Source organism: Medicago truncatula, chromosome 3 (genome assembly GCF_003473485.1).
Source record: "Medicago truncatula cultivar Jemalong A17 chromosome 3, MtrunA17r5.0-ANR, whole genome shotgun sequence".
NCBI classification, from domain to species: Eukaryota; Viridiplantae; Streptophyta; class Magnoliopsida; order Fabales; family Fabaceae; genus Medicago; species Medicago truncatula.
Window position 1 is genome coordinate 25,219,842 of NC_053044.1, and position 144,179 is coordinate 25,364,020.

A 144,179-nucleotide genomic window follows, 5' to 3' on the forward strand; every position below is an offset into this window, starting at 1 on the left:
TTTAAGGCCGGTAACATAGTACCTGATGACTTTGAGTATCATCAGAGGAAAAAGTTTTTCAAGGATGCAAACCACTATGTGTGGGATGATCCTTATCTCTTTAAGGTAAGCACTGACGGTTTGATGAGACGTTGTGTTGCAGGTGAGGAAGCTCATAGTATCATGTGGCACTGCCATAGCTCAGCTTATGGAGGCCACCATAGTGGAGAAAGAACAGCCGCTAAGGTGTTGCAAAGTGGATTCTGGTGGCCCACCCTTTTCAAGGATTGCCACGACTTTGTTGCACGGTGTGACAAATGCCAAAGAACAGGTAGTATTTCTAAGAGGAATGAGATGCCCCTAACAGGAATCATTGAAGTTGAACCATTTGATTGTTGGGGCATTGACTTTATGGGACCATTCCCTTCCTCTTACTCTTTTCTCCATATACTTGTTTGTGTGGACTATGTCACTAAATGGGTTGAAGCGATACCTTGTGTTGCTAATGATGCCAAAACTGTTGTCGGCTTCTTGCAGAAGAACATTTTCACTAGGTTTGGAACACCTAGAGTCTTGATCAGTGATGGGGGGAAGCACTTTTGCAATAATCTTCTGGAAAATGTGCTTAAAAAATATAACATCCGGCACAAAGTTGCAACTCCTTATCACCCACAAACCAGTGGTCAAGTAGAGGTTTCAAACCGACAGCTGAAACAGATACTAGAAAAGACAGTTGCGTCAAATAGGAAGGATTGGTCTAAGAAATTAGATGACGCACTGTGGGCATATAGGACAGCCTTTAAGACTCATCTAGGGTTCTCACCCTATCAGTTAGTCTATGGGAAGGCATGTCATCTTCCAGTTGAGCTAGAACATAAAGCTTATTGGGCCATTAAGGCCTTGAATTTTGATCAATTAGCCGCTGGTAAGAAAAGACTCTTGAAACTTAATGAACTTGAGGAGATGAGGCTTAGAGCGTATGAAAATGCGCTCATCTATAAAGCCCGAACAAAAAGGTATCATGACAAAAACTTAGTTTCTAGGGATATTAACTCTGGGCAACTAGTTTTGTTGTATAATTCCAGGTTGAAGCTGTTTCCTGGAAAGCTCAAGTCAAAGTGGTCTGGACCTTTCCTGGTAAAAAGTGTGTCACCTCATGGAGCTGTTGAGTTGATGACACCTGAAGGTGACCGAAGTTTCAAAGTCAATGGGCAGAGAGTTAAGCCATATCTTGGTGGCGACCTACCAAAGGAGAGGGTAGGACTCGTTCTAAAGGACCTATAAGGTTCTTGACAGTCAAGCTAGTGACGATAAAGAAGCGCTGGGTGGGAGGCAACCCACCATTTTTTTTTTTGATTTCAGGTATTATTTTTCTTTTTTCTTTTTTGTTAAAACAAATTTTTGCTGAAACAAAACAGAGGCAAAAATAAACAATTTTTAGTCAACTCTGATGAAAATCGTGACACGATTTGGGCATATCGTGGCACGATTTTATCACACCTTTGAAGCTTTAAAATTTTTTCTAAGTTAAAATTGGTGGTCATTCGACATTTGCAAAATCGTGACACGATACTGAAATCATGACACGAAGTTTGGCCTCCAAAATTTTTTCTAAGTTAAATTTTTGTGTCTCTCGACATCAGAAATCGTGGCACGATGGCAAAAGCGTGACACGATTTCTGGGCAAATATTTTTTCAAAAACAAGATGGATCGTGCCACGATTTCGCCCAATCGTGACACGATGTTGGTGGTTTCAAAATATCTGACCGTTACAAAACCCAATCGTGACACGATTTTTTCCAATCGTGACACGATTCTCCCAGCTATATATACACCCCACACGATTTTCATTCCATTCACTTCCAAAAGTAGCCAAACTCTGCCAAATTTTTCCCAGAACCCTAGCCTACGAAAAACCACCCCCTTTCCATCAAAATTCTTCATCTTTTCATCTTCTAATCACCAAATCATCACCATAACCCTTCATCATCAACCACAAACAACCCAATTTCGTCATCCCCATCACAAAACCTAATCTTAACCTTCATAACCCACAACCCAAAACCATGGTGGAGACTAGAAACAAAGGCAAGAGCCAAACATCAACTCAACCATCAAAGAAAGCCAAACCCACTCTCAAGCGTCAACAACCAGTCAAACCAAACCCAAACGCCCCCCCACCACCATCCGTCAACCATAGGTTCTACAACAATGCTGCGAGAGACCGCTTCAAAGACATCCGTGGCTATAGGGTGATTCCCGAGAGAGGTTTTGATTTTCCTAAACTCATATCTAACCCTGAGTTCTTTCAAGTTTTCACCACGAGAGGTTGGGAGTCTTTGAACACCATGATTTTCGAGGAAGCCAACAAAACATTGGGGATTGAATTCTATGCTAATGCTCGGTTCATGGGGCAGAGGTATGTGTCCTTTGGGATAGGAAAAGAGATTGACTATAGCCCGGAAAAGATTAATGCTTTGCTGGAAATTGTGCCACCGGAGGAGTGTGGGGTCAAGAGAATGATGGAGGAGTGCAAAGACTGGAGTGATGAGAGGTGGGAAGAATTGTTGCTTCAACTTTGTGTAGAGGGTGCCCAATGGCGAGGAGGATCACATATGCTGTTGAAGGCTGATTTTAAACCTTACGTGAAGGCTTGGGCATCTTTTGTGGTGCAAACTTTGGAGGGCACCTCTTGTACTTCAGAGATTCCATTGGCCCGATTGCTTACTGTGTTTGCTATTCTTGATGGTTTACCCATCAATGTTGGTGAGTTGATTGCCAACAATATTTATATGTTTGCTTCAGGTACAAAGAAAGCTCTTCCTGACTTGAGCCTTATCAATTGGCTCTGCGAAAATCAAGATTGCGATCTGTTCACTAATGATCTAAGTGCAGCTATGATGAATCCACTAAATGATACTTATTTGGATAGTTTCACTAAGGACTATCAAGAACGGTTGCACGCTATTCAGGTCGCCGAAGCGGCTGCAGCAGGACAGCCACAGCCACAGCCAGTGCGTAGGCCACAGCCACCACCACCTCAGACTGTACATGGAGAGGGGAGTAGTCAACAAGGTGCTTATGCACCTCTTCATCCTATGATGCTGGACTACATGTTCGGCCATGCTAACTGGATGAATGAGGTATCTGATCAGGAGTATTGGAACCGTCCTAGGTTCGGGCAGGAGTTCACTGAGGCGATGTGCCTCAACAGGAGGGCTATGACCGGGTCTTTTGAGAGATTTGATGGGTCTGAGGAGGCTATGGATAGCTACTTTGAGGTAACCAGAGGTCGAGCTCAAGATAGAGAGCAGGAGATCAGGAACGACTTTGCTGCTGGTTCTCGTCAGTCTAGGTATCACATGGGGGAAGACACTTTTGCAGAGGAAAACCGAGCAACATGGATTCCGGAGGATCAGATGCAGGATTGAGTGGACTACTGATGGTCCAACTCATTTTGAGTTCTTCTGTTTTTGTTTCAGTACTTTTGTTTATTTTATGTTCGAACAATTTGTTTTTGCATTTTTAGTTTATCTAGTTTGATCCCCGTTGATGTAATTGGGCCTGAACTTGTTTATTATTAATGAATTTGCTTGTTTATTTGACATTTTCCAGTTTAGTAACAAATAGTTGTTCAAGTGGTATTCCAAAAGTTCTAAAGGAGGAGTGACTTGTGATTCAAGGGCGAAGTATACTGCAGCGAAAGATAGGTAGTCACAACTCCCAGATATCATAACTGTCAGGTTCATAGCCAAATTTTAATTTTTCCAATTTACTTCTAAAGAGTGTTCCATGCATTTACATTTCTAGAACTTGCAATTTTTCTCTGCTGTTGATTGATCTTTGTCATTAGCACACTGAGGCAAAAGTGCTTGGTCCTGTGAGCCTTTTTGAAGCCTACCCTGATTATATTGAAATATTATCCTTTGTTTAGCCAAATTGAGCCGGTAGGTTTAGATCTTTTTGTTCGGTAACAAACTACATTACAAGCTTAGAGACTTTAGGATTTATCCTTTATTTTTTTTCTGAGTTAGGCATTGTAGGATGTTGCTTAATATTAAGTTTGGGGTTGCTATTGGAATTTGCAACCAATTAAGTTTGGGGTGGGGTACTAGAGAACAAAAGAAAAGAAAAAAAAAAAAAAAAAAAGAATAGAATGAAAAAGGGACAAAACATTGAAAAACCGAGTAACTTCAAGCTCGATTGTCCCAATTGTTATAAATAATCTCTGGTATCCTTGCAAGAATTGTTGTTCCAAAAGGTGAATGAATGATGGATTGAATTTTGTGCTTAACTTCCGTAGGAATGCCTAACTCAAATTTTGTGTAGCCTACTTATCCAAATATTATCCCACCTTCACCTAAGCCCCGTTATAACCCTTAAAGACCTCAAAGTGTGCATTGACATTGATTTTGATTGACGTTTAGAAACTTTTCAAGCTTATGGTAATATGTAGATTGCATGTCGACTGTGTGTGAACCCTTTCATTTGTTTGCGTGGAGTTGTGAATTGGTGGTTGCTAACAAGTCAAACTAGCTCATCTTTAGCTAGTAAGGTGTTGAACTTTTGGAGTACGATCACTTGACCAAGGTAATTGTTATTTTACTGTCATTTGTCAAATTTTCAAGTGAATTCCTTGAGGACAAGGAACGGTTCAAGTTTGGGGTTGTGATGACATCTTGTCATTACGTAATTTTTATGTACTTTTTATCACATTTTGGAGTTCACAAAGCTACTTATGCAGCAAGAAAAGCAGAAATAATGTAGAAAATACAAAGAAGCAAATCGTGACACGATTTCTAGAAAACGTGCCACGATTCCTAAAGACTTAATCCAGTTTCGACATTGAAGAAATCGTGTCACGATGGTCTAATCGTGACACGATTAGAGGAAACCCTAATTCAGTAATTTGCGATTCAAAGAGGATCGTGCCACGATTTACTTAAATCGTGTCACGATTTTAGGCGAAATTCTGTGCCTATTTAAGCTGAAGACTATTCTGAAAACAAGGGTTACGATTTGGAGAGAGCAAAGTGCGATTTTGAGACTACAAGACGGCAAGAAGGGCGATTTCTTCACTCTTTTACCAGTTCATGTATGTATTGATTCCTCTAATGATTATGTTATTTGTAAACACCATTATGAGTAGCTAAATCCATTAGAGGTTAGGTCTGAGATGATTCTTTGTTACCCTAATTGATCTATGTTGCTGTGAAACTTTATTATTTGTGAATGACAATCTAATTTTTATTCAATTCAATTGTTCTTAATGCTTTTTATATCCTGATCAAATATGAATATGATTTAGTGAGAACGAATGACTACTGACCATAGCTTTCGACTTAGACCTAATTGAATTGTTCTAATAAACATGGTTAGTCTAGGAATGGATAATCCTTTATTAGTGATATTAGGTTAACGTGCTTAAACCTTTAAAGGTTATTAGACCACCTAAGGAATTAGGGGCTGTAACCCTAGAAGAGGGTCCTAACTCAAGGGATTGATTAGGACTAATTTGTTAACTATCGTAAAACTAGTGACTCCTTCACAATAATAGGTGCAGTATACCAATTAGGGGAACATAGATGATTCGAAAGACCTAAACTCATCTCTCTCTTATTCTTTAAACCAAACTTTATTTTCTGTTATTGCTTATGCAAACAAATCAATCAATTGCCTAGCGGCAAATTAAAAGAACTTTTATACATCTTAAGTTACAACGTAATTGAATTATTGAGATTAAAACCAGTCCTCGTGGGAACGATATTTTTACTACTTCGATAGTATTTAGTACACTTGCTAAAATTATCTATCAGAGATCACAGAAAGAAGTGAAAGATATGGCTTCCAACGTTCTTTTGAACAAGGAACAAGCAATTCTAGAGGAAGCAGGAATGCCAAATGGAACGACCCTCGAGTGGCTGCTCTTTACATCGAGGAAGCTGAGGTTGTGGGATTTGAAGCGCCAAGAAAAAGATTGACTGATTGGTTGGTACAGGGAAGGGAAGAGCGCACTGTGGTGTCTGTGGTAGGAATGGGAGGGCAAGGAAAAACAACTCTAGCCAAGAAAGTTTTTGACAGCAAGGATATCATGGGACACTTTGATTGTCGTGTATGGATTACAGTGTCTCAATCATATAATTCTGAAGGATTGTTGAGAGACATGTTGCTAAAGGTTTGCAAACAAAAAGGAGTGACACTTCCCGAGGGTATTTCTCAAATGAATCGGGAGTCATTGACTGATGAAGTGAGAAATCACTTGCGGAAATCGAGGTACCTTGTCGTCTTTGATGATGTTTGGAATGAATTTTTTTGGAATGATATTAAATATGTTGCAATTGATTGTAAAAATGGAAGTAGGATATTTATAACAACAAGGAAAAAGAATGTTGTGGTGTCTTGTAAAGAGTCTTCTTTTATTGAGGTGCATGAACTGCAACCTTTAACTCTAGAACAATCTTTGGAGTTGTTCAATAAGAAAACATTCAAAATTGATTGTGATGGGTGTTGTCCAAACGAGCTCATTGGTATAGCTGATGAAATTGTTAAAAAATGCAGTGGTTTACCGCTAGCAATTGTTGCCATCGGTGGCCTTTTATCTACAAGAGAGAAAAATGTGTTTGAGTGGCAGAAATTTAGAGAACATCTGAATTCAGAGCTAAACACAAATGCACATCTAATTGGGATAGAAAAAATTTTAAGTTTAAGTTATGATGATTTGCCTTACTATCTCAAGCCATGCTTGTTGTATTTTGGAGTATATCCAGAAGATTATGAAGTTAAATCAAAGAGAGTGATTCGACAATGGATAGCTGAAGGGTTTGTAAGGGAGGAAAAGGAGAAGACTTTGCAAGAAGTGGCAGAGGGATATCTCATAGAGTTGATCAATAGAAGCCGGGTGCAAGTATCTTCACTTAAAATTGATGGCAAAGCTAAAGGATGTCGTGTTCATGATCTAATACGCAATATGATCCTTGAAAAAAGTGAGGATTTTAATTTTTGCAAGCATGTTAGTGATGATGGGCAAACATCCTTAAGTGGAATAGTTCGGCGCCTGTCAATAACAACCATTGACGATGTTTTCAAGGAGTGTATTGACAAATCTCATGTTCGGTCCCTATTTTGTTTTGGTATTAAACGAATGTCCCCGTCCTTTGATAGAGGAATCCCCACAAAGTACAGGTTACTGAAGGTTTTTGATTTTGAAGATTTTGTTATGAATAATATTCCTATGAATTTGGGAAATTTCATCCACTTGAAGTATTTAAGCATAATGATGTCAATTAATGCAGTTGAAGTAGTCCCAAAATCCATTGGCATGCTCCAGAACCTAGAGACCTTGGTTCTAAGGGGTCGATATTATTTTGAGTTGCCAAAGGAGATTAGGAAGCTTAGAAAGCTAAGACATCTTATCGGCACTGAACTGTCATTGATTCATTTAAAGGATGGTATTGGAGAGATGAAGTCCCTACAAACTCTGCGTTATGTTTCTTTAAACATGGATGGAGCAGCAGAGGTAATTAAAGCGCTAGGAAAGCTGAAGCTGATAAGGGATTTGGGGTTGCTTAATGTTCCTAAGGAAAATGAAAGCATTTTCTCTTCCTCAATCAATGAAATGCTGCACTTGGAGAAACTAAGTGAATAATATAACAGATGATAACTTCATTTGTTTGAATTTGATTTCACCGCCAACTAAGCTTCAAAAACTTATACTGAGAGGTAAGATAAAGGAGTTTCCAGAATGGATGTTAGATCTTCAAAATCTTACTGTGTTGAGGTTGGTGTGGCCGTATTCAGTCAAAGATCCATTGCAATCACTAAAAAGTTTGCAACACTTGTTGAGGTTGTTGTTGGTCCTTAGTAAGTATGAAGGTTTACAATTGCATTTTCAAGATGGAGGGTTTCAGAAACTAAAGGAACTGGAAGTTAGTGATTGCATTGAATTGAGAGAAATTATTATTGACAAAGGATCAATTCCTTCTTTAAAAGCTCTTAGTTTAATAGACCTTCATAATCTGAAGAATATACCCACTGGCATACAACACTTGGAGAAGCTTGAAGAGCTCTGGATTGCTGGTGTGGATGATGAATTTGGGAAGCGCAGTTCTACTGAAGATTGGAATTGGATCATGGAGCATGTTTCACTTGTAAAAAAATTTATTCCAGGAATTTGATAGAAATTAAAAACCCAAGGACTTAGAAATCACGCTTTATCATACTCCAGGTGTGCTTTTTCTTCCTATAACTTATTTTTGTACTAATATTTACTGTTTTCCATATGTATGAGAATTTTGAATGTCCATTCATCAAAATACAAGCTTTATTATTTTAACTCAGCATCGCCAATTATGTATCCCCCAAGGGCTAGTTTTCTATAACCCTTTTGTTGTGCTTTGATAGGTGATGGACTTCAACTTCAAGTGCGATGGCAATTCAGATTCTCCACATGGAATTTGGGATTTATGTTTCTCAATTAATAAATAAAATGTGTGATCGTTCTTTAACATTGGTGTATTAAATATCTAAATTGTTTGTAATTGTAATTGTTGCTTTCGTGAATTGTGAGACCTTATTTTTCTATTGATTTCCTTTCTTTGTTGGTGTAATAAAAATGAAGTTTTATGTAATTTGGAATATTCTTTTCTATTTGGGTTAATAAAAATGATGTTTTATATGTAATTGGCGTAATAAAAAAATACACACCACTCATCCATAGTATCACCTTTAACAAAAAGTAGAATAAAGATCTTCTGCCTTGACTTGTCGCTTTTTTTTAGAACTGATACTAGACTATAATGTGAATTTTGTAACATGTATCAAATGTGAATACATATTAGGTTATACACTATGCAAAAGGATTTAGAGTGGGAGAAAATGTTGAAGAGTAGCAGTACATTATTAAGAAGAATAACAAAACAAATTTAGGAGCCACAACTATGCATTGATTCTATTAGTGGAAGGTCTCATTATAAGTTACATGTGAAGGGCATGATCATTGTATAGTGATAGGGCAATGAAGTGTTCACAATCATAAAATTTAACAGTAAGTTAATTTTCGTTCATAAACTCTCAAACTTGCATTGAGAGTGGATGAACCTTGTTCCAGTTGCCTGAAATCCATAAGTTATTGAAATACAATAAAATAAAGCCAAACTGTTTTCATATAAAATGTAAATTGTTTTCATAAGCTATTTTGAAGAGATGATGGAAATAAGATGAAAATAGACTATTTTTCATAAACATGTGGGATTTGAACACTATTTTTCACGATCCTCGTCTGGCAACTTTGATTTTGAGTCTATGAGCATAATCATTGAATTGACACACAAAAACTTTCTGTAACAAAACTTTTTAAAAAATTTAAGAGGATTCACACTTCTCATCATTGGTATCACCTATATATATAAATATATGTTCATTAAACAAAACAAAAATTAGACTCCAAAAACACTACATAAAGTACCCAGATTATAAAAATGGAAAGTTTTTTAATATGTCAAAAAGAAACCCAGAAGAAAAATGAAAACAGTCCAAGAAATTTCGGTCCGAAGAACCATTACACGGGCACTGGTTAGCAAGATTGTCATACTTTGAATGACCTCACCCACAACAAAATATGTGTACTAGGTAGAAGAGGATAAAATTGTAAAATGTTCCTTCCGTCCCACAATAAGTGATGATTCGTTTGTAAAAACAATTGTCCCAAAATGAACGACTCATTTCACTTTTTAAAGAAATACTAATTACTTATTCCAATTATATATTCTAATTAATATTAATTGCATCACCCTCGATTTAATATTTTCTAATTTACATTTATGATAACGATAAATGATTGTTCAAAAAATAAATGATAATGAAGAATGTATTAATACTTCACAATGGTATTTAAAACCATTTTTCTCTATCATACATTTTACTTTACATATTTGAACTGATTAATATTTTAATACGTGTGAAATGATTAAATGATTCAGTAATTTTAGGATAAAGAGAGTAATAATTAGTGAATTGAATTAATTAGTCATTCAATCTCAAACCCTTCGAATTGTAGAGGATTCAAAATGAAGGTAAGTAGTAGAATAGGATGGAATAGATACCATCAAATTCCAACCCATTGCGTTCTTTTTTTTTAATATCGAAATAATGGAACATAATACCATTCCATGACAAAGCACTCCATTACATTCTATTTTCTATACCACCAGTTCAAACAAAGACTTAAGTGTGTTTGATCTTTTAAAAGATACTCTATCTGTTCCATATTATGGACAAAGTTGATTTTATCACATACGTTGATAGAAATTTAGCAAATGTATCAAAACTATTGAATAATTAGAAATTCATATCCACGAGGACTATTGTTAAGTTTTAACTCAACAATTTCGTTAAAATAAGGATATAATAAATTTTATAGTTTGCCCTAGGCAGTCAAATTTGGTGCATAAAATGTAAATAGAACGCAATTAACTTGGTTTGAAATTTATACTAAAACATATGATTAAGCCTCAGATTCCTCCATTGCTTATGTGAATAGTTCGTCTCTCTTTGCTCTCAATGTGAAATAAATCATTTCAATGGACTAACTAATTAGCTTGAGAATAATGGAATGTGTTTGAAATGTAAAACCAAACATAATATAACTGGGTGGCTGAGTATTTTTACCATCATGGTTCATGCAGCAGGGAAAAGTGGAAATGGGAATCAACCTTTATACTGTACAGTAAAAACAATACAACAAACAAATGTGAAAGGAAGAAAAAGTGTTGCTATAATTGTTTTCTGTCGGTTGAAATATAATTGGTCTTTCTTCTACTTTTTTGTGCTCTGCAATTTTATATGTCTAAACATTTCAGATGCTTTCTGGTTTATCTCTAAAGTTGAGTTACGTTGCTAAATTAATTTTAAGATGACCACTTCTGATATTAAATTATTAATTTTTATGTTGCTAAATCATTAATTAAGTTGAGAAGAACCACTCACTCTAAAACTGACTCTCATATTGGGTGCAGTAGGTATCAACACTTTATGTGGGATCCATTTTTAAAGTTTCTATACATTGATTTCATCTATAATAAGAGAATGAATATTAAAGTGAGTGTTCCAAACGATCCTCGTTTAACTATTCATTCCCATAATCTGTCATCATTCATAAGGAGGACTAATCAATATTGTTAAAGTATTACATCTACAGCTATTGCTTAACTTGCCTCAAAATATTAAAGAATGACCAGGGCAAACTCAAAGTCTTCCTCTCAATATAGAGCCAAACCGCAATTATTCACACGACATCATCAATATGAAAAGCAGGATCATTTATCTTTACAGATGTGCAGGGTCCATAATCTTGCTTTTTGGTACCCCAAATATTGTTTGGTCACCTTTACAGAAGTGCAGGGTCATATTTTAAAATTATGAATCTCAACTTTATTTTTTGTGAGTATGACTTGACAAAATTATTTGTGCCACTGTTGAGATGATTTTGAAAGTTTATTCCAAAAAATGTGAGTACATATCTAATAATTTGTTTATTTGATTTCCCTCTAATTTGTTTGTTACGCCTTGAGAGTCTAACCCCTTTCGCTGCACCCAACGTACATATATCGGTAAATATCTAATAATTTAATTACAATCATAATAAATTTTTAATCGATTAAACTAATTTTTTTAATTTTTTCTCTCAAATTTTAATGTTTACATTCTTTTGAAATAGATGTGAGTTATCCCTTTCTTCATAATAGAAGTTAACACACTTTACCAATTCCCATTTATTGGATACATGGCAATTGCTTTATTCCCATTTATAGAAGTTGCCTATTCCCATTTAGTGTACAGAAGGCATTTGCCTTATTCTTTTTTTCATTATAGAAATTGCGCAAAATAAGTCTCAAGAAAAAACAAACTGTCTATTCTTCAATTCATATAGAGAAACATCAATAATCAGAGCTTGACTCATGGCGGAAATGGCGGTGTCTTTAGTTGTTGACCAACTACTTCCACTGTTAACGGAAGAAGCCAAGCTGTTGAGAGGCGTTCACAAGGAGTTCGCAGAGATTAAAGATGAACTGGAAAGCATTCAAGCATTCCTGAAGGATGCTGATAAAAGAGCAGCAGGAGCTGAAGGAGACAACACCGGTGAAGGAGTCAAAATATGGGTGAAGCAACTTAGGGAGGCAGCTTTTCGCATAGAAGATATCATTGATGATTATTTGATCCAGTTAGGACAGCAACCTCGAGATCCTGGATGTATAGATTTACTTCATAAGCTCAAAACTATGATCCCTCGTCGTCGAATAGCATCTGAGATACAAGATGTTAAGACATCTGTTCGTGGGATCACAGAAAGAAGTGAAAGATATGGCTTCCAACGTTCTTTTGAACAAGGAACAAGCAATTCTAGAGGAAGTAGGAATGCCAAATGGCACGACCCTCGAGTCGCTGCTCTTTACGTTGAGGAAACTGAGGTTGTGGGATTTGAAGCACCAAGACAAAGATTGATTGATTGGATGGTACAGGGAAGGGAAGAGCGCACTGTGGTGTCTGTGGTAGGAATGGGAGGGCAAGGAAAAACAACTCTAGCCAAGAAAGTTTTTGACAGCAAGGATATCATGGGACACTTTGATTATCGTGTATGGATTACAGTGTCTCAATCATATAATTCTGAAGGATTGTTGAGAGACATGTTGCTAAAGGTTTGCAAAGAAAAAGGAGTGACACCTCCCGAGGGTATTTCTCAAATGAATCGGGAGTCATTGACTGATGAAGTGAGAAATCACTTGCGGAAATCGAGGTACCTTGTTGTCTTTGATGATGTTTGGAATGTACATTTTTGGGATGATATTGAATTTTCTGTAATTGATAGTAAAAATGGAAGTAAGATATTTATAACAACAAGAAACATGGATGTTGTGTTGTCTTGTAAAAAATCTTCTTTCATTGAGGTGCTTGAGCTGCAACCTTTAACTCAAGAACAATCATTGAAGTTGTTCAATAAGAAGGCATTCAAATTTGACTACGGAGGGTCTTGTCCCAAAGAGCTCATTGGTATAGCTAATGAAATTGTTAAAAAGTGAAAGGGTTTGCCACTAGCAATTGTTGCTATTGGTGGACTTTTATCTACAAGAGAGAAAAATGTGTTTGAGTGGCAGAGATTTAGAGAAAATTTAAATTTAGAGCTAAAGACAGATACACATCTAATTGGGATAAAAGAAATTTTAAGTTTAAGTTATGATGATTTGCCTTACTATCTCAAGCCATGCTTGTTGTATTTTGGAGTATATCCAGAAGATTTTGAAGTTAAATCAAAGAGAGTGACTCGACAATGGATAGCTGAAGGGTTTATGAAGGAGGAAAAGGGAAAGACAATGGAAGAACTGGCTGAGGGATATCTAATAGAGTTGATCCATAGAAGCCTGGTTCAAGTATCCTCGCTTAGAATTGATGGCAAAGCTAAAGGTTGTCGTGTTCATGATCTAATACGCGATATGATCCTTCAAAAAAATAAGGATTTTAATTTTTGCAAGCATATTAGTGATGATGGACAGACATCCTTAGGTGGAATAATTCGGCGCTTATCAATAACAACAATTGACGATGTTTTCAGGGAGTGTATTAATGGATCTCATGTTCGGTCCCTATTTTGTTTTGGAAATAAAGAAATATCCACGTCCTTTTCAAGAGAAATCCCGACAAAGTACAGGTTATTGAAGGTTCTTGATTTTGAAGATTTTCTGATGAAGAATATTCCTAATAACTTGGGAAATTTCATCCACTTGAAGTATTTAAGCTTCAAGAGTTCAAATTCTGGAGTTAAAGTCCCAAAACCCATTGGCATGCTCCAGAACCTAGAGACCTTGGTTGTAAGGGGTGAATATTTTATGGAGTTGCCAAAGGAGATTAGCAAGCTTAGAAAGCTAAGGCACCTTATCGGCCACCGACTATCTTTGATTCAATTAAAGGATGGTATTGGAGAGATGAAGTCCCTACAAACTCTGCGTCGTGTTTCTTTAGATATGGATGGAGCAGCAGAGGTAATTAAAGGGTTAGGAAAGCTGAAGCTGATAAGGGATTTGGGGTTGCTTGAGGTTCATAAGGAAAATGAAAGAATTTTCTCTTTCTCAATCAATGAAATGCAGCATTTGGAGAAACTAAGAGTTCTTAATTTTAAATATAATAACTTTGTTGATTTGAATTTGATTTCACCACCAACTATGCTTCAAAAACTTATACTAAACGGCAGGTTAAAGGAGTTTCCAGAGTGGATGTTCGCTCTTCAAAATCTTACTGTGTTGAGGTTGGTGTGCCCGTATTCAGTAAAAGATCCATTGCAATCACTAAAAAGTATGCAACACTTGTTGATCTTATTGTTAGACCTTAGTATGTATAAAGGTTTACATTTGCATTTTCAAGATGGATGGTTTCAGAAACTAAAGGAACTGAGAGTTGATCATTCATATAAATTGAGAGAAATTATCATCGACAAAGGATCAATGCCTTCTTTGAAAACTCTTAGTTTAATGAGGCTTTTCAATCTGAAGAATATACCCACTGGCATCCAACACTTGGAGAAGCTTGAAGAGCTCTGGATTGCTGGTGTGGATGATGAATTTGGGGAGCGCAGTTCTACTGAGGATTGGAATTGGATCATGGATCATGGAGCTAATATTTATTCTAAAGATTTTAACAAAATTAAAAAGTCAAGGACTTAGAAATCCTGCTATATCATACTCCAGGTGTGCTTTTTCTTCCTATAACTTATTTTTCATACTAATATTTACAATATTTTATATGAATGAAAAAATTTAATGTAGTTATCAAAATACAAGTTTTATTTTTCTTCAGTTTTATGCTTTATTATTTTAACTCAGCATCGCCAATTATGAGGTTCTGTTATGGATCCACCAAGGGCTAGTTTTCTATAACCCTTTCGTTTCAAAGATTCTGAATTTTGCAGTGTATAGTACTGTGATAATTTGCTGTGATTTGGTAGGTGATGGACTTCAACTTGGAGTGCAGTGGCAATTGAGATTCTCGACGTGGACATTTTACTACAACACTTTGAGATTTGTGTTTCTCAATAAATAAATAAAATGTGTGATCGTTCTTTAACATTGGTGTATTAAATATCTAAATTGTTTGTAACTGTAATTGTTGCTTTCAAGAATTGTGAGACCTTATTTTTCATTTCATTTACTTTTCTGTTATGGTGTAATAAAAATGATGTGTTATGTAATTTGTGTAATAAGAAAAGTACAACATATAAATGTGAAACGAGGGTGAAAAAAGAAGATGATGTGATTGTAAAGCTTAGGATATGGATATTTGCCAAACATCTTGCCGTAAAATCTTGTCGTAAGAGATTTCAGAGTTGAAGAAAATACTGAAGAGCAACAATATATTATTAAGAAGAACAAAAGAAGCAACTATGCATTGGTTGAGGAAGGTCACATTATTTAGAAGCAATCGCATAATAGAGATTTTGTGTTGAATAAATAAATAAAATGTGTGATCGTTCTTATAACTCCCTCCACATGCGCCCAATTAATTGATACAGAATAATAGCATTCTCACGCCGACGAGAAGACATAATGCCAATGTTTACTGGTATTTAGTTTTGACATAATGAATAAATTGGAAGTAAAGGAATGAAGCTAGATGAAATGTGATTCTTAACGTCATTGATACGACCTTCGAAGTTTTGAGAGTGTTGTCTATACAATACAACAAACAGATGTGAAAGAAGAAGAAAATGATGATACAATTGTTTTCGGTCATCCATTGTATCACCTCTACCAGATGTGAAGAGACCCATCTGTCCATGTTGCGGTCTTTCTGCTGGTCAATTTGTCGATTTGCTTGCTTCTGGATTTCATAGTAATTAAAATGTCTAGCTGAATAGCATGTGTATATGTCATATGTGTATCTAAATCTAATGTGTCTGAGGCGCATGATACAAATTTAACATCATGGAGTGTTGGACAGTAAACTGTGAATGTTACAGCAGTCACACAATCTGCACTTTTTCTTTATAGGTTTTGGCATTTGCCCTGCCATGTTTCTGTTTCACTCTTTCTTCCTCTCAATATTAATGTTTAGATAAGTTTAAATGTTCCTAGTTGTTGTTCCTTCATCTTAGTTTAGGCAATGAGTATAGTTGCTATAGTTGCGCTCACTATTATGAAAACGTGAGTTATAGGGTATGTTTGTTTTACAGATTTTTCTTTGGTAATGAAATAGTTGCATTGATATTGGAGGCATCAAGTTGGTACTTGTTGATTGAGCTTTTCTTATGAATTATCTCACCAATTTATCAATTAAGGCCTTCTCAATGATTGTTTTTGTATTTGAATGAAGGAAACATGTGTGCTTATCAATGAAAATGTGCTTCTCATTTCCATAATTTAAATTGCCTGACTAATTTAAAATTTAGTTGCACTCTGATGAGTCAATAATGAGTCATTAATTAATGTCTTTTATTTAATATTTAAGTTTATTTTAATTAAATTTAATATGTTTTTATTTCCTTCTAGAACTATTTTACTTCAATTGCAAGTTATTTTATTTTAGGAACAAATATTTGAAAGATGGAGTCTTGGAGCAAAAGAAAGGAGAATTGGAGCTTGTTCATGCCAAAAATATGAAATCTCATACAAAAATATCTTGTGCAAAGAATTTGGAGATCTTGTACAAAAATATAACAAGTGACGCGCCCCATATTACCCTTTTGCTTCTTCGACAAAGCTGCCTATTTTTGTATTTCTGACCTAGAGTCCATGGTTTCTTGTGCGATTTAATTCTTGGGGCTCAAGTCAATGTTAGACTATAAATAGAGTAGTCATCTAGTTTGTAGAACCATATTTTGTTCTTGGAATAAAAGTTCACCTTTATTTTATCGTTATTTGCTTTTATGTTCTTCTTCTTCTTCTCTTCTATGTCTACAATGAACGTGGGTGAGTGGACTCTTCTTGTCTTGGGATTGTTGGATAAGTCTAATGACCTAATCCTAATCAAACCAAGCCTCGAACCCTAATTTTATGTAAATCTACTTTCTAATCTAATTTCACCGTTTTTATAATGAATTAACAAATACCAAACTCATAATGCGACATCGGAGGGTTAGTATTTGTTAATTCATCATCACAAATATCAATTCATAATGCGAGGGAGCTTTGATATTGAAACAAGTGAAATTAGACAAGGATTGCGAAACATGAGAATAGTCTAGCAAACCTACAAATAAAGTTTCGTTCTTCAAGATTCTAATAGCAATCAACCATGAGAATAGGCGTGGTTTCTAGAGGAACACACTCAATGACTTCGAGAGAAGCTTTGATACGCTTAAGAGAAACTTGTCTTTAGAAAGTAGGTCCAATATAAAGTTTAGGTTTATGGTTTGGTTTGTGAAGGTTTTGTCATCAAGATGAACCAATAATCACAAGACGCTTTTTTATTATTACTGTTATTTTCTAAACCGTTAAAAATCACAACTTTATAACTCCTTATTGAAAGTTAATTGAATTCAAAACTCCTTGTCGGAACGATAGTCTCTTTTTACTTCTTCGGTAGAACCGTGCACTTGCGGTTTTACTCATCACACTCACTTCTAGATTTTATGGTAATTATAACGCTTTGCTGAATTGCATGTGTTTGTCAAATGTATTTCCATTGTTCCCGTTCAATAAGTTATAGAATGATTTAAATTCATGTGGTCTTCATATCTTTATCTAGAGATGTGTTGGACAGTAGAGTGTGAGTATTAGCAGGTTATCTCTTAACTACAACTGACAACATTTAGTAATTGTAGGCTGATGTAAAAATTTAGAGATTTATTGTTACAGCAAGTGGTATTGATTGGTGACATTAACCACTGTTACTGAATCAGAAGGTACTTAACCCGTCTTGCAGACAAATGTTGCACTGTGTTATAGGGTTGGTCTGTTTTACAGATTATATCCTTGGTAATGAAATAGTTGCATTGATATTGGAGGCATAAAATTGGTACTTATTGATTGAACATTTCTTATGGGATATCCCGTCAATTGACTAGCTCCTCCATTTCATTGCTGTTGAACTCAATTAAGGACATTATTTGTTTGTTTTGGTATTTGAAAGGAAAAAACATGTGATTTTCTCAATGGAAATAGAGAAGTACTTCCAGGTTAAGAATATTGGAATGTTTGTCAAATGTAAAACCAAACATAATATAACTGTGTGCGTGAGTATTGCTTCTACATCATGATTCACGCAACAGGATTAAGTTTATATTAGAATCGATTCTTACGCTATGGATAGATATTTAATTTGATACTGCACAGTAAAAAATAAAACAAATGTAAAAGGAGGAAGAAAAAAAGATGCTTTAATTGTTTTTTGCTTCTTCTGTTTTCTTTCTAGTAAAACCTAGGATATGGCAATTTGCAAAATGATGTATTTTGGACAATGGAAATGGATGAATTGTGTCACAATAGAGTGGAACAGGAGCAGCAGGCATGCATTTCAGCTATTGTAAGATGTACATAAGACATTTTGCTAGCTTATACAAAAGGCATGCTTTACGGATTGCCATTCAGTGGATGGCAGGAAATTGCTTATTCCTTTGTTTACTAGCTTATACAAAATAGATGCCTTATTCTTTTCTTCATGATACAAAAGACATGCCTTATTCCTTCCTTCATGATTAAAGTTGCCTTATTCCTTTGTTACTTCAGGCTTTACCGATTCCCATTTAGTGGATAGAAAGCAATTTCCTTATTCCATTTTTTCATAATTGAAATTCCTCAAAATAACCTCTCAAGCAAAACAAACTGTGTAGTCTTCAGTTTATATTGAAAAACATTAATATTCAGAACTTGACTAATAGCAGAAATGGCGGTGTCATTAGTTGTTGACCAACTACTTCCGTTGTTAAGGAAGGAAGCCAAGCTGTTGAGAGGCGTTCACAAGGAGTTCGCAGAGATTAAAGATGAACTGGCAAGCATTCAAGCATTCCTGAAGGATGCTGATAAAAGAGCAGCAGGAGCTGATGGAGACAACACCAATGAAGGAGTCAAAATATGGGTGAAGCAACTTAGGGAGGCAGCTTTTCGCATAGAAGATATCATTGATGATTATTTGATCCAGGTAGGACAACAACCTCGCTATCCTGGATGTATAGCTTTACTTCATAAGCTCAAAACTATGACCCTCGTCGTCGAATAGCATCTAAGATTCAAGATCTTAAGACATCTGTTCATGGGATCACAGAAAGAAGTGAAAGATATGGCTTCCAACGTTCTGTTGAACAAGGAACAAGCAATTCTAGAGGAAGCAGGAATACCAAGTGGTATGACCCTCGAGTGGCTGCTCTTTACGTCAAGGAAGCTGAGGTTGTGGGATTTGAAGTACCAAGAAAAAGATTGATTGATTGGATGGTAAAGGGAAGGGAAGAGCGCACTGTGGTTTCTCTGGTAGGAATGGGAGGGCAAGGAAAAACAACTCTAGCCAAGAAAGTTTTTGACAGCAAGGATATCATTGGACATTTTGATTGTCGGGTATGGATTACAGTGTCTCAATCATATGATGTTGAAGGGTTGTTGAGGGAAATGTTGCTAAAACTTTACAAACAAAAAGGAGACAATCCCCATCAGAGTATTTATCAAATGGATCGAGGAACATTGACTGATGAAGTGAGAAATTACCTGCAGAAAAAGAGGTTCATTGTTGTATTTGATGATGTTTGGAATGAACATTTTTGGCATGATATTGAATTTGCTGCAATTGATAGTAAAAATGGAAGCAGGATATTTATAACAACAAGGATAATGGATGTTGCGGTGTCTTGTGAAAAATCATCTTTCACTGAGAAGCTTGATTTGCAATGTTTAACTCATGAACAATCTTTGGAGTTGTTCAACAAGAAGGCATTCAAATTTGACCATGGGTGTTGCCCAAAAGAGCTCGTTGGTATATCTAATGAAATTGTTAAAAAATGCAATGGTTTACCGCTAGCAAATGTTGCCATCGGTGGACTTTTATCTACAAGAAAGAAAAATGTGATTGAGTGGCAGAGATTCAGAGAAAATCTAAATTTAGAGCTGATAAAAGAAATTTTAAGTTTAAGTTATGATGATTTGCCTTACTATCTCGAGTCATGCTTGTTGTATTTTGGAGTATATCCAGAAGATTATGAAGTTAATTCAAAGCGAGTGATTCGACAATGGATAGCAGAAGGGTTTGTGAAGGAGGAAAAGGGGAAGACTTTGGAAGAAGTGGCAGAAGGATATTTATCAGAGTTGATCCATAGAAGCCTGGTTCAAGTATCTTCACTTAGAATTGATGGCAAAGCTAAAGGATGTCGTGTTCATGATCTAATACACAATATGATCCTTGAAGAAAGTGAGGATTTTAATTTTTCCAAGCATATTAGTGATGAAGGACGGACATCCTTAGGTGGAATAGTTTGGCGCCTATCAATAACAACTACTGACGATGCTTTCAGGGAGTGTATTGACCGATCTCATGTTTGGTCACTTTTTTGTTTTGGAAATAAAGAAATATCCATGACTTTTTCTAGAGAAATCCCTACAAAGTACAGGTTATTGAAGGTTCTTGATTTTGAAGATTTTCTGATGATGAACATTCCTAATAACTTGGGATATTTCATCCACTTGAAGTATTTAAGCTTCAAGATATCATATGAGGAGGTTAAAGTCCCAAAATCCATTGGCATGCTCCAGAACCTAGAAACCTTGGTTATAAAGAATACAAAAATTCTTGAATTGCCAAAGGAGATTAGGAAGCTTAGAAAGCTAAGACATCTTATGGGGGTCGACTGTCTTTGATTCAATTAAAGGATGGTATTGGAGAGATGAAGTCCGTACAGACTCTGCGTAATGTTTCTTTAGATATGGATGGAGCAGAAGAGGTAATTAAAGCGTTAGGAAAGCTAAAGCTGATAAGGGATTTGGCGTTGCTGGATGTTCATAAGGAAAATGGAAGCATTTTATCTTCCTCAATCAACGAAATGCAAAACTTGGAGAAACTAAGAGTTAAAACTTTTAAAGATGATAACTTCGTTGATTTGAATTTGATTTCACCGCCAACTATGCTTCAAAAACTTTTGCTACAAGGGTGGTTAAAGGAGTTTCCAGAATGGATATTAGATCTTCAAAATCTTACTGAGTTGGTGTTGGCGTGGCCGTATTCAGATAAAGATCCATTGCAATCACTAAAAAGTTTGCAACACTTGTTGAGCTTGTACTTAGACCTTAGTAAGTATGAAGGTTTACATTTGCATTTTCAAGATGGATGGTTTCAGAAATTAAAGTAACTGACTATTGGATCTGGATTTAGTGATAGCATTGAATTGAGAGAAATTATTATCGATAAAGGATCAATGCCTTCTTTGAAAACTCTTCGTTTAATGAGCGTTCCTAATCTGAAGAATATACCCACTGGCATCCAGCATATCTGGATTTCCGAGGTGGATGATGAATTTGGGGATCTCAGTTCTACTGAGGATTGGAATTGGATCTTGGATCATGTGCCCCCTGTAAAAATTTATTCTGAAGAAGGCAGAAAAATTAAAAAAAAAGTCAAGGACTTAGAAATCAGGCTTTATCATAGTCCAAGTGAGCTTTTTCTTCCTATAACTTATTTTTGTACTTATATTTACTGTTTTCCATATGCATGAAATTTTTAATGTTCATTCATCAAAATACAAGCATTATTATTTTAACTCAGCATCGCAAATTATGAGGTCCTGTTATGGATCCACAAAGTGCTAGTTTTCTATAACCCTTTTTTTCCTAAGATTCTGAATTTTGCAGTGTATAGTGGGCTAATTTTCTGTGATTTGGTAGATGGACTTCAACTTCGAATGCAATGGCAATTCAGATTCTTCACGTGGACATTTTACTACATCACTTTGGGATTTGTGTTTCTCTATAAATAGATAAAATGTGTGATTGTTGTTTAACATTGGTGTATTAAATATCTAATTTGTTTGTAATAGTAATTGTTGCTTTCAAGAATTGTGAGACCTTATTTTTCTGTTGATTTCCTTTCTATGTTGGTGTAATGAAAATGAAGTTTTACGTAATTTTTAATATGCTTTTAAGTAATCACATAATAGACGAGGATTTAGTGTTAAAGAAATTTAACATAAAAAGGGTGAGAAAATGCTATTGAAGTCCCTCAATTTAGCACCATCAAACAGACGAGCCATATTGTTGCATAATTGGATTTGATGGGTTGTACTTGCCTTCGATATAAGGGTGAGAAAACGACTTATGGACATATGTCATAAGTTGCTTCCATACGTTCTCTTCCAATAGTCCCACAAGTGTGTGTGCCAGTAGATAAGCTCAAATAAGTAATCCAAACAAGTCGATGTTCTTGTCAAGAAATGAAATTAGGCTTAAGCAGCAATCAAAACAAGTCTAAGTATTGATTAGTTAAAAAATTTGCTGTGATATGGCAGGTTTTGAACTTCCACTTTAAGTACTATGCCAAAATTAGGGACTTCTTACTACAGCACTTAGGGATTTATGTTCCTCAATAACAAAAATTATGTGTTTTTTATTTGATTTGATATTTGAGTTGTTTGTAATCGTAATTGTTGCTTTCAAGAATTGTGAGAACTTACTTTTCACTATTTTGGTGAAAGAAAAGTGAAACTGTATGTAATTTTTGATTAGTTGACTTTAATGTAAATTTTATAACATCTATCTAATGTGGATACATAATAGGCTTATATATCCTAGAAGTAGAGAAGGATTAATAAAACAATTTGTTGAAGGTGGTTAGAAGTTCGTTAATCTGGCAAAGGTTGAGTCCATATTAAATCAAATAAGGCCGTCGATAGTTGAGTAAAATCTTGTAGAAAGAGAATTTAGAGTAGAAGTAAAAGAAAATGTCTAAGAATAACAATGCCTTTTTATAAAAGTTCAGAAACTTCTGCCTTGATTCTGAACTGGTTCAAAATTATGTCACAAATAAGTGTTAGTCCCATATAACAAGCTGGTGAAGCCGGTTATAACAATTCCATTTCATTACCAACTTTTACAGAAGTCAATGTCATTTCTCCATGATAATAACTTAAATAGAAGAGTTTCTGTAATCATTCCATACCTTCTAAATTCTTAGTTTTCGCTATACGACAACAAGGGGATTGGACCGGCTGTGACGATGCAGAAGACTTCCAACCTTTATTTCTTGCATCAACTCTCATACGCACTCCTATTAAATTAAAGGAATTAGGAAGCGATCTGAGTAGTTCTGGTAGTGTCCTGGCAGACAATGAGCGCTTGTCTGGTATCGAATGAGTTCCCATTTCTTCTCAGAATAGAGAGGAATCAGATCGAAGTAATGTTTTTTGAAAGAAAAAAAAAACTTATTTCCAGGATAACAGAGTGGATTTAGGAGCAAATTATGGCATGAGAGGACCAATGAGAAAAAACATGTTGGATGCATTCGTTCGCTAGCAGGGTTCGGACGGATATGACATTGCATGTCATCATCATGGGAACCTCATCATCGCATGTATCCTCGGGTCCCAACAGTGGAGATCGATATTTTATTTATTTATTTATTTATCATTGAAAACGAAGAAGTCTGAGGATGGCCTACGGTGCGCATGCAGCACCTGTTTTCTGTTGATCAAGAGTAGCACAACTGAAGCTAAACCTTCGTTTCGGCAATACGCGCCCGGAAGAGAGAGACAGGTAGCTGTAGAATGTTTCAGTTTATGCTCCTATCTACTATCTGGATTTACCAAAAAAGATGTACGGTCTAATGAGGCTACTTTGAAATATTTACTCGTGGTTGGGGAAAGTTCTTCTATTACCGTTCATGGTTTCTCTTGGCTATATGGTTTGTCCGGGAAATGTAAATGAATGAAACGGAAATTATAGTTTGACATGACATCTTTTTTTTTAACCAAATGTCGTAAACAACATAGATATCATTCAATATTATAGTTCACTGTTATTGGTGGAACTTCCCTTGAATTGAACCAGTCATGGAACTCTCCATTTAGATGTTTAGGTTCTAGAATTCCATCTCTTGTTAGGGGTTTCAGTTCGAAGGTCATCAAAATGTGGTGTATGTTCATCTCTCTCGACCATTTCAGGTTCAAGGGGAGGGAGCTACTGGTGTAGTGAGCTCCAAAGATAACATGTGCAGACTCTTGGCGCTCATGAACGTAGAAGGGCATGGCTCATAACGTTTGGGTACAATAACATTCACCTTAGTACCCCTGCACCCTTAGTCATTACCAGATGGATTCCCTGTTGCAGTTGGAATATGTTAGGTACATGTTTGCTTCTTATGGGGTGTATTGGATCATGATTCTAAGGGATTTTAAAAGACTTTTTTTATCATGAAAAAGTATTGTGGTATTCAATCGTTCTTTCCAATTTAAAAAAAGTCTTGTGTTATTCAATCAAGATTCTTTGTCATTTAAAAAAAAAACTTGTGGTATTCCATCAAGACTCTTGATCACTTAAAAAAAATCTAGTGGTATTTAAAATCATTCAAATTTCGATGGATTGTTTAATAAATCAGATTTTGATGGATTTTGTGGGATTTTCTAGTGAAATTTTAACATGAAAACTCTCTCTCTCCCCCCTCTCCCTCTCCCTCTCCCTCCTTTATTGAGATATATTTTTTTTTCAATTATTTCTTAAAATTCATAAAATCTTAACAGTTGTCATACCCTAAATTTTGACCAAGGATCCCACGGACGCGTGTCGTTTGACTCTAGCCGATCTCATGATTCAGTGAAAATTTCGGCAGGGAGGTATTTTAAAATACCTCATTTTTTGCTCCGATTGCAGGCACTTTCCTCTCGTTTTATTTCATTATCTAATTTCCATCTTTTATTTTTAATTTTAAAGTTAGTTACTTTTTTTTTAATAGTTAATAAATGTTTATTTTCCAGTTTTTGTCCAATAAAGTTAATAAGTCCAAAAATTCCAACAAGGGTCCTTTTTTTCTTTTTTCATTTCTCCTCCGTACGCCTCGTGTTCAGCCAATTTCACAGGGTCAATTTTTTGTTTCCAAATCTGGGAACGCGGTAGTAACTTCTGCAAGTTATTTCCTTATTCAATCCAACCCTAATGCTATAAAAGCAAACCTGCAAAATACAGAAAAGAGAGAAAACTTTCCACGGCCGCAAACAAAAAACCCTAGCCGCAAGCAGAAAAAGCAGAGACTTTTCAACCGCAGTCACCTTATGAACAATTCATGAATGTTTATCCACAAATTTCCTATAAGCCACAAATTCACCAGAAACTCACAAACCACAAAATCGTATAACATCCAAATATTACCAGGAACCATGAATAATAGGAAGAGCATCTAATTTCAAACTCGAAAATCGTTCATCGCTAACAACAACGAATTCGAATCTGTCACCAACGTTCGATTTTGATTTGTTTTTTGTTTCAGGCTCATAAACAACACAACAGGTTCGTGGGATATTCGGAAGAGAGAAAGAGTCTTCCGACTCTGGCATAGCAAGCAGCAGATCAAAGTTTTCTCGTTTAAATTCACTCTTTCTCCGATCCAATCAGAGGTAAAACTTTCACTAACTTATATAGCATGCAGATTTGTTTCGATTCCGGATGTTTGATGGCCGTTTTTGTTTGTTCTTTTGGTCGGTTCTAAAAACTGTAGATCTAGAGGTTTAAGGTTCGATTTTGTAGGATTTAAGGCTAGAAACGAGTGTAGGAATAGGAGTAGAAGAGAAAGAGCTAAAAAAAAAAACGAAAAAGGCTAATTTTAAAGTCCGGTGCGGCGGCGCAGCCACCCTTGGCCGGCGGCCACCGCGCCGGAAAACTCAAAGAAGAACAGAAAAGAAGAAGAAAGAAGAGAGAGACGTAAGAACAGAGAAAGGAAGGAGAGAGAAATGAATGGGGAAAGTGAAAGAAATGGGTCATACACCCTATTTATATAACTTCGAACCGGGCGGGTCTAACCGACCCGCCCACGACCCGTTTCTGCTTAAAGCCCTTTTTTTTTTATTCACTACAGTTTTACTAATTGCACCTCTGTTTTTGCTTTCTGCACCCCTTTGCTAAAAGAAAATTATCTAAAAAACTTACAAAAATATTGTGTTTGTTTTAATTTTTTATTTACTGTTTTTATTTTATAATTGCCATTTTTTATTTATTTAGAATCATCTCATGCATATTTTAATTTCTTGTCATTTTATTGTCATTAATTTTTTTTTTTTTTAGTGTGTATAATTAGGAAATTGATGTAATTTATTTTGCGCATTTTTTTTTTATTTCTTATTATATTTCTCTTGAGACCATAGAATGTATCTAGGAGGGTATGTAATAGTGTAGTAACACACGCACCGACACTATGCCGCTTTATTTACCGCTTATTTTATTTTTGCTCCGTTACGTTAGTTTTTAAGGTTAGTCTAAAAAAAAATCAAATATGCAAAACTCCCAAAATATTTTCTTAATAAACCTTGGTTTGTAACCCAAGTGTTTTCCTTTTTATTTTCTTAATCAAATGCTTAATTGAATTAATATTCATAATAGACTTGACTTCTTTGTAATTAAAATTTGACCAACCTCACCTTATTTTATCTCATGCCTTGAGGCCTCTTATCTCTTCTTAAAACTATTTTCAAAAATTAAAATCAACCTAACCCACCAAAGAAATTCTTTAGGTGAACTACATTGGTTTTGATCCCTTTTCTTTAAGGGTATGTAGGCATAGGATTTTTTATCCTTCCAAATCAAATAAAAATAACCAAAAACATACTTCTTCTCCCTCCATTCTTTCACTTAGATTTTTAGGTAATAATTTTCAAGTAAGCAAATCAATTTAGCACAAGGTAAATTAGGTAAGAGGTTCCTACGGAATACCGTAGATGCTTAGGGTGCTAGCACCTTCCCTTTGCATAACCAACCCCCGAATCCAAAGTCTCGATGAGGGTTTTTACTCATTTTTTTCCCTTCCCACGAATAAAAATCGAGAGTTCAAAGATTAACGATTCATATCAATTAATGGTTTGATATCCGAAAATCACGAGCACAGAAATGGCGACTTCACTGGGGACTTAAATTCTACGCGGGTTAAACCCACCTTATTTTTATTTTATTTTGTGTTGTACTATTTGTTTATGCTTTGTGCATATTTGCTTGCATACCTTGTTACGTGAGTGGTGAGATAAGTCCTACACCCGGGCTTGAGTGAAGCATAAGATAGGACGGAGTACGATCATAGTGCCATACCAGGAGCGGTCCTGCGATATGTGTACACGTGATGTAACTCCACTCAACATAGGTCTTTCAAAAGTAATAATATGTCGTCATGAGCAGTCGTGATTGGCGTTATTATTTTTGAAGTCCGCTAAACGTTGAGGACCTTTAGATCACCCTTAACCCATCTTGGCTTTTTTTTTAGGACGTAGTGCGGTGGCTAAACCAAGAGCAGTCTTGACTTTGGTCGACACGCGATACTACACTCAAACTAGACTTACTTATGGATGTTATTGGACTAGGAGCGGTCCTATACACCGATATGTTCATAAGGGAAGTTGTAATTTGGGAACTTGGTAGAACCCGTGATACAGGTACAATTTGAAACCATAGTCCTTACCAAATGGCGTTGTCACCTTTTGACTCCAACATTGTGGACTTAACCTCATTATGTATTCTATGTACTTCAGCATAAGCATGCATCCATGCATTCATTCATAAATGTATTTTTTTCATCCATTAAATTGTCGAAGGACTTAGACAAGCATTTTTTGTAAATATTGTAGATGGATTCTAAGACGAGGAGTATTAAGAAGTACACTTTCAAGAAACCGGATTTGACAAGGCTAAGGGAGTTAGCATCTCATGTGACTAATCCAAGAGATTTTCGAGAACGTCATGGGAGATTACTTGACCTCCTCAAAGTGAAGGTCGAAGATGGAATTTTAGAGACTTTGGTGCAGTTTTACGACCCAATTTGTCACTGCTTCACGTTTCCCGACTACCAGTTGGTCCCCACTCTTGAAGAATATTCCTTTTGGGTTGGCTTACCAGTATCCGAGGGAGAACCTTTCAACGGCCTTGAACCCAGCCCCAAAAATGCAACTATTGCAGAAGCCCTTCACCTCAAACCTTCTGACTTGGTTCATCCTCACTTCACCATTAAAAACAACCTCCAAGGCTTAACCGCCAAGTTCCTCTACCAAAAAGCCTCCGACTTTGTGAAAGCCAAAAAGACCAATGCCTTTGAATCTATTTTCACCTTACTCATATACGGCCTTTTCTTGTTTCCCAACATGGACAACTTTGTCGACCTCAACGCAATTAAGATTTTTCTAGCCAAGAACCCAGTTCCCACTTTACTTGCAAACACTTACCATTCTATTCACCACAGAAATATCCGAGAGGGTGGACTGATTGTTTGTTGTGCACCCCTGCTATACAGATGGTATGCTTCACATTTAACTAAGTCTGTCTTCTCCAAAGAGAACTCCGGGAAAGCTTCTTGGTCTGAGAGGATCATGCCTCTCACTCCAGCTGACATTGTGTGGGTCCATGCGGGTACTAACACCGCAGGAATTATTGGCAGTTGTGGAGAGTTTGAAAATGTGCCCCTTATCGGTACGTGTGGAGGAATTACTTACAACCCTACTCTTGCTATGCGTCAGTACGGATACCCTATGAAGGGGAGACCTGACAGTCTTTCTCTGTCCAATGAGTTTTATCTTAACAAAAATGATCATACAAATTTGAGGATGCGGTTTGTGCAAGCTTGGCACTCTATTCGTAAGTTTGATGGAATCCAATTGGGAAGAAAACAGAGCTTTGCACATGAATCGTATACACAGTGGGTGATTGATAGAGCTACAGCTTTTGGTATGCCTTATACCTTGCCAAGATTCTTATCTTCGACCGTTCCAGAAATACCTTTACCTCTACTCCCACAAACCAAGGAAGAGTACCAAGAGCGTTTAGCCGAAGCGGAACGTGAGATACATATGTGGAAAAGGGAGTGTCAGAAGAAGGATAAGGATTATGAGACTGTAATGGGCTTGCTGGAGCAAGAAGCCTATGATAGCCGACAGAAAGATGTGATAATCGCCAAGCTGAATGAAAGAATCAAGGAGAAGGATGCCGCCCTTGATCGAATTCCCGGGCGAAAGAAGAAGCGTATGGATCTCTTTGATGGTCCACATTCTGATTTTGAGGATTAGTCCGCTTCAGGAGCTTGAGAGTCTCAGTTTGTTTTTCATGTCTTTTTCTTAGTTTTTCTTTATGTATTTTGGAGTCTATCCCTTGACTCAGTTTGTTAAAAGGGAATTATTTGTGTTTTACTTTAAAGTCTATCTCTTGGCTTTGTTGTTAGAAAGGGAATTATCTTGTGATCAACTTTGTTTTTTAGTGAATTGTTTAGGTTGATATGTTTACAAAATTGCTTCTATAGGTCCTTCGATAAAAAAATATATATATAAAAATTGCATATTCTGGCATATAGCATATCATGCATCATATTGCATTCATAAAAAGTGTCAAAGCCAAGTCTCATACTTTCCTCATTTCTGCCTCAGGAAAAAAGCAAAGGTGGCCCGGCGTATTCAGTACAAACCTACCCGTGTTCATCATACCCGAGCATACATCAAGAAGAAAATGGCAGCTGCTGAACAAACGAACAATGATCTTAGGGAGGAGGTTAGTAGCCTCAAAGAAGGTATGGAAAAGATAACTGCAATGATGATGGACATGATGGCCGCACAGGCACAAGCCTCTCAAGCAAAAATTGTTCAGACTGTTCAGGGAGATGTTGAAGTCTCTCAGCCTGCGGGTTCTACTGCAACTATTAGTACTACACAGCCCTTGGTGAATCAGTTTTCCTCTGGTGATATGACAAATATGTATAGTTCAGGGTTTCGTCCTACTGGCTCTCTTGGTTCTTCTATTCCTCCTCAGTATCATATGCCGCCAGGCTATCCGTGGGGCATGCCACTCGCAAATAATGAAGGTGTTCGTCATAATGCACCAGAAATGCAGTTCCCTTTTGGACATCAACAAACACCGTTTTATCAGTCCGGCCAACCTTTTCCTCAGGCCACTATGACCTATGCTGGACCCCTCGTTCATGCTGCTCATCAAGAAGAAGAACAGGTTTATCACTCTAATAGTGTGGCTGGTGATGATAGGGTAGGAAACTTGGAAAAAAGGTTTGAGGCGGTGCACAAAGAGTTAAAGACTATCCGTGGTAAAGAAATGTTCAGTCAGAATGTGAATGACCTCTGCTTGGTTCCAGATGTGGTGATACCTCATAAGTTTAAAATGCCGATCTTTGAAAAGTACACAGGGGATACTTGCCCTGAGATGCACTTAGTCACATATGTCAGGAAGATGGTAGCTCACAAGAATAATGAGCCTCTGCTTATTCACTGTTTCCAGGACAGTTTGACTGGTCCCGCACACACATGGTATATGAATTTGAAGGGCATCACAACCTTTGAGGAATTGGCCAATGCTTTCATCCAACAGTACAAGTATAACTCTTATCTGGCACCTAACCGGAAAGAACTGCAATCTATGACTCAGGGTGATAAGGAATCTTTCAAGGAATACGCTCAACGCTTCATTCAAAAGTCTGCTCAAATCCGTCCGCCTCTGGATGAAAGAGAAGTGTCCGATCTATTCTATGAGACTCTGAGCCCTTTCTACTCAGAGAAGATGCTTGGTTGTGCTTCACAAAAGTTTACTGATATGGTAGATATGGGTGTGCGCATTGAAGATTGGGTCCGTAAGGGACGTGTGAGTAAAGATGGTGCTTCTTCAGGTGGTTCATCTAATGGTAATAGGAAGTTCGGAAATGGGTCCTCAAAGAAGAATGCTCAAGAGGTTGGTATGGTGGCCCATGGCGGATCCCAGCCTATATACCCTAGCTACCCCTATGTTGCTAACATTCCACCACCTACCCTAACTCCACAAAATCCAAACTATCAACTACAAAGGCCTCAAGCACCCCATCCATATTATCCACCACTATATCAACCACAACCTTATCAACCCCAACCGTTTTATCAACAACCATACTATCCCCCACCACCTCAACAACAACAGCCTCGCCCTCGAGCTCAACAACAACATACTCGCCCTCAAAGAAACCAATTTCCCCCTATCCCCATGACATATGAAGCCTTGTTACCTTCCTTGCTTGCCCGAGGTCTTGTTCAGACCCTACCACCTCCTCGTGTGCAGAACCCTTTACCCCCTTGGTTCCGTGCTGATCGAAATTGTGCCTTCCATCAAGGGGCACCAGGACACGACATTGAACACTGTTACCCCCTTAAAGAGGCAGTTCAAAAGTTGATTCACAACAAAGATTTATCCTTCACTGACACGAACCCTGCTGCTCCAGACCATCCTTTGCCACCCCATGGGCCTACTGTTAACATGGTTGAAGATTATCAAGAAAGGGGTCTTGTCACTCGCTCTCAGGATATCAAAACTCCGTTGGTTCCATTACATGTGAAGATGTGTGAGGCAGCTATGTTTAGCCATAATCATAATAGTTGTGAGGTATGTTCTGTGGATCCCCGCGGTTGCGCGCAGGTTCAAGATGATGTGCAAGGGCTAATGGATCGGGAAGAGCTGGTTGTCACAAGGGAAGAGAAGAGTGTCTGTGTTGTAATCCCTGTGTTCAAGGATAGTGCGAAACCAATTGATGGTGTTACTCCGGTGTTCAAGGACAGTTCCAAGCCAGCTGTCGCTCCTCTGGTAATTTGTGTGCCGAGACCCAAGCCGTTTTTCTCTCAAAACGCCATGCCGTATAATTATGAACCTATAAGCATAGAGAATGGTAAAGAAATATCCTGGAGTCCCTCAACTTCCGTGAGTAACATTGCAGAGAATAGTCAAATTCTGAGAAGTGGACGCATCCTTCCGGCAGTTGTGCAAGCAAAGAAGAAAGCTCCGGTGATAGAGTCAGTGCCAATACCAGATCCTAGCAAGGGTAAGAGTATGGTTCAACCTGGTGAAACTGATAATGATGAGATTTTGAAGCTGATCAAGAAAAGTGATTATAAGATAGTGGATCAGTTATTGCAGACTCCATCAAAGATTTCTATCATGTCACTATTGACAAGCTCTGATGCTCATAGGGATGCATTGATGAAAGTGTTGAATCAAGCCTACGTAGACCATGACGTGACTTTGGGTCAATTTGGGAGCATTGTTGGAAATGTGACGGCATGCAACAATCTGAGTTTCAGTGATGAAGACCTCCCAGTGGAGGGGAAGAACCATAATATGGCCTTGCATATCTCTGTTATGTGCAAAACGGATTCTTTGTCCAATGTCTTGATAGATACCGGTTCTTCCCTCAATGTGATGGCAAAGACGACCTTTGATAAATTGACATATTCAGATGGATTCATTAGGCCTAGTTGTGTATCAGTAAGGGCATTTGATGGATCCAGGAAGACGGTATGGGGAGAAGTAGATTTACCTATCACTGTTGGGCCCCAAGAGTTTAAAGTTACATTCCAGATAATGGATATTCAAGCTTCCTACAGCTGTTTACTTGGTAGACCATGGATTCATGAAGCCGGGGCAGTAACATCCACCCTTCATCAAAAGTTAAAGTTTGTGAGTCGTGGAAAACTTGTTACAGTAAGTGGGGAATCAGCTTTTTTGGTTAGCCATTTGTCGTCTTTTTCCTTCATTGGTGGTGAAAGTCCGGATGGAACGTCATTCCAAGGGCTTTCGGTCGAAAGCGGTACTACAAGAGGTGAAACATGCATGGCCTCTCTAAAGGATGCTCAGAGAGTAATTCAAGAAGGAAAAGCAGAAGGTTGGGGGAAGTTAGTACAGTTGCCTGAGAACAAGCGCAAGGAAGGTCTGGGTTTCTCCGGCAATAATCAAGTGATGTTCGACCCAACTAGAGGTACTTTTCACAGTGCTGGATTCATTAATGCGCCACCTGAAACTAATGCAATCTTGGAAGATCAATCAGAAGAGGTGGCACCTGACTTTGTGACTCCGGGTGGAAACTGCTGCAATTGGATTGCTGTTGACATCCCTTCTGCGATACCTCTTTCTAAGTAATGTGTTTGTCTTTTTTGTTGCTTTTTTAAGAAAACTCCTTTCGTCCTACCCCAGACGAAAGTGAAATCTTGTAGGGTTTGTTTTTGCTTTGAGTTTATTTTCAGTATTAATGAAAATTGTCGTTTCTGTCACGGCCGTTATTTTATTTTAGTGCTTTTTCTGGAAAAATGGTAATACAAAAAACCAAAAAACTTGTTCTCTTTTTCTTTTAAAAAAAAAAAAATATCAATTTCAAAGGTCTGCATTCACTCTTTTGCTAAAAAATCAATCATGAATCATATGCAGACTGAACATACATGAGCCCGTTGAACATAGTGACCCTATGCTGCCTTCCAACTTTGAGTTCCCAGTTTACGAAGCTTGGGTAGAAGAGGATGAAGAGATTCCCGATGAGCTCCGATGGATGTTAGAGCAAGAAAGAAAAGCCTTTCAGCCTCACAAGGAAGAAATAGAGTTAATCAACCTGGGCACTGAGGATGATAAAAAAGAAATTAAGATTGGAGCGTCGTTGGAGGCGTCTGTCAAGAAAAAGATAATTGAGCTTCTCAGAGAGTATGATGATATATTTGCATGGTCCTACAAAGACATGCCGGGGTTAGACCATGATGTTGTGGAACACCGTTTGCCTTTAAAGCCCGAGTGTCCTCCAGTCAAGCAGAAGTTAAGAAGATCTCATCCAGATATGGCTCTCAAGATCAAAGAGGAAGTGCGAAAGCAAATTGATGCAGGTTTCTTGATTACCTCTGAATATCCTCAATGGTTGGCCAACATAGTGCCCGTTCCAAAGAAAGATGGTAAGGTCAGAATGTGTGTTGACTATCGGGATTTGAACAAAGCTAGTCCGAAGGATGATTTCCCTTTACCTCACATTGATGTATTGGTTGATAGTACTGCTAGATGCAAGGTATTCTCCTTCATGGATGGATTCTCCGGGTATAACCAGATCAAGATGGCTCCAGAAGATAGAGAAAAGACGTCGTTCATCACGCCTTGGGGCGCGTTCTGCTACTTAGTAATGCCGTTTGGGTTGATAAATGCTGGTGCCACTTACCAGAGAGGCATGACTAAAATATTCCACGATATGATACATAAAGAGATTGAAGTGTATGTGGATGACATGATTGTCAAATCAGGTACTGAAGAAGAACATGTTGAGTATTTGTTGAAGATGTTCCAACGGTTGAGAAAGTACAAACTCCGTTTGAATCCTAATAAGTGTACCTTCGGTGTTAGATCCGGCAAGCTCTTGGGTTTTATTGTCAGCCAGAAGGGTATTGAAGTGGATCCCGACAAAGTCAAAGCTATCAGGGAAATGCCTGCTCCAAAGACAGAGAAACAAGTTAGAGGTTTTCTAGGAAGACTGAACTACATCTCCAGATTCATCTCTCATATGACTGCCACATGTGGGCCGATATTCAAGTTACTCCGTAAAGATCAAGGGATTGTTTGGACGGAAGATTGCCAGAAAGCTTTTGACAGCATCAAAGGGTATTTGTTAGGACCCCCGATTCTTGTCCCTCCGGTCGAAGGGAGGCCTTTGATCATGTATTTGACTGTGTTAGAAGATTCTATGGGCTGTGTGTTGGGTCAACAAGACGAGACTGGAAAGAAAGAGCACGCCATTTACTACTTGAGTAAGAAGTTTACTGATTGTGAGTCCCGATATTCTATGCTTGAGAAAACCTGTTGCGCTTTGGCATGGGCTGCTAAGCGTCTTCGTCACTATATGGTTAATCACACTACTTGGTTGATATCCAAAATGGATCCGATCAAGTACATTTTTGAGAAGCCGGCTTTAACAGGAAGAATTGCTCGTTGGCAGATGTTATTGTCCGAGTATGACATTGTCTACCGCACTCAGAAAGCCATCAAAGGTAGTATTCTTGCTGACCATTTAGCTCATCAACCAATTGAAGATTATCAGCCTATCAAGTTTGATTTTCCAGATGAAGAGATCATGTATTTGAAGATGAAAGATTGTGACGAACCATTGTTCGGTGAAGGTCCTGATCCAGACTCTAAGTGGGGTTTGATATTTGATGGGGCCGTTAATGTCTATGGTAATGGAATAGGGGCGGTTATCCTTACTCCAAAGGGTACTCACATTCCTTTCACTGCAAGACTCCGGTTTGATTGCACCAACAACATTGCAGAATATGAAGCTTGCATCATGGGTATTGAAGAAGCCATTGACTTGAGGATCAAAAATATTGACATATATGGAGATTCAGCTCTTGTGATTAACCAGATCAAAGGAAAATGGGAAACTCACCATGATGGTTTGGTACCTTACAGAGACTATGCAAGACGTTTGTTGACTTTCTTCAACAAGGTGGAACTGCACCACATTCCTCGGGATGAGAATCAAATGGCAGATGCCCTAGCTACTTTATCTTCAATGATCAAAGTGAATCATGGCAATGATGTGCCGCTGATCAGTGTCAAATTCCTTGATAGGCCTGCTTATGTGTTTGCAGCCGAAGCAGTTTTCGATGATAAGCCGTGGTTTCATGATATTAAGGTGTTTCTTCAAACTCAAGAGTACCCTCCTGGGGCATCCCGTAAAGATAAGAGAACTTTAAGAAGATTGTCTGGTAACTTCTTTCTAAGTGGAGATGTTTTGTACAAAAGGAACTTTGATTCAGTTTTGCTCCGATGTGTGGACCGACGAGAAGCAGATTTATTAATGCATGAGATACATGAAGGCTCATTTGGGACCCATTCTAGTGGATATTCAATGGCTAAGAAAGCATTGAGGGCAGGCTACTACTGGATAACAATGCATGCTGATTGCCATCACTATGCCAAGAAATGTCACAAGTGCCAGATTTATGCAGATAAGATTCATGTACCACCGTCTATGCTCAACGTTATCTCGTCTCCGTGGCCGTTCTCTATGTGGGGCATTGATATGATTGGTCGGATCGAACCAAAAGCTTCCAATGGACATCGTTTCATACTAGTGGCCATTGACTACTTCACCAAGTGGGTTGAAGCGGCTTCTTATGCCAATGTGACCAAGCAGGTGGTGGTCCGGTTTATCAAGAACAATATCATATGTCGCTATGGTGTCCCTAACAAGATTATCACGGATAATGGTACGAATTTGAACAATAAGATGATGAAGGAATTATGTGATGTTTTCAAGATTGAGCATCATAACTCTTCTCCTTATAGACCCCAGATGAATGGTGCAGTCGAAGCTGCAAACAAGAATATCAAGAAAATTGTGCAGAAGATGGTGGTCACCTATAAGGACTGGCATGAGATGTTACCCTATGCTTTGTATGGTTACCGTACTTCAGTGCGTACTTCAACAGGGGCAACCCCTTTTTCCTTGGTGTATGGTACGGAAGCGATACTTCCTGTAGAAGTTGAAATCCCGTCTTTGAGAGTCTTGATGGAAGCTGAGTTGTCAGAGGCTGAATGGTGTCAGAATAGGTACGATCAGTTGAATTTGATTGAGGAGAAGCGCATGGCTGCTTTGTGTCACGGACAACTATATCAGACAAGGATGAAACAAGCATTTGATAAGAAGGTTCGTCCCCGTGAATTTAAAGAAGGAGACCTAGTAGTCAAGAGTATCAAGTCTTTTCAACCAGACCCTAGGGGCAAGTGGACACCTAATTATGAAGGTCCCTATGTAGTGAAGAGAGCTTTCTCTGGTGGTGCTTTAATTCTTACAACCATGGATGGAGAGGATTTACCTCGTCCTGTGAATTCTGATGCAGTCAAGAAATACTTTGTCTAAATGTTTATAAAAGAACAGCTCGGTAGGTTGAAAACCCGAAAGGGCGGCCTAAACCAAAAATGAGCGTCTCGGTGGACTGAAAACCCGAAAGGGCGGTCCAGGCAAAAATTAGAGACAAAAAAAAAAAAAAAAAAATATATATCCTGATAGATTGAAAACCCGCAAGGGCGATCTATGCAAAATTTAAGGATTATGACAAGTAACTGCATCAGATGAAGCATCATTCACTTGGGGCACCTAAGCCGTCAAAAGATCTTCGATATTGAAGCAATCGAAATAGTGGAATCCAAAGTTGGTAGGAAGTATGATGGTTATTGTGTTCAATGTACCTTCCCCATATTAATTACCATGTTCCAAACTTTGTGATCTGTGGTGCCATACCTTTGGTTGGTTACCATTTATTTTAAATCAATTTGAGCCCGTGCCTTTTATTTGAAGTTCCTATTTATTCTATGTGCAAGTACTCTTCCATTTTTACTGTTAATACTTGAGGTAAAAACTTTGAAAATTCCTTTTAAAAAAAAAAAAAAATCTTTATGTTTTCTTTTGGAAAAAGCAAAATTGACAAACATTTTATCTTTAATTCACGTATCGTAGAAACATGTGTCAATGTTCGATTCAAAAGCACGGGTATGGTCATTGCTAAAAAAATATAAAAGAAAAAAAAGAAAAAAATGAACTCGCTAAGTTGAAAACCCGAAAGGGCGGCTTAGGCAAAAAAGAGCATCCCGGTGGATTGAAAACCCGAAAGGGCAGTCCAGGCAAAAGTTAGGGATTTCAAAGTATACCAAAGGAAAAGCAATGACTATTTGAAGCATGAGCTTGTGAAAGTACTCCAGTTCAATCCAGAAATGGCGACTTCGGCTAGTGGTCTGACTATTGGTTCATTGCCCCATCAGTGTTTTGCTTAAAGGGTTGTGCCCTGATGAAGATTACCGGGTTGTTTGTACTATGGTACCGGGCCATTTCCGTTCTGGACCTGCCCAATCACCCCTCAAAAATCTTGCCATTGTATTGTCATATGTGTCTCATACATATTCATTCATTCATGCATAGATAGCACGCATACAAATATCATTCATGTATGGTTGCATTATTACCAGGTGTCTTATTTCAGTGTGTCCCGTAAAAAGTATCTTCCCCAATGTGTTTAATTCAAGGTTGTCACCAGTTAAAGCTTATTTCAAGTGGCAGGTCCCTCCGAGCAATCTTTGTGTCAATTCAGTTTAGCTCCCCAGTAACTTTTGTAAGCTATCCTCGTACTGGTAGCAGTTGACTTTTATTATGTTGGTCGTTACCCGAGTTGAGGTAACTGACGGTATTTCCTTTTCATAAGTTGGTCGTTATCCGAGTTGAGGTAACTGACGGTATTTATTTTTCGTATGTTGGTCGTAACCCGTGTTGAGGTAACTGACGGTATTTCCTTTCCTTTTCGTAAGTTGGTCGTTATCCGAATTGAGGTAACTGACGGTATTTCCTTTTCTTATCGTATGTTGGTCGTTACCCGAGTTGGGGTAACTGACGGTATTTCCTTTTCATAAGTTGGTCGTTATCCGAGTTGAGGTAACTGACGGTATTCATTTTTCGTATTTCGGTCGTTACCCGTGTTGAGGTAACTGACGGTATTTCCTTTTCATAAGTTGGTCGTTATCTGAGTTGAGGTAACTGACGGTATTTATTTTTCGTATTTCGGTCGTTACCCGTGTTGAGGTAACTGACGGTATTTCCTTTTTGTAAGTTGGTCGTTACCCGTGTTGAGGTAATCGACAGTATTTTCTTCCGTATGTCGGTCTTTACCTTAGTAAGGGTAATAGACAATTTTTCTCTCCGCATAATGGTAAATGGTTTTCCTCCCCAATAATATTTATCTGTATGTCCCCCAGTCAGTAGGTGTTCACTATCCTTGCATTCGTAAGTGCATCGTAAGTATTCATATTATTACAGTCATGAGCATGGCATTCTTAGCATTTCAATTGGTCAAAATTAGCGTACTTAATATTTAAGTCTCTCCCACCCATGGATTCTAAAGTTGATATTTGTAAATCCCTGTGACGGAGAAACTTAAATAGGGGCATCTGTCATACCCTAAATTTTGACCAAGGATCCCACGGACGCGTGTCGTTTGACTCTAGCCGATCTCATGATTCAGTGAAAATTTCGGCAGGGAGGTATTTTAAAATACCTCATTTTTTGCTCCGATTGCAGGCACTTTCCTCTCGTTTTATTTCATTATCTAATTTCCATCTTTTATTTTTAATTTTAAAGTTAGTTACTTTTTTTTTAATAGTTAATAAATGTTTATTTTCCAGTTTTTGTCCAATAAAGTTAATAAGTCCAAAAATTCCAACAAGGGTCCTTTTTTTCTTTTTTCATTTCTCCTCCGTACGCCTCGTGTTCAGCCAATTTCACAGGGTCAATTTTTTGTTTCCAAATCTGGGAACGCGGTAGTAACTTCTGCAAGTTATTTCCTTATTCAATCCAACCCTAATGCTATAAAAGCAAACCTGCAAAATACAGAAAAGAGAGAAAACTTTCCACGGCCGCAAACAAAAAACCCTAGCCGCAAGCAGAAAAAGCAGAGACTTTTCAACCGCAGTCACCTTATGAACAATTCATGAATGTTTATCCACAAATTTCCTATAAGCCACAAATTCACCAGAAACTCACAAACCACAAAATCGTATAACATCCAAATATTACCAGGAACCATGAATAATAGGAAGAGCATCTAATTTCAAACTCGAAAATCGTTCATCGCTAACAACAACGAATTCGAATCTGTCACCAACGTTCGATTTTGATTTGTTTTTTGTTTCAGGCTCATAAACAACACAACAGGTTCGTGGGATATTCGGAAGAGAGAAAGAGTCTTCCGACTCTGGCATAGCAAGCAGCAGATCAAAGTTTTCTCGTTTAAATTCACTCTTTCTCCGATCCAATCAGAGGTAAAACTTTCACTAACTTATATAGCATGCAGATTTGTTTCGATTCCGGATGTTTGATGGCCGTTTTTGTTTGTTCTTTTGGTCGGTTCTAAAAACTGTAGATCTAGAGGTTTAAGGTTCGATTTTGTAGGATTTAAGGCTAGAAACGAGTGTAGGAATAGGAGTAGAAGAGAAAGAGCTAAAAAAAAAAACGAAAAAGGCTAATTTTAAAGTCCGGTGCGGCGGCGCAGCCACCCTTGGCCGGCGGCCACCGCGCCGGAAAACTCAAAGAAGAACAGAAAAGAAGAAGAAAGAAGAGAGAGACGTAAGAACAGAGAAAGGAAGGAGAGAGAAATGAATGGGGAAAGTGAAAGAAATGGGTCATACACCCTATTTATATAACTTCGAACCGGGCGGGTCTAACCGACCCGCCCACGACCCGTTTCTGCTTAAAGCCCTTTTTTTTTTATTCACTACAGTTTTACTAATTGCACCTCTGTTTTTGCTTTCTGCACCCCTTTGCTAAAAGAAAATTATCTAAAAAACTTACAAAAATATTGTGTTTGTTTTAATTTTTTATTTACTGTTTTTATTTTATAATTGCCATTTTTTATTTATTTAGAATCATCTCATGCATATTTTAATTTCTTGTCATTTTATTGTCATTAATTTTTTTTTTTTTAGTGTGTATAATTAGGAAATTGATGTAATTTATTTTGCGCATTTTTTTTTTATTTCTTATTATATTTCTCTTGAGACCATAGAATGTATCTAGGAGGGTATGTAATAGTGTAGTAACACACGCACCGACACTATGCCGCTTTATTTACCGCTTATTTTATTTTTGCTCCGTTACGTTAGTTTTTAAGGTTAGTCTAAAAAAAAATCAAATATGCAAAACTCCCAAAATATTTTCTTAATAAACCTTGGTTTGTAACCCAAGTGTTTTCCTTTTTATTTTCTTAATCAAATGCTTAATTGAATTAATATTCATAATAGACTTGACTTCTTTGTAATTAAAATTTGACCAACCTCACCTTATTTTATCTCATGCCTTGAGGCCTCTTATCTCTTCTTAAAACTATTTTCAAAAATTAAAATCAACCTAACCCACCAAAGAAATTCTTTAGGTGAACTACATTGGTTTTGATCCCTTTTCTTTAAGGGTATGTAGGCATAGGATTTTTTATCCTTCCAAATCAAATAAAAATAACCAAAAACATACTTCTTCTCCCTCCATTCTTTCACTTAGATTTTTAGGTAATAATTTTCAAGTAAGCAAATCAATTTAGCACAAGGTAAATTAGGTAAGAGGTTCCTACGGAATACCGTAGATGCTTAGGGTGCTAGCACCTTCCCTTTGCATAACCAACCCCCGAATCCAAAGTCTCGATGAGGGTTTTTACTCATTTTTTTCCCTTCCCACGAATAAAAATCGAGAGTTCAAAGATTAACGATTCATATCAATTAATGGTTTGATATCCGAAAATCACGAGCACAACAGTCTTTTAAAATCCTTTAAAATCATCAAAGTGCATAATGTGTGGCCGAAAAGCCATACTTCTGACGCTCCAATGAAGGTTGTTCCGTTAATCTGGTGCATCATGAAAGGCACTCAAGTGGATGTTGCTAGAATCATCTCAAACGAGATGAAAAGTGTCGCATTGAATTGTGCCACTAGTTCTAAAGCTTCTCTCACTTATCCTGGACTAATCATGGGTTTGCTTAAAGGCAATGGGGTGGACATACCTGAATCGTCTGATGAAGATATCATGTACCCTATTGATGACACCTTTATTCGGAGACTGGTTAAAAGAGAACAAAGGGCAACTCAATACCATGTTTCTGATGATGAGGCAACCACATCGGCTGGTACCTTTGACTTCTCTACTACGCAGTCCATTATGTCTGAGCAGCACTTGCACAACCAGTACGTTCGGGCCCATAATTCTTTTATCATGGATCAGAACGAGGCCATTTATAGGAGTAATCAGGGCATCCATCAGTCTGTTTATAATGCTCATGTGTATCCGGGGAATGCTGAGTACCCGATTATGACCCCTGAGATGTACCAGACCTTTGTTCATTGGCCTGAGGGTAGGCCAGGTCCTTATGTGGGGGCATCAGATGGAGAGGATACCGAGGAGGATGTTGGACGTGATGATGTGGATCTTGACATGGGGGACGAAGAGGAGGATCAGTGATAATGCCTGTGTTTTTAGTGATGTTTCATTTATGCTTTCATTGTTTATGTTTTAGATTTCAGTTTTGAACTCTGTTAATTTCCTTTGTATTTTGTACTTTTCGGACACTTTTGTTTTAAGTGCTCGACACATTTCTTTCAGCACTTTACTTTAAGTTTATGGTTAAATAACTTAGCTTTCTGTTTGGTTTAACTAATAGTGCTTTGGATGATTTTTTTTGTCTATTCTTGCTTTTGTTTCTCAAAGAAGAAAATTGCTCATGAGCATTAATGTTTGAAGTGCTCGGAAGAGCCAAAAGATTGAGCAAACAAACAGGTATGTGATAATGATTTAGTTGTGAAAAAAGCGCAAAGCCAAGGTATTTGTTTCCTGTTTTTCTAGGTCTTTACTAGAATTTGAACTAGTACTTTGCACAAAAAGTATCTCATCTAATTCTCGTCATAAACATGATTATTCTGGAACCACTTAGTACTTAGCCTAAAAGTGAGGTAGCTTCAAACTGTTATATTATATGCTGGAGACTGACAATCAATGTTTAACTCGTTTTTGTTATGTTAAATCCAATAATTGTGTTGAATTGTATGAAAGCATGGAAAGGATCAAGGCACTTTTTGAAATTGTGTGAGACACTTGACCAAATATAAAGCCTACCCGTGAGAAGAGCGAGTATATGATACCCAAATCTGAGCAAAATGAATCAAGTCCTTAAACATGAACTGTCAATATTCATGAGCACATTGCTCATTGAAATTGCCTAAAATTGTTAAAAATCCAGTTCATGTTTGACGCACTTTAGGACTTTGATATTTTTATTTTGTTGAACCTTTAACCTTATTGTACTTTGTCCCTCGCCTTAGAGTAGCGGAACATTCAATTAGAATTTTGTTGTGTTCAAGTTGGAGAGAAAGGGAGGTATTTTGTGTCAAGTATCATGGTGAATTATTGAAATAACCTGACAACATTGAAGTGTATATACTTTAGAAGTAGGAAAGTTTGTAAATTTGAAAAAGAAAAGAAAAAGAAGAAAAAGAAAAAGAAAAAGAAAGGAAAATCAAAAATAGAATAAGTTGTCAAGGTTATTGTATAGATTGTTAATCACCAAGGTTTTGAATGATTAGTAGGAAAGGTTATTGGTTTTAATTGTTAATACAAGGAATATTCCTCTATGATAGGTTTTTTTTTTTATTTCAATTTTCCAACAAATGACATTTCTTTTGTAGCCCGGCCAAGTTATAACCCTAAAAAGACCTTTTGATCCACACCTTTGTGCTTTTTGAGATAATATTTGGATGGAAACCTAGCTTGATTGTTGGATGTGTGTTTATTACCCTCATTTGTTGATTATTGCTTTGTCTCATCTACTTGCAAAGAAGTGTGTTAAGTGTGGTACATAGACGTTCATGTTTTTGTTTTGAATTTTATGATGTAAATTTGGTGCTTAGGACTTGTTTCACATTCATAGTTGTACTGGGATTAATAGAGAACTTCATTCTTGCCCGTGCATTCACATTTGAATCACCACTTGAAATTTTCTTGTTGAACTGTTTGACACCATACTAAAAATCTTGTCAAAAGCCTTGTAAGTTTCCTTTTTGAATGATTTGTTTGAAGACAAACAAAAAGCCAAGTTGGGGAGAGTTAAATTCAACCCAAAATCTGGGCAAATTTCGCCATTAGCGAAAATGGCACAGGGAGTTTCGCCATCAGCGAAGCTGGGGTCGAAGTCAGAAGAAGAACTTCAAGAAACTCGCCATTAGCGAAAAAGTCGCTATTGGCGAAAAACTCACAGGGAGTTTCGCTATCAGCGAAGTTGGAGGCGAACTTCAGGAAATTCAAGTGGATAAGGGACACGTGGAGCAACTCCATTGGTGCAGAGGCATATTTCACACATTTCGCTAATAGCGAAATAGTTAGCTATTAGCGAAATCTTGCAGAAGTGGCCCATATAAATAGTTTTCTCTTCTTCTTCCAACCATTCTTTTACATTGTCTTTTACATTTTCTGGTTTTTAGAGAGAAACTAGGACTTTTCTAGAGAGAGAAACACAAAGTAAGGTAGTTAGGAGTAGATTCAAGCCAAGATTTGTTGAGACATCATGGATCTTGTCATAGAATCTTCATCCTTTGCAAAGCTATCATAGACATATGTAGCTACATCTACTCTTGTAGTTTTGAGGTATTCAAACAAGCTATTATGTAATATTTTGATCATTTAATATATGGTTCTAGCCATTTATTCAATATTGTTGTTATTCTTACTTTTATTGTTTTATTGAGATTCAAAATGATATGGACACATACTTTTGAATCTAGAAATAGAATAACAATCTATCTTAAGTTATCACTCTAGACATGGATGTTAATATTTGATAATCACTTTTAATCTAGGACTTAATGCTTTTGGTTAATTTAATCGGTTGGGAAATCGTCGATTAAACTATCCAATCGACTTTGTGATCGTTTAAATGTTTGGGAAATCGATGTTTAAACGATCCCTTAGAAATAACGATATCATTTGGACACGAATGATATTGTCGAATGATTGTGATAATATAATTTAAAAAGTTAGAATCCGTTAATCGATCGAGAGATTGCAGCTGTTACGCTTGGTTGATGTCTTTGACCGCAAGCGGAATAACCCTATCTCTTCTCATTTTACTTTTATGTCGATTAGGAAAATAGTTTTACACAAACAAACAATTTATACCCAAACACTTAACGTGACAAATATTGTGAAAATGTTTATGAAATATGCAACTCCCTGTGGACACGATCCTATTATACTCACATGTAAATAGTTTTATGAGATGGAAAAATCCTTCATCAGTACATCAAATGGTTCTACCATGTATCTCTCCCTATGTTCAGCGAGCCTACCCCGTTGCTGAGTGCACAACTCCTGTCCCTCCTTACGAGGAGATTATTGTTGAGCAGCAGTGGGTCAGAGAGCTTTCTGACCCACTCCAGATCATTGACAACATCAGGCGCAGAGTGAATAGTGCTATGTCGCATCCTGATGTGTTTACACACCCTCTCTTTGCCGACATTATGAAGGGCACCCAGTCGAATTATAGCATCATGTAGGAGGAGCCGGTTCCTCGAAGGAGTACTAAGAGCCATAGTCCACATGAGTAGTGTCTTATTATACTATTTTTATGACATTTATTTTAAGTTATTTTTATGACATTTTGGGAGATTTTCATGTATTATATTTACACTCGCGTTGCTGCATATTTTGATGACATTTTCATTAGTTATTCGGTTTAATTTTGCGTATTTAACTTTGATTGAATTTACATATTTTTTTAACTTTGAATAGTTGAAAATGAATGAATGAGTGTGTTAATGAATGAAGGAAGTAAAGAAAAAAAGATACACCATTGTTCCGGTATTGGATACAGGTAGAGCGTGACTTAACTCACGCTGGCCTACAACCTATATACAGGAGTTAGGTCACATTGACGCATAATAAACGTAAATTTAGTTGCTCTAACATGTGTAATATTGCACATAAATCCATCCATCTAATTCATTTATGAGTTGTTATACTTATCAAAGATGTTCAAAAACGTTTGTTAGCAATCTTCCCACTATTGTTTTTTTCTTCTTCACTCTATTATTATCTGTCCATCCTCCACATATTGATTGATATTTCAAGAAACATCAATGATATGCCCCATAATCTGACACCATATATGTACGTAAAAGTTGAAAATTAACACCGACAGGCATTAAACACGAGTCATAATTTATATAATTATGGTTTGGTATCCATCTTCTCCTTTTTAAGTGTCACTTTAAATATTTGACATAAACCAATATATCATCCGGTCACTAATTTAAACAAAAATCTACTTTTTAGATACATTCAATTAATAATGTATGTGACATATAATAAAAACTACATACATCATTAATTGAATGTACGTAAAAAGTTGATAAAATAATGCATACTTTTACTATAATAATCTTATTCATTTAATCACAAACTTCTTACATTTCTCTTTCCATAATAAATAAGTAAGGATAATATTAGTAAAGTAATATTTAATGTTGCATTGAACTTCGAAAATAACAGTTAAATAAAAACAAAAATTTTCTCCAAAAGAGATACTTAAAAATAAACGGATGGAGTGCTAATTTACAGAACCAAACTTACTGGCATTAAATCACTTCCTCTATCCCTTATTACTCCAAAAAAACATTTACAGATTTCGTTGCTTATCCAAAAAACACGCTTTATAGATTTCAATTTAAGGAAGACAATTTTGATGGATAGTATTCAAATTCCATTTTTTCTACTATTTCATAATTTTGCGTATTTTACTTTTTATTAGTTATTCAGTTTAATTTTGCGTATTTTACTTTGAATAAATTTGCTTTTTTTTTTTTTTTTAACTTTGAATAATTAAAAATGAATGAGTTAAGTCACGTTGACGCGTAATAAGCGTGATTAAGTCACGTTGAAGGTCAACGTGACTCACGTTGGGTATAACGATTGCCTAACGTAAATCACATTAGGAATATTTTTATTAGTTTGTATGGGAGGAAGCACTTTTAGATGGGAGAAGAGCAATTTTTAAGCTATATTGGAGGTGATTGATTAAGTTTTACCTTCCTTGCAAATCTATACTCTATATAAGGAAAACTATCCCTTTCAGCACTTTTGTGTTTGACTTTTCTTTCCACAAATACCTTTAATTTTAAATACAAATAACACATGTAACAAATATATAAGAATAAATTTAATTTAAATATTAAAACAAATGTAACAAACGTTAGTAACAAACTTGAGCAAAAAATATGTTAAAGATTGGACTTTAAATCATCTAAAAAAAGATTAGTAACAAACTTGAGCAAAAAATTATGTTAAGGATTGAACATTAAATCCTCTAAAAAATGATTAGTAACAAACTTGAGTAAAAAATAATGTTAAAGATTTGACTTGAAATCCTCTAAAAACAACGGTGACAAACGTGAGCAAAAAATATTGTTAAAGATTGGACTTTAAATCCTCTAAAAAAAAAATATTAGTAACAAACGTAAGCAAAAAATAATCTTAATTAAAGATTGAACTTGAAATCCTCTAAAAAAAAAAGATTAGTAACAAACGTGAGCAAAAAATAATGTTAAAGATTGAACTTTAAATCATCTAAAAAAAGATTAGGACTCGTAATATTTTAGAAAAAGATTAGGACTCGTAGTATTTAATATAGGAGAAAACTTAGGAACAATTCGCTTTTCGTATGGTTCTTAACTAAAAATACATATTTTGTTGGATATAACAAACTTTGAGAAAATTATGGATTTGAGGAAATCATAGTGAATTTAGTTAAGAACCATACGAAAAGCTCATAAGGAATTGTACCTAAGTTTTCTCCATATAAGTACCTTGGAACTTGTGTAGTCAAAGTTTAAAAAGTATAAAGAATGATGCTTTCAATGCAAATATTTTCTTTTTTGTTACCTTAACTAGTGCCTCGGGACACTAGTTAACAAAACCCAGAAAGAAAACTAGCCCTTTCAGCAGACTTTTGGGTTGAACTTTTCTTTTCAAAAATACCTTTAATTTTAAATACAAATAGCCAATTATAAAATAACACGTGGATTAGTAATCCATGTCACTAATCGTCAACGTTAACTCATGTTACTTTTTTATCAATCGCTTTTATTTTGCACATTTGTGTTGTTCCCCTCAATACAATCGACAAAGATTGCTAAGTATATTCATATCCCTTCCACAAAAAATAGTATTTCCACATTATTTTATTATTTTGTCCATATTATTTTATTATCTACACTATATCTATATTATATAAAGAAAACTATCACTTTCTGCACTTTTGGGTTGAACTTTTCTTTTCAAAAATACCCTTAATTTTAAAATACAAATAACACATGTAACAAATAAGTAAAAAAAATTAATTTAAGGAGAAAACTTACACACGGTTTCTTATGAACTGTTCTTACTGTTAGCCTATTATAAAATAACACATGGATTACTAATCCATGTCACTAATCGTCCCCATTAACCCTCTTTTACCTCCGTTAACCACAAATCAAACTCACAAAAAACTAGCACTAAACAAAAAGTCATGTTACTTTTTTATCAGCCGCTTTATGTTGTACATTTGTGTTGTTCCCCTCGACACAACCGACAAAGATTGTCAAGTATTTTCATATCTCCTTCATAAAAAACTGCATTTCCATATTATTTTATCAATACTATATATAAAGAAAACTATCCCTTTCAGCACTTTTGGATTGGATTTTTCATTCCAAAAATACCCTCAATTTTCAATACAAATAACACATGTAACAAATAGATAAGATTATATTTAAATATCAAAACAAATGTAACAAATACGATATGGATATATATGTTTCGTTTTTTTCCTTTATCATTTAAAAAATGTAACAAACTAGATAAGTTTATTTATACTTACTTTTTCATTATCCCAATTATACCCTTAAACAACTTTTTCCATAATAAAGATTGTTGTTGGTGTCATTAAAAAAAATTAGGTTATCTTTTTTTGTTATATTGTTGATGTCATTGAAATAGATAATCATATTAGTTTTTGTTTGTTATAACTTGAAACCAAAAAACATTTATATTATTAGTTTTAATCAAAATCAAAATTTCTTAAAAAAAACACCGTTCATAATTTTCAAACGTTAACGCAATAAAAAGAGTGGAAAGAGGGGCACGTGAGTGCCCGTCTTTTCACTAGTAGATATAGTGATTATGAGCAAGACTTTGATGCGCACAAATACAAATAAATAAGTGTTGGACACACTCACATAAATGAAAAAGAATCTAGTCACCTCATGCAATTAATTTATCTTTTTTTTTTTTTTTTTTTTTTTTTTTTTTTTTTGTCTATTTATGAGTGTGTGTCTAAACTTTTTTATTTATGTTTGTGACCAATTTAGCGTTTCTCTTGTGAGTATTTCTCATATACTTTTTACTACCTCCACCCCCAGTGAATTACAAGTATTGTTTTAACTCCTAACATGTGCAAATTCGCACATATTCATAAGTTTAAAAAGTTAGTTTGTATTGGAACTTGTATATTTAATATTAAATATGCATTTTTTCATAAATAATTGTTGTTTTCAATAAAAAAAAAAGTTTTTCATTTTAATTACTCTAACATGTGAATATTACATATAAATCCATCAATCTAATTCATTTCTGAGTTGTTATACTTAGCTATATAAATTACACTCCCTCCGATTCTTCGTATGTGGAATAAAAAAGCTAATATAATAATTAATCATGAGAACTTGTTAAATGTTTTTACAAATATACTATTATAAAAATTGTTAAACATTAATACACTTATTATTTATTTATTTTTTAAGATTAATACTCTTATTATCAGTAGTGCTAAGAACAATCTTTTTTAAATATTATTTATCATACTTACTCTTTTATTAAATTAAATTAATATAAATTCTACACTTTAGAAATGAAACATATAAGACAACAACAAATATCAAAGATGTTCAAAAACGTTTGCCAGCAATCTTCACTCTATTGTTATTTGTCCATCCCCCACATATTGATTGATATTTTAAGAAACATCAATGATATGACACCAAATGTACGTAGAAGTTGAAAATTAACACCGACAAGCATTAAACACGAGTCATAATTTATATAATTATGGTTTGGTACACTGCAACTACCATCAGAAATATTACTCCCTCCGTCCCTATATATAAGACCCTTTTGCCAAAATCACGGGAATTAAGATAGTGGATATTTGTATTAAAGTTGTTTGTAATCACTATTGTTTTTACAATTTTATCCTTTAAGAAAGAATGTTAGTTTATGTTTTCAACATGTTATTTATTGTTGATTGAAGAAAAAGATGTATAATAAATAGAGGCATGTATGTAAAGAAATAATTAATGTAGTTGGAAATAACAAAGGGGTCTTATAAAAAGGGACAAAAAAAATTCTCAAAAGGGTCTTATAATTAGGGACGGAGGGAGTATTAATTTACATGACCAAACTTAGAGGCATTAAATCACTTCCTCTATCCCTTATTACTCCAAAAAAACATTTAAGTAAGACAATTTTGATGGATAGCATGCAACTTCCATTTTTCCTACTACTTGATAATTGATGCTGAGCTTAACAAATCTCTTGGAATAACAAATAGTCTAGTCATCTCACAAAATAACAATAATCACAACTAGAGTCATATGGCGGAAATGGTGGTGTCTTTAGTTATTGACCAACTAGTTCCATTGTTAAGGGATGAAGCCAAGCTGTTGAGAGGCGTTCACAAGGAATTTGCAGACCTTAAAGATGAACTTGAAAGCATCCAAGCCTTCCTCAAAGATGCTGATAGAAGAGCTGCAGCTGATGGGGACAACACTAGTGAAGGAGTCAAAACATGGGTGAAGCAACTTAGGGTAGCAGCTTTTCGCATAGAAGATATCATTGATGAGTATATGATCCATGTAGGACAGCAGCCTCGTGATCCTGGATGTGTAGCTATACTTGATAAGATTGCTCACTTACTCAAAACTATGACCCCTCGCCATCGAATAGCAGCTGAGATTCAAGATGTTAAGTCATCTGTTCGTGGGATCAAGGAAAGAAGTGAACGATATGGCTTCCAACCTTCTTTTGAACAAGGATCAAGCAGTTCAAGAGAAAACCGAAATGCCAAATGGCACGACCCTCGAGTTGCTGCTCTTTACATTGAGGAAGCTGATGTTGTGGGATTCAAAGCACCAAGAAAAAGATTGATTGATTGGATGGTAAAGGGAACGGAAGAGCGCACTGTAGTTTCGGTGGTAGGAATGGGAGGGCAAGGAAAAACAACTCTAGCCAAGAGAGTTTTTGACAGCAAGGATGTAATTGGACACTTTGATTGTCATGTTTGGATCACAGTGTCGCAGTCCTATAATGTTGAAGGGATTTTGAGGGACATGTTGCGAAAGCTTCACCAACAAAAAGGGAGCAGTCCTCCTATGAACATTTCTGAAATGGATAGAGATTCATTGACGGATGAAGTGAGAAAATACTTGCGCCAAAAGAGGTACATTGTGGTGTTTGACGATATTTGGAGCAAACATTTTTGGGAATATTTTCAATTTGCTGTATTTGATAATAAAAAAGGAAGTAGGATACTTATAACAACAAGGAACCTGGATGTTGCGGTGTCAAAATCTTCTTCCATTGAGTTGCATGGTTTAACTCCTGAGGAGTCTTTGGAGTTGCTCAATAAGAAGGTATTCAAATTTGATTGTGATGGGTGTTGTCCAAAAGAGCTCATTGGTATAGCTAATGACATTGTTAAAAAATGCAATGGTTTACCGCTAGCAATTGTTGCCATAGGTGGCCTTTTATCTACAATAGAGAATAGTGTGTTTGAGTGGCAGAGATTTAGAGAACATCTGAATTCAGAGCTAAAGACAAATGCACATCTAATTGGGATAGAAAAAATTTTAAGTTTAAGTTATGATGATTTGCCTTACTATCTCAAGTCATGCTTGTTGTACTTTGGAGTATATCCAGAAGATTATGAAGTTAAATCGAAGAGAGTGACTCGACAATGGATAGCTGAAGGGTTTGTGAAGGAGGAAAAGGGGAAGACTTTGGACGAAGTGGCAGAAGGATATTTAACAGAGTTGATCCATAGAAGCCTGGTTCAAGTATCCTCGCTTAGAATTGATGGCAAAACTAAAGGTTGTCGTGTTCATGATCTAATACGTGATATGATCCTTGCAAAGAATGAGGATTTTAATTTTTGCAAGCATATTAGTGATGATGGACAGACATCCTTAGGTGGAATAGTTCGGCGCCTATCAATAACAACCATTGACGATGTTTTGAGGGAGTGCATTGATCAATCTCATGTTCGGTCACTATTTTTTTTTGGAAATAAAGTAATATCCTTGAAATTGTTAGTTTCAGTAGAAATCCCTACAAAGTACAAGTTATTGAAGGTTGTTGATTTGGAAGATGTTTTCAACAATATTCCTAATAACTTGGGAAATTTCACCCACTTAAAGTATTTAAGTATGCATTTGAAGATCACAATTGATGAAGTCCCAAAATCCATTGGCATGCTCCAGAACCTAGAGACATTGGTTCTAAGGGGTTTCGGTGTTTTTGAGTTGCCAAAGGAGATTAGAAAGCTTAGAAAGCTAAGGCACCTTATCGGGTACCGACTATCTTTGATTCAATTAAAGGATGGTATTGGAGAGATGAAGTCCCTACAAACTCTGCGTCGTGTTTCTTTAGATATGGATGGAGCAGCGGAGGTAATTAAAGCGTTAGGAAAGCTGAAGCTGATAAGGGATTTGGGGTTGGTTGATGTTCCTAAGGAAAATGAAAGCATTTTATCTTCCTCAATCAAAGAAATGCAGCAATTGGAGAAACTAAGAGTTCTTAATTTTAAAGATGATAACTTTGTTGATTTGAATTTGATTTCACTGCCAACTATGCTTCAAAAACTTATACTACAAGGGCCGTTAAAGGAGTTTCCAAAATGGATGTTAGATCTACAAAATCTTACTGTGTTGAGGTTGGCGTGGCCGTGTTCAGATAAAGATCCATTGCAATCACTAAAAAGTTTGCAACACTTGTTGAGCTTGTACTTAGACCTGAGTGAGTATGAAGGTTTACAATTGCATTTTCAAGATGGATGGTTTCAGAAATTAAAGGGACTGGTGGTTTTATATTCATCTAGAGTGAGAGAAATTATTATCGATAAAGGATCAATGCCTTCTTTGAAAATTCTTAAGGTAATAAAATTTCCTAATCTGAAGAATATACCCACTGGCATCCAACACTTGGAGAAGCTTGAATTTATCTATATTACCGAGGTGGATGATAAAATTGAGAAGCGCAGTTCTGCTGAGGATTGGAATTGGATCATGGAGCATGTGCCCTCTGTAACAATTTATTCTAATGAACTTCAGGGAGTTAGAAATCTGGCTCTATCATACTCCAGGTGTGTTTTTTCTTCCTATAACTTATTTTTTCGGTACTAATATTTACTATTTTCCATATGCATGAGAAATTTTAATGTATAGTCATCAAAATACAAGTTTTATTTTTCTTCAGTTTTATGCTTTATTATTTTAACTCAGCATCGCCAAGTATGAGGTTCTGTTATGGATCCACCAAGGGCTGTTTTTCTATAACCCTTTAGTTCCAAAGATTCTGAATTTTGCAGTGTATAATTTGCTGTGATTTGGTAGGTGATGGACTTCAACTTGGAGTGCAGTGGCAATTCAGATTCTCCACGTGGACTTTTTACTACATCACTTTGAGATTTGTGTTTATCAACAAATAAATAAAATGTGTGATTGTTCTTTAACATTGGTGTATTAAATACCTAAATTGTTGCTTTCCAGTATTGTGAGACCTTATTTTTCTGTCGATTTCCTTTCTATGTTGGTGTATTAAAAATTAAGTTTTATGTAATTTTTATAATGGTTTATATGTTATTTGTGTAATAAAAAAAAATACACACTACTCATCCATAGTATATCACCTCTTATAAGTTACATACAAAGGGAAAGATCATTGTATAGTGATAGGGCAGCAACTTAGTTGACAAACACCTTACGTGACAAACACCCCCATACCACTCTTAGTTGACATATTTAACAATTTTTTTTTTTTGCCTAATCCATGTCATACCACAAAAAAAAAAAAAAACTTCTTTCCTCTGTGCATTCAATCCAGTTTCTTTCTCTCTCCCCCGTTCCAGTTTTTCCCCGACCTTCGCCGGCGAGAAGAATTTCGCCTTCAATCACTTTACCTTCTTCAATCAATTCAGTAGGGTGAGAAAGGGGTTATTGATGCTCTATCTCTTTTTGTCTCACGTCTCGTTCGCTCTCGTCGGCCTTCAAACTCTTTGTTCTTCTCCAATTCTCCGTTTTCGATTCTTGTAAGTTATGTCACCTTCTTCAACGCTAACTCCTGATTCATATTCCATACAAAAGGTTATTAGGGTTTATATTTGTGTTTGTGCCTATGTTTTTCAATTCCATGCGTGTTTAATGTTCAATGTCGATTTAAATTAGGCTTGTTCAATGTTTGATGCTGATTGTAAGTGATTGCATTTATTCTTGTGGTTTTGTCAATTTCAAATTTGTGAAAGAACACAATTGATCTAAGGAAATATCGGAAATGCTAAGGTCAATGTTGACAATATCCCTCTCGCTCTAAGTGTTGTCTTCGCTGTTACAGTTATCTCACTCTCTAGAACTATTGTCGTCCATTGGCATTACTTGCTCACATTGTTGTTTTTATGTCTCCCTTGCTTGGTCTTGTTTTCATCATTGGTGAATCTTTTCAATGCACACGCCGGATGTTACTGATATGTCATTTCTATTTTGGATTGAAATTGTAGAAAATATCTCAACCCGATCTATTTCATTTTTCCCAATTTTTCAGTTCCTCTTAACTTTCTTATTTTTGCTTTTACTTTATAACATATTTCTAAATTTGAGTTGATGAGTTGATTTTTATATGTTATGGTTAAGCTCCAATGAAGCTTATTTATGTCATAGTTACACTGATGGAGAATCATTCCTCCTTTGTTTAATAAATACCCACTTCCCTTAGGTTGTGTCTTTATTGACTTTGTCATACTTTAAACGAGTTTTCTTTTTCTCCTTTTTCAAGATTAAAATTGATAATATAATGAAGCTTTATCATTTGTATATTTAGACTTGACACTCTTTACATATGATAAAACTTTAATATTGGCAACTTTGCTAAGGTGATCAAAACTATATTGGTTTTCTCTTTTTCCCTATTGCCAAAACTTGAATTGGTGAAACTAGTTTGATGTTCTGATTTATATAGTCAATACAATTTTCTAGTATGGCCAACATAGTACAATATTCATACAATTACTTTTCTTGATAGAACGAGGATGTATCTGATGCAATTCAGAAGGTTGCTATTGCCCATGCAATTCAGTGAAATAAGCTAAAAATTTCCGATCATGTTATTTTCTACTAGGTAACTCTATTAACTGCACAATTTTGTTGTTGGCTTCAAGCTTGAGTTCTGATCTTGATTATCTTCGTTTAACTTAAAAATGCACTTCCTTTGTCATATGGGGCTTTGGAGGATAAAAGAGTCTGTTTGGGATTAGTGGAATGTATAAATTGTAACGTCCGTTTTGATTTATTTAATTATTAAGATGAGTTAATATATTTATATGATTTGTGTGATTTTAGATGATTTATATGATTGGTATGATTTATGTGATTTAATGAGGAGTTGTGACTTATTTTATTGTTTAATAAAATAAGATTTGAAAATAAAATAAATATTGAGTTGAGGGGTGGTTTTGAGATTTTAGAGAGTTTTGGGGGAGAAAGAAGAATAAGATAAAATAGATAGAGGAGATATAAATAGGAGAAAACATAGTTTAGAAAAATTAGTACGTACGATCAAGTTTGGAGAAAAGGGAGAAAAAGTCAAGAGAAGAGAGAAAAACCACCAAGAGAGCTGCGATTTTGATTTCTAAGGTAAGGGTGAGACTAACTTACAATTATATTAAGTCTGTAATTCTGATAGTTGTATTTGACAAGTGTAGGATTAATTTGAAGAAATTGAGAATTAGGGTTAAAGAGAGGAATTGAGGATTAATTGATATAGAATTGTTAGATTGATGTAGAAACTGCTTATAGACCTTAGATAATCTATAGGATGATTACATGAATCAATGTTAAGCTTAAAACCATGTGATTAGGTGAATTTTTGTGAAAACTGCACTTCTGCCCGAGCCAACATTCATCGCTCGCCTCCCGAGTGATGATCCTCGCCATAGCGAGTGATGAACTTCATCGCTCGCCTCGCGAGCAACTTTACCTGCCTCGCGAGTTGTTCCTTGCAGCTCGCCATAGCGAGCAGATGAACTCGCCATAGCGAGCATGACCAGTGAGGAACCTGATTTGTGATTTCACTTGTTAAGTCGAACCTTAGATGTTTATGAGTGCCTGAACATGTATAATAATGATTAGGCAAGTTTTTAGTTTGAGATTGAACCTGTGAGTGTTTGAAAATGGATTTTTGGGGGAAAAATGTCAAATTCCCGAGAGCACCCAGTTTCTTGTTCGCCAAGGCGAGCAGGTTACTCGCCAAGGCGAATGCCTTTTTCCTGAACTCGCCATAGCGAGTAGAGGCTCTCGCCTCGCGAGCTCAAGAGGGACAGAACACCTTGTTAGGTTTAATGTGACCTTTGTCGCACGAATTGATGTGAGTTGATCATGAGGGTAAGAAACTAAGTTGCTTATCTTACTGTTGTTGTTTCAGTAAGCCTGAATTGTATGATTTGAAGTTGTTAATAATGTGATATAAATGTATACGCATTACATGAATTCTATATGATGTTGAGATGCTGTTGATTTGCATTTGATATTGTTATATCATGAACTGTTTTATGTACTGCCTATGTTGCTGTTTGTTTATTAACTAAGCTGCATGAGTCGGTCTAAGATGAAGGATGATGTTCCAAATTATTGGATTTATATAAGAGGTCGTTGTTTCTAAGATGTTAAGTTGTTGAGTCCATGCATACTCATTCATTGTTGGGGGCTTGATGCCCTGGAGCCTTTCCTCACCATGTTGAGGCCTTGATGCCCTGGAGCTTTAGCTCAACTAAGTTGAGGGCTTGATGCCCTAGAAATATATTAATACTTAATACGTTGAGGTCTTGATGCTCTGGATTGGTACCACATGCATATAAGAGGTTTAAGTTGCATAGTCAAGTTGAAGTCGCAATGTCGAGTCGAGTTGTCAAGTTGTTTGAATTGTGATTTATATATGAGGTGTTAATGAAGTGTTAAATGATTACATTACTATCAATGATGAATTATGATGTTGTTAAGTTGTAAAATATAATTGTTGAATTATATGCTTAATATTATTGTTTTGTGAAATCTCACCCCTTTTGCTTGAAAATGTTGCTCTTCGTATGAGTAACTTGTAGGTGATCGAGAGTAGGTTCCTGTTGACTGCTGTCGTGAGTGGTTATCCCTCACTGTGTCCTTAGGTTGCTCTGATACGTAACGAGATGAAAACTTTTGTGGCTATTTTCTATTCCTTACGTATTTGATTATGTATTTATATGATTAAGCTGTTATTTGGATTTTATGAGATGCTTTGATGAGGCCTTCGTGCCAAAACTATTTATGTTGATGAATTAAATCCGCTGCGAAGTCTTGAATAATTATATTGAAGGATAAATTGTTATTTATCTCATTTATGATTTTTAAGAAGTTTAGCATTTCGTTTGTGTTAAATACTCTGATAATTGTTATGAAATTTTTATGTTGGAAAAACGGGGTGTTACATAAATCGTAAGCTCTTGCCACCATTTCCTGTTCGGTAAGAAAAAACTGGTAATTTTTCTATGAGCTATAACATGAACAATTCCACATTGGTGTTGTATTCATATGAGCTTGAATGCCATGCCATACAGTTTTATTATCAGGTGATTTTGTTGCACACAACAAATTCACGGTCTTGTTAATGCCAAATGAATTGGACCGCGTCACGCTTCATATTCTCCAAGACTTGCAGCACACAAAAACAATACATGATCTTGAGATAAAGGTTTGGCTAGCATTAGGCACAAGGACAAAGAAGAAAGGTGGTGGAAAGAAGAAAATTGCGTCTTTATTTTATTTCTTCAGGGCATATTCTATTTTCATACTTGAAGCTTTTCATTGGCCTCGTGGAATAGAAATTGGAGATATGATTTACAAGTTGATTATGTATCTTATGGTGATGTCATTTTAGTTTGAAAGATAGAGATTAGATATAATATTTATATTGTTTGGAGTAATGAAATAAATATATAGATTTTATTTTGTATATTACGAATTTTAAGTTGTGTTACCACATTATATTTGTAGTACATTTTATTATTACATTTTATCTATTAAATATTTTGAATTGTATATCTAAATTTTAATGAGTATTCTTATAAATATTAATGAACTTCTATGAGAACCAAGCTACCCAAATACTAGCTAGTTGTGAAGCATCTAACCACAATTTTATAAAGGCGTAACTATCTTTTTCATACGTTCAAAATTACTCATCTATAAGATTACCGATCTCACAACAGAAAATTAATGGAGTTAGAGTCCAAGAAACATAATAAATGGTCACTTTTGTTATTTCACTAATAAGTTGGCTCAATATGATATAGTTTCACATGATAACTCTAGTTAACCAAATAACAGAAGTATATAACCACAATTTCGCAAATGCATGACCATATATTTCCCTGCATAAAAAATTACTGATCTATAAAAAATTACTGATCTATAAGCTTATCAACATCAGAACATCAAACTAATGCAATTTGAGTCCAATAAACATAAAGGTGATCAATACTTGTATTTACGACATCTTTTAAAAGCTGCGAGTTTCGCACGCCTAAAGATGGACAAATTCAAAAATCTGGAAAAATAATGGTCACGCAACCGAAAAATTGTGGTCACACAGACCAAATTTATGGTTAGTTGTAACCTTCCTGTTTAAAAAGAATGACATTTCAGGCCAAACGAACATCGAAGCACACTAGTTCACCACATTTAACGTCCGTCTGACCATAATCAAGTTCTTGTATAAGTTGTGAGTTTTGCACGCCTAAAGACGGATAAATTCAAAAATCTGGATAAATGATGGTCACGCATCCGAAAAATTGTGGTCACACATATCAAATTTATGATTAACTGTAACTTCCTGTTTAAAAATAATGCCATTTTAGGCCAAATAAAAATCGAAGCACATACAAATGAAATAAATTATGAGAGGGAGAATATGTACAACAATTCAAATAAAAGCATTGAGTTAATATTAAATTACCTTGGATTTAGGGAATGAGCTAAACAATGAAGAGGTGTGCTACTCTTTGTCCAGCAAGCACTTAATATTGAGTGCACAACTTCATGAAAGGTTGATAGTTGTTCAACATCTGCCTTTCCTTCATATGCGTGTATAGCTTTCCTCTTCTTAGAACATGATAGATAGACCAGTGAAAGAAAATATAATCAACCTTATCCCACCAATTATCATCTAATTCGTTTGCATATTCTTTTGGACACATGTCAACTTTGAAGGCAATCTGAAAAAACATTTTCTCAGACACTGTTCTAGATAAAGGTTGCACAACTATAGTATAGTTCTCACAACTCTTAACAACTTCTTTGTTTCTTGTGGTAATGATTATCCTACTTCCATTTTCATTGCTATCTATTACATGATACTACTAATAAGGATAACTTAGGCTCCAAGTAACATAGCTTAGCTTAGTTTCCTTTATAATAAGCAGTCCCATTGTATCCTATTGTACATCTGCAGCTACCTATAAATAGCTTTGTAAGTATTGAGCTATTATGCAATAATACACTATTTTTCTAGTTTCATAATATGGCATCAGATTTTCTCTAAAGGGAAAGTTTGTTACGGTCCTTGTAACCGTTTTCCGTTGTGCCTTGTAGATGAAGATTTGTTGAATCTTCATCTTCTTCCTTGCTTTTCACCTTTTTCGTTGCTCATATTGCAGCGTTTCTTGTTGATTTTCTACGAAGAAGCTTCTTGTTCTTCTTCGTTGTTGAGTTTTGATTTCACTCAACTTGTTTCTCTGTTTTTTCATTGTGTTCGTTTCACCTTTTTCTCTTTTATTGGATACATGGCATTTGCTTTATTCCTTTCTTCATGATAGAAGTTGCCTTATTCCCATTTAGTGTACAGAAGGAAATTGCTTTATTCTTTTTTTCATTATAGAAATTGCACAAAATAAATCTCAAGAAAAATCAAACTGTCTATTCTTCAATTCATATAGAGAAACATAAATAATCAAAGCTTGACTCATGGCAGAAATGTCGGTGTCTTTAGTTGTTGACCAACTACTTCCACTGTTAAGGGAAGAAGCCAAGCTGTTGAGAGGCGTTCACAAGGAGTTCGCAGAGATTAAAGATGAACTGGAAAGCATTCAAGCATTCCTGAAGGATGCTGATAAAAGAGCAGCAGGAGCTGAAGAAGACAACACCAGTGAAGGAGTCAAAATATGGGTGAAGCAACTTAGGGAGGCAGCTTTTCACATAGAAGATATCATTGATGATTATTTGATCCAGGTAGGACAGCAACCTCGAGATCCTGGATGTATAGATGTTGCGAATTCGATGAAAATCACACCAATAGCAACTTGATGTGTGGAGCAAGGGATAATCAAGCAACCAAAATCAAAGTGTATGAAAGTTATAAATACAAGCCAAAAGTAGAAAAAAAACGGCGAGAAGAACACAAAAAAGAGAAGAACACAAAAGAATTTGTTGACCCAGTTCGGTCCAAATTGACCTAGTCTGGGGGAGAGAGCAGCCCTCCGATCCACTATATGATGAGTAACGTTACAAAAGAGAAATCAATGGGTTACAAGAATAAGTCTCCCGCCTAATTCTACCCAAAATCCCAGCCTCTTCCCGTAACCAAGAGACTCAATCCTAATAGTGTTTCCCAAGGTGAATCAACCCACAAAACCTAGTGTTTGTTCCGAAGAGACAAACTCTATACAAACCCTAGTTTTGTTATTGCCTTTCTAAACCCTTGTTTCAGCCCCTTCTATCTCCAAGTTTGCTCTGATACAAGGTCTATATTTATAGTAAAAGTTTCGCTTAAAATTTGGAACAAATCTGCACCCAAAAATACGTTTCTGTTATTCGCCGCCATCGCACCATCGTGCCACGATGCGACCCCATCGTGCCACAATTTTTCCAGTGCCTTGCCTCAAAAACTGAAACCTCCATCGTGCCACGTTGCCCAACCATCGTGCCACGATTCTACAGAAACCTGATTTTAAGTTAACTCTCACAATAGATTTACTTCATAAGCTCAAAACTATGATCCCTCGTCGTCGAATAGCATCTGAGATACAAGATTTTAAGACATCTGTTCGTGGGAGCACAGAAAGAAGTGAAAGATATGGCTTCCAACGTTCTTTTGAACAAGGAACAAGCAATTCTAGAGGAAGTAGGAATGCCAAATGGCACGACCCTCGAGTGGCTGCTCTTTACGTTGAGGAAGCTGAGGTTGTGGGATTTGAAGCACCAAGACAAAGATTGATTGATTGGATGGTAAAGGGAAGGGAAGAGCGCACTGTTCTTTCTGTGGTAGGAATGGGAGGGCAAGGAAAAACCACTCTATCAAAGAAAGTTTTTGACAGCAAGGATATCATTGGACACTTTGATTGTCGTGTATGGATCACAGTGTCTCAATCATATGAAGTTGAAGGGTTGTTGAGGGATATGTTGCCAAAAATTTACAAACAAGAAGGAGACAATCCACCTTCGAGTATTTATCAAATGGATCGAGGATTATTAACTGATGAAGTGAGAAAATACTTGCAGAAAAAGAGGTACGTTGTCGTGTTTGATGATGTTTGGAATGTACATTTTTGGGATGATATTGAATTTTCTGTAATTGATAGTAAAAATGGAAGTAAGATATTTATAACAACAAGAAACATGGATGTTGTGTTGTCTTGTAAAAAATCTTCTTTCATTGAGGTGCTTTAGCTGCAACCTTTAACTCAAGAACAATCATTGAAGTTGTTCAATAAGAAGGCATTCAAATTTGACTACGGAGGGTCTTGTCCCAAAGAGCTCATTGGTATAGCTAATGAAATTGTTAAAAAATGCAAGGGTTTACCGCTAGCAATTGTTGCCATCGGTGGACTTTTATCTACAAGAGAGAAAAATGTGTTTGAGTGGCAGAGATTTAGAGAAAATCTAAATTTTGAGCTAATGACAGATACACATCTGATTGGGATAAAAGAAATTTTAGGTTTAAGTTATGATGATTTGCCTTACTATCTCAAGTCATGTTTGTTGTATTTTGGAGTATACCCAGAAGATTTTGAAGTTAAATCAAAGAGAATCACTCGACAATGGATAGCTGAAGGGTTTGTGAAGGAGGAAAGGGGAAAGACTATGGATGAAGTGGCAGAGGGATATATAACAGAGTTGATCCATAGAAGTATGGTTCAAGTATCTTCGCTTAGAATTGATGGCAAAGCTAAAGGTTGTCGTGTTCATGATCAAATACGCGATATGATCCTTCAAAAAAATAAGTATTTTTATTTTTGCAAGCATATTAGTGATGATGGACAGACATCCTTAGGTGGAATAGTTCGGCGCTTATCAATAACAACAATTGACGATGTTTTCAGGGAGTGTATTAATGGATCTCATGTTCGGTCCCTATTTTGTTTTGGAAATAAAGAAATATCCACGTCTTTTTCAAGAGAAATCCCGACAAAGTACAGGTTATTCAAGGTTCTTGATTTTGAAGATTTTCTGATGAAGAATATTCCTAATAACTTGGGAAATTTCATCCACTTGAAGTATTTAAGCTTCAAGAGTTCAAATTCTGGAGTTAAAGTCCCAAAACCCATTGGCATGCTCCAGAACCTAGAGACCTTGGTTGTAAGGGGTGAATATTTTATGGAGTTGCCAAAGGAGATTAGCAAGCTTAGAAAGCTAAGGCACCTTATCGGCCACCGACTATCGTTGATTCAATTAAAGGATGGTATTGGAGAGATGAAGTCCCTACAAACTCTGCGTCGTGTTTCTTTAGATATGGATGGAGCAGCAGAGGTAATTAAAGGGTTGGGAAAGCTGAAGCTGATAAGGGATTTGGGGTTGCTTGAGGTTCATAAGGAAAATGAAAGAATTTTCTCTTCCTCAATCAATGAAATGCAGCATTTGGAGAAACTAAGAGTTATTAATTTTAAATATAATAACTTTGTTGATTTGAATTTGATTTCACCACCAACTATGCTTCAAAAACTTATACTAAACGGCGGGTTAAAGGAGTTTCCAGAATGGATGTTAGCTCTTCAAAATCTTACTGTGTTGAGGTTGGTGTGCCCGTATTCAGTAAAAGATTCATTGCAATCACTAAAAAGTATGCAACACTTGTTGATCTTATTGTTAGACCTTAGTATGTATAAAGGTTTACATTTGCATTTTCAAGATGGATGGTTTCAGAAACTAAAGGAACTGAGAGTTGATCATTCATATAAATTGAGAGAAATTATCATCGACAAAGGATCAATGCCTTCTTTGAAAACTCTTAGTTTAATGAGGCTTTTCAATCTGAAGAATATACCCACTGGCATCCAACACTTGGAGAAGCTTGAAGAGCTCTGGATTGCTGGTGTGGATGATGAATTTGGGGAGCGCAGTTCTACTGAGGATTGGAATTGGATCATGGATCATGGAGCTAATATTTATTCTAAAGATTTTAACAAAATTAAAAAGTCAAGGACTTAGAAATCATGCTTTATCATACTCCAGGTGTGCTTTTTCTTCCTATAACTTATTTTTCGTACTAATATTTACAATATTTTATATGAATGAAAAAATTTAATGTAGTTATCAAAATACAAGTTTTATTTTTCTTCAGTTTTATGCTTTATTATTTTAACTCAGCATCGCCAATTATGAGTGTTATCGCGATTTTCGGGTGTCAAGTCATTAATTAGGCTTGAACCTTTCAATCTTCGATATTCTCTATTTTTTCTTGGGAAGGGCAAAATTGAAAAAAAAACCCTTAGATTCTAAATTCGGGGGTCGTTTTCGCTACGGGAAGGTGTTAGGCACCCGGAGCGATTATGGTATTCCATAAGAACCGTTCTCCTAAGTTGATTTCTACGCTTCATTTTTATTGCCTACTTGTTGAAAGAAAAAGAAGTTTTATTTGAGTGAAGAATGGGGGTGAGAAGAAGTATAATTTGATTTTATTTCGGCTTGGAGGGGTTAAAGTCCCTTGCCTACGTACCGTTTTACGGGATCAAAACCGGCGTAGTTCTTGCTAAAAAGACTTGTTGTTTTTTTTTGTTTTAATTGTTTGATTTTAAATTTTGAAAATGATTTTGAAGAAGGGGATTGAGAGGCTTCATGAGCATTAGAGTATGAAAAAGTGAGGGTTTGTTTAGTGATTTTGCAAAAAGGTCTAAATGATTAGATTTATTTGAGGATTTTATTAAGAAAATAAAAGGTGAAAAGTTGTTGGAGTTTTGACTCCATTTTTATGAAAAATATTTGAAGCGAGTTTGTTTGCATATTTTTTTGGAAAAAAGTTGGATTTTCTCTAAGTGTTTAAACCTAAGCATTCATCTAACCATGCAATCCTAGGCATACATCTACACATGCAATCCTAGGCATACATCTAGGGTGAGTGTGTGCGTGCCGGTGCGCCATAGTGTCCATAGTCCATATTACAAAAATTGCCTAAATACATTCTATGGCCCCTTTGCCAAGCTACAAACCAATGATAACAAATTACATCACCGAATGAATTAAAACTTGCAAAAATAAATGCTAAGCTAAAGAGAGTGGAGGAGATAGTGGTGGAATGGAGAAATACTCATGAAATGAATGGAACAAAAGAAGTGAGATGATTAGTAAAATAAAGCATAGAATAAAAGAAGTGCACAAAAAAAATATTAAGAAGAAAGCCATAAAAGAAACTAATAAAGTGACAAAATGTGCATGAGAATGGTCATAAGGCTCTAGCATATGTATGACCCATAATCCCTTCATTATGGCACTTTTAGAAGTCTTGTTTTGTGCCATAATGTGGAAAAAAAAAATGGGACATATTTGATGCTAAAGTTTATGGCACACTTTCAAAATATTGTGGCACTTTATTTACTAGTAAAAATGCATACTAATTGCAAGCCAAGAAGGGAGATGAAATTGAGATATACAAGCAGCAAATTAAACATGTAATCAGCAACAAACTTATCACAAAATTGCATTCCAAAAAATTCAAATCACATGTCAACAATTCATGAGGACTACACTACTAAAAAATGCACAAATTTATGTCTAAATACACTAATTAACCAAGAAATATCACATGCTTTTTTTATCATTTTAAAACCATTGAGAAATATAAAAAGGACATGAAAATACATCGAGAAACATGTGATAAATTTTGGAGGTTTTTTAGAGAAAATTTAAGCATGCAGAGGTTCAAACAGCAAAGACATATGGTGCGGATAGCAGGAAAATAAACAAAAATGTAAAAAAACCTTAAGCCCAAACCAAAACCCAATACAGACTGGGCCTGGATCATCCAAAGGCCTCAGAGGCGTTGGATTGATCCGGACCTAGATCTGACGGTTCAAAACAAGCAGCGCATGGTAACACGGATCAAGCATACGGAAACAAAGCATCACAGCCATTCAAATGAAAAACCTTAGATCCTACGGTCCAAGATGAAGACAAAATGAACCAGACCGGTTCAGGCGTCTATATAAGGACATGGACACCGGTCCAGTTCATTTCTTTCATCTCTTTCTCTCTCTAAAAACTCTCTTCTCTCGCCTCTCTCTAAAAACTCACCGCCGGTGAGGATGAAGCTACGGCGGAGACCTTGAAGGTCCGCCGGAAACTTCATCTTCTCCGGCGAGACCTTGCACCTCCGGTGACCTAATTTTTCCAGAACTCAAAGATTTTTACATCAAATGATTCGTCCTTTAACCCTAAACACGAATCCAGCAAAGATTTTCTCAAACACAGCTTGAAACGATGTAGATCTGAAAATTTTCGTACGGTTTTGAAATTGATTTTTTTGATTTTCTTGAAAGAAAACGTTTAGATCTTTTAAGGATCTACATCGCTTCGTCGTTTATCTCTTTTCTGGCGCTTGTTCTTGCTTTCAAAACTTGGATCCTTATGGATCTAGGTTTTGTGTTTACGGTTATGATTTTATCTTTGAATTCTGGAAATTTTTAGATCTGTTTGTTCGCGTGATTTTACAGGTTTAACCGTGATTATAATTTTTGAAGAGGAATTCTGAGTTTTACCTGAAGTTTTGGTTGAACCTTTTGATAGAGAAAAATCTTCGGAAAAACTTGAATGTTCTTTGATGAATCTTTGACCTTCTCTGGACCGAAAATAAATCGGTTTACCGGTTCTGTTTCTTCATCTTCTCCGATTCTTTCTCTACTTCTCTCTCTGTGATTACGTGCTTGAGCTTGCTTCTTGCTTCTTAGATCTGCGTGAGAAAATCCCTATGATCAGTGCTTGAGCTTGCTTCAATGTGAGCTCGCACTTTGAATTGTAGGAGAATCTTCAATCCAGTGATGAAGATTCACACGAATCTCTGAGGATTGATGTGAAATTCGTTGATTTCTGATGAACTTTTTGATTTCTGGAAACGGTTAGGGTTTTGTGTTCTTGGTGTTCTTGAGGAATTCTGGGGAAATTTTCTGTTTTGATTCAATTGCTGAGAGAGAAAAATTGGATTTGTGTTTATGAGTTGGCGTGTGATTAATGGCTCTGTGTGGCACTGTGCACTATTTATAATCTGACATGTGTACTTGAGATCCAATGAAAAGGTGACACCTGGACTTGTATGAAAATGGCACGGCCTTGGGCTTGGAATGAATTTGGGACCTTTCTGCAAAAACAAAAACTTAAGGACTAAACTGCAATTAACCAAAAAGGGCTGAAATGTAAAATATAAAAAGTTCTGGACTGAAAAGCAATTTTGGACCTCTTCGAGGACCAAAATGCAAAATAAAAATAAAATTGAAATAAAATTAGTAACCTGACAAAACGTAAAGCGAAACAAAAAATAAAATTGACAAAACGGACTAAAACGAACCAAAAACTGACATGAGGTATTTCAAAATACCTCCCTGCCAAAATTTTAACAGGAAAAGACCAAAATGCCCCTAGGGACTAAAATGACCTAAACTGACTCAAATTGACTTGACACTGACTCAGATGCAAGTTTGAAATGAACTTAACAAGGTTTACTGATGAAATGTTAAAAAATCAATTTGAAAAGACTCAGAGACAGTCACAAGGATGAAAATGGGTCCCACTGCAGGAAATGACCAAAATACCCTTCTGTACGACTTTTTGCAAATTTTGAAATAAACTGTAGAAAAAGCAATGTAATGATTCAGAGACACTTTTGAATGACCTACAAGACAAGTAAAGACATTTCGAAAGGTTTTATGCAAGAAAAACATAGGTAAAATTGTAATTGAAAATACTGCGAGGCAGAGGCAATTTGAACTGTGCAGTTGAAATTTGATAATTGACAAAGTTCGAAACGAAATTGGCCCCAATATTTTTAGGTCCAAAAATAGGGTATAACAGCTGCCCCTATTTAAGTTTCTTTGTCTGGAGAGTCAAGAGACGGCGTCTTTGGCTTGACAGGACGAAGATACTTAAATATTAGCATTTGCACTGTGTTTGGACGTAAAAATACGCCTACCCATTTTCAAATAGTATGCATGCCGTGCATCATTCGGATTATGAATGCAAGACCTCATGGGGATTGGAATTAACAAAATATGTCGTATCCATTGCGGGATTGGTAGACATTGACAAAGATAGTGAATAGTAGAATAACGGGAAGCAAGAAACAAGTTGGACAGGTACAAGCTGTTCTTGGATTCAAACTAGCCACTTGACCGGGAATGAAATAAACAGACAACTGCGAGTTGTTCTTATGGATTCGAACTGGTCACTTCACAGGGGATAGAGGTTACTGGACAAACATGAGCTGTTCTTATGGATTCGAACTGGCAACTCACTTGGGGATATTGGAAAGTGCGAGTTGTTCTTATGGATTCGAACTGGTGACTCGACTGGGAAAAAGAGAAAATTGACAAGTACGAGTTGTTCTTATGGATTCGAACTGGTGACTCGACGGAAAACATGTAAAATTGGCAGGTACGAGTTGTTCTTAGGGATTCGAACTAGTTACTCGACTGATAACGGAGGTAAATAGACAGGGACAAGTTGTCCTTGGATTGAACTAGCCACTTATCCAAACATGGATGGAAATCACTGGGGATTTGTAATGGGATTAGAATTGACTTGACGTCTATTTGATTTGAAAGGTAGAAATTGACCGATATTATTGGCTCACAAGGTCTTGACAGAGAACCTGACATGAGTATTGAATTGAGACTGATGTTGACGTTGGAAATGCGATGTGCATGGATGACATAACAGTTTCATCAAATGCATGGGCACGTAATATGCATGATTATGCAGGTATGAATGCTTGTAATGCATGACTGTTGGCAGTTTGTAGGCACGACTTCACGGGGAAGACAAGACATCAGAGTATTGGGCACGTAGTGGCTCGTGCTATATTACGCATTCTTGGAAATCCTCTTTGGAGATGACGTCGTTGGGAGACGTATCGGGACCATGGCTGAGGGCAGGTAGGTATGCAACTTGCTGGGGATAGAATCTCGGAAGACTCTACTGGGAATAATGCCGGATGCTGGGCGATTCAGTGCTGGGTATGTTGTAGATATCGCATCTGTGGTCAATGCTTTTTTGCACGTCATTTTCTCAATTTTCATTCATCATTTTTGCATCCCATTTTTGCCTAGATCGCCCTTTCGGGTTTTCGATCCACCGGGGAAATAAATTCTTTTCAATGCCCCATTTTTGCCTGAACTGCCCTTTCGGGTTGTCAATCCAGCGGGGTGCTCATTTTTGCCTAAGTCGCCCTTTCGGGTTTTCAACTTAGCGAGCTCATTTACTTTCATGCATTTTTATTCTGTTTTTTCATTCTTGCCATTGACCACAGACTATCCTGGAGGAGAACCTGCTTGTAACATATATTGAAATAGACACCAACACACACTCGCTCATGCATGTTCATTTGAATATACCCTGTTGCTCAGGTTTGCTTTTCAAAATAGACTTTTTCATTTTTCAAAAATGTTTGTTTCGAGCATTATCATTATCAAAATAGAAAGAAAATGTTTTGCATATAGCTTTGAAAGTAAAAAGAAAACAGAGTTTCAAACAAAAGCACAAGCTCAAATTGATGTATAAGAGTGGTGGTCAGCCGAAGGCGTGACTCCACGGATTTACAAAACTTGGAAAATGGTAATTTTATTGGTTGGTGGTACATTGAACACAGTAATCATGACATCTCCTAGAAACTTTGAATTCGCAAGCATAAGAGCTTTTGATGAAAATGGTCATTAACAGCTGCAGATGCCCCAAGGGGGACGGTGGTTGGCCAGATATAATTACTTGCCTTTTGTTTTGATCTCATTTTTGCATGAACCGCCCTTCCGGGTTTTCGGCTCATCGAGACGCTCATTCTTTCCTGAGTTGCATGCAATCTCAGCGAGCTTTTTCATATATATATTTTTTTTGTCCCTTACTTTTGCCTGGACCGCCCTTTCGGGTTTTCGATCCACCGGGAAGCGCATTTTTGCCTAGGCCGCCCTTTCGGGTTTTCGACCTACCACGCTGTTCTTTTCATATTTCTAGGCAAAGTATTTCTTGACTATATCGGCATTCACTGGATTTGGAAGTTCTACACCATCCATGTGCGTAAGGATTAAAGCACCACCGGAGAAGGCCTTCTTGACAACATAAGGACCTTCATAGTTAGGCGTCCACTTGTCCCTTGGGTCGGGTTGCTGGCTTATCCTCCTTTTCAATACAAGTTCCCCTACCTTGAATTCTCGAGGATGGACTTTCTTGTCAAAAGCAGTCTTCATTCTTGCTTGATATGACTGTCCACGAGCCATGGCATCCATACGTTTTTCCTCAATCAAATTCAACTGATCATACCGGCTTTGGCACCATTCAGCCTCAGATAACTTTGCTTCCATGATCACACGGAGGGATGGGATCTCCACTTCCAAAGGAAGAACTGCTTCCATACCATATACAAGAGAGAAAGGGGTTGCCCCGGTTGAACTGCGCACAGTAGTACGGTAGCCATGCAGAGCATAGGGTAACATCTCATGCCAGTCCTTGTAAGTAGTTACCATTTTCTGTACAATCCTCTTGATATTCTTGTTGGCGGCCTCAACAGCACCATTCATCTGAGGTCTATAAGGAGAAGAATTATGATGCTCAATTTTGAATTCTTCACAAAGAGCTTGCACCACATTGTTGTTCAGGTTGGTACCATTGTCGGTAATAATCTTGCTGGGAACACCATACCGACAGATGATGTTGTTCTTGATGAACTTAGCTACCACTTGCTTGGTCACATTGGTATAAGATGCTGCTTCAACCCACTTGGTGAAGTAGTCAATTGCCACTAAGATGAAACGATGACCATTTGAAGCCTTTGGTTCAATTCTTCCAATCATGTCGATGCCCCACATCGAGAACGGCCATGGGGATGAAATAACATTGAGAGCGTGCGGAGGCACATGAATCTTATCAGCATAGATTTGACATTTGTGGCACTTTCTGGCGTGCTGGTAGCAATCATGCTTCATGGCCATCCAGTAGTAACCTGCTCGTAACAACTTCCTTGACATAGTATGCCCCGTAGCATGGGTCCCGAAGGTACCGTCATGTACATCATGCATTAACTGCTCTGCTTCATGTTCATCAACACATCTTAACAATACCATGTCATAGTTTCTCTTGTACAGGATATCTCCATCTAACAGGAATCTACTGGCCAATCTTCTCAGGGTCTTCTTATCTTGTTTGGAAGCACCCGGCGGATACTCACGGCTCAGCAAGAACTGTTTGATGTCGTAGTACCAGGGTTTATAGTCAACCACATTTTCGCCAGCCTGATCGATCACATCCCCAATAGCAAACACATGCGAAGGCCTTTCAAGGCGTTGCACTTTGATTACTGGCACATCATTCCAATGGTTTACTCGAAACATGGAGGATAGAGTAGCAAGAGCATCAGCCATTTGGTTCTCATCACGAGGAATATGGTGCAGCTCAACCTTTGTAAAATATGTCAGCAAACGTCTCGCATAATCACGATAAGGAATCAACTTAGCATGATGGGTCTCCCATTCACCCTTTATCTGATTGATGACGAGCGCAGAATCTCCATAGATGTCGAGGTGTTTGATTCTCATGTCAATTGCTTCCTCGATCCCAAAGATACATGCTTCATACTCAGCCATATTGTTGGTACATTCGAACAAAATTCGGGCGGTAAAAGGAATGTGATGCCCCTGCGGGGATACAATGACTGCCCCAATTCCTTTACCATAAGCATTGACAGCACCATCAAAGACTAAACCCCACTTGCTATTGGGATCTGGACCTTCATCAATCAACGGTTCTTCGCAGTCTTTTGATTTTAAATACATGATCTCTTCATCGGGGAAATCGAATTCAATTGGTTGGTAATCATCAAGAGGTTGGTAAGCAAGGTGATCGGCAAGAATGCTACCTTTGATTGCCTTTTGAGTTTTGAACACAATATCATATTCAGACAAAAGCATCTGCCAGCGTGCAATCTTCCCAGTAACAGCAGCTTTCTCAAAGATATACTTTATCGGATCCATTCTGGATATCAACCAAGTTGTATGATTCACCAAATAATGACGCAGGCGTTTAGCAGCCCAGGCCAGAGCACAACAAGTCTTCTCAAGCATTGTATACCGAGTTTCACAATCGGTAAACTTCTTGCTTAGATAGTAGATAGCATGTTCTTTCTTTCCAGTCTCATCTTGTTGACCAAGTACGCACCCCATGGATTCATCAAATACTGCCAAATACATAATCAAAGGCCTTCCTTCCACAGGTGGGACAAGGATAGGTGGTTCCAGCAGGTAATTTTTGATGCTATCAAAAGCTTCTTGGCATTCATCATTCCATGCAATAGGCTGATTCTTTCTGAGTAGCTTGAAGATCGGCCCGCAGGTTGCGGTCATGTGAGATATGAATCGGGAGATGTAATTCAAACGTCCGAGGAAACCTCTGACTTGCTTCTCGGTCTGTGGAGCTGGCATCTCTCGGATGGCCCGGACTTTATCAGGATTGTCATACCCCAATTTTTGACCCAAGATCCCACCGACACGTGTCACTTGACCCTGATCAGACTTTAACATTTCAGTGAAAAAATCGGCAGGGAGGTATTTTAAAATACCTCATAAAGTTCCGAATCGGGCCCTCTTCTCTCAGTCTTTAATTATTTATTTCCATCTTTCAAATTTTTAGTTTAAAATTCTAATTTTAATTTTAGTCCAAGATTAGATTAAATTTCTTTTATTCCCATTTTAAAATTTTTTCTTTTTTATTTAAAACCAAAAATGTAGATGTTATCCTTTTATTATTTATTTTATTATTATTTTTCTTTTTTTTTTAAGTCCCGAAATTGTCCAAAGTCTCAAAAACGTCCAAAATGGTCCAGATTCATAGCAAATAACAAGAGGCACCCGTTTTTTCCTCTGGAGCAAATCCAAACAGGCTGTCACGGCGTGTTTCATCCTCATCCAACCCAAACAAACTCGCGCCTCATCTGAAGCAGATCCAAACAGGCTGTCAACAGCGCGTTTCCCCTTTCTCCTCCCCCAAGCCACTGCTTTTTTGCTCATCAGCAACAAACCCTAGTTCCAAACCACATTATAAATACAACCTGCAAAACAACCAAGAAAACACACAGGAAATACAGCAAAACACAGGAACAATAGAGGAAACGGAATCGCAACATAGCATCAACACGGCAGAACGCACATAAGCCACACAGCAGGGCGCACACGGAAAGCCAGAGAGAAGAACCGATTCAACCGTACGCAACACCACCGTGACCGTCGAAACCCATCAAAGCAACATCACCGAATTCCGGCGAATCCAGCAATCATCATCAAACCTGTAACCAAAACACACAAAGCCAGCAGCGAATTTTCAACCAACAGAATCATCAACACACAATCCAGTCGCGGCAGCCATCAACCCGTAACACAGCATCCAGGACCGAGTTTGAGAGAAGAAATAAGGGCAAACGGGATCGAGCCAATCTCAAACCAAATCAAAATCCAAATCAAAGGTAGTATCCCTTTTTCACTATGCTATCTCTTAGATCTAGGACTGTGGGTAGCTTATCTTGAAATTCTGAGGTTAAAAACGAAACTAGGAAGGGAAGAGAAGAAGGAAGCAAAAAAAAAAAATCAAAAAAATAAGTTGTTAGGGTTCCGGCGCGGTGGCGCCGCCGCACCGGCCGGCCGGCCGCCGCCGGAACCCCCTCATCTTTCCGTCGGAGCAAAGAAGAAAGAATAGAGAGAGTTTGAGAGATTTAGGGAAGAAGAGAGAGAAAAGGAAAAGAAAAATGAGGAAATTAGGGTTCACACCCTTTATATACCTCTCAAATCCGGGTCGACCCGCCAGGCTTAACCCATGACCCGCTCCGTTTCTATCTAGGCCCAAACCTTTTTTTTACTTTCTGCACACCCCATAATACTGCTACACCTCCCACCTTGTGATTGAACCTTTTATTTATTTCTTTCAAGTCTTGCATACATTTTATTTATCGTTTAGCATTGTAATTATTAATTTATGTTCTCTCATGCATGTTAGAATGTAAATTAGGCCTTGATGTAAATAATTTATTTACTTTTTCTTGTCATTTATTTTTTTGCAGACCTTAGAATGTAAATAGGTTTTTTTGTAATAGTTTAGGTGCATGTGTGCGTGTGTGGGTGCATGCTCTACTTTTCTGCTTAGGTTATTACGTTTTATTTTCTTGCTCCGTTAGTTTAGCAATTATTCAAAAAAACAACAAAAACATGCAAATAACCAAAAAAATCATAAAAATACTTTTTATAATAAACCTTGATCCTAAATCAAGTGATCGTCCTTTTTATTTTATTTTCTTAATCAAAATTGCAATCAACTTTAAATCAACTTAGAGTCATCTCTCTTTTAATAAAAAACACAAACAAATTCTTATTTGCCACTTGGCTTTTATTTTTAAAACTTTTTTCAAAACTAATAAAAAACACACAACCAATCAAACGTCAATTTTTACCCCGAACTACGAGGTTTTGATCCCTCACGGGTACGTAGGCAGAGGACCATGTCCTTCCAAATCAATAAAAAATGTAGATAAATTAGGTCTCACTTTCTTTTTTTTTTAATCATCACATTAACTTCTTTTTTCAAAAGCAAGCAAGTTATAGCACATTAAATTAAATAAAACCAAGAGGTTCCCGTAGAGTACTACGGACATAGAGGGTGCTAATACCTTCCCTTTATGTAACTAACCCCCGAACCCTAAATCTTTTCAAATAGGGGTAGTTTGAACTTTTTTTCCCCTTTTCTTAATAAAATTAAATGTTCAGTCGTGAAATAATTAGTGAGTCAAAAGCTAATCAAATAGCCTTGATCTCCAAAAAATGACGCGACAGAAATGGCGACTTCACTGGGGACCCCCTAAGAGGGTTGAGCCTAACTTGGCTTTATTTAACTCTTTGTGCTATAACTTGCTTAAAACAAAAAAAAAACAAAAAGATGGAAATAGTTGTACATATCTTCTCTTTTCTTTCTCCTCTTTTCTCTTAAACATGAGTGGTGAGATAAGTCCTACATCCGGGCTTGAGAGAAACATAAGATAGGACGGTGGTATAACCAAAGTGCCTTTCCGAGAGTCAAGTCTCGTGTTTGGGTTCATGTGGTACAACCCCACTCAATGGAGGGATCTTGGAAGTAATTTTATGTTGACATGAGTAGTCGTGTTGGCATCGTATTTTCAAGTGACCGTCAAAGTTGAGGACCTTTAGTTACCTTAAACCCATCTTGGCCTTTTAGGACGTAGTGCGGTGGCTAATCAAGAGTAGTCTTGAATTAGTTGATACGCGATACTACACTCAAACGAAACTTTCATACGAATCTTATTGGATCAAGAGTAGTCTTGTAACCCGATAATATTCGGAAGTGGTTAATGACTTTGGGAACTTGGTAGAACCCGCGATACAGGTACAAATGAAACCATAGTCCTTACCAAATGGCATTGTTACCCTAAGCTCCAACATTGTGGACTTAACCTCACCATGCATGATCATGCATACATGCATTCATCCATAAAAAACTTTTTTTTCATCAAAATATCGAAGGACTTAGATAAGTTTTCGTAAACATCAAAGATATGGTCCTTGTAAGAAGGAACACCAAGAAACCCAAAACTTCAAAAAAAGCTTTAGCTTTTGTTAAGAACTTTTTCCTTGGTTTCGTTCTTACTTTTGAAAGGGAACCAATTGCAACGTCTTTACAATTTTTAAATAAAACAATGTTCCTTATCAAGTTTACAATTACTTTGACAAGTCCTTCAAAAAAGAAACGTGTCTGTTTTTGCATAAGCATGCATCATTTGCATTCATAGTTTCAAGTCAGAGTCTTACACTGTGTCTTTTCTACTAAAGGTCAGTCCATCTCAAAGAGTCATGGCATCCTCGTCTGAAACTCACTCGCATTTACAACACTCGAACAATCATGAAGAAAGGATGAAGTTTCTCAAACAAGAAAATCAATTGCTCCGTGAGGAGGTGGCAGTCATGCGAACTAAGATGGATGAAATGACTGAATTGATGAAAGCATTGACGGCTGCACATAATCAACCACCACCTCCTCCTCCTCCTATCAGCACTCAAGCCGAAGCAACTGTCTCTATTTTTTCTGAATGGACGATACCTGTCAGTACTTCCCCAAATTCTAGGCCAGAAGATCGTCCTTGGAGTGTCCCTATTTGTCTCAGTGAAGTATTCCGCCCTATTGCTTCTGAAACTCAGATGCCTACTCATCAATATGCAGCTCATGTTCCTCCGCTTCCTGTAAGAGCTCCTCCAGTTGTCATAACTTATTCAACACCTATGATGCACACCATTCCACAAAATGAAGAACCCATCTTCCATTCAGGGAACATGGAGCCCGATGATAGAATGAATGACTTGCGGGAAAAATATGATGAAATGCATCGAGAAATGAGGGCTCTCCGTGGGAAAGAAAAATTTGGAAAGACCGCTTATGATCTCTGTTTGGTGCCGAATGTCCAGATACCTCACAAGTTCAAGATCCCAGATTTTGAGAAGTATAAAGGGAACTCCTGCCCCGAGGAACATTTGAAAATGTATGTAAGAAGGATGTATGCATATGCTCGAGACAATCAGGTCCTCATTTGCTACTTTCAAGAAAGTCTGGCTGGTCCCGCCTCAAAATGGTACACGAATCTAGAGAAAACGCGAATCCAAACTTTTCGTGATCTATGTGAAGCTTTTGTGGAGCAATACAATTATAACATGGATATGGCGCCGGACCGAAGTGATCTTCAGACTATGACTCAAGAGAGCAAGGAAACGTTCAAGGAGTATGCTCAGCGATGGAGGGATACCGCTGCCCAAGTCAGCCCGCGTGTAGAAGAGAAAGAAATGACCAAGCTCTTCTTAAAAACTCTCAATCAGTTCTACTACAAGAAGATGGTCGGAAGCACGCCCAAGAACTTTGCTGAGATGGTTGGTATGGGTGTACAATTGGAAGAAGGAGTCCGAGAAGGACGATTGGTCAACAATACCCAAGAAATTGCCGACTAGGTGGAGACAGGATCTCTCTTGCACCTTCCATCAAGGGGCACAAGGTCACGACGTTGAGCACTGTTTCTCCTAGGAAATTGAAGTCCAGAAGCTGATCGACGACAATGTGTTGCATTTCGAGAAATTGAATCCGAGTGTGTAGCTGCAATTGGGTCGACGTTTTGTCTTCTGCTATTCAATTTGTTTCCAGTGATGTGTTCGTTCGTTCATTATCTTTTCAAAAAAAAAAACATCCTTTCATCCCGCCCAGGATGAAAGTGAACTAGTGTAGGGCTTTTTGCTTTAAGATTTGTCATCATTAATAAAAAGGTCGTTTTAATCCCGACTTTACTTTCATTTTGTGCTTTTTCTTGGAAAAATGGTAATACAAAAAACCCAAAAAAATAATTAATCATTCACAAATATCTGCATAATCATAACTTTTGTTTACTTGTCAAAATTAACAATAAATCATGCATTAATAAACCCGTTGAACACATTTACCATGTACTCTCTTCCAACTTTGAGTCCCTTGTATCCGAAGCTGAAAGAGACATGAATGAAGAGACTCATGACAAGATCTCTCGCCTACTGGGGCATCTAGCCATCAAAGCTACCAAACAAAAATCATGAAGATAATCCAGAAGATGGCACTCACTTACAAAGACTAGTTCGAGGTGCTACCATTCGCTTTGCTCGGATATCGTGCTTCAGTACACATTTCAACAGGGGCATCCCCCCTCTTTCCCTCAAGTATACAACAGGGAGGTGATGCTTCCTGCACGATCAAAGTCCCAACAATAGGAGTTATGCCAAAGTCCAAGCTTGAACAAACTTAAAATGCATGACGACCTTGTACAATCATGTCAAAAAAGTTTGAAAACAAACTTCCAACAAGAAGGTTCGTCCCCGTGAAATTCAAGAATGAGACTTTGTGCTCAAAAGGATACTATATTTCCAATCAGACTCCAGGGGCAAGTGGGCGCCTAACTATGAAGGATCGCGTGCGATAACTTCTCCAACTATGGATGACAAACTCGCACTTCCTATGAATGCCGGTGCGGTCAAGAAATACTTTGTCAAAAAATAATAAAGCTCGATAAGTCGCAAACCTTAAAGTACGGCTTAGGAAAAAATGAGCGTCTCGGTGGACTGAAAACCCAAAAGGGCGGTCCGGGCAAAAGTTAGAGACATGAACAAAAACGATTATCCTGATAGATTGAAAACCCGAAAGGGCGATCTATGCAAAAGTTAAGGATCAAAAAGACAAAGTAACTGCATCCGGTCAAGTACAATCCACTTGGGGCATCCAGCTATCAAAAGACCTCCGACTCGAAGCATCTGCAGATCAAAGACTCGGAACAGGGGCATTCAAAGTTGTTAGGGAGAATAATGGTTACTGTGTTCAATGTACCCTCCCCATTACATTTACCATTTTTCCAAAATTTTCAAAAAAATCCGTGGAGCCATACCCTTGGCAGGTCATCCCTCAATTCATCAAACTTGAGCCTGTGCCCATTTATTTGGAACTCTCATTTATTCTATTTGCATAATTTCTTCTTAAAGCAAAAAAAATTCAAAATACAAAACTTTTTTTTTTTTACATCTCTTGAAAAGTGTGAACAACAAACACATTCTCTTTGAACTCGTGAGTAGGTGAAGTATACATCAGCATCCGCCTCGATAACGGTTACACTCCGGAAGAGAAACATGACTAAGTACTATGGAGAGGTCCTATACTTTGAACAAAATACTGTCACAGTCAAAAAAATACAAAAAATAATACAAAGAAGCTCGCTAAGTTGAAAACCTGAAAAGGCGACTTAGGCAACAGAGAGCGTCCCGGTGGACTGAAAACCCGAAAGGTTGGTCCAGGCAAAAATTAGGGGCAAAACAAAAAAATATTCCCGGTGGACTGAAAACCCGAAAGGGCGGTCCAGGCAAAAATTAGGGATTTTTCAATAAAACAAAAAGGCATGACTGTTGAAGCATACCAATGGAAGGACACTCTGTGCCGGTTTACAAATGGCGACTTCTTCCAGACTTCTTTCATCAACAATGGGCTCACCCCCCAGGAGGCATCGGTGGCTACCTAGTGCCAGGTTCTTACACCATCAACGGCTCGATTTGCTCACAATAATATCATCTCCAAGGAAGGTTGCCGAGTGTTTGTAATGCAATGTCGGTCCGACTCCCATCTTACCTGTCTTGTCTCGGTTCATCGATTCACGTGTCATGTACATTCATATATCCATACATTCATAGAATCATGCATTCACCAATATTTTCACATAATCATACGTTTATGCGTACACGACATATGCATAACATCAATTCACACATAATTGCATCAGTCAAAGCTTACCATTGTGTCAAGCCGCAAGTTTCTACAAATGAGCGTCTTCCATTTCAACTTCAATTTCAAAAGTGTCATCCCCGGTGTGCTCGCGATTTTCGGATGTCAAACCATTAATTGATTTGAATCGTCGATCTTTGAACTCTCGATTTTTATTCTTGGGAAGGGAAAAAATGAGTAAAAACCCTTTTCGAGACTTTGGATTCGGGGGTTGGTTTCGAATAGGGAAGGTGTTAAGCACCCTAGACGACTTCGGTACTCCGAAGGAACCGCTTACCTAGATTATCTTGTGCTAAGTTACTCGTTTATTTGAAAAATTATTGCCTAATGTCTAAGTGAAAGAATGGAGGGAGAAGAAGTATGTTTTTGGTTATTTTTATTTGATTTGGAAGGACGAGTCCTCTGCCTACGTACCCTTTTTGGGAAAGGGATCAAAACCGACGTAGTTCCACTCAAGAATTTCTTTGGTGGGTTAGGTTGATTTTAAGATTTTTTCGAAAATGGGTTTTAAGAAGAGAAAGAGGCCTCAAGGCATGAGATAAAGAAAACAAGTGAGGTTGATTGATTTTAAATTTTGAAAATGATTGAAGTTGAATTAAAAATTGATTGAGAATTTGATTAAGAAAATAAAGGAAAAAAGTTATTAAGAAAATGATTTTTGAAGTTTTGCATATTTGACTTTTTGAGAAAATGATTTTTCTAAACTAACGGTGAAAACTAACGTAACGTCGTAAAAACTAACGGAAAGCGGTAAATAAAATGTGGTAGTGTCGGTGCATGTGTCGGTGCTTGTGTTACCTACATTATTACATCAATTCCTAAATACAACCCTAAGGCCTTTATGCCAAAATAAAATGCAAGAAATAAAATTACAACAATTCCCTATTTATACACACTAAGTCAATGACAAAATAAAATAATGATAAAATTAAAAGTGCATGCTATGATTCAAGACAAAAATTAAATAGTTAGTAATCACAAGAAATATTATGGTGAATGAGACATAAGAAATAATAAGCAAGAATTAAGACAAATAAAAAAATTAAGGTCATCATATAAGAAATGAACAAAAAACCATAAAAAGAAAACAAATAGAAAGGATTTTTAAAATTAGAGAAAATTAAAATAGTGAGAAAAATATTTTTTTGGAATTTTTTCTAAACACAAAAATGTCAAAAAGTGTAAAAACAGTATTTAAAAAAATAAAGATAATTAAAAATAAAAAATAATAAAACATTGGCTCAGCAGGATTAATTCTGGACCATTGGATTAAATCAATAGTCCAGATTCATTCACTGGATTCATCACAGCCGTTGGATCCAACGATCCAAGGGTCACAAAAACAACATAGAAACAAAGGGATTATACTGAAAACACAGTGACCGTCAGATCAACGATCTGATGGTCCAAACAGAAACCACACCATACTCACGCAGAAAAAAAAAATCCACCTGATCCAAAATCAAGATACACAGGAGCCCTCAGATCAAGGAATGATCCAGATCCAAGGGCTGTAACGCGATGGAGCACTGAATTGCAGTATGCGCACGTGCACAAGATCCAACAAAAAAGAAAGCATTATAAAAGAGTTCTAACAAAAAAAACATAACACAATTCACAAAAAACCTCTTTCTAAAAACCTAGAGAGAGAAGCTCCCACTTCTCTCTAGGAATCTCGCCGGAGAAGAAGGTGGGGGAGGGGCGGCCGGAGCAGCTCCGGCGCGGTGGTCGGCCGGAGCGCCGCCGCGCCGGAGTTTTTTTTTTTGCTTTTTTTCGAATTTTTTTACATCAAACCACTCCTCTTCCCTTCCTCTACTCGAATCCGGTATTAGTTTTAAAAAGGGTAGAGAAATTTGAGCTAGATCTACAAATTTAGTTTCAAAAAAAACTTCATACAAAACACAACATAAAGTTGAAAGAAAACCATTACCTCTTTTTCCGATCTCCCTCTCTTTGTTTGAATCCGGTCCGGTTCTCCTCCTTCTTCTTCGCGACCTCACGCAGATTCCAAGTTTGGATCTGCTCTCTCTCCGATTCGGTTCCGGCGCGCCCCTTTTGCTCCGGTTCGGTTTGCTTTGTTTTGTTATGTGTTGATTTGAGTTGGTTTTGTGAATTTGTGCTGTTTATGTTAACAAATGTTCATGAATGTTGTTGGTGAATGTTGGTGATATTCATATTTGTTCTTATGATTTTTGTGTTTGATCTGGTAAAGAGGAGAGAGAGAAGGAAATTGTGTTTGTGACTTGATTGGAAAAAATGTGTGGTTGCTGATTTTTCTGTGAACAGTGATTTTTTCTCTGGCCCATTTCCCAATGATTGACAGGCTTTTATAGTGACAAATTAGGGTTGGCTCTGGTACAAACAAATGACAAAAATACCCCTGCAGCTGAGACTTGGAGAAAAAGATTTGACAGATAAATAAATAAATAAATAAAAAAACAAAATGAATAAAATAAAATAAAATAAAAAAATAAAAAGAAAAGAAAAGAGAAGGAAAGAAAAGAAGTCACGTGAGTGACTTTTATAAAAATAAAGAAAATAAATAATAAAAAACAAAACTAGCTTAAAAAAAAGAAAGAAAGAAAAAAAAAAATAAAAAGTCCCTTCGGAATCCGACATGAGGTACTTCAAAGTATCCTCCCTGCCGAAATTTTGTTTGAAAAGATTAATAAAAAAACGCCTTTTAAAATGCGATTAGGCCTTCTCTTTTTTTGACGTGATCGTTACGACTAAAAGACTATATAACAAAAATGCGTCATAAAAATGAAAGTGAGACGGTTTTAATTGTTGTGAAATGCGAACGTTGATTTAAATGTAAAAATAAAAACTTTTTGAATGACTAAAGACAAGAAACCCGAATTTTAAATGGTAAAAAAACGAATAAAAAGGGAACGTGAACCATTTTAAAATACGGACAAGAGATTTTAAACGGTCCAAAATTGGGGTATGACAGATGCCCCTATTTAAGTTTCTTCGTCACAAAGGTTTTAAAAGAGAACTTTTTAAACCAAAGGGTCGGAGAGACTTAAATATATAAAAACGCCAATTTTGGACCATTTGAAACGCCAGAGATGTGATGCTGATGAATGTGATAATATGACTGAATATGATATAAGCATGAAGGTAAAGATGATGCAAAGACTGACTGGGAGACAAATGGATAGGTATCACTGGGGAAAGAAATGATAGGTAATGCTTACGATTGTTGTGAGGTACCTTGAAACGACTGGAGTATAAATGATGATGTTTAATAACATTGTTTCAAGGCGAAAGTAAAGACATGATTGCCGACGAGTGGCGAAAGTAAAGACATGATTGGCCGACGAGTGGCGAACGTAAAGACATGACGGGCCGACGAGTGGCTAAATTAAAGACATGACGGGCCGACGAGTGGCGAAATTAAAGACATGACGGGCCGACGAGTGGCTAAGGTAAAGACAAGACGGGCCGACGAGCGGCTAAAGTAAAGACATGACGGGCCGACGAGTGGCTAAAGTAAAGACAAGACGGGCCGACGAGTGGCTAAAGTAAAGACATGACGGGCCGACGAGTGGCGAAATTAAAGACATGATGGGCCGACGAGTGGCTAAATTAAAGACATTGTAAAGCTTGATATGAGTGGGGATTAACTTGACAAAGATACACCTGAGGGGAACAATGAAATTGTCTGAAGACGATGGGGCAATTGTATAGACTGGTTACTGGCGAGACCTGCCACTTTGAAACATGATTGGTTTTATAACATACCTGAGTTTAGACCCATTTTGAGGATAATGAAGCAAAATATTGGGTAAAAAATGAAACTATGTATGGATGATGTTTATATGCGTGCTATGTATGCATGAATGAATGAATATGTATGAGACTCATATGATGGTGTAATGGTAAGATTGTTGAGACAGGACTGGGCAGGTCTACGAGGAGAATGGCCCGGCATCACTGTACGAACACTCAAAGCCTTCAATGGGGATAAAGTCACGGGGAATGAATCAACCATCGTTGGGGTACAGCCCTCACAAACCGGGGTAGAAGTCGCCATTTCACCAATGCAACACCGTACTGTCTTGTCTGAATAGTCATTGCTTTTTGTATTTATTCTTTTTTTTGAAATCCCTAACTTTTACCTGGATCGTCTTTTCGGATTTTCAATCCACCGGGGAGACATTTTTCTTTTTCTCTTTTTGTATGCCCCTAATTTTTACCTGGACCGCCCTTTCGGGTTTTCGATCCACTAGGGCGCCTCTTTTTTTTTTTTTTTTTTTTTGCAATGACTATTTCTCCTTTGTTGAACCTGCTTGTTTCGGACCAACTGTTGACACATACTTATGTGATACATGTTTTTAAAGATAATATGTTTGTCATTTTTTTTTTTTTTTTTTTTTTTTTTTTTTTTTTGGAAAGAAAACATAAAATCTTTTAGAAAAGTTTTCAAAATTTTTGCTTCAAATACTAATACTAAAAACGAAAGAAAGATTTTTTTGTACATAGAATAAACAAGAATTCCAACAAAGGGGCACATGCTCAAATTGATTTAATAGAAATGGTGACCGGCTAAAGGCATGGCACCATAGATTACAAAGAGTTGGAATATGGTAATTATAAGGGATAGGTACATTGAACACAATAACCGCTATACTTCTTAACCACTTTGAATTCCACAGTTTGGATGCTTCAATATTAGAGAACTTCTGACAGTCAAGGTGTCTCGGGCGAGTGATGTTTCATCTGATGCAGTTACTTGTCTCGATCCTTAATTTTTGCATAAATCGCCCTTGCGGGTTTTCGATCTATCAGGATAATTTCTCCTTTTTTTTTTTTTTTTTTTTTTTTTTTTTCTCTAATTTTTGCCTGGACCGCCCTTTCGGGTTTTCGATCCACCGAGACGCTCATTTTTGGTTTAAGCCGCCCTTTCAGGTTTTCGACCTACCGAGCTGTTCTTTTATATATTTAGACAAAGTATTTCTTGACTGCATCAGAATTCACAGGACGAGGTAACTCCTCTCCATCCATATCTGTAAGAATTAAAGCACCACCAGAGAAAGCTCTCTTCACCACATAGGGACCTTCATAGTTTGGCGTCCATTTGCCCCTAGGATCTGGTTGAAAGGATTTGATACATTTGAGCACAAGATCTCCTTCCTTGAATTCGCGGGGATGGACTCCTTTATCGAATGCTTGTTTCATCCTTGACTGATATAACTGTCCATGACACAAAGCAGCCATACGTTTTTCCTCAATCAAATTCAACTGGTCGTACCTGCTCTGGAACCATTCAGCTTCAGACAACTCAGCTTCCATCAAGACTCTTAAAGAAGGAATCTCAACCTCTACAGGTAGTACAGCCTCCATACCATATACCAAAGAGAAAGGGGTTGCCCCTGTCGAGGTTCGCACTGAGGTACAGTATCCATACAAAGCGTAGGGTAACATTTCATGCCAGTCCTTATAAGTAACTACCATCTTCTGTATGATCTTCTTGATGTTCTTGTTTGCAGCTTCAACTGCCCCATTCATCTGTGGTCTGTAAGGAGAAGAATTGTGATGTTGAATCTTGAAGTCATCGCACAACTCTTTCATCATGTTGTTATTCAGATTTGTGCCATTGTCTGTGATGATTCTGTTGGGAACACCGTAGCGGCTGATGAGGTTGTTCTTGATAAATCTGACCACTACCTGCTTGGTCACATTGACGTAAGATGCTGCTTCAACCCACTTGGTGAAATAATCGATAGCCACTAATATGAAGCGATGCCCATTGGAAGCTTTTGGTTCAATCCGACCAATCATGTCAATGCCCCACATAGAGAAGGGCCACGGGGAAGAGATGACATTGAGCATAGATGGTGGTATATGAATCTTGTCAGCATAGATTTGACATTTGTGACATTTCTTGGCATGGTTGTAGCAATCAGCATGCATTGTTATCCAGTAGTACCCAGCTCTCAATATCTTCTTCGCCATGGCGTGCCCACATGAGTGAGTTCCGAAAGAGCCTTCATGAATCTCGCGCATCAATTTTTCTGCTTCATGCTTATCCACACATCTAAGTAGGACTCCATCAAAGTTCCTTTTATACAAAACGTCTTCGTTAAGGAAGAAACGGCTTGACAATTTTCTCAATGTTTTCTTGTCCTTGTTGGATGCCCCAGGTGGGTACTTTTGAGTTTGAAGGAAAACTTGGATATCATGATACCATGGCTTGTCATCATCAATTGCTTCAGCTACAAACACATAAGCAGGTCGGTCGAGAAATTGGACATTGATTACTGGCACAGTATTGTGACCATTCACATTGATCATTGAGGATAGAGTAGCTAAAGCATCTGCCATTTGATTCTCATCGCGGGGCACATGATGTAACTCTACTTTGTTGAAGAAAGTCAGCAAACGCCTTGCATAATCTCTGTAGGGAATCAATCCAGGATGACGAGTTTCCCATTCTCCTTTGATCTGGTTAATCACAAGAGCTGAATCTCCATAAATGACAATTTTCTTGATCCTCAAATCGATGGCTTCCTCGATACCCATGATGCAAGCTTCGTACTCTGCGATGTTGTTTGTGCAATCAAAACGTAACCTTGCAGTAAAAGGGATGTGAGTACCCTTAGGGGTAATGAGGACCGCACCAATTCCACTTCCATAGACATTAACAGCTCCATCAAATATCAAACCCCATTCGGATTCCGGATCAGGACCTTCACCGAACACTGGTTCGTCACAATCTTTTGCTTTTAGATACATAACCTCTTCATCTGGGAAGTCGAATTTGATTGGTTGATAGTCTTCGATTGGTTGATGAGCCAAATGTTCTGCCAAGATGCTACCTTTGATTGCTTTCTGAGTGCGATACTCGATATCATACTCGGACAATAACATCTGCCAGCGAGCAATCCTTCCAGTTAAAGCTGGCTTCTCAAATATGTACTTGATAGGATCCATCTTGGATATCAACCAAGTTGTATGATTAATCATATAATGACGGAGACGCTTGGCAGCCCAAGCTAAAGCACAACAAGTTTTCTCAAGTACAGAATATCGGGACTCACAATCAGTGAACTTCTTACTCAAATATAGATAGCGTGCTCTTTCTTTCCGGTTTCATCTTGTTGACCCAAAACACAGCCCATGGAATCTTCCAGTACTGTTAAATACATGATCAAAGGTCTTCCGTCAACTGGAGGAACAAGAATTGGAGGTTCTAACAGATATTCTTTGATTTGATCAAAAGCCTTCTGACAATCATCATTCCACTCCACCCCTTGATCCTTGCGGAGTAACTTGAAAATTGGTCCACATGTGGCGGTCATGTGAGAGATAAATCTGGAGATATAATTGAGTCTACCAAGAAAACCTCTGACTTGCTTCTCTGTCTTTGGAACAGGCATTTCTCTGATGGCTCTGACCTTGTCGGGATCAACTTCAATACCCTTTTGACTGACGATAAAGCCTAGGAGTTTACCAGATCTAACACCGAAAGTACATTTGTTAGGATTCAAACGGAGCTTGTACTTTCTCAACCGCTGAAACATCTTCAACAAATACTCAACATGTTCTTCTTCTGTGCCAGACTTAACAATCATATCATCTACGTAGACCTCAATTTCTTTGTGAATCATATCATGAAAGATTTTGGTCATACCCCTCTGGTAAGTGGCACCAACATTTATCAAACCAAATGGCATCACCACATAGCAGAAAGCACCCCAGGGCGTGATGAAAGACGTCTTTTCTCTATCCTCAGGAGCCATCCTGATCTGATTGTAGCCGGAGAAACCGTCCATGAAGGAGAAAACCTTGCACTTAGCAGTGTTATCAACCAATACATCAATGTGAGGCAAAGGAAAATTATCCTTCGGACTAGCCTTGTTCAAGTCCCGATAATCAACACACATTCTGACTTTGCCATCTTTCTTTGGAACAGGCACTATGTTGGCCAACCATTGAGGATACTCTGATGTGACTAGGAAACCTGCATCAATCTGCTTTCGCACCTCCTCTTTGATCTTGAGGGCCATATCAGGATGAGATCTTCTCAATTTCTGCTTTACCGGAGGACACTCAGGCTTCAAAGGTAGTCTGTGTTCAACGACATCAGGGTCTAGACCCGGCATGTCTTTGTATGACCATGCGAATATATCAACATATTCTCTGATAAGCTCAATTACTCTTTTCTTGACAGATACATCCAACAATGCCCCAATCTTGATTTCTTTCTTGTCTTCCTCAATACCCAGATTGATGATTTCTATCTCCTCCTGATGAGGTTGAATTGTCTTCCTTTCTTGTTCCAACATTCATTTGATCTCATTCGGGATCTCCTCATCCTCCTCTGCCACAGCCTCGTAAACCGGGACCTCAAAGTTGGGAGAAAGCATGGGGTCACTGTGTTCAACGGATTCACTTATGTTCAGTCTGCACATGATTCATGATTGATTTTAATGAGTAAATGCAGACCTTTGGTTTTGAAATTTAAAAGAAAAAGAGAATGATTTTTTTGGATTTTTGTATTACCATTTTTTCCAGAAGAAGCAACAAAAAATAAAAAGTAATAAAAGCCGTGATAGAAACGACGATTTTTATTTGTAATAAAAGTACTAGAAGCAAAACAAAGCCCTACATGATTTCACTTTCGCCTTGGGCAGAACGAAAGGAGTTTTCTTAAAAACAAAAAAACAACAAAAGACAAGACAAACACATTACTTAGAGCGGGGTGTCACAGAAGGAATGTCAACAGCAATCCAGTTGCAGCAAGCTCCTCCAGGCGTCACAAAGACCGGTGTCACTCCTCCAGGTGCATCATCTAAAATTGCATTGGTCTCTAGTGAATCATGAATGAAACCAGCGCTGTGGAAAGAACCTCTGGTAGGGTCGAACATCCCAGGCTTACTGTTAAGGAAACCAATTCCCTCTTTACGCTTGTTTTCTGGTAACTCCACTAGCTGACCCCAGCCTTCGGTTTTGCCTTCCTGAATTACTCTCCGGGCATCCTTCAACGAGGCCATACAAGTCTCAATCTTACCGACACTTTCTTCGGCAGAGAATCCTTGGAATGATGGCCCGTCTGAACCACTACCACCGATAACAGAGAAAGCAGACAAATTGCTGATTAAAAAGGCCGATTCGCCACTCACAGTGATCAACTTTCCACGACTTACGAACTTCAATTTCTGATGGAGAGTAGATGTCACAGCCCCAGCGTCATGAATCCAAGGTCTGCCGAGCAAACAGCTGAAAGAAGCCTGGATTTCCATGACTTGGAAAGTAACCTGAAATTCATGTGGGCCGACCGAAATTGGCAAATCTACCTCACCATACACCGATCTCCTAGTTCCATCGAAGGCCCTCACTGTCACCTTGCTAAGTCTCAAAGGAGCCTCGGAGTACGCCAATTGGTCGAGAGTTGACTTGGGCATCACATTAAGTGCAGAGCTGGTATCTATCAAGACGTTGGATAACGAGTCTGTTCTGCAAAGTACAGAGATGAGTAATGCTTGATTATGCTTATTCCCCTCCGCCGGGAGATCTTCATCACTGAAAGTCAGACTGTTACACACGGTCACATTCCCCACAATGCTTTCGAATTGACCCAGAGTTACATCATAATCCACAAATGCCTGGTCTAGTACTTTCCTCAGGGCATCCCGATGAGCACCAGAACTTGATAACAGGGCCATGATGGAAATCTTCGCAGGAGTTTGTAACAGCTGGTCCACCACCCTGTATTCACTCTTCTTGATCAGCTTCAAGACTTCATCGGCATCCTCAAAGTCAAACTCTTTGGCCTGCTCCCCAGCTTTACCTTTACCGGCGTTTCGCTCTTTTACTGGCTCATCGACCGGAACACTAACACTCTTCGGACCCACCGTAGGAAAGATGCGGCCACTCCTCAAAATCCGGCTATTCTCTGCGATATTATCCACAGCAACAGGTGAAGTTGTCTCACTTCCGGGCTCTAGAATCGTGCCTTCATACTTGTAGGGTACAGCTTTCTGAGCAGTAGTAGGCGTGGGCCTAGGCACACAGATTACCAAGGGAGTACCAACGGGCTTTGTACTGTTAGGGTTTATCACCAGCGGCCTCCTGGCTCTGAATACCGGAGTGACAACACAGACGTCCTTGCTCTCGGGTTCCCTTGTAACCACAAGTTCTCTTCTATTTAGGAGACCCTGCACATCATTCTGGACTTGTATACATCCACGAGGATCCATCGAACATATGTCACAAGCTTCATGATTGTGGTTGAAGAGAGTTGCTTTACACATTTTCACATGTATCGGTACCAGAGGAGTCTTGATATCACCTACAGAGAGAATGCGAGCCTCTTCCTGATCGTCTTGAATCATATTAACAGCAGGCCCATGAGTAGGCAGAGGATTGTTCTGAGCTACCGCATCAGGGTCGGTGAAGGTTAACTCTTTACTATTTATCAGTTTCTGAACCTCTTTCTTAAGAGCAAAACAACGCTCCACATCGTGGCCTGGTGCCCCTTGATGGTAAATACAATGAAGGTCTGGACGGTACCAGCGTGGGAGAGGGTCTGGAATGCGAGGAGGTGGTATTGTTTGGACTAGATTCTGTGCAAGTAAAGAAGGGAGCAATGCTCCATAGGTCATTGGCAAGGGGTCAAATTGTTGCCTTTGATTCTGCTGATTGTAAGGAACCTGAGGACGGGGTTGTTGCTGTGGTCTCTGTTGGTATGGTTGTTGGGAGTAATATGGTTGTTGAGGGAATTGTTGTAGGTTGTATAGTGGTTGGTATAATGGGGGGTAGTATGGTGCAGGTCCTTGAGGTCTGGATGATTGATAGTTTGGGTTCTGGGGTGCGGTCATTTGTGGGGTGATGTTGGCAACAAAGGGGTGATTAGGGTACACGGGCTGAGGTCCTCCATGAGCCACCATGCCGACCTCTTGAGCATTCCTCTTTGGGTAACCATTCCCAAATTTCTTATTACCATTGGACGAAATCCCTGAAGAACCACCTGAAGAACCTCCCGAAACAGCTGCTCCCTTACGAGCCCACTCCTCGATACGCATTCCTGTTTCCACCAAATCAGTGAACTTCTGTGATGCACAGACAATCATCTTTTCTGAATAACAAGGGCTCAGGGTTTCATAGAACAATTCTGAAAGTTCCCTCTCATCCAAAGGAGGACGAATCTGAGCAGCTTTTTGAATGAAGCGTTGTGCGTACTCTTTGAACGATTCTTTCTCTTTCTGGGTTAAGGACTGCAACTCCTTGCGACTTGGCGCCAGATAGGTATTATATTTGTACTGTTGCATGAAGGCCTCAGCCAACTGTTCAAAAGTAGTGACTCCTTTCAACCCCATGAACCAGGTATGTGCCGGACCAGTCAAACTATCCTGGAAGCAGTGAATGAGTAAGGGAACATTATTCTTGTAAGCTATCATCTTGCTAATATACATAGTTAGATGATTTTGTGGACATGTGTCCCCTTGATACTTCTCAAATACAGGCATCTTGAACTTTGGAGGTATGTTTACATCTGGTACCAAGCAAAGGTCATATATGCTTTGGACGACTGTTTCCTTTCCCCGCATATTACTCATCTTCTTCTCTAGAGCACCGAACCTTTCTTCCCAATCGATTGCTTTATCATCCCCCATTATACTGTCGGAGTGATAAATCTGCTCTTCATGTTGTGGCCCAACATGCACAGTAGGACCTGCTTGAGTCATGGTAGCTTGAGGAATTAGTTGACTCATCTGGAAATGTGCCGAAGTCTGTTGACCCTGTGGGAAAGGCATTTCAGTAGCGCCTGGACCAAAAACCCCGTTAGTTGCAATCGGCATGCCCCAAGGGTAGCCTGAAGGCATGGAATATTGAGGAGTAGCAAAGGGACCCTGGGGGCCAAGAGGACGGAAGCCTGAGTTGCCCATAGTTGCCATATTACCAGAAGAAAAATCAGTCATCAGAGGCTGGGCGAGGCCGATAGTTGTAGTAGTAGTCGGAGATGGTTGCGGGGGACCCTCAGGTGCAGCTGTGACGACCACAACAGGAGTTGAATTGGAGATTGCTGCTTGCTCTCTCTCAGCCATCATAGTTTCCATCATAAGTGCCATTCTTTCCATCTCCCCCTTGAGGTTAACCAATTCCTCTCTGAGCTGAGCGTTTTCCTGTTCTGCCGCTAACATCCTTTTCTTGATATGAGCTCGAGTGTTGTGAATGCGAGTGGGTTTGTACTGAATACGCCGGGCCACTTTGCTTTTCTGAGGCAGAAATGAGGAGAGTATGAGACTTAGATTTTGATACTTTTTATGAATGCAATATGATGCATGATATGCTATATGCCAAAATATGCAATTTTTATATATTTTTTTTATTTTTATTGAAGGACCTATAAAAGCAGTTTTGTAAACATACCAACCTAAACAAATCATAAAAAACAAAGTTGATTACAAGATAATTCCCTTTCTAACAACAAAGCCAAGGGATAAACTTCGTACCTACACAAAAAACATCAAAAACAAACTGAAAGACTCTCAAGCCTCTGAACCGAGCTACTCCTCAAAATCAGAATGCGGCCCATCAAAGAGATCCATACGTTTCTTCTTCCGCCCGGGAATTTGATCAAGCGCGGCATCTTTCTCCTTGATACTCTTTTTCAGCTGGGCGATTATCACATCTTTCTTGTGGCTATCATAGGCTTCTTGCTCTAGTAAGGCCATCACAGTCTCATACTCCTGATCCTTCTTGCGGTACTTCATTTCCCACATGGACTTCTCACGCCTTTCGATATCCAACTGCTTTTGATACCCTTCTAAGGACTCGGGAGGTAAAGGTAAAGGTATAGCTGGGACGGTTGATGTTGCAATCCTTTGTCGTGGGTATGGCATCTTCAATTTATTGGCTCGATCAATAACCCATTGGACATAAACTTCATGGGCGATAACCGATCTCTTTCCTAACTGATTCTTATCTTTCTTGACAATGGAATACCAAGCTTTCTCGAACTGCACTCTTTGATTTGCATCATCTTTTTTGTAGAGGAAGTAATCCCTATCTAGGATGAGGTACACAGGCTTCATCTCCATATAATACCCAAACTGTCGTCTCGCAAGAATTGGGCTGTAGCTAACTCCTCCCTGCGTACCAAGAAGAGGTACATTGTTGAAGTCACCACAACTGTCAATAATAAACTCTGGGTCACAAGATGGGTTGAACCAGATTATGTCCTTTGGGGTCCAAATCATGAGCTTTTGGGACCAAGGGATAGGTTCTGGTCTAATACTGGGACGGGGTAAGTGTGAAGTAATCCAGCGGTGGAGTAAAGGTGTACAACAGACGATGGTCCCCTTTCCATGACTAGTACGATCATGAATAGCAACATACGTGTCAGCGAGTAAAACAGGAACCGGGTTTTGGGTTAAGAAGATCCGTATGGCATTCATGTCAACAAACTTGTCAACTTTCGGGAAGAGGACTATGCCATAGATAAGCAGGGCAAGGATAGACTCAAAATCATCGGTTTTGGATTTCTCGAAACAAGTGGTGGCCTTTTGGTGAAGGAAGTTGTAAGGTAAACATGGGAGACCGTCTTTGGTTGTGAACTTGTCTTTTATGTCGGCTACTTCAAGGTGAAGGGCTTTTGCAATGGTAGGGATTTTAGGAATGGGTCCAAAGGCATGAAAGGGTACTTCATCGAGCACCGGTAAACCAACCCAATGGGAATACTCCTCTAGAGTTGGGAAGAGCTGAAAGTCTGGGAATGTGAAGCCATGGTAAATAGGATCATAGAACTGGACCAAAGTATTGAGAAGCATTACATCCACTTTTGTCTTGAGAATGTCGAGTAAATTACCGTACCGCTCCTGAAAATGACCCGGATTTTTCAACATCTTCGTCAAACCCCTCAAACCCTCTAAACTCTCTGTATCCGGTGCCTTGAATTTATACCCGTGGGTCCTCCTTCCAACAACCTCCATAACCTATGATGTTTATAAAAAAAACCTATATAAGTCCTTCAATATTTCAATGGATGAAAAAAATATGTTTATGAATGAATGCATGTATGTATGATAATGCTCAAATACATAGAATACATGGTGAGGGTAAGTTCCACAATGTTGGAGTCAAGGGTAACAATGCCATTTGGTAAGGACTATGGTTTAAATTGCACTTGTAACAAGGGTTCTACCGAGGTTCCCAAAGTCATTGACCACTTCCGAATATTATCGGATACCGAGAAAACACCCGGTCCAACAACGTTCGTAGGAAAGTCTCATTTGAGTGTAGTATCGCGTGTCGACTAATTCCGAGAAAACACTCGGTTAGCCACCGCACTACATCCTAAAAGGCCAAGATGGGTTAAGGGTTACTAAAAGGTTCTTAGCTTCATTGGAAACTTAAGAGTAATAAAGTCTAAAATGTGAAAACACACGTCGACATATATTACTTCAAGCTCCTTTGCTAAGTGTGGTTATCTCACGTGTGACAAGACACGAGTATACTCTCGGTATGCCACTATGAGTCTACCACTCCTATCTTATATTTCCCTCAAGCTCGGGTGTAGAGCTTATTTTCTCACCCCTCACGTAATAAGGTAAACATGTAAGCAAATATTTACAAAGTATAAACAAGTAATAAAGCACAAAATAAAGAAAGTAAGGTGGGTTTAACCCACGTAGGATCTAAGAATCCCCAGCGGAGTCGCCATTTCTGTGCTCGCGATTTTCGGATGTCAAACCATTAATTGATTTGAATCGTCGATCTTTGAACTCTCGATTTTTATTCTTGGGAAGGGAAAAAATGAGTAAAAACCCTTTTCGAGACTTTGGATTCGGGGGTTGGTTTCGAATAGGGAAGGTGTTAAGCACCCTAGACGACTTCGGTACGCCGAAGGAACCGCTTACCTAGATTATCTTGTGCTAAGTTACTCGTTTATTTGAAAAATTATTGCCTAATGTCTAAGTGAAAGAATGGAGGGAGAAGAAGTATGTTTTTGGTTATTTTTATTTGATTTGGAAGGACGAGTCCTCTGCCTACGTACCCTTTTTGGGAAAGGGATCAAAACCGACGTAGTTCCACTCAAGAATTTCTTTGGTGGGTTAGGTTGATTTTAAGATTTTTTCGAAAATGGGTTTTAAGAAGAGAAAGAGGCCTCAAGGCATGAGATAAAGAAAACAAGTGAGGTTGATTGATTTTAAATTTTGAAAATGATTGAAGTTGAATTAAAAATTGATTGAGAATTTGATTAAGAAAATAAAGGAAAAAAGTTATTAAGAAAATGATTTTTGAAGTTTTGCATATTTGACTTTTTGAGAAAATGATTTTTCTAAACTAACGGTGAAAACTAACGTAACGTCGTAAAAACTAACGGAAAGCGGTAAATAAAATGTGGTAGTGTCGGTGCATGTGTCGGTGCTTGTGTTACCTACATTATTACATCAATTCCTAAATACAACCCTAAGGCCTTTATGCCAAAATAAAATGCAAGAAATAAAATTACAACAATTCCCTATTTATACACACTAAGTCAATGACAAAATAAAATAATGATAAAATTAAAAGTGCATGCTATGATTCAAGACAAAAATTAAATAGTTAGTAATCACAAGAAATATTATGGTGAATGAGACATAAGAAATAATAAGCAAGAATTAAGACAAATAAAAAAATTAAGGTCATCATATAAGAAATGAACAAAAAACCATAAAAAGAAAACAAATAGAAAGGATTTTTAAAATTAGAGAAAATTAAAATAGTGAGAAAAATATTTTTTTGGAATTTTTTCTAAACACAAAAATGTCAAAAAGTGTAAAAACAGTATTTAAAAAAATAAAGATAATTAAAAATAAAAAATAATAAAACATTGGCTCAGCAGGATTAATTCTGGACCATTGGATTAAATCAATAGTCCAGATTCATTCACTGGATTCATCACAGCCGTTGGATCCAACGATCCAAGGGTCACAAAAACAACATAGAAACAAAGGGATTATACTGAAAACACAGTGACCGTCAGATCAACGATCTGATGGTCCAAACAGAAACCACACCATACTCACGCAGAAAAAAAAAATCCACCTGATCCAAAATCAAGATACACAGGAGCCCTCAGATCAAGGAATGATCCAGATCCAAGGGCTGTAACGCGATGGAGCACTGAATTGCAGTATGCGCACGTGCACAAGATCCAACAAAAAAGAAAGCATTATAAAAGAGTTCTAACAAAAAAAACATAACACAATTCACAAAAAACCTCTTTCTAAAAACCTAGAGAGAGAAGCTCCCACTTCTCTCTAGGAATCTCGCCGGAGAAGAAGGTGGGGGAGGGGCGGCCGGAGCTGCTCCGGCGCGGTGGTCGGCCGGAGCGCCGCCGCGCCGGAGTTTTTTTTTTTTGCTTTTTCGAATTTTTTTACATCAAACCACTCCTCTTCCCTTCCTCTACTCGAATCCGGTATTAGTTTTAAAAAGGGTAGAGAAATTTGAGCTAGATCTACAAATTTAGTTTCAAAAAAAACTTCATACAAAACACAACATAAAGTTGAAAGAAAACCATTACCTCTTTTTCCGATCTCCCTCTCTTTGTTTGAATCCGGTCCGGTTCTCCTCCTTCTTCTTCGCGACCTCACGCAGATTCCAAGTTTGGATCTGCTCTCTCTCCGATTCGGTTCCGGCGCGCCCCTTTTGCTCCGGTTCGGTTTGCTTTGTTTTGTTATGTGTTGATTTGAGTTGGTTTTGTGAATTTGTGCTGTTTATGTTAACAAATGTTCATGAATGTTGTTGGTGAATGTTGGTGATATTCATATTTGTTCTTATGATTTTTGTGTTTGATCTGGTAAAGAGGAGAGAGAGAAGGAAATTGTGTTTGTGACTTGATTGGAAAAAATGTGTGGTTGCTGATTTTTCTGTGAACAGTGATTTTTTCTCTGGCCCATTTCCCAATGATTGACAGGCTTTTATAGTGACAAATTAGGGTTGGCTCTGGTACAAACAAATGACAAAAATACCCCTGCAGCTGAGACTTGGAGAAAAAGATTTGACAGATAAATAAATAAATAAATAAAAAAACAAAATGAATAAAATAAAATAAAATAAAAAAATAAAAAGAAAAGAAAAGAGAAGGAAAGAAAAGAAGTCACGTGAGTGACTTTTATAAAAATAAAGAAAATAAATAATAAAAAACAAAACTAGCTTAAAAAAAAGAAAGAAAGAAAAAAAAAAAAAAAAAGTCCCTTCGGAATCCGACATGAGGTACTTCAAAGTATCCTCCCTGCCGAAATTTTGTTTGAAAAGATTAATAAAAAAACGCCTTTTAAAATGCGATTAGGCCTTCTCTTTTTTTGACGTGATCGTTACGACTAAAAGACTATATAACAAAAATGCGTCATAAAAATGAAAGTGAGACGGTTTTAATTGTTGTGAAATGCGAACGTTGATTTAAATGTAAAAATAAAAACTTTTTGAATGACTAAAGACAAGAAACCCGAATTTTAAATGGTAAAAAAACGAATAAAAAGGGAACGTGAACCATTTTAAAATACGGACAAGAGATTTTAAACGGTCCAAAATTGGGGTATGACACCCGGCGTAAAGCCGTGCTAATTATGTCACTAATCAATGTCTATTTCAATTTCAATTTCAAAATGTCATACCCGGCGTAAAGCCGTGCTAGTTATGCCACTAATCAATTCCAAATTCCGAAACGTCATCCCTAGCGTAGCTGTTCCAGAGATGTCACCAATCAAACATTTCAAGCGACCAAGTCCAACGAACGAACAGCTTGTGTTTTTATTTCAAGCGACCAAGTTCCAACCAACGAACAGCTTGTGTCTTTATTTTAAGTGACCAGTTCCAACCAACGAGCAACTTATGTTTCAAGCGACCAAGTCCAACCAACGAACAGCTTGTATCTATCTCTTTACCTTATAACGAGTAACCAGTTCCAACCAACGAACAACTTATGTTTCAAGCGACCGATTCCAACAAACGATTAGCTTATGTCTACTTTCTTTCGAGTAACCAGTTCTAACGAACGAACAACTCATGTCGATCTTTTATCTTTATGCCCAGCGACCGATTCCAACAAACGAGTAGCCTATGTCAATTTCTTTTTCTTTCGAGCAACTAGTTCCAACAAACGAACAACTCATGCCCGGCAACCAGTTCCAACCAATGGACAGCCTGCAACAAGTGGCCAATTTCAACCAACAAATAGCTTGTATCCTTCTATTATTTCATTTTCAAAACCAAGTCCACAAACGGACATTGGAGGCTGAACCATTGCACTTTGTTTCGAGATATCGAGACGATGAGGAACAACCATTTTCCCCAGTAAAACCAGATTCCCCAGTAAAGTCGGATCCTTTTCTTCGAAGAATTTGGGTATCCCAGTGTCTTTTCATTCCAGTCGAGCCGTCATTGTCATCATGCATTCATAATTAAATCATGAGCATTCATAAACATCTTAGGTCAAAATTGGTGCACTTTTGTATTTAAGTCTCTTCGGCTCGTCGAGTCAAAGATTTTACCTTCGAATCTCTAAGCGAAGAAACTTAAATAGGGGCATCTGTCATACCCCAATTTTTGACCCAAGATCCCACTGACACGTGTCACTTGACCCTGATCAGACTTTAACATTTCAGTGAAAAAATCGGCAGGGAGGTATTTTAAAATACCTCATAAAGTTCCGAATCGGGCCCTCTTCTCTCAGTCTTTAATTATTTATTTCCATCTTTCAAATTTTTAGTTTAAAATTCTAATTTTAATTTTAGTCCAAGATTAGATTAAATTTCTTTTATTCCCATTTTAAAATTTTTTCTTTTTTATTTAAAACCAAAAATGTAGATGTTATCCTTTTATTATTTATTTTATTATTATTTTTCTTTTTTTTTTAAGTCCCGAAATTGTCCAAAGTCTCAAAAACGTCCAAAATGGTCCAGATTCATAGCAAATAACAAGAGGCACCCGTTTTTTCCTCTGGAGCAAATCCAAACAGGCTGTCACGGCGTGTTTCATCCTCATCCAACCCAAACAAACTCGCGCCTCATCTGAAGCAGATCCAAACAGGCTGTCAACAGCGCGTTTCCCCTTTCTCCTCCCCCAAGCCACTGCTTTTTTGCTCATCAGCAACAAACCCTAGTTCCAAACCACATTATAAATACAACCTGCAAAACAACCAAGAAAACACACAGGAAATACAGCAAAACACAGGAACAATAGAGGAAACGGAATCGCAACATAGCATCAACACGGCAGAACGCACATAAGCCACACAGCAGGGCGCACACGGAAAGCCAGAGAGAAGAACCGATTCAACCGTACGCAACACCAAGGGTTCGCCACCGTGACCGTCGAAACCCATCAAAGCAACATCACCGAATTCCGGCGAATCCAGCAATCATCATCAAACCCGTAACCAAAACACACAAAGCCAGCAGCGAATTTTCAACCAACAGAATCATCAACACACAATCCAGTCGCGGCGGCCATCAACCCGTAACACAGCATCCAGGACCGAGTTTGAGAGAAGAAAGAAGGGCAAACGGGATCGAGCCAATCTCAAACCAAATCAAAATCCAAATCAAAGGTAGTATCCCTTTTTCACTATGCTATCTCTTAGATCTAGGACTGTGGGTAGCTTATCTTGAAATTCTGAGGTTAAAAACGAAACTAGGAAGGGAAGAGAAGAAGGAAGCAAAAAAAAAAATCAAAAAAATAAGTTGTTAGGGTTCCGGCGCGGTGGCGCCGCCGCACCGGCCGGCCAGCCGCCGCCGGAACCCCCTCATCTTTCCGTCGGAGCAAAGAAGAAAGAATAGAGAGAGTTTGAGAGATTTAGGGAAGAAGAGAGAGAAAAGGAAAAGAAAAATGAGGAAATTAGGGTTCACACCCTTTATATACCTCTCAAATCCGGGTCGACCCGCCAGGCTTAACCCATGACCCGCTCCGTTTCTATCTAGGCCCAAACCTTTTTTTTACTTTCTGCACACCCCATAATACTGCTACACCTCCCACCTTGTGATTGAACCTTTTATTTATTTCTTTCAAGTCTTGCATACATTTTATTTATCGTTTAGCATTGTAATTATTAATTTATGTTCTCTCATGCATGTTAGAATGTAAATTAGGCCTTGATGTAAATAATTTATTTACTTTTTCTTGTCATTTATTTTTTTGCAGACCTTAGAATGTAAATAGGTTTTTTTGTAATAGTTTAGGTGCATGTGTGCGTGTGTGGGTGCATGCTCTACTTTTCTGCTTAGGTTATTACGTTTTATTTTCTTGCTCCGTTAGTTTAGCAATTATTCAAAAAAACAACAAAAACATGCAAATAACCAAAAAAATCATAAAAATACTTTTTATAATAAACCTTGATCCTAAATCAAGTGATCGTCCTTTTTATTTTATTTTCTTAATCAAAATTGCAATCAACTTTAAATCAACTTAGAGTCATCTCTCTTTTAATAAAAAACACAAACAAATTCTTATTTGCCACTTGGCTTTTATTTTTAAAACTTTTTTCAAAACTAATAAAAAACACACAACCAATCAAACGTCAATTTTTACCCCGAACTACGAGGTTTTGATCCCTCACGGGTACGTAGGCAGAGGACCATGTCCTTCCAAATCAATAAAAAATGTAGATAAATTAGGTCTCACTTTCTTTTTCTTTTAATCATCACATTAACTTCTTTTTTCAAAAGCAAGCAAGTTATAGCACATTAAATTAAATAAAACCAAGAGGTTCCCGTAGAGTACTACGGACATAGAGGGTGCTAATACCTTCCCTTTATGTAACTAACCCCCGAACCCTAAATCTTTTCAAATAGGGGTAGTTTGAACTTTTTTTCCCCTTTTCTTAATAAAATTAAATGTTCAGTCGTGAAATAATTAGTGAGTCAAAAGCTAATCAAATAGCCTTGATCTCCAAAAAATGACGCGACAAGGATCGACTTCAATGCCCTTTTGGCTGACAATGAAGCCTAATAACTTCCCGGATCTGACGCCGAATGTACATTTGTTGGGATTCAATCGAAGCTTGTATTTTCTCAACCTTTCAAACATCTTTGTCAAATATTCAACATGTTGCTCCTCATCTGTCGACTTCACAATCATATCATCCACATATACTTCGACTTCTTTGTGAATCATGTCATGAAACAGAGTAGTCATTCCCCTTTGGTAGGTAGCACCAGCATTTATTAGGCCGAACGGCATCACTTTGTAGCAGAAAGTACCCCATGGAGTGATAAAAGACGTCTTTTCTCTATCTTCAGGAGACATTTTGATCTGGTTGTAGCCGGAGAAACCGTCCATGAAGGAAAACACCTTAGATTGAGCAGTATTATCAATAAGCACATCAATATGAGGTAATGGAAAGTTGTCCTTTGGACTGGCTTTATTCAGGTCTCTGAAGTCAACACACATCCGGACTTTACCATCCTTCTTTGGCACAGGTACAATATTGGCAACCCATTCAGGGTACTCAACTGTCATGAGGAAACCCGCATCAATCTATTTTTGAACCTCGCTCTTAATCTTGAGAGCCATATCTGGATGAGTCCTTCTCAATTTCTGCCTGACGGGAGGACATTCAGGCTTGGTGGGGATCCGATGCTCCACAATCATAGGATCTAGACCTGGCATATCCTCATACGACCATGCAAAAATATCCGGATATTCCCGGAGGAGTTGGATGATCTTCTTTTTGACCCCTTCCTCTAGAGCAACACCGACCTTGATTTCTCGCTTTTTCTCCTCGGTACCTATGTTGATAAGCTCAATCTCTTCCTGGTGAGGCTGAATGGCTTTCTTTTCCTGCTCAAGTAACCGAGTGATCTCATATGGTGTGTCATCACCTTCCTCATCTTCGGCCTCAAACACTGGGAATTCAAAATTCGGAGAGAATGCAGGATTACTGTGCCCAACGGGTTCATTATAGTTCAATCTGCGTAAAATGGTTGGATGATTTTAGAAAGAGGGTTTTTATGCAGATTTTTGAAATTAATAAGAAAAATACAGATGTTTTGGTTTTTTCTGGCATTACCATTATTTCCAAGAAAAAAGGCACTAAAAAAAAGCAGTCGTGAAAGAAACGACAATTTTTTTATTAATCAACGGCAATGCCGAAACAAACATGCCCTTACAGAAAATATCGCTCTCGCTTTGGGCAGAGCGAGAGGATTGTTATTTTTTGAAAAAAACAAGATACTTAAGCAACAAGGTATATTACTCGGAAACATGCATGATTGAGGGAATGTCAATGGCATCCCAATCTCTTGCAAAGCCTCCTGGTGTAACAAATACAGGCCTCGGGCCAAATCCAGTTGCTTCTTCTGTGGTCGCGTTGACAAACCCAGCACTACAGAATGCCCCGGTGGAAACTCCTGAAGTTGGGGAGAAGCCAAGACCTTCCTTATGCTTGTTCTCACGAAGCTGTATTAACTTGCCCCAACCGGCAGCTTGACCCTCTTGGACGGCTCTCTGTGCATCCTTAAAAGAAGCCATTGCAGTTCCATCCTTCTTGGGCTCCGTACCTTCGACAGTCAATCCTTGAAAAGCAGTCCCCTCTGCAGACCCTGCTTCTATGCAGGAGAAAGATGATAGCTGGCTAACCAGGTATGCCTCCTCTCCATGAATGGTAACAAGCTTTCCATTCCTTATGAACTTCAACTTCTGATGTAAGGTGGAGGTTATCGCACCCGCATCGTGTATCCATGGTCTTCCCAGCAGACAACTGTAGGATGCATTAATGTCCATCACTTGGAAGGTAATCAAGAAATTCTCAGGGCCAATGGTTATCGGCAAGTCTATCTCCCCCAGCACATTCTTTCGAGATCCGTCAAAAGCTTTGACCAAGAAAGTACTCCTCCTCAAAGGGGTCCCTCGGTAGCTCAACTGATCTAGAGTTGACTTGGGCATTACATTGAGGGAGGAACCGGTATCCACCAACACATTTGATATCATGTCTGATTTGCAATTCACCGAGATGTGCAAAGCCAGATTGTGACTCTTTCCCACTTTCGGCAACTCTTCTTCACTAAACCAGAGGTTGTTGCAAGCAGTAATATTTCCCACTATGCCACCGAAACGATCTACCGTGACTTCATGGTCAACATAAGCCTGCTCCAGCACTTTCAACAAGATATTCCTGTGAGCCTCAGAGTTCAAGAGTAACGACAAGACAGATATCTTTGAAGGAGTTTGCAGCAATTGATCAACGATCTTGTAGTCGCTCCTCTCTATTATCCTCAGAATCTCATCTGAATTCGAATCCTCTATAGATTTGCCTGGCTGGTTCATATCTGTAGCAATGGGTGAAACAACGGTTGGAGTTGCTTCTTCAACTGGTGGAGTGGTTGGCGTAGCTACCTTCTTCTGAAATAACGGCGGACGAACTTTCCCGCTTCTTAGCGCTGCAGAAGTCCCTTCGCCAATATTGCTTACTGTGGCAAAGGAGGCTAGAGGCACCTCTACTCCATTTTCTATCATAGTAGCATTGTATTTGTATGGAACAGCCTTGTCCGAAACATAAGGAATTGGTCCTGGCAACCTTATCACCAACGGCTCAACGCTCTCCCTCAAAGGCACCCTCTTAACAGGTAGATCGTGAAAGACCGGCACAATTACGCACACATCACTGACAGTAAGGTGATTGCTGTCCATAAAGCTCTGGACATCGTTTTGGATGACATGGCAGCCCAAAGGATTGCGGAAACATTCTTGGCACTCGGCATGATCATGTTCAAACAATAAAGCTTGGCACAACTTGATATGGAGCGGCACCAGAGGAGTTGCAACATTGCGGACATCCAGCATGGGAACCTTTTCACATATCTCAATCATATTCACGGCAGCATGATTTGGGAGCGGATTATCGAGGACATGTGGCACATTGTTCTCAAAAGTTAACTTCCCTTGATCTATAAGCTTCTTGATGATGTACTTTAGAGCATAGCACCCCTCAACATCATGCCCTAAAGCGCCTTGATGGAAGTCACACTTAAGATCAGAGCGGAACCTTGGAGGTAAAGGGTCCGGTGGAGGCTTGCCCTGCCTAGTCGTGCAGTGTCCTCTCTGGAGTAAAGTTGGAAGAAGCTCTGCATACAACATAGGTATAGGAGGAAAAGTTGGTCTAGTATATTGCTGCTGCTGCTGTTGAACTGGTGGTTGATGTTGTACCTGTTGAGCGATGGCATTGACAGGAACCTGAGGTTGGCCCGGTGGCAAAGGGTACTGATGATAAAATGGCGGAAAGAAAGGATGCTGAGAATACGGCACATATGGGTATGACGGAGGCATTTGAGCTGCATTGATAGGAGCAACAGTAGCCGTGGATTGACCGGCTCCAGCGGCTATCATTCCCACCTCCGTATCTTTCTTCTTGTGATGTCCATTACCATATCTCTTCACAACATTCGCAAATGACTCAATCTTCTCAAACACGATGATGCCCTCCCGAACAGCTTCTTCCAGACGTGTTCCCATGGTAACCATCTCTGAGAAATTGTTTGGGGCTGCGATAATCATCCTTTCAACATAATCCTTCTTCAAGGTCTTTAAGAATGTCTGGGTCATTTCTTCTTCATCTAAAGCAGGAGTGATACCGGCAGCTGCCCCTCTCCACCTTTGCGCATATTCACGGAAACTTTCCTCCTTCTTTTGAGATAGGGACCTGAGAAACTCCCTATTTGGCTTCAATCGAGTGTTAAACCCGTAGTGGCTCTTGAAAGCGGCGGCTAATTCATCAAAGGTATGTATATCATTCTTGCTCAAACTAGTATACCACTCTGCGGCATCTTCCATCAAACTATCCTGAAAGCAGTGGATCATAAGGGAATCATTGTCTTTGTAATTGCCCATCTTTCGGACGTATTTGATGATGTGGTTTTGGGGACAAGTTAGCCCGTTGTACCGGTCGAAATCCGGGATTTTGAACTTCTTAGGGACATCCACTTTTGACACCAAGCAGAGATCTTGAGTTTTGAAAGAGTCCGCGTTTCCTCGATTGGCTTTGATCTCATGACGGAGTTCTTTAGCAAGTTCCTCCATCATCTCTTCCATGGTTTTGGTTACGGGGATACTTCCGTGCTGTGTATTGATGCTAACACCTTGAGGCATGGTATGCACAAGAGGCTCAGTGACAGCTGCTGTTGTTTGTGGCAACGTAGCATTGATGGAGGCAGCATTTGTTGCAGGGATCAGAACATTGTTAGCAGTGCCCGAAGTGCCCACTGCAGTACTGGGAGTGAAGAACGGTGGAAGCCCATACAGAAACCCAGCCGGCATAGCAAAGCGAGCGTCTGCAGCTGCGGTTGGGAGCACGCTTGTAGTCACCGGTACAGCTGTGGCTATAGGGATAGCCGTAGCTGATTGTTCTTGAGCGGCTAGCAGAGCAGTCATAGCATCATGAGCTTTGGCCAATTCCTCCTTTAGAGATGCCAATTCGATACGGAGCTGCGTGTTCTCTTCTTCCATAGCCTTTTTCTTTCTTCTGTATTCTCTGGTTCGATCGATTCTATCGGGTTCGTAGACCTTCTGAGCACGAGCCACTTTTCACACTGTGGCAGAGAAACCAGGAGGTAGTGAGCACTTGGAAGCCTTTGTGACCAATGCATGATGCATATGATGCATGATATGCAAATGCAAATGCAAAAGACTTCTTTTTTCATCGAAGGATTTTTGAACAAATTAGAAATCTTGCAAATAATAGTATTTTCAAAAGGAAGACTTTGAAATTTCAATAAGATAAACAAATGAAGCCCTCAAGCATAGGAAGTAGTCGGAGAATCATCAGACTCGGAATCTGAATCACAGTATCTGGCAAAGAAGTCTCGTCGTCCTCTGGCTCTCTTGGAATCCCTCATAAGCAACTCGTCTTTCTCTTCCAATTCCCTTCGGACTTTAGCTAGTTCCTTCTTCAACATCAGGTTCTCATGAGTCTTCTGCTCATCTCTACCATCCAAAGTCATGATTAGATTCTCAGCTTGATTGTACCGAGCTTTCCACACTTGCTTCTCACGACTCTCCATAGCTAGATGCTCCTGATACATATCCTGAGTCGTGGGGAGTAGAGGTAGAGGCATAGATGGAGCGGATGAAGACACGTATCTCATAGCTGGATAAGGCATACCAATCTCCTCAGCTCGATCTATCACCCACTGAGTATAGGCCTCATGAGCAACACCGGATCTCACACCTAGATGCTTCACACTCTTCCTTCGAACCTTGGTCCAAGCATCCATGAAAGTTTTCCTTTGTCCGGTAGAAGCATTCGTGTAGAAGAAGAACTCTGGAGATGTAGCGAGATTGATGGGCTTCGACTTCATAGGGAAACCAAACTGTCTCATAGCAAGCTCGGGGTTGTAGTTGATTCCTCCACGGGTACCAAGAAGAGGTACATTGAGAAAGTCTCCACAACCCATAATGATTTCCTTCACCTGAGCGGCAGGAGTGAGCCAGACGACCTCATTAGGAGTGAGGGCCATAATCCGCTGCGAGTAGGACCAGTTCTCCGAGTTGTCATGGAAGGAACTCGGAAGGTGCGAAATAAACCACCTATACAAAAGAGATATGCAGCAAAGAATATACCCACGGCCCTTGAGAGTCCTGTCATGAATGGCGTGGTAGGTATCTGCTAGCAAAGTAGGAACCGGGTTGTTGGAATGGAAGATCTCAATAGCATTCATGTCCATGAAGTTGTCGAGGTTCGGAAAGAGAATGAGCCCGTAGATAAGCAAAGCAAGAATAGCCTCGAGTGTATCCTGACAAGTAGTACTGAGATTAGCCTGCTCAAGAAGATACTTCGAAGTGAACCCCCGGATGTTAGACTTGGTAATAAGATGGTTGGAGACGTCGGAAGTCTTGAGGTAGAGATCCTTAGCAATAACCAGAGGAGTAAGAGAAGTCCCGGGACCGGTGAAAAGCGTCTTCTCGGCTATAGGTAAACCCACTAGATTGGAGTAAGCCTCGAGAGTAGGAACCAACTGGAAGTCCGGGAAAGTGAAGCAACGGAAGCTCGGATCATAAAATTGCACTAGAGTGTGCACTAGCTTCTCTTCCACATCGGTTCGGAGCAAAGTAAGCAACCCCCCATACCGGAGTCGGAACCCTATTTGACTCTTGACCTTGAGTGCCAACTCTCTTAAACTGACCAAATCCACTTCCTTGAACTTGTAGCACTTAGTCTTCTTCATACCTGTGATTATTTACAAAAAAATTCCATTTGTTTAAGCCCTTCGATGAATGCATGAAAAATGTTTATGCATGAATGCATGTATGCATGATTGTGTTGTTTAGTTACAAAGAACAAGGTGGGTTGAGATTCAAAGTAACAGGGCCACGGATGGACACGGCGTCCGGTGAACTAAGGCTTTGGATAGTAGTAACCAAGGTTCTAACACAGTTCCCAAACTGCAACCTCTCTTACATATATCATGGTAGTACAGGACGACACCCGTTCCATGATTATTTGTGAGAAGGTCTAGTTTGAGTGTAGTATCGCGTGACGACTAAAGTTTGAGACAACACTCAATTTAGCCACCGCACTACGTCCTAAAAAGGCTAGGATGGGTTTGGTAACTACGGTTCATAGCTTCGTCGAACAATTGAAAGTGAAGTGCCTAAGCATGACAACACACGCCAACAATATCACCTTCAAAATGCCTCAGCTATGTGAGATTGATCGCATAATCCAATACACGAGGCAACCCCCGGATCGAATTGTCGATTATATCTCTACCTAAACATAAGTTCACTCAGCCCGGGTATAGGACTTTTGATATTCTCACCCCACACGTCGAATGAAAGTAAACAAAATATTCACATGTGTAAGCAATAAAACAAAGCGTAAATATAAACTAAAGAAAACTAGGCGTGACCCGCTAAAAGTGTCCCCAGTGAAGTCGCCATTTCTGTTATCGCGATTTTCGGGTGTCAAGTCATTAATTAGGCTTGAACCTTTCAATCTTTGATATTCTCTATTTTTTCTTGGGAAGGGCAAAATTGAAAAAAAAAACCCTTAGATTCTAAATTCGGGGGTCGTTTTCGCTACGGGAAGGTGTTAGGCACCCGGAGCGATTATGGTATTCCATAAGAACCGTTCTCCTAAGTTGATTTCTACGCTTCATTTTTATTGCCTACTTGTTGAAAGAAAAAGAAGTTTTATTTGAGTGAAGAATGGGGGTGAGAAGAAGTATAATTTGATTTTATTTCGGCTTGGAGGGGTTAAAGTCCCTTGCCTACGTACCGTTTTACGGGATCAAAACCGGCGTAGTTCTTGCTAAAAAGACTTGTTGTTTTTTTTTGTTTTAATTGTTTGATTTTAAATTTTGAAAATGATTTTGAAGAAGGGGATTGAGAGGCTTCATGAGCATTAGAGTATGAAAAAGTGAGGGTTTGTTTAGTGATTTTGCAAAAAGGTCTAAATGATTAGATTTATTTGAGGATTTTATTAAGAAAATAAAAGGTGAAAAGTTGTTGGAGTTTTGACTCCATTTTTATGAAAAATATTTGAAGCGAGTTTGTTTGCATATTTTTTTGGAAAAAAGTTGGATTTTCTCTAAGTGTTTAAACCTAAGCATTCATCTAACCATGCAATCCTAGGCATACATCTACACATGCAATCGTAGGCATACATCTAGGGTGAGTGTGTGCGTGCCGGTGCGCCATAGTGTCCATAGTCCATATTACAAAAATTGCCTAAATACATTCTATGGCCCCTTTGCCAAGCTACAAACCAATGATAACAAATTACATCACCGAATGAATTAAAACTTGCAAAAATAAATGCTAAGCTAAAGAGAGTGGAGGAGATAGTGGTGGAATGGAGAAATACTCATGAAATGAATGGAACAAAAGAAGTGAGATGATTAGTAAAATAAAGCATAGAATAAAAGAAGTGCACAAAAAAAATATTAAGAAGAAAGCCATAAAAGAAACTAATAAAGTGACAAAATGTGCATGAGAATGGTCATAAGGCTCTAGCATATGTATGACCCATAATCCCTTCATTATGGCACTTTTAGAAGTCTTGTTTTGTGCCATAATGTGGAAAAAAAAATGGGACATATTTGATGCTAAAGTTTATGGCACACTTTCAAAATATTGTGGCACTTTATTTACTAGTAAAAATGCATACTAATTGCAAGCCAAGAAGGGAGATGAAATTGAGATATACAAGCAGCAAATTAAACATGTAATCAGCAACAAACTTATCACAAAATTGCATTCCAAAAAATTCAAATCACATGTCAACAATTCATGAGGACTACACTACTAAAAAATGCACAAATTTATGTCTAAATACACTAATTAACCAAGAAATATCACATGCTTTTTTTATCATTTTAAAACCATTGAGAAATATAAAAAGGACATGAAAATACATCGAGAAACATGTGATAAATTTTGGAGGTTTTTTAGAGAAAATTTAAGCATGCAGAGGTTCAAACAGCAAAGACATATGGTGCGGATAGCAGGAAAATAAACAAAAACGTAAAAAAACCTTAAGCCCAAACCAAAACCCAATACAGACTGGGCCTGGATCATCCAAAGGCCTCAGAGGCGTTGGATTGATCCGGACCTAGATCTGACGGTTCAAAACAAGCAGCGCATGGTAACACGGATCAAGCATACGGAAACAAAGCATCACAGCCATTCAAATGAAAAACCTTAGATCCTACGGTCCAAGATGAAGACAAAATGAACCAGACCGGTTCAGGCGTCTATATAAGGACATGGACACCGGTCCAGTTCATTTCTTTCATCTCTTTCTCTCTCTAAAAACTCTCTTCTCTCGCCTCTCTCTAAAAACTCACCGCCGGTGAGGATGAAGCTACGGCGGAGACCTTGAAGGTCCGCCGGAAACTTCATCTTCTCCGGCGAGACCTTGCACCTCTGGTGACCTAATTTTTCCAGAACTCAAAGATTTTTACATCAAATGATTCGTCCTTTAACCCTAAACACGAATCCAGCAAAGATTTTCTCAAACACAGCTTGAAACGATGTAGATCTGAAAATTTTCGTACGGTTTTGAAATTGATTTTTTTGATTTTCTTGAAAGAAAACGTTTAGATCTTTTAAGGATCTACATCGCTTCGTCGTTTATCTCTTTTCTGGCGCTTGTTCTTGCTTTCAAAACTTGGATCCTTATGGATCTAGGTTTTGTGTTTACGGTTATGATTTTATCTTTGAATTCTGGAAATTTTTAGATCTGTTTGTTCGCGTGATTTTACAGGTTTAACCGTGATTATAATTTTTGAAGAGGAATTCTGAGTTTTACCTTAAGTTTTGGTTGAACCTTTTGATAGAGAAAAATCTTCGGAAAAACTTGAATGTTCTTTGATGAATCTTTGACCTTCTCTGGACCGAAAATAAATCGGTTTACCGGTTCTGTTTCTTCATCTTCTCCGATTCTTTCTCTACTTCTCTCTCTGTGATTACGTGCTTGAGCTTGCTTCTTGCTTCTTAGATCTGCGTGAGAAAATCCCTATGATCAGTGCTTGAGCTTGCTTCAATGTGAGCTCGCACTTTGAATTGTAGGAGAATCTTCAATCCAGTGATGAAGATTCACACGAATCTCTGAGGATTGATGTGAAATTCGTTGATTTCTGATGAACTTTTTGATTTCTGGAAACGGTTAGGGTTTTGTGTTCTTGGTGTTCTTGAGGAATTCTGGGGAAATTTTCTGTTTTGATTCAATTGCTGAGAGAGAAAAATTGGATTTGTGTTTATGAGTTGGCGTGTGATTAATGGCTCTGTGTGGCACTGTGCACTATTTATAATCTGACATGTGTACTTGAGATCCAATGAAAAGGTGACACCTGGACTTGTATGAAAATGGCACGGCCTTGGGCTTGGAATGAATTTGGGACCTTTCTGCAAAAACAAAAACTTAAGGACTAAACTGCAATTAACCAAAAAGGGCTGAAATGTAAAATATAAAAAGTTCTGGACTGAAAAGCAATTTTGGACCTCTTCGAGGACCAAAATGCAAAATAAAAATAAAATTGAAATAAAATTAGTAACCTGACAAAACGTAAAGCGAAACAAAAAATAAAATTGACAAAACGGACTAAAACGAACCAAAAACTGACATGAGGTATTTCAAAATACCTCCCTGCCAAAATTTTAACAGGAAAAGACCAAAATGCCCCTAGGGACTAAAATGACCTAAACTGACTCAAATTGACTTGACACTGACTCAGATGCAAGTTTGAAATGAACTTAACAAGGTTTACTGATGAAATGTTAAAAAATCAATTTGAAAAGACTCAGAGACAGTCACAAGGATGAAAATGGGTCCCACTGCAGGAAATGACCAAAATACCCTTCTGTACGACTTTTTGCAAATTTTGAAATAAACTGTAGAAAAAGCAATGTAATGATTCAGAGACACTTTTGAATGACCTACAAGACAAGTAAAGACATTTCGAAAGGTTTTATGCAAGAAAAACATAGGTAAAATTGTAATTGAAAATACTGCGAGGCAGAGGCAATTTGAACTGTGCAGTTGAAATTTGATAATTGACAAAGTTCGAAACGAAATTGGGCCCAGTATTTTTAGGTCCAAAAATAGGGTATAACAATGAGGTTTTGTTATGGCTCCACCAAGGGCTAGTTTTCTATAACCCTTTCGTTTCAAAGATTCTGAATTTTGCAGTGTATAGTACGTACTGTGATAATTTGCTGTGATTTGGTAGGTGATGGACTTCAACTTGGAGTGCAGTGGCAATTGAGATTCTCTACGTGGACATTTTACTACAACACTTTGAGATTTGTGTTTCTCAATAAATAAAGAAAATGTGTGATCGTTCTTTAACATTGGTGTAGTAAATATCTAAATTGTTTGTAACTGTAATTGTTGCTTTCAAGAATTGTGAGACCTTATTTTTCATTTCATTTACTTTTCTGTTTTGGTGTAATAAAAATGATGTGTTATGTAATTTGTGTAATAAGAAAAATACAACATATAAATGTGAAACGAGGGTGAAAAAAAGAAGATGATGTGATTGTAAAGCTTAGGATATGGATATTTGCCAAACATCTTGCCGTAAAATCTTGTCGTAAGAGATTTCAGAGTTGAAGAAAATACTGAAGAGCAACAATATATTATTAAGAAGAAGAACAAAAGAAGCAACTATGTATTGGTTGAGGAAGGTCACATTATTTAGAAGCAATCGCATAATAGAGATTTTGTGTTGAAGAAATTTAACCTTCAACCACCTTCTAAATTACATGTGAAGGGAAAGATTTTTATTTTTATTTTACTAAAATGTGAAGGGAGAGATCATTGTATGTTATAACTCCCTCCACATGCGCCCAATTAATTGATAGAGAATAATAGCATTCGCACGCCGACGAGAAGACATAATGCCAATGTTTACTGGTATTTAGTTTTGACATAGTGAATAAATTGGAAGTAAAGGAATGAAGCTAGATGAAATGTGATTCTTAACGTCATTGATACGACCTTTGAAGTTTTGAGAGTGTTGTCTATACAATACAACAAACAGATGTGAAAGAAGAAGAAAATGATGATACAATTGTTTTCGGTCATCCATTGTATCACCTCTACCAGATGTGAAGAGACCCATCTGTCCATGTTGTGGTCTTTCTGCTGGTCAATTTGTCGATTTGCTTGCTTCTGGATTTCATAGTAATTAAAATGTCTAGCTGAATAGCATGTGTATATGTCATATGTGTATCTAAATCTAATGTGCCTGACGCATGAGATATAACATCATGGAGTGTTGGACAGTAAACTGTGAATGTTAAAGTGGTATTGATTGGTGACATTAACCACTGTTACTTCAGTGATGCAAAAGTAATTCCTTTCAAATCTCAATTTTCTTAATCTGTATAGTATCGCACTACTTTCAAAAACAATTCCTGCCAAATTATTCAACCTTGTTAATTGTTGTCCATGTTTCCAACTTTAAACTTTATATTCCACAACAGCTCTGCATGTATCTCAAGCTTATGAGATATTTATTATCACACACCCTTGACTTTTTTAATATTTTTATTTCTAAAATTATATGTTTACGTGAGCTGAATTCTAGGAGCTCACTAGTGTAAGCGAACGTCTGCAACAGATTCAAATTCATGTTTTGTGAGATATGAGTTGCATTAGTGTTTCTTTATTATGTTTATGTTTTTGTTAAAATAAATAGGAAAATTTGTTGCATTAGTTGATTGAATATGATGAGAATGGGAAGAAATTGAGTTCAAAAATATAACTCTCTTGTTACTTCAAAAATATTATGCAAATATGAAAGGATAAATTCTCTTTTATACAATTTATTATTTATTTTGAAAGGAGAATCACATGTAGACTTTGAAAGGATAAAAAATAAGGGCAACCCGGTGCACTAGAGCTCTCGCATATGCAGGGTCCGGGAAGGGGTCCCACCATTTGGTGTATTGTACGCAGCCTTACCCTGTTTTACACAAGAGACTGTTTCCAGGACTTGAACCCGCGACCTTTCAGTCACATGACAACAAATTTACCAGTGGCGCCAAGGTTACCATTTGAGGGGTAGACTTTGAAAGGATAATCTTGACTAAATGCAGGCTGCTTAAAGTACTTGATTTTGAAGATGCTCCATTGTTTAATGTTCCCAAAAATTTGGGAAGTTTGATCCATTTGAAGTGTTAAAGGTTAAGGTATGCAAAGCTAGATAAACTTCCAAAATCCATTGGCATGCTCCAAAATCTAGAGACCTTGGATGTAAAGGGCACAGATGTTCGAGTGTTGCCAAACGAGGTTAGCAAGCTTAAAAAGCTAAGACATCTTATCGGCTGCGAAATATCTTTGATTCTATTGAAGGACGAGATTGGAGGTATGACATCCTTACAAACACTATGTTATGTTGATTTAAATATGAAGGGAGTAGTAAAACTAATTACAGAGCTAGGAAAACTGAAGCAGTTAAAGCAATTGGGTTTGGTTCAAGTTGGGAGAGAAACTGGGATGACTTTATTTTCCTCGTTGAATGAGTTGCAACAATTGGAGAAGCTAAATATTGAATCAAAATTGACAAGTAATGACGAAGTCATTGGTTTGAATTTGATTTCACCCACACCAATGGTTCAAAATCTTAGACTACATGCGAGGTTAGAGAAGTTGCCAGAGTGGATTCCCAAGCTTCAAAATATTGTTCAGTTGAAGTTGGCATTCTCCCATTTGAATGAAGATCCAATGAAATCAATACAAAATTTGCAAAACTTGTTGTCCCTCTCGATCATTGGCTATGCTTATGAAAGCACAAGTTTGCAATTCCAAGATGGAGGGTTTCAGAAACTAAAAGGACTATTCCATGCTCAAATGAGAAACTTGAATTCAATTGTTATCGAAAAAGGAGCATTGGTTTCACTACAAAATCTCGAGCTATGAAGTATTCCCCAACTGGAGAGGGTCTCCACTGGAATTCAGAACTTAGAGAAGCATCAAGTTCTCAGCATTTGGGATATGCATGCTAGATTTGTGCATGGGATGGCTGTCGTCGAGCATGTTCCCCTTGTAGAAATCGATGGAGATGTCTTTCGACACTCATGAAGTTGAAATCTCAATCCTACTTCAGGAAAATTAAGGTGTGTTTTTTCTTTCATATAACTGGATACAATCTTCTTTTGATATTTACTTTTTAGCCATCAAAATACAAGCTTTATGTATTTCCTAAAATAATGTCTCTTATTTTTCCTTCTGTTATATGATTATTTTGTTCGAGTTTTATTCCAAACAGGCAAGTCGTCAAAATGTATAATGAATAATTTGTTGTGATTTGGTAGGTGCTAGGCTTCAAGTGCAATGACAATTCCGATTCTCCAAAGGGACGTCAGCACTTCCATTACTCTATAAAAAAGAATGTTTTGTCTTTCTTATTATTTTGGTTTGGATTTGATATTTGAGTTGTGTGTAATGTATTATGTATGCAACATCATGTTATGAAAGCTTCCCTATCAAGAATTTTAAGACCTTGTTTTTACTTTGACTTCTTTTCTATTTTGGAATAAGAAAGTTTTATGCAGTTAGGAATTTGCTTTTCTAGCATATTGTTCAATGAAACTTGCACTACAAAACATTTGAGATTGAGACAGGTGAGAAAATAGATAAAATAAATGTTAATCAATTGTTAATTTGTATGCTGAGACAATAGGCTATATCCTTGGAAGATTAAGATACACTATAAGTAGAGAAAGATTAAGCTACTACTTGTACAAGGATTATTAAGATACTGCGTGTATAGACTTCGAGGCTTCGAGCAACTGTTTTTATAGTAGAGAGTCATCAACTTCTTGGAACCAACCTTACCCAAGAAGATATTGAGGCCAAATCTAGTAGAGAAATATTTTAGAGTGGAAACCAAACATGACGTGGAAAAAAATAAGCAATGCTGCTATGTATCAAGTATAAATTAACTCAGGTCGTTGAATCCTCTAGCTTGTTTGGACGTATGCGGCTGAATATAAAAATCAGAGTTTGTTGCTATGCTGCAGAATTATAATTTCGTCAGGTCCTTATGCTGTGTGGGTTGGACCTGTGGTATCAGCGTAGCAGGTCTCAATAATCGGTCAGGTGCTGTTCTGCAGGTATTCAAGATTGGCTCTGATATGGGCGGATTCGTGTTCTGGAAAAGATCAAACTTTAGTGATATAGTGATACAAGGATGGTGGCTCCCATGGCGAGGAAGAAGATGTGCCGATATGGATATATTATATAAACAACAGAGATACAAAAGCATCGCTATCAATCTATAGTGATTGAGATTTCAACTAAGTTGGCACCTCAACCATTACGAACCATCTACATCACACTCAAATTATATAAAACATAGAATAGAGCAACAAAAAAAATGGGAATGTAAACCAAACTAATTCAAAGAATCAATGAAACTTCAAAACTAGGCAGACCAACCCTGTTATTACCAAGTGTGAAATGGTAAAAGTAACTTTGCATTTACTGGAAGAATATATATAAAAAGAGAAAAATAATGAAAGAACGAGCTGTCTATACAACTGTAACTAGCTAACTAAAGCTTAAGCTGACTAAGATATATTAAATATATAACATCAATTAATTTAACTAAAGATCCAATGCAATCACTACAAAGTTTGCAACACTTGTTGATTCTTACTATTCTCTAAAAAAGATTCAGTTACAGACTCTGCAGACTGAAGAATGTACGTGATTGACTTCCTAAAACTCATTGCGGATGCTCACCTTACAGGTGATGCCATTGAAGGTTAAGATGGTTAATTTGGAATGTGAGTGACGCCACAGTGATGTCTTGATCAACTGATGTACGGATTTGGTCACTTGACTACGGGCCTACGGCTGAAGCCATGTGGCTCCCTCACACGATACAATTTGTAAAAGACTTGAACTTGGAGAGTATTGTGCGGCTTGGAATTGGATGACTTTATCTTTAAGGGAGGACTTGGGCCTTGTCTTATTTTTTCTCTAATAAAAAGTGCTTTTATTCAAACAATAAATCTATTCATTTGCAACTGAAAAATAAATAAAGACAATAGGGAATTAGAACAAAATGTCATTCAATCTTAATAACGAATTCATGACCTAAGAAGAGCCGAGGCATAATTATGTAAATCATGTTAAGAATGCCAATTCAAGTCCTTGTTTTAGAACATCATGACTTAAAAATAAAAATCGAATTATCAAGTTATATTTTGTTAATGTGGTGTCAAATTCAGTGTTAATCTAAATACATTAATACTTGCACATAACTGTAAATTCATCATCAACAAAACATAGCGAATCATTGAAGCCCATATCCAGTGGCGGAGCCAGACAAAAATGTTTGGGGTGGCCGTCATGCCGCCATCAAAATAAACTAAAATATAATATATAAATCATTCAAAATAAACCAAAAACCAATCATTCAAAATTTAAACTACATAATATATAAAGTTGATCATTACATACCTAAAGACGCACTTTACGCTTTCTGAGTGACTTGAAATCATCAATAATTGATTCAGAACTAATACATTCACTAATATCCTTTTCGATGTAAACTGACATGCTATTTGCTAAAAACCCATGTCCCATCTCTTTTCTCAACTTAGATTTGATAATTTTCATTGCTGAAAAAGATCTTTCAGTTGTGGCTGTAGAAACCGGAAGAGTCATAACAAGACGCAACAACCTATCAAGCAACAAGTGTTTTTTGGGTTGTCCATTGGCAGGAATGGCAGCAGCCAAACATGAACATAATTCTTGAATAGTTGATAAATTTTTCAAAGTTGATGATTCACGAGCCTCAAAAAGGAAATGTTTTAGATGAAATGGCAAATTAATCTTCTCCTGATCACTAAAATCCATGGGATAATATTTTTCAACAAGAGTACATATAGTATTAATGTCAAAAGCTTTATATCCATTCTCCGGAGACAATGCACAACTTAGAGTCAACAAATTCATTGCTTGCTTACTAAATCTGCTATTCAACTCTTGTAATTGTTTGTCAATGGTAGTAAAAAAAAATTCAACTCTGTACTTGTTTGTTTGGAATGACAGTCATTGTATGTTTCAACTCTGCTATTCAAATTCTCTTGTAATTGTTTGGAATGACAGTCATTGAGGTCAGGAACCTCAATATCATGCTTTTCACAAAAAGACACCACATTGGCAAACAACTTATCCCAACCATTTTCTCTCAAATCTTGAATAAGAGCTTTTGTTGAACGAACCAAAAGCACATCGTTAACAACATCCTGAGATTGTTTTTGCAAGGCTTGACAAAGCAAATTTGTTGTCCCCATAATTTCTTTCATCAAATGCAAGATAAATATAAAATCAAAAGACTTTAGGTGATTGTAAGAACTATCAGCATCTGCACGTTGGGCAATTTTTTTTGCATCTTTTGCAATGATTTTCAAAACTGTACAAGCTGCTTCATACATACTTATCAAGCTACAAATAGAGTTGAAATGTGATCCCCAACGAGTATCTCCAGCTCTTTTCACAATACCAATTTGGTTTTTACCTTTACCAGTTACAATCTCCCCAGTCTCTAACAAATTTTTGATTTCTTTTGATTGGGCAGCTTGTAACTCATCATGGCGCTTAGTAGAAGAACCAACAACATTGACAACAAAAATCAGCTTCTCAAAGAATTTATGAATTGATGCAACTTCTCTTGATGCAGTAACTAAGGCAAGTTGCAACCGATGAGCGAAACAGTGGACATAGTAAGCATAAGGACAATCTTTCATAAATAGTGCTTGTAAACCATTCCATTCTCCTCTCATATTGCTAGCACCGTCATACCCTTGACCACAAATGTTAGAAACGTCAAAGTTATGTCGAAAAAGTATACCACATACTGCTTCCTTAAGAGTTAAAGAAAAGTTCTTAGAACTTCAAGCAAAGTAAATAAATAAGAATTAAAAAGAAGTGACCAGAAAATAGCATTACTTTTCATTAAATTTCAATAGATGTAAAACTGAATAAGCATTGAAGGGATGACGATACGTAAAAGTTGTTGACACATCACTGTTCACATCATCATGGACCAACTATTGACCATCATTCGTTTAATAAAATGACCTATTTGAAAGAAAAAAAATTAATAGTTCATGTACTTGATTACAACTTTTTTAAGTTTGGAGAGAGATTCAAAGTTTCCCCGATGTTCCTCTTCATTTCTCCTTTGGAGGAAAACATGAGGGCGCTGCTGTGTATATGAGTAGCACTCTTTACCGGTTGACTGTGAAGGTGAGAAAAATACAATAAAGGGGTTGAATTGTGTTTTTTTTTTTTTTTTTTTCTCTCCTAGAAACATATAGAGTTCTACTTCTGAAGTGATGTTCAGGACATACAGCGGATAAAACACAGAGAGAGAAGAAAGACATAAAACAATTATACAGGTTCCTTCTACAAACCGGAAGTCAGTCTTGTCCCCTTTGCACTTCCAAGGAGAGTCAGTATGTAACATCTGATTACAATTGCTCACTGTTAAAACTAGCAAGAGACTTCAAATGCTCAAGCACAACTGCAAGAGACTTCATATGCTCCTGAACACAATCAAGGGACTTCTAAATTCAAACATAATTACAAGAAAAATGTTTGAAGTTGAACACTTGATATACAATCAGTGGTGTTCACAATACAAATCAGATACAGACTCTTAAGACTCTAGAATTTCTAAGATATGAACTTTGATAAGAAATTCTAAGTGAACTTTTGAATGCAGAACAATTTCAGCAGAATTTTGGCACTTTTTTAAATTGTTGTTGAGTCCTTTTTCATGCATTGTCATTCTCTGAGTTTTCATTCCTTTATATAGAGGTGTAAAAGAGACGTTGTGAATGAATGATTATGTATACAAATTGATGAGTTAAATGAAAAAATTAATGATATTTGTTTCAACCATGTAAACATTTTGAAAGAAAGTGATTACATTAACTTAAAAATTAGGCTTAAATAGGTCTTTCATCCCCGTAAATATAGGCTATTTGAATTTTCGTCACTGAAGTTACTAATCCTTCCAATTTGCCCCTGCAAATATTAATCATTTGACTTTTCGTCCTAATTACATCTGATTAGTAACTTCAGGGACGAAAATTCAAATGACCTATATTTACAGGGATGAAAGACTTATTTAAGCAAACCACCTCGCCTAATTATCACTTGCCACATGGGCACCATGTCGCTAATGACAGTCCACCTCAGCAAAAAAAAAAACTAATTAGGACCAAAAGTCAAATTATTAATATTTGCAGAGGCAAATTTGAAGGATTAGTAACTTCAGGGACGAAAATTCAAATGACCTAGGGACGAAAGACATATTTAAGCCTAAAAATTACTAAGAATGTACATGTGGGATTAAATTAAACAAACCTGAAACCACTATAACATATGTTATTTGTATTGAAAATTAATTAAGAATTTCAAATTCTAATGTCCTCGATAGCATTAGAATTTCTAAATTCTAATAACCTCAATATTCTTTGTGAGGTCTAAAATAAACTCCTAAATATTTAAATTTATTCTTATCTATTTGTTACATATATTATTTGTATTGTAAATTGAGGGCATGTTTGGAAATAGAAAATGTCAACCCAAAAGAGTTGAAAGGGGTTCTTTTCTTTATATATAGTATAAAATAGATTATTATTGTTGTTAGAGTAAATTACACTCCCCTCCCCTCTTAAGTTAAAATATACACTCCCCTCCCCTCTTATTCAAAACATATTAGAAAAAATTTCACCCCCCTCCCCTAAGAGAAGCTTGAATTACATCCCCCTCCCCTCTTATGTTAAAATCTACACTTTACTCCCTCAATATTCTTTTTTATTATTTCTAATAATCTAGCAAAAAATAATAATTTAACACACTTAAAAAAAATATTATTGCGGGTCTATTTTAATATAATAAAAAATTGAATACATATTTTTTGTTATTTTTTATTCACAATTTCATTAACATGTAGTTTTAAACTCTATTATAAAACATGAAACAACCCAAAACAAAATTAAAATATGTGAAAAATTACTAAAATCATTAAAACATGATTATTTAAAAGTTAATTTTATACTCTAATTTATAAAATCAATAGCAATATATTTAAATTTAATTATCATGACTTTTAAACTATAAAGAAATGAATTAATTTTTCTTAAATGGTGATTCAAAATTAATATATATATATATATATATATATATATATATATATATTATAAGAATATTTATTTATGTTCAAATAGATTAAAGTGTAGTGCATATTTAATTATTAAGGGAGGGGTTTGTAATTCAAGCATCTTATAAGGGAGTATAAATTTTAACATAAAAAAAATATTGAGGGAGTAAAGTGTATATTTTAACTTAAGAGGGGAGGGGAGTGTAATTCAAGCATCTTTGAGGGGAGGGGAGTGTAATTTACTCTTGTTGTTATTGTTACTAGGGAAAAGACTGACACTCACATGTCCGTCTTTCCGTTATTTTTATTGCGCTAATATTTGAAAATTATGAACGTTGTATTTTTATTAAATTTTTGATTTTTATTAAAAGTAAAAAGATAAATATTTATTGCATTCAAATTATAACAAACTAAATTAACCATGTTTATCTCTTTCAATGACATCAACAATATAACAACAAAAATATAATCTAAATCCTTATCTTTGTAATGACATCAACAAAAATAATTACTATAGAAAAAGTTGTTTACGGGGTTAATGAAAAAGTCAACCCAAAATCTCATATTTAACTTATATAAAGTAAGTATGAATATACGCATCTAGTTTGTTACACTTTTTAAAGAATAAAGGAAAAAAATTTGACATATAATTATATCTTGTTTGTTACACTTTTATTTTAATATTTGAATTTTTCTCTTATCTATTTATTATATGTGTTATTTATATTGAAAGTTGAGAGTTATTTAAGAAAAAGAAAAACTCAGCCCAAAAGAACCAAAATATATGCTATTTTCTATAAATATAGTATATATTATTATTATTATTATTATTATTTTTGAAACAATTATTATTATAATTAATAGCAAAGAGACAGGCACGTACGCTAACACGTGTAGATTATCAGCAATATTTTACAGAAATTTTCGTGTAATAAAGATTAAAATTATAAGTATAGCTATTTGCGACTTTCAAATGTAATAAACTCAACAAACAGTATCTATCTTCTTCAATAATATCAATAATGTAATAAATATAATAATTTTTTTTATCCTTTTTAATAACACCAACAATATAACATTATATAAGGAAATTTTTTTAATAACACCAAATCTTTCCAAAATCCTATATTTTCTTTATATATAATATAGATTGTTATTATTATTATTAAATAGAAGCTTAATTTATTCTCTTGTCCTAATACACATGAAATAAACCGTCATACCCACATTAAATAATTAATAAAAAAATTAGAAAAATAGACTAACAACTATTATATAAAAATAAATAAGGCTAAAATATTTGGCAAAAGTTAAGAGTAACTTGAGATGAAGAGTAAAAAACTACAATATAAAGTTAAAAAATAATGTTCAGATGTGCTTGATATATGGATACTTGATTCAGACAAATGCTGCTATAGATTACAAGAGCTTTATTCTCCTCAATTTAGGATATCGAAGACTTGTAGCATAAGTAATTGGAAAATAAGCAAATAAAGAAATATAAATTATAGAAAATTTAAATCTCTTCTCTAGAAGCATAGACAGAGCTGCACTAAACGCTATCGTTGTTGCCACTAAGGCAACAAGCAAATAATACAAACCTATCCTTAAGTTAATAGTAAATACAGTTCGAATACCTTCTTCGTTGATGGGCCCTTTTGTCTGTGGCAAAAGCTTCATAAGAGAAGCCATTGAACAAAAGAAGGCTATTGCATCTGACACAATAAACACAGTGAATTTGTTATGTAGCAAGAATATTGGTATTCCTTTCTCCTGGTTGTTACCTCCAGGTACAGTTATTGCGGCCGCAAAGGTGATTGTCGCAATAAGAGTTGCCACTAACATACAAGCGTTTGATCTATCCTTTATCCAATTATTCCCTTCTTCAACCAATGGTTTATGTTCTTCAATGAACACTTCCCGAGCTGTTTTACCATTTTTGTTTTTAACTACTTTATGGAGAGGGTGATCCAATTTCTCTACTTCCTGTTAATGACGTATGTAGCTAAGTTATCAATAACTTTATACAATTTCGATAAAACTATATGTGGTATTCTTTAACATAGATAAAATTTCATGTGAAGTTAAATATAGCTTTATGTTAACAATGTTTTTCAATCAAACTTTATCTTACTTGACCATTTAAATAGATAAATTACTTCTTCAATTCATCAAGATAACATCTAAACTAAATAATTATTGTTACAATATCTAATTCATCATAATTAGCATGTTCCTTTTTAGTTTTGATTTAGGATTTTTGAACGATGGTCTACTTGTGTTGTTGGAGTTGTGAAATATTCTTTATTGATGGTGTTGAGTATTTTCCCTAGGTTATGTAGACTAAGTTAATTATGAAGTTTATTTATGTAATGTCATGAGTGCATAACATCATTAGATAGGTTGCTTATACAGGTGGGACTATCTTTTCTGTTTTGAGCAGTGTGTTGTCATAATTACATCAGAAACTTATCTTGCACTCTATGTATTTCCTATAAATATGTTTGTCTTAATGAATGAAAGCTTATGTTGATGCTATTAAAACCAACAAATTGGTATCAAGAGCTCCTTTGATCTTAAGGGGACAGTGAGTATAAAAAAAAAGGGTGAGAAAACCACAACCCAACAAAACATAAAACCAGAATGGCATCAAGTAGCTCCTCTTTGCCTCCACCTCCTGTATTTGCAGGAGAAAACTATGACTTATGGGCTGCAAAGATGAAAACCTATTTGAGAGCACAAAGTTTGTGGGAAGTGGTAGAAAATGGGAGCAATCCAGCCCCTCTACCGGAGAACCCAACGGTGAATCAAATAAGGTTTCACAATGAAGAAGCGGCTAAGGAAGGCAGAGCACATGCTATCATACATGCAACAGTGCATGATGATGGGTGTTCTTTTTAAAGCAAAAGTCCGAAGTCTTTTCCGCGTTTCTGAAGTTTAAGTCCATGGTGGAGAATCAAACAGGAAAGCACATTAAGAAGCTAAGATCAGACAATAGCACAGAGTACACCTCCAAAGAATTCAACAAATTTTGTGAAGATTGTGGCATTCAACATCAGTTGACAGCTCCTTATACTCCTCAACAAAATAGAGTGAGTGAAAGGAAAAACAGAACGGTGATGGAGATGGCAAGGTGTTTATTATTTGAGAAAAGTCTTCCAAAGACTTTTTGGGCTAAGGCAGTCAATACCTCAATATATGTTCAGAATCGACTCCCTTCAAAAGCTTTAGAAGACAAGACACCGTTTGAAGCTTGGTATGGAGTTAAGCCATCTGTTGAGCACATGAAAGTGTTTGGCAGTATTTGCTATTCTCATGTGCCTGAGGTGAAGAGAGATAAGCTTGATGCAAAGGCTGTAGCTGGGATATTTCTTGGCTATAGTGCAGATTCAAAAGCTTACAGAATTTACAATTTGAAGACTCAAAAAATTCTGGCGAGCAGAAATGTGAAGTTTGATGAATTTTCAAAATGGGATTGGGAGAAAGAAGAGATTAAAGTCCCTAAAAATAGCCCAAACTTGGGAGAATTTACCCAAGGTGAAGATGAAGTTGAAGAAGATGATGAAAGTCCAGTAATTAAGAGGGACAAGAACAATAGAAGATATATATGAAAGATGCAACATTGCAATGTTAGAGCCTGCAAACTATGAAGATGCTGTAAAATCAAAGGAATGGAAGGTTGCCATGGAGAAGGAGATTAAAATGATAAAGAAGAATGAAACTTGGCAGCTGGTTAATAGACCAAACAACAAAAATGTTCTTGGTGTCAAGTGGGTTTATATAACCAAACTTAACCCTGATAGTTCTGTGAATAAATTGAAAGCAAGGTTGGTTGTGAAAGGATACGCACAACAATTTAGTGTTGATTATTCAGAAACTTTTGCACCAGTTGCAAGACATGATACTATAAGGCTTTTAATAGCATTTGCAGCAAAAATGGGATGAAAAATTTTCCATTTGGATGTGAAGTCAGCTTTCCTCAATGGGGTTCTAGAAGAAGAGATTTTTTTTGAGCAACCTGAGGGTTTTCGTGTGGCAGAACAGGAAGATAAAGTTTACAAGCTTAAGAAAGCCTTGTATAGCTTAAAACAAGCGCCAAGGGCTTGGTATAGCAGAATTGATGCTTACTTATTGAACGGAGGCTTCATAAGAAGTGAAAGTGTAGCTACCTTATACATAAAGTGCTTGCAGCAAGAAGTTCATATTGTTGTTTCACTTTATGTTGATGATTTGTTTGTTACAGGTGATAATTTAAATGTTGTAAAGCAGTTCAAGTTGGACTTGGAGGCTGAATTTGAAATGTTCGATCTTGGAGAGATGAAATACTTTCTTGGAATGGAGATATGTCAATCTAAGAATGGAATTTTTGTCTCACAAAGAAAGTATGCTTTAGAAATACTGAAAAAGTTTCACATGGAGAGGTGCAAACCAGTAGCTACACCACTTGTTGGAAATGAAAAGCTCTCTCAAATTCAGAGTGATCCAAAGATGGATGGTTCTGTTTACAGAAGTTTGATTGGAAGCTTATTATACTTAACCACTACCAGACCAGATTTGATGTTTTCTACAAGTTTGCTTTCAAGGTTTATGCAATCTCCAAGTCAAATTCATTATGCAGTAGCCAAAAGAGTGTTGAGGTACGTCAAAGGTACATTCGAATATGGCATATGGTATGTGAAGAAGATGGATGGGAAGCTTCAAGGCTATGCCGATAGTGATTGGGCTGGAAGTGTTGATGATTCCAAGAGCACTTCTGGTTATGTTTTTTCATTTGGCAATGGTATTTTCTCTTGGAAGTCAAAGAAACAGGAGATTGTAGCTCAATCTACGGCAGAGGCTGAATATATTTCAGCAGCAGCTGCTGCAAACCAAGCTATTTGGCTCAGAAAAATCATGAAGGATCTGGGTGAAGAGCAAACTGAAGCTACTACAATTTGGATCGATAACAAGTCAACCATATCAATGGCTAAAAATCCAGTTCAGCATGGTAGAACTAAGCACATCAATGTAAAATTCCATGCCATAAGAGAAGCGGAAAGGATGAAATAAGTGAAACTTATGCACTGCAGTTCAGAAAATCAGCTTGCTGATATTTTGACTAAGCATCTTCCAAAGTGAAGATTTGAGATGATGAGAAGCAAGCTTGGAGTCTCTGAGGAAAACCTCAAGGAGGAGTGATGGTGTTGAGTAATTTCCCTAGGTTATGTAGACTAAGTTAATTATGAAGTTTATTTATGTAATGTCATGAGTGCAGAACATCATTAGATAGGTTGCTTATACAAGTGGGACTATCTTTTCTGTTTTGAGCAGTGTGCTGTCATAATTACAGCAGAAACTTATTTTGCACTCTATGTATTTCCTATAAGTATGTTTGTCTTAATGAATGAAAGCTTATGTTGATGCTATTAAAACCAACATTTATATTATACTTTTATATGATCATGTATGCAAATTTATAATTTAAATGAACAAATAATGAAATTTTTCCCCTAAAAAAAAATTAATTAAATTTTTAAACCGTGTAAACATTTTAAACGATAGAGACTAGATTGACATAAAAATTAATAAGAAAGTACTTATGAGATTAAATTAAACAAACCTGAAGCCACTGTGACTCTCTTTCAACTTGAAATGCTGCGCCTAAAGTTGATTTATTGTTAGAATAAAACCTTGCTGCCAGGTGCGATGTAGTGTTATTTGATTCATCTATTGCTAACACTAAAAGCTTGCAAATGATTGGCATCTTGGATAGAAGTCTAATTACTTTTTCTTGTCTATTCTTGATGGCAATTTGAATCACATACCCTTCATTTGGAATGTGAGTCCAAACCAAATCAGGAAAAAACTGAAAACAAATCCTTAAAATTTCAACTATGCCATATGATGTTGCGTTGAAAATAATGTCCTCACTCACAAAAGATTCGTAGAATTGATAGTCATTCATGGCTGAAGCTTGTGAGAAAACAAATTCAGTCAATCTTACAGCAGATAGATGTCTCAACTTTGTATCTCTAACTGGCTTCATGGAACCAGCTGCAAATGAAAATATCTATGTTATGTATACAAAAAATGTTTCAAAAGAAACGAAAGTTTAGAGAATCCATGAGATGAGCTACCCGCCCTACAAGGATAACATACCAAAACAATATTGAAGTGCATTCCCAATTATATTTCCAAAATAAGGCTGATTAGGTGATAATTCAAGTTCCACAGGAGCATCTGATATAGTTTCAGAAATGTTAAATCTCAGCAAGGAAGAAGAGTGTTACAATCAAGCAGTTTGATCGACAAAAGAATTATGCTTAGAAAAATTACTTACGTTTGTAAAAGAATTTTCTGCTAAGCACATACGTGTTTCCACTTGGAAAGTGTGATGGTAATTTTGACAGAACATTGAGTATAATGCTTCCGTTTGAATCAGAAATTGTTGCCAAATCAGGGTAGCGCTGCAGAAGATGCATGGTGATATCTATGCATGGAAAATTTAAAAAGGATATAAACATATGAGAAATATTATTATATGCTTGGTATTAAAGCAACAAAATAATTCTGAAGAAATAAATAGTTACATGCATAAATGTTTGAAACTTTGGATACTTTTGCAGTTTAAACATATATCAAGCTGTTAAAAATATTGTATCATGTATAATATATATGGATAAAGCTAGATGTCGCGACTGCCTCTCTCACGAGAGCACTCTTATTGGTCAATGTTATATAACATTGATATACATAAGTGATGTCCATCGAGTGTATTTGTAGTGGGACCCCTTTTTTACCTTCATCTATCCACGAATTCAATCAAACGTAGAATTTAAGGGTTGTAATGCATTCTCAAATGGTTCCTGAATTTTGTTTACGATACAAGAAGCAATGTCCATGTAATAAATACTCTATGAAAAAGTTAACTAATTCTCTCTCATAAAGGTTAACCTTGAAAAACAAAAGCAATTGTCAACAAAATTAAACAACAACAAACATTCTTAATTCTCTTGTTTTTTTTCAAAAATGTCATATATTTAGGGAAGAAGGTAGTAGTAGTATTTATTGTTTTTAAAATCCTGACTTAAATCCTAAAATTCAAGATGTTACGACTTTCTTCACCTTGAACGCCTCAAATCCATAGTAAAATCCCAAAATATGCAAAATCCATCGATTTTAATTGCGATTTTCGATTTCTTATTTACTAAGTCATTTATGACTATATACTATTTATAACTATATTTAGTATTATTAATTTTTTTGTAAAATCCATCAATTTTGATTTTGGTTTTACGATTTCTTATATCGATTCTACAAAAGTAGTTGAGTAAAATTCTTTGATTTTGGTTGTGATTTTACTATTGCTGATTTTGCTCTTCTCTTTCGACCTGAAACAAAATCTCGATTTTGACAACATTGGTAGTATCAATAAAGAGTATATTTTAAAAAAAATTATAGATTCATCTGATAAATATAGAGAGAAATTTGTAGAGAGAAATTTTTATTTGAAAGAAGTTTTTATTTTTAGATAAGCTTGAAAGGAGGCTTATAATTAAGGACCTAGGGAGTAGTACATATGGGTGGGAACAAGCCAGAACGTTCGACAGGGGTCCATGGCCTAGCCTATTTAAAGCCTAGCTCGGCCGAGCTCGTTTATTAACAAGGTCAGGCTCAAGCTTTTTATAAGGCCTGTTTAATTAAACAGGACAGGCTAAGGCTTGCAAAAAAGCCTATTAAGCCAATCAGGCCGGCCTATTAAGCTTTTCATATATAATATATCTTCCATTATTGATATTTTTGAAGTTTTTTTTTCTTCATGAACACAAGCCTTCATATGGTTGGTTATTTAGTAGCTGATATATTGGTGTGATTAGACTTTCGTAAGAATTCATTATTTAGTAGCAAACATATTTGTGTGCTTTAGACCTTAATAAGTTTTGGCCTATTTAGGAGTAGGCTTACATGTGTTGTCAGGCCTTAGCATAAAATAGGCTTTTAAATAGACTTTCAGGCTTCATCAGGCCTTTAAAAAGGCCAAGCCATGCCTCGAAAATGAGCCTATGACGGGAAATTGGCCAGGCTCAGGCCTATAATTTTTGAAGTAGGCCAGACTTAGGCCTTACAAAGCCCGGCCCGGCCTAGCCCATTTCTACCCTAGTAGTACATTACTTTTGCTTTCTACTGTAACTACATTGAGTCTAGTGAAATTCTAACTATTGGAGATCTTTAGCAAGAATTCGACTCCTTTCTGGTTTACGCACTGGAGTGAATTATACTGCAACTTGTTCAGAAAAAACACTGTACTTTAATTAGATAAGCACTGGAGTGAATTATAGTGCAACTTGTTCATCACTATGATCAGTAGCAGTTGTTATTAATTTCACCAATAAACACCACTTACCGTAACACGATATCCTTGAAGCAATAAATTGCTGCATATGCCTACTAATATATCTTGGCAAGAATAATGTTATCAACAATAGTGTCTATCACACTATTCATAGTTAAAGCTTCGAAGATACTAACATGATAAATTTAATAACTCGTTCTATGTCATGAATCAGGACTGAAAAGAGTTGCAGTATTTACACATTCAGAAAATAATTTTAATTACCGTGAAATCCAGAGGCAGTGAGCAAAGCAACAAGTTGACTAGCAGAAGGACCAGAAAATGGACACCCAGGTCTCTCATCTGTCGTATTCATTAAAAGATACCTAACCATGTGTCTGTGTCTTGTAGAAGTAAGACTATAGATGAGTGGTGTAAATCCTTTAAAATCAGTAACTTGTGTAAGAGAAGGATTTTTAGCCACTAATGCTTTCGCAGCATTTACACTTTCGCCCATTGCAACATAGTGGAGGCAACTACAACCCATAAAATCCAATTCTGTTAGCATATTTGCAGGCATATGCTCCACCAACTTCTCAACAAGATTCCATTGAGCTCCTACTGCTGCAACATGGAGTGCGGTCCTGCCATGTACCGTAACCTTCGCTGTCAATGCACTTGGATCGTTATCAAGAAAAGCCTTTGTAGATTCCCAGTCGCCTTTCAGTATTGCTAAGTGAAGGGGTAGATAGTAACTGTGGTTAAATCCTCTAGCTTTTGGCGATAACAGTGTGACAACATGAGTTTGTATCATAGGAGAAAAATATAGTTAACTACAATATTTTTAAACACACAATCCTCTAAATCATAAAAATGCATTATGTTCTGTTAAAGTGATTATAAAATATAGAAGCTTTTGTCTGAGTCAAGTACATATGACTAGCAAGCTTATAACTAGAAGAATTAAGCTTTTCAACTAAGGAGATATTTAGCTTCGAATTATCTTGTAAACTTTATACTTTTATCATAAAGATTACTTACTATGATCGATTTATTTATTTTTATTTTTTTTGCATCCTTAAGCATACTTGCTAACACAATCCAAAACATTACTTTGTTTATACTAATCCATAGTTAGTTTCTGAAGAAAAATAAGAAATAAATATCATACCGAACTCGGTGACAGCAGCCTTGACATGATCAGAAGATATAAGTGGATTTGATTCTGCATATGCTGATGCCATATCTACTGAGAGCTGAAAACTAATTCAAATGGATAATAAAATGCTGCAGAAGAAAACTCTTCCTTATATAAGAGTTTCAAATGTGTGTCTATACACACACTGTACACTATTTTAAAACTCTTCCTCTTACATTCATTCATTGACTTGTGCTTTGAAGACTCCAGTAGAGGTTGGTTCATACCTCATACTTAAGGTTGTGGACTCAACTTATTGCCGACATAAATGCTTTTTTATGGTTGAAAGTTGTGATGTAGTCTAATGAGGAAAAAAAAAATGTTTATGTCTAGTACTTTGCCTCCAGTTTGTCCTGTTCCAAAAATTGTATTACAAATCAAACACCATACTACTTAAGTTGTGTTCTGTCATATACTTCGTTTTTTAGCAGATCAAATGCATCATTAGAGATGCATGCTAATATTTGTGTGATTGTTTTAAGGTTGGGGGGGTTGAATTGTGTTTGCTTTTTCTTCTTTTTCTCCTATCTAAAAACACTGTTTTATATGCTCCTGAACACAATCAAGAGACTTCTAATGCTCAAGCACAACTGCAAGAGACTTCTTAATTCAAACAGAATTACAAAGAATATGTTTGAGTTTGAACACTTGATATACAATCAGTGGTGTTCACAATACAAATCAGATACAGACTCTAAAGACTCAAGAATTTCTAAGATATGAACTTTGATAAGAAATTCTAAGTGAACTTTTAAATGCATAATAATTTCAGCAGAGTTTTGGCGCTTTTTAATTCTTGGTATTGTTCTACAGAACTCTGAGTATTCACTCCTTTATATAGAGGTCTGTGAGAGACGTTGAATTGCCAGCATATTCAAAATAGAGTCGTTTGAAGCTTTTGATCAATTACCAATGATCCTTTGCCTGATATGGTTATTGTCCTATGAAGGATCAATTTCAAACGCGTTCCCAATGTGCAGGAACATTGTTGCAGGCAGAGCTATTTTTCTTGTCTTGTAGCAGAGACAAAAACAGAGTAGTGGAGGTAGTGGTTATACACTTCGTACATACGTACTATGTCAACGCTCTTTGAAGAACAAGCATCCAATGTTTTCAAAACCCTTCAAAATAGTCGTTGGTTCACTTATCTAGTCTTCTGCAATCCTTAGGCGAGTTTGAATCCGTTGAACAGCTTTTGAAACTTTAAGTTGCATCTCCTGATGAACTGTAGCTTCTGATGAACTAGCTTCTGATGACGTCATCAGGAGCGATGTATCTTCAGGAGCGCTTTAACTTCAGGAGCAGTTTTCTTCAGACACTTTAAGCTTCCCTTTTTGTTGATTCCTTTGCTCTTAATTGTTCTTCCAAGACTTTTTCAAGATATCAAATTTTGTCTATAGTCCTGTACACTTGAACAAATATTAGCATATCCAATTGACAATTTTTTAATACTTTGTTATCATCAAAACTCTTAAGGGTTAATGTTAAACACATTTTGTTCCAACAATCTCCCCCTTTTTTATGATGACAAACAATAGTATTTTAAAATGTTCAATTGTTGTTAATCTAATTAACACGTTGACTATTAGGGTATGAGGTTTGTAAGCTCCCCTTGAGTCCAATAGTACTTTAAGGTGAGGTTTGTAAGCTCCCCCTGAGTTCTATCCATGTTAATTAAATTCATCATTTAAAAACGAAATAACTCTCAGAATAATATCTCACATTAAAAGACTAAGAGATTGGAAGAAGGTTCTATTAATTTAACTTGATTAGAATTAAATTAATGGGGCTCAGAACTTATAAATACTATACATCTACTCCCCCTTTTGTCATCAACAAAAAGTATAAAAAAAGAACAAAAAGAAAGAGATGAGAAAAAATAGTGAGAAAATATTTGAAGGTGAGAAATTATGCATTCTAACTAACTACATTCAGAAGCAATATTAAACAAGTATAAATATCAAAGAGAATAAATTACTTCATAAGCAAAATATATATATATCATAGCGATTAAGAAGTTTAGAAGCATAATAATTCAGAAGAGTAAATACACAAGCAAAAAGAAAAGTGCAGAAGAACAACAAGAAAATAAAACAAAACAAGCTAAAATAGGTGTGCAACTAAGGTTGGACTTGTTTTTGAATCAGTTCCATCATCTGTTGCATCATCCTTTGAGTTTCATCTGCTTTTCTGTTAATTTCTTGCTTGAACTCTTCATTGCTCTTGATTAACCTTTCTTCTCTTGCCCTAGCTTCTTCCAGTTGTGCTTTTGATGAAGACTTGTATTCCAATAACAAGAGCTTCTGTTCTAGCACTTCCTTCCTGAGCTTTTTGTTCTCAGCCTCAAGCTCAGCATTCCTTTGCAGCAGGGCTAGCTCAGAGGATGCAGATTGAACATTAATCTTCTATAGGAAGGTTAGATCAATATATGTGGCATTCTTTTCTCTTAAGCTCAGTGGACTTTGCACCCAGGTTCTAAGAATCTTCATTTCTTGCATGTTGTTGTCTACCCCCCTTAGCCAATCTTGGAGCTTCTGATGAGCTATGTCTTTAACATCTGAACATGACCTTTGAAGCTCACTCAGAACAAAATCAACTCTCTCCTTCAGCCTATTCCAGTTCTTCTGATAATCCTCCTTATGAAAGGGGTCATTCCTTGACTGAATTAGCTTATTCAGCTCATTACAAATGTTCTCACACACATCTTATAATATTGTAGAATCAAGGAAGATGGTTGGTCGAGAGGGTATCTTTGGTTGTTTGGTTGGGGCTATTTGGTTGAATGGCTAAGGAAGATGATGGTTGGCTGTTTGTGGAGATGGGAATTTGACTTTTTGGGGAGTTTGTTCAGATTCAGATCCCATGATTACATCAGAACAAGAGTTGATAACTTCTTCCTCAACATCAGAGACAACTGATGTGATCATAGGTTCAGAATCAAGAGTGGATTGAGAGATGATTGGCGAGGAGGGTTGTTCAGAGACAGGTTGTTTATGAACAAACTGTTCAGGAAAAGTTTGTTCAGATGTAGGAATGGTTGTTTGTTGTTGATGGTCTTCTGAAATAACTTCTTCTGAAGCTACTTCAGGAGCTTTTTGTGGTTCAGGTTCTTGGGTGGTTTTTGTGGTTTGTGGTTGAATTACATTTAAAGGTTGGATGTAAGGTGGTTGAAAAGGATGGTCAAGAGGTAGACTTTGACAGACATCTATTCTCTGTTGAGACATATCTTGAATCCTTTCATCAATACTTGGGACAATATGTTCAAATGTTGTTGAAGTTTTAGGCTTTTTGTGTGTCTGGGTTGATGGTGAAGGGCTTTTGTTTTTATTTGAATATACCTGACTAAGAGGTACATCATCTAAGTCAAATGAGGATGAGGTTGATGATGATGATGAGGTTGAATCAGATGAAATGGAGGGGGTTGAGTTTGATTCTACACAATTACATTATCAGAATGAGGAGAGTTTGTAGTACCTAGAGCATTGTTTGAGATTGTGGCTTATGAGGATCCAGTAGCCATGTTCATCAGATGTTATGCATCAGAAGCTACTAAGCTTTGTACTTCTTCAGCAGCTCTCAGCACTTGTTCAGCATCTGCACCAACATTTTCCCTTGCTATGCTGGATGCAGGGATCTCTATCTGCTTTGCAATCTCCAAGGCCTTCTGGAGTGCAGCAGCATCTGCTGCTTGCTTATTTCTGATCTCTAAAGTGACCAGTTCAGTTGCAGCCTCTTCTCCCTCTTCTTCTTCTTGAACAGCTGCCATCCTTAGCTTTCTGATAGCCTGCTTCCTCTTCTTCTTAGGAATAGCAGGTTGTTCAGGAGCAGCTTGAGAAGCCATTTCAGCAATATCACTTATGGATTGGGATCCTTCCTGACCAAAAGCAGACTTTTCTTTCTTTGACCTCTTGGAAGGTGTAACAGCCCGATTTTTAGCTAGATTTATTTTAATTACTTTTATTATGTGTTTGTGTGTGATTATTCTTCATTGGGTGCATTTTCATGGATTTCCGTGATAGAAGGGTATTTTAGTCATTTTGGACTTAGGGGTATTTTGGTCTTTTGTGAGAACGGATAAAATTATAATTTTGGTGGCAATTACCTTTAGTAATTAGTGAGAATAGTTATTTTACTAAGTTACTAGAGTAAAACTAAGATTTTACAGTGTAGAAACATTTTTGGTTTGAATAGAAATGGGTTAAATCCATTATGTGGAGGGTTAGGCCCAATAAGGAGACTTAGTATACAAAACTACTCTTATGAGAATTTCCTCACACTTTCCTTCATAAGATATTTTTGAGAGTGAATAGAGAGAGAAAGTGGGAGCAAGAGGAAAAAAGGGTAGAGAGAGGAGAACTTGAAGAATCAAGGGTTGGGAGAAGAGATAGAAGAAAAATTGAAGCCTAAGCTAGAGAGATTAACCTACTAAGGTAAGGGGGTTAGAATTCATCATAATCACTTTTTGTAATTTTCAATTATTTGTATGAAAAGTGCTTAATTGGGTGAATTGATTAACTGTTCATAACTGATGAAATTTGTGCTCTAATTATGATGACATGTTTAGATGTATGAAGTTATGAATAATTGAATTGTGTTAGTTGAATTACATGTTCAAAGTGTATGAAAATGGGTATGTGTTGAAAATATGCTCAATTGGTGAAGTATGCATTGTTGTTGATGAATTGTGATAAGTTTCATGATCAATTGTTGTTGTTGTTGTTAAGCCATGTTGTTGATGATAATACATGGCTTGGGTTTGCATGATTCATGGTTTGTGGTTGAGAAATGAGATGTTGTTGGTGTTTTGGTGAAATTTGTGAATTGGTCCAATTGTCAAGTGTTTTCAAGTTTGATTGAGTCTTTGAGAGTCTCTTTAGTCATATTGACCTATAAACATGTTTTGGAAACACATTTGGGCAAAGAGGGATCAAAATTGGGGATTTTGGGTGAAAAGGGGTTCAAACCCGTAACATTTTGCTGTAGAATTTTGAATGGTCGCTTAAGCGACGCTGCAAAGCTGTCGTCAGATGACTGCACGCTTAAGTGTGCCGTAAGCGAGCTGGTAATTGTGCAGTTACAGTAGCTACTGGAATTTGCACGCTTAAGCGTGCAGATGGACGCTTAAGCGAGCAAGCCCAATTTTCAGCCACTTTGATCTATGTTCCGGGTCTTTGGGGGCCAATCCGAGCTTTGTAAAATGATTTTTTAAAACATTTTTAACTACTATTAAAGCCTCTAAACTCACTGGAACATGATTAGCTTGCCTAAACTTGAATTTGTTCATTTGAGTCTTAACTTGGGAAGTTTTAGAACTTTAGACTTTTGTCGAAAACAAACTTTTGTAAACATTGGGACTTATAAGTTGAACCTACAGCTCATATAGACTTAGGTAAAACTTATAAGAGTGGTCAAACATCTTAATCATGTAAAAAGTGATATTTCGGGTAAGAATGTCAAAAGTTGTGAAATGGGGTTTTTCATACGAACTTAAGTTGTTCTTGCATTAATGTTTAATGGTCCGGAGGCAACTTAAATTCATGAATACATGATTGGTTAAGGTTGTTTGAGAACTTTCAACTTGTTTATGTTGTTTTGTCTTGGGAATTGTCAATGTTGGCTGTTTGCCACTTGACATAGTTCTTGGTCGGAAATGTTTCTTGAGTCAATTGTCTTATGAATTGTCGTGACCATTTTTTATATGACTAAGTTAAGTTGTATGAATGAATGATTGTATTGGATATGATATTTATCATGATATGTGTATGCTATCTTACTTAAGATGTAAGGAATGCTTGGATGATGAAACTATATGTGATAGTTGATGTTGAATAACATTGTTGATTATTGATAATCATGTTGATGTGTGATGATGAATACTATGAATTAATGGTGTAGGGGCATGTTTTCTTGATAATGCAAAGTTGTGGAGATAATCAATATAATTGGGTGTGTCCTATATATTGAGGTGAAAATTGTGGATTGTTATCGCATTATCGAGTCTTGTTACATGTCCATGCATCATAGTCGTGTTGAGATTTTATATGATGTTTTATTCATATTGGGCTTCAACCTAGCAGAGATCTTTTGAGATCTAGTTTGTGGACTTCGGTATTGCAGAGGCCCTTAGTAGTCTGGATATGGGTGACGACCTTGAGGTAATTTGGTACCACATGCATTTATGTGTCAATAGGTGCATGTGATGACACGAGTCTTATTGATATATGTGATTGGTGATTGCATATGAATAATTGTGAATTGATATTTGTTCATGACACATATGATTGGTGATTATTGATGTTAGATATTGGGGTGGATGTATGTATTGATATGTGAATATTATTGATCAAGTGCATGATGTTTATATCGAATTATTCATGTTAACTATTATTTGGATTATGATGATGTAATACTTATCCCCAGTGGTTTTGACCGCCTACATGTCTGTATGGATGGGTAGACGCTGTGCAAAAGTAGTTGCTTGGTGAGTCTTTTGTGCTTGGTGGATATCGGGAGCTTTCTCCGATATCGGTGTTAGAGTTTAGTTGGCTCTGATCTAGGCTTCGTTGTGTCGGTCTAGATTAGCTTTGTTGGACTATTGTTATGTTTGGAGATTACCCGTATGTTGGGATATTTGAGATTCATCTATGTTGATGTAATAATTGATTCATGATGTAACGCCCTCTTTAATTATTTGATTATTTTAATGAGTTTAGAATATACTTATATGATTGTGTGATTTATATGATTTATTTGATTATGTGGTATGTTGATATTTTATTAAGTGGTGTTATTTTATTATTTATTAGAATATGATTAAATAATTGAATAAGTAGACTTGGGGGGCTGAATTAGAAATTAAAGAAGTTTAGTGGGCTTAAGTAGAATTAAGAAAAGTGGTTAGTAATATAAAAGATTATAAATAGGAGAGACCTAGTTTAGAAAAACATAACGTACGATCAATTTTGGAGAAAAGGGAGAAAAAGCCAAGAGAAGGGAGAAGCACATAGAGGCTGCGATTTTCTTATTCTAAGGTAAGGGTGGGACTAACATTCAATCTTCTTAAGCCTATGATTCTGAAATTGGATTTAACATGTAGTTTTGGGAATTTGGGAAATTAGGGTTAGAAGTTGTAATTGGTTGATTAGATGTTGGAAACCCGTTGAATTAATGAAGAAATAGTGTTCATACCTTAGATTGTTCATAGTACAATGATTAGAACCAGTTTTGGGTTTGGGTTGATGAAAACTGGAATTTTCGCTTGAAGATTCGGTGTCTAAATGTTTTGCAAATAAGTGATTATGTGAGGTTTTGGAAACCGATTTTTGGGTGGTTTAAACTTGAATTTTTCTATAGATTATGATAGGGCTAAGTGTCAGGAGCGTTTAGGCGAAAACGGCATCGAAAACGGGTTAACGGTTTGGTTTTTATGAGCGAAAACGTGAAGGTTGAAAATCTGAAGTCGTCTGTCGAATCTGGAAAAATCGTGCCACGATGGGAGACCAACGTGCCACGATTTTGTCATCCAAGAAACCCTAAAAATGCAATTTCCTTCACTCCAAATGCTTCCAAACTTCTTCCTAAGTGTAGGGACTTTATCCTAACCATCTAGAGATGTTTTTAGGAAAGAAATAACCTTGTATAAAGGGTCTAATGAGTTGTTGAGAGTTGAACCTTAGGGTAGTTATGAATATTAATGATGATCTGTGAAGCTGATTTATGATGATTTATGTTGTTTATAATGTGATATAATTGTATATGCATTACTTGAATTATATGTGATTATTTGAGATGTTGTTTACTTACGTGCGATATTATTATATCATGATGTTTTGCATACCGCCTACGTTGCTGATCATTAACTAACTAAGCTGCATGACTCGGTCCAAGTCGTTGAAGATGTTGATGTTCCAAATTATTGGACTATTATAAGAGGTTGTCGAATTAAGACGTTTAAGAAGTCGAGTCCATGCATTAGCAAATAGCGATTGGGGCTTGATGCTCTGGAAGTATAATAATACTCAAATAGCGATTGGGGCTTGATGCTCCGGAAGTATAATAATACTCAAATAGCGATAGGGGCTTGATGCTCTGGAGTATATTAATACTTAAATAGCGATAGGGGCTTGATGCTCCGTATTGGTACCACATGCATGACTAAGAGGTTGTAGTTGCATTTTTGTCAAGATGGTCTAAGATGAATAAAAGGTCTAAGTTGCATTGTTAAGTTGAAGTTGTGTCGTTGTGATTAAGTTGTTATTTAACCTTGAGTTGTTGATGAAAGATTATTTGATGTTGTGAAGATTATGATGTTTTATGATAATTAAGTATGATGTTGTATATGAGGCTGTTATGATGTGTTGTTATATTATTATAAGATGTTAAATACGTGTTGTCATATTATGATGAGATGATGAATTATATGCCTATTAAGATGATGTTACGTTGTTTATGATAATGATTAAGATGATGTTATGATGCTTTATGATAATGATTAGGATGATGTTATGTGGTTATGATATAGTTATATGTAATGTGATATGTTGTTGTTTATGTTATTGAGAAAGGTGAGTACGTGTTAAGTATGTTACTATAGGATGATGATCAGGTTGTTGCTATATTATTATAGATGATGAAATGTTATGTTGTTAAATATAATTGTTGAATTATATGCTTAATATTATTGTTTTGTGAAATCTCACCCCTTCTGCTTGGAAATGTTGCTCTTCGTATGAGTAACTTGCAGGTGATCGTTAGTAGGTTGCTGGTGTTGCTGTCGTGAGTGACTTATTCCTCACTGAGTCTTAGGATGCTCTGATACGTAACGGGATGGGATCTTTTGTGGCTATTGTCTATTCCTTTACGTATTGCTTATGTTTTAATAAGGCCTGCGTGCCAAAGACTTACTTATGTTAATGAATTAAATCCGCTGCTAAGTTTGAATTAATACGTTTATGATTTTTGGAAAGATAATTAGTTAATTATCTCATTTATGATTTTTAAGAAGTGTAGCATTCCGTTATGTGTTGAATACTCTGATATTTGTTATGAAATTTTTAAGTTAGGAAAACGGGGTGTTACACATGACATGTATATTTGGATTACTCTGGTTTATATTCCGCTGCGACTGATGAGATTATTTATGCATGCATGCTTGAATCTTTGATTTTGAATTTTGTATGATGGCGTAACCTCTATTTCTTGAATAAATGTATTATTCGCATGTTTAATTGCTTTAATAGAAATAGGATTGTTACAAGTTGTTATCAGAGCCTGGTTAGTCTTGTCTAGGCTAGTACTCGCTATACTTCCTGTTATGCGTGAGTGGTAATGGTTTACCTTTGGCATTTGTTTTGTTGTGATGTTGTTCTTATCGGTTAGTTGGTTTGTGTAGTGCTGAGATGGCTGGTGGTAGAGATGATACTGCGATTGCTCAGGCTTTAGCGGCGATGGCTCAGGTGTTATTCCAGTCGAGTGAGAATGCAATGGCTAACCATCGGAACGAAGGAGAGGCGGAGGAGCGGATGCTCGATCGGTTCTTGAGGAACAATCCGCCTACGTTAAAAGGGAGGTTCGACCCGGAAGGAGCTCAGATTTGGGTGTAGGGCATAGAGAGGATCTTTCATGCGGTGGTGACTGGCGATGACCAGAAGGTTAGGTTGGCTACTCATATGCTTGCTGAGGAGGCAGAGTATTAGTGGACTAATGCCAAAGGAAGACTTGAGATGGAGGGGGAGGTGGTGACTTGGGCAAGGTTCAAGGCCGAGTTCTTGAGGAAGTATTTTTCGGAAGATTTGAGGACAAGGAAGGTGGTAGAATTCTTAAACTTGAAGCAAGGAAGTATGTCTGTGGCCGAGTATGCGGCGAAGTTTGAAGAGTTTGCAAGGTTTTGTCTGTACATCAATGTCGAGAATGCAATGGTGTCCAAGTGTGTGAAGTTTGAGAGTGGGCTTTGGCTAGATGTCTATCAGTACATGTGTGTGCAAGAGATCCGTGATTTTGACACTTTGGTGCACAAGTGTCATATGTTTGATGATGCTGGGAAAGCTAAGACTAATTACTACAAGGCGCAACGTGAGAAGAGAGGAAGGGGCCATGGAGTTGGAAAACCTTACAACAAGGACAAAGGAAAGAAGAGAGAAGTTGGTGGGGCCTCTAAGCCGAATTTGGCGGCTGTCAAGTGTTTCAAGTGTGTAACCATGGGTCATTATGCCAATGATTGTAAGATGGATATCAGTTGTCACAAGTGTGGGAAAGCGAGTCACAAGGCTTTTGAATGCATGGGTGTTGCAAAAGAGATTACTTGCTACAATTGTGGAGAGAAGGGTCACATTAGTACCAAGCCGAAGAAGGCGGCGGGAAAAGTGTTTGCTTTGAATGCTGAGGAGGTGGAGCAACCAGATAATCTTATCTGAGGTATGTGTTTTATCAATAGTACTCCTTTGATTGCAATTATTGATACTGGTGCTAGTCATTCTTTTATCTTGGTTAGCTGTGTTGAGCGTTTGAAATTGGTTGTAACTCCTTTGTTGCGGGGAACGGTTATTGATACCCCGGCTAGCGGTTCGGTGACTACTTCTTTTATGTGTGCTAAGTGTCTTGTTAATTTTGGTTATGTTAATTTTGAGTTGGGTCTTGTTTGTCTTCCGTTGAAGCATATGGATGTTGAAGGTGAGAAAAACACAAGAAGGGGGGTTGAATTGTGTTTTCTTTTTCTCAAGATAAAATCTTCTTCTGAGATCACTTCAGAAGCTGTTTGAGAATGCTTCTGATGTGATAACACTTCAGATGCAATTGATTTGCTTCTGATGTGCAGTTCAGAATTGGATACGCAGCGGAGTAAAAACAGAGTAGAGAGAAGAAAGAGAGACACATGCAATTATACTGGTTCCTTTCACAAACCGGAAGTAGTCCAGTCCCCCTTGCACTTCCAAGGAGATTTCCACTAAGTTTAATCACACAGATTACAACTGCTCAATACTACACCTAGTATGAGACTTCACAAATGCTCAAGCACGCAGGAAAGAGACTTCCTTTGCTCAAGCACTAAAGCAAGAGACTTCCTATGCTCAAGCACTAAAGCAAGAGACTTCTATTCAAACAGAATTACACAGAAAATTGTTTGAGTTTGAACACTTGATATACAATCAGTGGTGTTCACAAAACAATGCAATTGAAAGACTCTCTAGACTTAAGAATTTCTAAGATATATCAAATGAACACAGAAATTCAAAGTGCTTTTGTGTGAAACAAATTTGGCAGAGTTTGGGCGCTTTTAACTTGTTGTCTCTTCTCTCTGATCTTCAAGTTTTCACTCCTTTATATAGAGGTGTGAGAGAGTCGTTGAGATCTTTAAGCACGTCAATAGAGTCGTTGTGAAACTTTGATCAAACAGCAATGATCTTTTGCCTGATTTGGATGTTGTCTTATGAAGGATCACGTTCAAATCCATTCCTATCTTGAAAGAACATTTCTGCAGGCAGAGCTGTTTTTCTTGTCTTGTAGCGTAGACACAAGCAGAATCGTGGAGGTAGTGGTTGTACGCTTTGTACTTTGTCAACTCTCATTGAAGGACAAGCACCCAATGCTTTTCAAATGAACCGTTGCCACCTTTCCTTTAGTCTTTCGCTTTCTTAGACGAGGTTGAATCCAAAAAACAGCTATTTGAAACTTCAGGTTGAATCTTCTGATCAACTTCAGTTTCTGGTGTTATACAGCTTCTGATCAAATTGGCTTCTGAAGGTCTTGCTTCTGATAAACTCACTTCTGATGACATCATCAGATGCATTTTGGCTTCAGAAGCACTTTCAACTTCAAAGGCAGAATTCTTCAGATGCTTTAGGTTTCTCTTTTTGTTGATTCCTTTGCTCTCTTTTGTTTTTACAAGACCTATTAAATTTGATCAACTTTGTCTATGGTCCTGTACACTTGAACAAATATTAGCAATATCCAATTGACAATTTTTAATACCTTGTTATCATCAAAATTCATTAAGGTTTATTGTAAAACACATTTTGTTCCAACAATATGTACTTACTTTTTCATTATCCCAATTATATCCTTAAACAACTTTCTCTATAATAAAGATTGTTAGTGTTATTAAACAAGGCTAAATTACATTTTTGGTCCTATAACTATTTAATTGGTAACAGATTAGTCCTCTAACTAAAAATTGATTTATTTCGGTTTTCTAAGTTTCTCACCGTTACTACATTTAGTCCTTTTTGTTAATTTTATTCAAATAAACGATAGAGTTTGTGTTATGTGGGTCCTCTAACTTTATTTATTAGTATCATTTTGGTCCTATTCATTGTTAAGGTATTATGATTAAATAGTGACTGATATTATTGGTAACTATTATGGTTCATATGTATGTGTGAAACAGAAGGTCAGATACCCATATAACACAAACCCTAACGTTTATTTGAATAAAACTAACAGAAACGACTAAATGTAGTAACAGTGAGAAACTCAGAGGACTGAAATAAATCAATTTTTAGTTAGAGGATCAATCTGATACCAACTAAATATAGTTAGAGGACCAAAAAGGTAATTAAGCCTATTAAACAAAGTAAGAATTTAGATTAATTTTTTTTTTTTTTTTGTAAAGTGTTATTGAAATAGATAATCATGGTTAATTTAGTTTGTTATAATTTGAAAGTAACAAACATTTATATTTTTATTTTTAATCAAAATTAAAATTTCATAAAAAAAAAATACTGTTCATAATTTTCAAACGTTACCACAATAAAAAGAGCGGAAAAACGGGCACGTGAGTGCCGGCTTTTTTCGCTGGTTATTATAATTATTAATAGATTGGATAGAATAAGAAAAGCTTGGAAGTTATAAGAAATGTGAGAATGTTTTTTTAGAGGTAACACATAAGCAAAATTCAAACCGAAGAATGACTCAAGTTTAGAGGTGACACATAGGCAAAATTGAAGCTTAAGAATGACTCAAGTTTATTTTATATAGATAGATAGATAATTATTATAAGTAAAAATTCAAATTTTATATTCATTCAATAAATGATGTATGTAGTATATATATAGATCATATACGTTAAAGAATGACCAAGGAAAACTCAAAGTCTTCTCTCAATAATTCACGAAACATCATTATTATGAAAGCAGGATCATTTATCTTTACTGATATGCAGGGTCCTTTGGCCTTTATCTTTCCTAATGTGCAGAGTCCTTTATATTAGGGTCCACAATCTTCATTTTTTCTTTAGAGGTTTCCGCATTTTCCCTTCCAAGTTTCTTTTTCACTTTTTTTTTTTTAATTTAAAGTGTTCAAATTATATTTATATTATATATATCCTCCGGTTATTAATATAAACAAAAATCTACTTTTTAAATATATTTAATTAATGATATATGATATCTTTATTATATATCATATACATTATTAATTAAATGTATCTAAAAAGTAAATTTTTATTTATATTAATAACCGAATGATGTATGAAAAAAGGTAACGTTTAGTTTACACCACCAATTACTTTAGTCTCCAAAGCACACATGCACCACCAAAATTTTGTTTGTTTGTTGGGTCTTGTCAAATTTTGGGGGAAGAGATGGGAAATGGGTTACAGCAATTGAGGCTTAAATTTGTCAAGCAAATCATGGATTGTAAAAATTGGATATAAGAAAATTAATTATGTTATTAACAATTCATATGGAGTGTGTTGGACCAAAAATGTAAATGATTTTTATAAATGTAAAACCGTATTAAAATAAAATTTAAAATTTAAAAAAATTAAGGATATTAACGTAGATGATACTATTTTCTATCACTATTATAATCAAATAATTGTTTATTAAGTTAGTTGAATAAATGTTGTATATTATAAACATTAGTCGTTAAATGATTTTTTATTTATTGTTGTGGGGGAATAATAGATATTTTAAAATAGTTTTTGATATTTGTGTATTTCGTTACTCAAAACAATCTCTAACATTAAAATGTTTTTTTTAATATTATCATATTAGTGTTTTAATATACTTATTTATTGTTATATTAGTCACTATGAGTAGTTTATTATTGTAATTTTAATTCCTATATAAAAAGAGTTATTGTGAGCATCGAAAGATTATTTTAGCGTCATATAATATTTTGAAATTGAGAAATGATATTTGTACAATCACTTTATTACAGCTTTTTGACAACTTTCTCTCTCATACTCACATTATATTCTTATTCTCTCGCTTCCTTTTTCTCTCTCTGTTATTTTGGACCAATGAAAAGAGAGCAAATGAAAGTTGTCATTAAAGTTGTACCAAATGGTTGTACAAATATCACTACTCTTTGAAATTTTGATACATTGAAGGATTAATGTGACTATTACCCTTTATTTTTTTAGGGTTAAGTATATTTTTACTCCCTATAAATATGTCAACTTTTCATTTTAATCCCTCTAAAATATAATGGATTATGTTTTTAGTCCTTACAAAATCATAAATTTTTAGTTTTTATTTATATTTTGTAGAGACTAATTCGAAGAATTAAAAATATCTATTTTTTATAAATAACAAATAAAATAGAGACTATTTTTATAAACTACAATATCAATGTTGAACTAAAATTACCATTAAAATTAAGACGAAATGTGTGGATTAAAGTATTTCGTCTATCTACCAAAAAAAAAAGTGTTAGTATTAAATTGTATTATGATGCTAGGGGTAAATCAATGGCATATAGGAACAAACTTTATTAAACTGGAATTTTAAATTTTTTACCAAAATTTAGGATATTGATGTAAATGATGTATCATATTACTATTATAAGCAAATACTGTATTGGTTGATTATGTTTATTGAAAAAATAATATATTTTTAAATTACTATAAATTATATATATTGAACTGAATGTTGGAACAACACAGTTAAAGATTAATAAATCATAAAAAATAGTTTGACTGAATTTAATCATAAAAAAGGTTTGACTGAATTTAATCTTGGATCGAAAGTGAGAATTAATTATTTATACTTTAATCAAAATTGTTTAATCTTGGATCGAAAGTGAGAATTTAATCCGGAATGAATTGTTAATGTTTTTCAGATTTATCCGGATTATAAATTCTGGAATGGTTTTTTTCCAGAGCTTTTCCAATTTCAAACTTTGAAATTCGTAAAATAAATGCAAATAAACATATAAAACAGAAATAAAAAGACAAAAAGATAAAAACAACTCATTTTATTGATATTTGAATAATACATTACAATAATGTTGAAACTTTTTCAGTTTTTTACATAAGAACCTAAAACTATTTCTATGGGGGGGAAGCTATACCAGTGGCTCCTGCTGATAGGACATAGCAGTAGCTTCACTGTTGGTGGGGAGACATAGGAGAAACTGTAACACCCTAATTTCGTCGATAAATATTAAATAATAATAATATATTTAATAATAAGGATGTTA

At 36.8% G+C, this 144,179-nt stretch overlaps 7 protein-coding genes, 1 long non-coding RNA gene and 2 pseudogenes across 11 annotated transcripts; 7 read left to right on the top strand and 3 right to left on the bottom strand.

Annotated features, from left to right (window-relative positions):
* The first annotated feature begins 4,136 nt into the window (after positions 1-4,136).
* Positions 4,137-7,625, top strand: LOC25490708 (disease resistance protein RPM1). The gene is made up of 2 exons (XM_039831997.1): positions 4,137-4,167; positions 5,797-7,625. The coding sequence occupies exons 1-2, from the start codon at positions 4,137-4,139 to the stop codon at positions 7,623-7,625; spliced, it is 1,860 nt and encodes a 619-aa protein (XP_039687931.1).
* Positions 7,626-11,634: 4,009 nt separating this feature from the next.
* LOC25490709 (disease resistance protein RPM1) lies at positions 11,635-15,168 on the top strand. Of its 2 annotated transcripts, none has more exons than XM_039831191.1 (2): positions 11,635-14,712; positions 14,970-15,168. In XM_039831191.1, the coding sequence occupies exon 1, from the start codon at positions 13,321-13,323 to the stop codon at positions 14,686-14,688; it is 1,368 nt and encodes a 455-aa protein (XP_039687125.1). In that variant the 5' UTR covers positions 11,635-13,320; the 3' UTR covers positions 14,689-14,712; positions 14,970-15,168. Both variants share the same exon structure in this region, with proteins under 2 accessions (XP_039687125.1, XP_039687126.1).
* Positions 15,169-18,418: 3,250 nt separating this feature from the next.
* On the top strand, positions 18,419-23,283 carry LOC120579565 (disease resistance protein RPM1-like; annotated as a pseudogene).
* A 6,324-nt stretch (positions 23,284-29,607) lies between these two features.
* Positions 29,608-37,849, top strand: LOC112422473 (uncharacterized). Its single transcript, XM_039831998.1, has 4 exons — positions 29,608-33,038; positions 33,328-34,197; positions 34,276-36,785; positions 37,707-37,849. Exons 1-4 carry the CDS (start codon positions 29,608-29,610, stop codon positions 37,847-37,849), a joined length of 6,954 nt encoding a protein of 2,317 aa, XP_039687932.1.
* A 12,124-nt stretch (positions 37,850-49,973) lies between these two features.
* On the top strand, positions 49,974-53,385 carry LOC25490714 (disease resistance protein RPM1). The gene is made up of 2 exons (XM_024779251.2): positions 49,974-52,902; positions 53,153-53,385. Exons 1-2 carry the CDS (start codon positions 50,138-50,140, stop codon positions 53,154-53,156), a joined length of 2,769 nt encoding a protein of 922 aa, XP_024635019.1. The 5' UTR covers positions 49,974-50,137; the 3' UTR covers positions 53,157-53,385.
* Positions 53,386-53,502: 117 nt separating this feature from the next.
* Positions 53,503-56,950, top strand: LOC112419772 (uncharacterized). Its single transcript, XR_003009820.2, has 3 exons — positions 53,503-53,847; positions 54,834-54,929; positions 56,908-56,950. It is a non-coding gene; the product is annotated as an uncharacterized lncRNA (long non-coding RNA).
* A 2,853-nt stretch (positions 56,951-59,803) lies between these two features.
* LOC25490716 (disease resistance protein RPM1-like) lies at positions 59,804-110,529 on the top strand (annotated as a pseudogene).
* On the bottom strand, positions 86,861-90,873 carry LOC120579297 (uncharacterized). The gene is made up of 2 exons (XM_039831194.1): positions 87,326-90,873; positions 86,861-87,037 (listed from the first exon to the last, which is right to left on the bottom strand). The coding sequence occupies exons 1-2, from the start codon at positions 90,775-90,777 to the stop codon at positions 86,920-86,922; spliced, it is 3,570 nt and encodes a 1,189-aa protein (XP_039687128.1). The 5' UTR covers positions 90,778-90,873; the 3' UTR covers positions 86,861-86,919.
* A 5,003-nt stretch (positions 110,530-115,532) lies between the features above and the next one.
* Positions 115,533-116,860, bottom strand: LOC112420172 (uncharacterized). The gene is made up of 2 exons (XM_024778843.2): positions 116,107-116,860; positions 115,533-116,059 (listed from the first exon to the last, which is right to left on the bottom strand). Exons 1-2 carry the CDS (start codon positions 116,858-116,860, stop codon positions 115,533-115,535), a joined length of 1,281 nt encoding a protein of 426 aa, XP_024634611.2.
* Positions 116,861-120,599: 3,739 nt separating this feature from the next.
* On the bottom strand, positions 120,600-129,064 carry LOC11444828 (uncharacterized). 3 transcript variants are annotated; one of them, XM_039831314.1, is made up of 6 exons: positions 128,733-129,061; positions 127,847-128,293; positions 125,570-125,719; positions 125,389-125,469; positions 124,850-125,283; positions 120,600-121,236 (listed from the first exon to the last, which is right to left on the bottom strand). In XM_039831314.1, exons 1-6 carry the CDS (start codon positions 128,803-128,805, stop codon positions 120,670-120,672), a joined length of 1,752 nt encoding a protein of 583 aa, XP_039687248.1. In that variant the 5' UTR covers positions 128,806-129,061; the 3' UTR covers positions 120,600-120,669. The 3 variants fall into 3 exon arrangements, with proteins under 3 accessions (XP_039687248.1, XP_024634502.1, XP_024634503.1); XM_024778734.2 differs by having other exon boundaries at positions 127,847-128,335; positions 128,733-129,046; XM_024778735.2 differs by lacking the exon at positions 120,600-121,236 and having other exon boundaries at positions 124,915-125,055; positions 125,165-125,283; positions 127,847-128,335; positions 128,733-129,064.
* Between the last annotated feature and the right edge of the window lie 15,115 nt (positions 129,065-144,179).

Coding starts and splice junctions, on each gene's coding strand:
- LOC25490708 (XM_039831997.1), top strand. CDS start 4,137: ATGAAAAAGGGACAAAACATTGAAAAACCGA. Junction 4,168..5,796: donor ACAAAACATTGAAAAACCGA/GTAACTTCAAGC, acceptor ATTATCTATCAG/AGATCACAGAAAGAAGTGAA.
- LOC25490709 (XM_039831191.1), top strand. CDS start 13,321: ATGAAGGAGGAAAAGGGAAAGACAATGGAAGAACTGGCTGAGGGATAT.
- LOC112422473 (XM_039831998.1), top strand. CDS start 29,608: ATGGCAGCTGCTGAACAAACGAACAATGATCTTAGGGAGGAGGTTAGT. Junction 33,039..33,327: donor TCTGCGATACCTCTTTCTAA/GTAATGTGTTTG, acceptor AATCATATGCAG/ACTGAACATACATGAGCCCG. Junction 34,198..34,275: donor ACTGAAGAAGAACATGTTGA/GTATTTGTTGAA, acceptor CTTCGGTGTTAG/ATCCGGCAAGCTCTTGGGTT.
- LOC25490714 (XM_024779251.2), top strand. CDS start 50,138: ATGGCGGAAATGGTGGTGTCTTTAGTTATTGACCAACTAGTTCCATTG.
- LOC120579297 (XM_039831194.1), bottom strand. CDS start 90,777: ATGTTAGCGGCAGAACAGGAAAACGCTCAGCTCAGAGAGGAATTGGTT. Junction 87,038..87,325: donor TCTGTGACACCCCGCTCTAA/GTAATGTGTTTG, acceptor AATCATGTGCAG/ACTGAACATAAGTGAATCCG.
- LOC112420172 (XM_024778843.2), bottom strand. CDS start 116,860: ATGAGAGGAGAATGGAATGGTTTACAAGCACTATTTATGAAAGATTGT. Junction 116,060..116,106: donor CTGTCATTCCAAACAAACAA/GTACAGAGTTGA, acceptor AACAATTACAAG/AGTTGAATAGCAGATTTAGT.
- LOC11444828 (XM_024778734.2), bottom strand. CDS start 128,805: ATGGCATCAGCATATGCAGAATCAAATCCACTTATATCTTCTGATCAT. Junction 128,336..128,732: donor GGCTGCTGTCACCGAGTTCG/GTATGATATTTA, acceptor TATCGCCAAAAG/CTAGAGGATTTAACCACAGT. Junction 121,237..124,849: donor GAGAGTCACAGTGGCTTCAG/GTTTGTTTAATT, acceptor CGTCATTAACAG/GAAGTAGAGAAATTGGATCA.